The sequence below is a fragment of the Vombatus ursinus genome, unplaced genomic scaffold, assembly GCF_900497805.2.
Source record: "Vombatus ursinus unplaced genomic scaffold, bare-nosed wombat genome assembly UNPS02014813.1, whole genome shotgun sequence".
In the NCBI taxonomy this organism is placed as follows: domain Eukaryota; kingdom Metazoa; phylum Chordata; class Mammalia; order Diprotodontia; family Vombatidae; genus Vombatus; species Vombatus ursinus.
This window is the reverse complement of record NW_020954591.1, coordinates 7,362,565-7,496,050: the sequence shown is the minus strand read 5'-3', so window position 1 is coordinate 7,496,050 and position 133,486 is coordinate 7,362,565. Positions and strand designations below refer to the sequence as shown.

The following is a 133,486-nucleotide window of genomic DNA, read 5'->3' as shown; positions in this document are numbered from 1 at the left end:
TCAATTCAAGAAGCACCTTGATAATAGTGTAAAGAACATTAACACTTGTTGGGAGACTAGAGCTAGATTCCACCACTTCTACTTCCTAGCTGTGTGACCCCTGCTCAAGTCACTTAACATCTCTGTGCTTCTGTTTTCTCATCTGTTAAGCATCAATAATAATACCTTCTACAATAACCTACCTTACATGGAGTTGTTATGAGGATAAAATGAGATAATATACAGGGTGTCCCAAAAGTCCTAGTGCAGTTTTAAGCTCTAATAATTCAAAACTGCACTAAGATGTTTGGGGCACCCTGTACATGAAAAAACAAAAACTTTAAAACTTTGCAAAACTTATAAAAATGGTGACAAACATAAAATAAAAGCAGAGCCATTGAAAAAAGTTATTTCTGTTAGATTTTTAAGGACTCTTTCATGATTCTAACATACATAATGAGGTATACAAAATGCCTTTGACATGGCATTTTACCTGGTTAAACTTTACATGCATGTAAATATTATTATTACGGAATCCATTTTTTAAAAATGAAGTCATCAAGAAATACTGATATCTTGTAGTCTTTATGCCTTTCACTCAATTGTGTGACTATAAAGATAATAATAACAATAATAATATAATAACTGACATTTATGTAGCACTTACTATGTGCCAGGAGCTAAATACTTTACAATAACAACCCTGGGAGGGTAGGTGCTATTATTATACCCATTTGGCAGTTGAGTAAACTGAGGCAAAAAGAGGTTAAGTGATTGTAGGGTTGATATAGCTTGTAAGTGCCCAAAACTGGATTTGAACCCAGACTCTAGGTTGGGTGCTGTATCCACCATGCAACATAGCAAACTATGGTCTGCTATAGAATATTGTTTGTGAAAGCCTGCCATTGCCTTCTCAAACCTTCACTGAGGATGCCAATGAATGAACATGCAACATTGCCCTGCCCTCCAGCCCTCCTTTCAACTCACACTGGCCCTGGCAGGCTAGGTCCCCAGAGTAGTAGTTCAGGATTCTAGGGGTAACCCTGTGGGTGGCTATCTTCCTAACACTAGCTTATTTCTTGTGTATTTCGCTTAACAATAAGCAAGTAGACTGTTAGCAAAGACATTTACTCAATGGTCTAGCAAGGACAATGATTACCAGGTAAAACCAGGGGTACCTTCTCCCACAAAAACCCATCAAGTAGGCAGGGGTAAGAGAGTAAAAAGAGTGATCATGAACTTGAAGTAGTGAGATATGCATCGTGAACACACATAGCCAGGCAACTCACTACTCCAGAACTTCAGAGCCTGTGTCCTTTCTTTCTCCAGAAGGTCCTCATACAATTGGCTGCAGAGTATGGCATCAGTTATGGGTGAGTGGCTCTCCTGGACTGGCTCTTCTGAAGGCATAGCATCTCTAATGGATACAAAGTTCTTCCAGACTTTATCAAGCAGGTTGTTTGGCTGCTGCCTAGACCAGGCAGGTGGATTGGCTACTGAGCTCAGCTATTTCTTAGATGAACCAGAAAGGTCACTTGGTCACTAGCCTGACGCTGGACTGGCCTGGATTTTGTCATGGGGGATAGTGGGTACTAGAGGGGGCCAAGTAGGTCACTTGACTGGTCGGCTTTTCTCAGGGCCCTGGACTGATGAAAAATGAGACACGCATTTTTTGGAAATAGCCAATGTGGGAATCTGTTTTGCTTGACCATGCGTATTTATTACAAGGTTTTTCTTTTTTTACAAGGGTTTTTTTTTCTTTTTTTTTTAATAGGGGCAGGTGGGAAGAGAAAATGAATGCTTATCAATTGAAAAAAAATTCAAATTGTGAGAAAAAAGATAAGAGGGCAATGCATGGTCACTGGATATATTATTAATTAGAGGTGCAACATGGTGTAGTCAAAAGGGCATTAAATTTGGATTCAGAGAATCTGGATCAAAATCTTGGCTTTCATCCTTTCATTATCCTTTCCTACTAAGAAAAAAAATCCTAATCCTTTTATTTAGAATCCTTTTTGAGAGTCAGCAACCAGAACATCAAGCAGCATTTCAGATTTCGTTATATCCTCGTTATGTACAAAGGTAAAAATATGTGGGTTTTTGTCTTTCTTTATATGCCCAATCCTTAGTACAGTGCCTGCCACATAGGGGCTCAATAAATGCTTGCTGTTATTGTTTTGTTTGCAAACCTCATTTGTACCCTTTTTACTTAAGTATTATTTGAATAATAGGACTGCACATATTTATCTGTTAAGACTGAAGATAGGTACTTCCCCACATAACTAACAATAAGAGAAATGTAAATCAAACTCTTGAGTTCTCACTCCACAACTGTCAAATTTACAAAGATGATGAAAGATAGAAATAGTGTTGGAAGAGATGTGTGAAGCTGTAAGTGAAGCTGGGCACACTAATGCATCATTGGTGGAAATGTTAACTGGTCCAACTACTTTAGAAAACGATTCAGAATTTTTCAAGAGAATTGGATTAGTCATTCACAACTTTTGGCTTACCACATTTGCTGTCCTACATGAGGAGGCAAGTAAAGGAAGGTCCCATATTGACCAGAATATTCATAGGCAGCGTTTTGTTTTTTTTTTTTAGTAGCAGAAAAGCCGGAAACAAAGTGAGTATCCATCATTTGGGGAATGGGTGAACAAACTGTGTGGTATGAATGTAATGGAATATAAATAATTCCATAAGTCAAGTCAAGTGAAGCCAACCAACATTTATTAAGCCCCTACTGTATTTTAAGAATTGTCCTAAGCACTGGGGATACAAAGAAATGAATAATTCTAGGAAACATGAGGAGACTTGTATTAACTGATTACACTAATGTAAATGAAAAGGATGAAAAGGATAAAAAAGAAAAAAAAACCAACAACAGTTAAACTCAGGTAAAAAGCAATGACTGCAATTGGTTCCAGAGAACAGAAGTTGAAACACACTTCCTGTCTCTTGCAGGACAAGTGGGAAATTATAGGTGTTCAGTGTTGCTAGGCTGTTAAACTCCATGACTGGGTTGCTTGGTTTTGCTTAATTGTTTATTTTTAAGAAAACAAAGGGTTCTGTGGAGGTGGGAAGAAATCAGGAAATTAGAAAATGTAGTGTAAGAAAAAAAAAGACACCAATGTAGTTTAAATGAAAAAAAATGTATTAGACATTTTTCGACTTCTGGTTACTGGGTAAATTTAATTTGTTTTGAGTATATTTTCATTAAGCAATACCACTAGTAAAAATGAAATAGGCAACTTGATTAGATATACTCTTAAGGTAGGTAAAGAGATATGAATAATTTAAAACAGTGGATAAAGCAGAATTTGTTTATAATTAAAAATAGCAACTCCCATTAACAAATTTATTTAAGGATTGCAGAGTATTTTACATACATTATCTTGTTTAATATTTAAAACTTCCCTGTAAGGTAGGTATTATAGGTATTAGTATGTCCATTTTACAAATAAGTAAATGAGACTCAGAGAGTGATTTTCTCAAAGTCACACAGCTAGTAAGGCTCAGAGGTCTCTACTGACTCCAAAACCAGTCCTCTTTTGACTACGTCAGTGTGGTTGGGATTGTAGTCCTATACCTATTATTTAATATAACTATCTGAAGTCATGAGCATTTAAAACACTTCACAGGTTTGGAGGGTGGGTGTGGAAGGAAAGGAGGTGGATTTTTGCAGAATATACATGTGTGTGTATACATTTTTTAAAAAGCCATTGTAGAGAAACAGATGACAAGTGGAAATAAGCATAGTATGTTCTTACATATGTGTGTATGAGTGCATATGTGTATGTTTATAGATATCTATTAATATGTATGTATATATGTATATATATATGTCTGCTCTTAATTGTAGCCTTCTTTAGGGGAGCATTGGGGGGGTGGAGGGAGGGGAAAAAATAAAGTAAAAAGTGTACAACAGAGAGAAAAGCTGGGTAGCTTTGAAAACAATGTAGTATTTATTATTTAGGCTTTCTTGAAATGGAAATTTGTTTTATATTGAATTCTCTCTTATGTTCTGCTGTATACATGGCATTTTTTTCTTTTCTCATTTTGTATTTAAGTTTAAAATAAATTTTTAAAAATTGCAAAAAAGGGGGGGTTTGCAAAAAAAAAAAGCCATTGTGAAAACTCAAATCAAGAAGTGCTAGAAGTTTATCCTGCTTCTTCATCCCACTCTTGGCTGAACTGTACCCTTTTCCACATTCCAGGATAATAAATCTCTCTTTTTACCCCACTTTCCTTTTTTTTTTGTCCTTTCTCTGTATCCTAAATTCGCATCCTGGAGATGGGGAAAGTAATCAAGCATTTTGTTTTTAAATTCACTGGCAACTGAGCCTGAGGGTAGAATTAGGGATAGGTTTTATTCACATACAATTTAACAGAAATAGCCACATCGACAATGGGGTTAAGTAAGCAGAGTAAAAAATCATGCCAACAGAGTCATAATCAAGATTTGCTATGGTTAAAGCACATCTGGATAATCTGACTATAGAAATGGAGAAATACCTATACTGTAATAAGATGTGACCTACCTCACACTGAGTCAGCATCTTATTAGTGCTTATTAGTTCATTGGTTTAATAAACAACCTATTTTTAAGCGCTGACTTTCTGTTCAGTTTTTATACAGTGTGATGGAACAATTTTACTTTTCTGTGGTGAAAATTGTAGCTGTGATAGGAATCAAAGAGGATCTTAAAAATGATACTTTGATAGACCTATAAATATAGGAATTCCTCTCCAACACCTTCTCATCCTATGTGACTCATGTCCGTATCTTTCTGCTGTTAAGAGTGGGTTGTTGAGAGTTGATATAAAGCGCTCCATTTTGTTCTAACTCACTATTTGCTAAGTATGACCCCAGCACTTACTGCAGCATAGGTTTACAACAGTTGGTTTTCTACAGTGTCTTCTTTTTTATTTTAATTGTTCCAAGGACTTTCTGTTCCTCTTCTTTGTCTCATGTCTCAAGAGATGTATATCCCCTTTTATCTCATGTGAATAGCTATGTTTTAACAAGTATACATTCCATCTTTATCTCTTGTAATGAGTGATATACATTTTCTTTTAATAAGCACAATTTTTTTAATGTAGCTAGCTGTTTTGTAACAAGCAGCCATCTCCTCTTTGTCTCATGTAACAAATGGCACATGTATACACATCATATAATATGTATGCGTATACATTTATACATATATACAGATATATAAATCTATTTAACTAATCTGAAAGCGACACATATTCCCATCCATTTGATGGTGGAGTTTTTTTAAATTATTAATTACTTATATTTAACATTTTTTTTTAAATTTTGAGTTCCAAATTCTTTCTGTCCCTCCCACTCTGTCCCCCAGCCACTGAGAAGGCAAGCAATATCATATCAATTGTACATGTGAAATAATGCAAAACTATGTCCATATTAGCCATATTTTTTTTAAAGCAAGAAAAAGAAAGAGAAAATTACACTTTACTTTTTCAGTTCTTTCTCTGGAGTTGAATAGCATTTTTTGATCATGAGTTCTCTGGAATCGTCTTGGATTATTGTATTGATCAAAGTAGCCAAGACTTTTACAATTAATTATTACAACATTGCTATTACTGTGCACAATGATCTCTTGGTTCTTCTTACTTCACTTTGCATGAGTTCATACAGGTCTTGCCATGTCTTTCTGAAACCACTCCCCTCATCATTTCCCATAGCACAATAGTACTCCATCACAATCATATGCCACAACTTGTTCAGCCATTCCCCAATTGATGAGTATCCCCTCAATTTCCAATTCTTAGCTACCACAAAAAAAAAGCTGCTATAAATATTTTTGGATAATTAGGTCCTTTTCTCTTTTCTTTGATCTCCTTGGGATATGGACCTAGCAGAGGTATTGCTGGGTCAAAGAATATGCACAGCTTTATAGCCCTTTGAATCTTGTTCCAAATTGTTCTCCAGAATGATTGTCACTCCACCAACAGTTCATTAGCATACCTATTTTTTCCTCATTGTCTCTAGCATTTGTCATTTCTGATACGTGTGAGGTGATACTTCAGAATTGTTTTAATTTGCCTTTCTCTAATCAATAGTGATTGAGACCATTTTTTCATATGAATATAGATAGCTTTGATTTCTTCTTCTGAAAACCTCCTGTTTAATATTCTTTGGCCATTTATCAATTGGGGAATGACTCTTATTTTTATAAATTTGACTCAGTTCTATATTCAATATATATTTGAGAAATTAGGCCTTTATCAGAGAAACTTACTGGAAAAGTTTTTTGATATTACTTCATTGTCTATGGTACCTTTTAGTAAAATTTAGTTTTCCTGATTATCATTTTTAATTAAGTTTATTTTTTTATTTTGCTTTTTCTGAGATCATGATTGCTATCCCTGCTTTTTTGTAGTTCTGCTAAAGCATATCAGATTCTTCTCTAGACCTTTATTTTAACTCTGTGTGTCTTTCTGTTTCAAGTTTGTCTCTTGTAAAAAAACAAACAAACAAACATATTGTTGGATTCTAGTTTCTAATCCATTCTGCTATACACTTCCATTTTATGAGTGAGCTCACCTCATTTACATTCACAGTTATGATTACTAACTTTATATTTCCCTCCATCCCATTTTCTTTTGCTGCTTCTTCTTTCTCTGTTTTTATCTTCTCCCTCCTTAAAAGTCTATTTTGCTTCTCACCCCTGCCTTCTTTATTCTGTCCTCTCTTTTGTCATCCCCCCTCCTTTTCTGTTATCCCCTACCCCTCCTATTTCCCTATTGGGTAAGTTACATTTCTACACACAATGGTGTGTACATATATTCTTCACTCTTTGAATCAATTCCAATGCGAATGAGGTTCAAGTATTACCAACCACTACCACCCTCATTTTCCCCTTCACTGTAAGAAGCTCTTCCCTGAACACCTCTTTTATGTGAAAATTTTTCCCATTATACCACTCCCTTTCCCTTTCTCCCAGTGTATCCCCCTTTCTCACTCCTTCATTTATTCTGGGGAACATTCCAAATAAATCGACTCACATCCATGCCCTCTGCCTATGCAAACTCTTTTTAATGGCCCCAATAATGATCAAGTTCTTAGGAGTTACATGTATCATCTTCCCATATCAACTTCCCATAAATAGTTTAACTTTCATGTTTATCTTTTTTATGCTTCTCTTGAGTCATGTTTGAATGTCAAATTTTCTATTTAGCTCTTGTCTTTTCATCAGGAATACTTGAAAGTACTCTATTTCATATCCATTTTTTCCCTGAAGAAGTATGGTAAGTATCTGAATTGTTTCTTTCTGGCTGCTTGAAGTACTTTTTCTCTGATCTGGCAACTCTGGAATTTGGCTATAATACTCCTTAGAGTTTTCATTTGGGAATTGCTTTCAGAAGGTGTTCAGTGGAATCTTTTAATTTCTATTTTACTCTCTAGAACTAAGATATCAGGGCAGTTTTCCTTAATAATTTCTTGAAATACAATGTCTAACTTCTTTCTTTGATCATAGCTTTTAGGTAGTCCAATAATTCTTAAATGATCTCTTCAGGAGCTCTTTTCTTCTTCAGTTGTCTTTCTGATGTGATATTTCACATTTTCTTCTATTTTTTTCATTCTTTTGACTTTATTTGATTGTTTCTTGATGTCTCGTGGAATCATTAGTTTCCACTTGCCCATTTCTAATTTTTAAGGAATTATTTTCTTCAGTGAGATTTTTGTACCTCTTTTTCCATTAGGCCAGTTCTGTTTTTTAAGGATTTCTTTTCTTCAGTATTTTTTGTGCCTCTTTTAATTCTGTTAATTCTCTTTTCATAATTTTCTTGCATCACTCATTTCTTTTCCCAGTTTTTCCTCCACCACTCATCTCTTTTGCTATATCTTCCAGGAATTCTTGTTGGGCTTGGGTTCAATTAGCATTTTTCTTTGAGTCTTTGGTTGTAGCTGTTGTCACAGTGCTGTCTTTTTCTGAGCTTGTTTTTTGGTCTTCCCTAACACCACAGTAGGTTTTATGGTCAATTGTGTTTTTCTGTTTTTTCATTTTCCCAAATCTATTTCTTGACTTTGAATTTTATGTTAAAGTTGGACTCTGCTTACCTTGGGGTGAGCAGGTGCTATCTTAATCTTCAGGCTTTTTCATGTTGCTGTTTTCAGAGCTAGTTCTGGAGGTCTGCAAGTTTTTGATGTTTCCAAGGTGGTGTGATCCTGGAAGAGGTATGGTCACTGTTCTCCTAGTCTGCACCCTGGTCTTTACCAAGGAAGGACCCCTGACACCCTGTAGCCATAAGCGCTAGTGCTCTCTTTGCCTTGGACTTGCAACCAGGGCCCCTGCTCCCTTGTAACTGACCCCCCAGTGCCTCTCTCTTCCCTGTAACTGTGACCCAGAACTGAATTAATGGGCAAGAGTTACCAATTAGTGCCATCTGTACCCAGTGCCAGTAAAGGGTCCCCTGTAATCTCTTTCTGACCAATTGTCCAACCCCCTTACCATCTCTGAGCTAAGGGCTCCTAAAGCTGCTGCTGTCACTATTTCTGTTTGTGGGCTCCAGACGGGCTTGCACCCCAATGTTACAAACTTTTCTTGCTGATATCCTAAGTTGTCTTGGACTGGAAAAAATGTCTCACTCTAATCTTTTGTTGTCTCTACTGCTCCAAAATTTTATTTGAGGCATTATTTTAAAGTTGTTTGAAGGGGAATGTTGAGGGAATTCAGCTAGGTTACCTCTACTCTGCCGTCTTCAGAGTTTGTCTCACTCTGAGTGAAAAAAGCTACAGGTCCCCTTGTCTCTGTCTCATTGCCAGTTTATTGGCTTTGGCTAGTCAACAAAAATAAGGAGTCATGTGACAATTTTGGCACCCTGAATGGGACTACAGTAGCTCAGACTCTCCCAAATCTGCAACTCAGCAACTTTCTAGCATGTACCCGGTGAATTCACCTATTTGGAGCCTGCTAGAGAAGAGGAAAGAGAAGCATTGATAAAGTTGCAGTCTAGCACTTTTGTGATCTAAGTTTTGATTCATAGAGACAGGTTAGTATTTTATGTACTTTCTACTTTTGTCTTTTGATATTATCTGTCTAATAGTCTGTCTCTTAGTCCTTTCTTAAACTTCTGGTGCGGATGTAAATTTGGCATAAATCTCAGATATCTATTTAAATATCTATCTCTCTCCATCTCTGAGTGGTCAATGATCAACCTTTACTGGGGATATAAACTTGACATAAATCTCAAGTGGTCAGTGCTCAATCTTTATCCCTTAGTCATAACTCTGACATAAATCTCAATATCCATTTGAGCAGTCAGTGGTCGTTACGGGATCTAATTGGGAAAATATTACAGGAATGACTGGTCTGTCTAAGTCTATACTCATTTAACTCTGTCCATCTAAATGACTAGTCTTTATCTTTTCTATTAAATGGCTGTGGCCACTATGTGGTACTTTCAATCATGAAATTTAAAAAATTATGAAGGGTAAAATAGTCAATTCCTGAAACAAATGAGTTATTGTTTTATTTGGGTGAACCCTGAAGTGCAAAAATTTTGTCAAATTGTAAAAAAAAAAAAAAAAGATTCTTTCTTCTTGAGAAAAGAAAAAAAATCTCTTTATGAAGCTTCACCATATGATGAGTGCTAATCCCCTTTGCCACTATCACCTCCTTTAGCATCTAATGTTGTTTTTCTTCAACCCTCAACCTGTCTCTCATCTTCCCTGATTTTAACTCCCTCTTCAGTCTTGACTCTTTCTCTTGACTCCCTGCTTCCTAACTCCACCTTTACCCTGATCTTTCTGCCACCTCAATAGAGGGTATTAAGAATAGACTCTGGAGTGACTCCTCTCCATTTGCCCCTCCCTAGAGATATAGGCATTCCCTTAAAGAATGATAAAATAGTTCTCTGCTACCATGCCTCTGGGTAGCAAGGAAAATTCTTCTCTGAAATCTTCTTGATGGTGATTTTGTCTTCAAAGGGCAGGTGAGATGGGAAGAGAAAAAGGGATAGAGACTCAGAGACAGGAAGAATGGCAGGTACAAATGTCAGATGTTGTAGTGGCCCCACCCTTCAGTAAGGCTCTAATCAAAACTGACCCTCTGCCAAATATAAAGGAAACAAAGAATATAGGCAAATCTTTAGAAGTAGAAATGTTTAACTTAATAGACATGTGCCTATAATTAGTGTAAACAACTCGAGCAGATCAATTACTATTCATAACATAATTGATCTTTGTATTAAATGGTAACTACTGGTGCCACTTTTGTAATTATAAGAGCAAAAGAGATACCTACTCTATACTGGTCACTGAAGGCAACTAGTATAGAATTCCAAAATTAGTAGGCAAATGAAATAATTTTTTCATGTAAGATAATTCAGAGATTCATTTAATTGAATGAGGATATTATGTCTATCTTTTAAATCCATGTTATTGTTTTATGTTAGTATTATGCTTATAATTTCTTGTATTGAGATTTTGGAAAACTATTATGCAGAAGTGATGTTAATTTATAGCATAATACCTATAGTGTAATACATTTGTGCCACTGAGAGCTTATCTCCTCTTTTGATATGAATGCTGTGAAATTATGAATATGACCTATCACTTTATTAGAGACTTGCCTATAGGATGGTGTCTTTATGGTTTAAAACTGTATTAAGCATTCCAATGAATATATTTTGCTTTAAAAATAATAGTGATAATTACTTAGTATTTGGGAAAATCTCATTATTTGGGAAATTCTTTGAGGACTTTCCAGGTCCTCTGGGTTTAGCCTTGGAAAAGTCATATAAAATCTTATCACCTCTAAGAAAGAAGCTATAAGACTATATGTGAATAATGAGACATTGTAAATTCTAAAATAGTAAATTGGTTTACAGAGGAACAAAGATTCTCTCCTCCAACACAAATACTTATAGCCAAAGGGAGGATTACTTAAAAGTTTACTTATAGTATAGAAGTGATTTATATGATGAATTGTTTAAGTACTGATCATGAAATCTATGAAAACTAACTGGACAGATTGTACCCAGAGTAATATATATTGAATTTACATCTTTGAACCAACTTAGTATCAACAGACCCCAGTTTAAAATATTTTGTTTTCTGCCCTAGGGTTTGTTATGGAAATCCTTAATACATCCAGGATAACAGTAGCCAATGTATTTCTGGGTTTTGAGTAAACTATCATGCATTCACTGTATGCGTAAAACCCCAGAAAGTGATAATTTTCTTAATTTCTAATGATCAATTTTTTCATCAGGATGTATCAAACTAGGAGAAAAAATAAAAGCTTTTCAAAAGGTCTTTTCTGTATTTAATAAGCGTTCAGTCATTTCAGTTATGTCCAATTCTTTGTAACCCCATTTGGGGTTTTCTTGGCAAAGATACTGGAGTGGTTTGCCATTTCCTTTGCCAGCTATTTTATAGATGAGGAAACTGAGGCAAACAGGGTGAAGTAACTTTCCCACAGTCACAAAGGTAATAAGTATCTGAGGCTGGATTTAAACTCAGGTCTTACTGTTTGTGGTATGTCTGATAATATCAAGAAACAGAAGGATGCATTTTACAGGTCAGGTCACCAAGGAATTTTTTCAAGATTCTTCTTCTAGCATTGTTCATATCATTCATAGGTCTAGGGCAAGGTAGAAAAAAACAAGTGGTATGTGAAAATTAGAACTCTCTAAAAATTTCAGATAAGTTAAAGGTAGCCTAATCTGATATTCTTCCTATAGTATTGATATTTATAAGGTTAACGCCATAAGGTTTGCACTGGATTTCAGCACATGAACTAATTACTAGAAGGCCAATGTGATTAGGGTTTGTGAGGCCCTACTAAATTATATTAATTCTTATCACTAGTGGATTTGAATATCCACAAGTGGCATTACATGCCTTGGAACCTGGAAAGTGGATATACTGGAAGAAATACCTATGCTAATCTGCCCTAGAAACAAGGTAGAAAGGCCCATCCCAGTTTAAGCAGATCAAGCTGGACATTTTGTGGAAGGCAGTCTGGGACAGACTTCTTTGACAGAATTTACAAGAAGCAGACAACTTCATGAAGTAGATAGCTAAACCCAAGAAAATGGAATGTGAAACCTATTATCTAAATGTATATTAAGAAGAATTCTTTTTTATTTTTCATTTTCCTTTTTATAAAGTTATGTTTATTGTACATCATCTCTTAGAGTGTCCTGTTTTTGGAAAGGTAGCTAGGTGTCAGATTTAAGACAAAACTTAGAAGTTTAAATCCAGTTCCTTGCAAAATTACTATTAATAATGTCTCAGTCTGTGGCTGGGAGCAGCTTGGGTCCCATAAAAAGACTATACTTGTAATTTAGGTTCCCACCTCTAAGTGTGGATAATTTTGCCAAATAGTCACTACTGTTCAAAACAATAGCTTCAAGAGCTGAGTAGGGGAAGATTGAGTTTTGTAAATTATTATGACTCTTCAGTCTTGCTAAGAAGTTTTGTTCAAGCTGTTATGTGTGTGTATATGTATTCCTTCTTATATTTATTGCAATACAATTGATTGATATCTACTACTTAATTTTTAAGAGAATGTCCTGGGTTTTATAATATGTCAGCCATGTGCTTTTGTTTCATACTCACTATAACTCTCTTTGGCCTAAATTGATAATTTTGCTATACAAACAACTGACTTGCTATGTTGAGAATCTTATGTTTAGGTTAGATGGCCCAAGAATTAGTTTAATCTAGGTGAAAAGGGTAGATGTTAAGAGTGGATTGTTAAGCATTGACATAACTAATTTCTAATTGCGATGTATGACCCCAACAGATAGATAGATAGATGGATAGATAAATCTATAGAGGTCTATCAATATTTATATCTATATCTATATCTATGTCCAGGTCTATATCTACATCAACATATGACTAGGTAATGAGTCTCATCCACTTGCTGGTTGAGTGTATCTCATTCTGAGTGAATAAAGCTACATTCTCATTGTCTCTTCACATTGCTGGTACTATTGGCAGTCGCTAGTCAATAACCTCAATAAGAACTTGTGTGAGTAACACCACAAATGCGCCAAAGGATCCAGGCAACATGCTAGAGGCATTTTAATGCTTCGGGGGTACCAATGTACCTACTAAATTATATTAATACACACTAAATTATATTAATACTAAATATCATATTAATACTAATATTTTGTACGTGCATCTGTTACCTCTTATTTTCAGTGCATGACTGGTCTGCCTCCTTTTCCAGGCATTCATTTCCTCAACAATATCTTTTACACTATTTCTTGAATACATGTCATGATTGTTAAAATGTCACAAAAGTCTTATGCTCACTATCATGACATGATTAGTCCTGATCCCCCTTAATGTGAGGGTTTTCCTTCTGTTGATTATCTCCAGTTTAGCCTTTTTGTAGCTTGTTTGTACATAGTTATTTGCATACTGTCTTACCAACTAGACCGAGAGCTCCTTGAGAACAGAGACTGTCTTTTGCCTTTCTTTGTATCCCCAAAGCTTAGCACAATACCTGGGACATATATTAGGCACATGATAACCACTTAGTGACTGATACAACATCACCACAACAATATTGGCATTTGTAACATGTACCTCTGGGACAGCAAACAGTTTAGGTTCATTGAGAGAACTGAAATGTCCCAAATGCAATCCTGCCTGATATGTTCTCCTATTTGATTCTGGGCCTAATTCACTGTCCAGCTATGGCTTCTGTACAAGATATATATGTTGATGACTATGAGTGGCTCATCTAGCTACAATGTTCATTTTTTTATCCATTTTGTTTTTTTTTTCAGGTTTAATCTCCCTCATTGCTATAGATTTCACAGAGCAGGCTTTGTAGTTTGCAATTTGTACAATGTCATGTTGGGCAGCTAGGTGGCACAGTGGATAGAGCACAGGGCTTAGAATCAGGAAGACCTGAATTCAAATATGGCCTCAGACACTTACTAGCTGTGTGACCCTGGGCAAGTCACTTCACCCTGTTTGTCTCAGTTTCCTCATCTGTAAAATGAGCTGGAAAAGGAAATGGCAAACCACTGCAGTATCTTTGCCAAGAAAACTCCAAATGGGGTCATGAAGAGTCAGACATGACTGAATAACAACAACAATAATGTTATATGTAATAGGAGAATTTAGAGGAACCTCAATAAAGAATCTTTCTTTGTTTGAATTGTGTGTAGGATTATAAGTCAAAGATCATAGGATTTAAAGTTAGAAGGGATCTCAGAAAATATCAAGTCCAATCTCTTCTTTCTTCAGATAAGAAAACGGAGGATAGAAATGGAAAAGGATTTGTCCAATGTCAGACAAGCAGGCACAGAGCTGGGATTCAAAACACAGGTCTTCTAACTTCAAATTCAGTTTTTGTTTTTGTTTTTTCCCTTTTCTATCGCACTACTTCATATCTTCCATGATACTGGTAAACACCTCAGGTAAGTACATATTTCCTGAAAACCTTACTTGATATCAATACTTGGGGATTACTGAACAAAGGTATCTCTATAGTCACATTTGTCTGGGGTCTTCTTAAAATTTAACTTGTGTAACTGAGACACCGAAAATAACCTTCAAGACTAGATTTTGTTCTACTAAATCAAATACTTTAAAAAAAGTACACAACAGAAATAGTGAATTCATATTTTCTAGACTTGTCACTCAGGTGCATAAGTATGTAGAAGAGGTAGTCTCTTAAAGAAATTCATCCGTGAAAACTTGCTTGATCCTTTCTCATTTTTTCATTAAGAATATAAAAATGGTTCTCATAAATATTTAATGGCTATACAAAAACAGGTATACAGTTCAGTGATTGCGATCAGCTATTAAAATAGTACAACTAGGTACAACAATGGTACAACAATCTGCTAAGTATAATTTACCTAGATTTTAGAAAAGTTTTGATTTGACAAAGTTTTTCATAATATGAAAAAGACAGAAAGGTGGCATCTGTTACTTTTAGGTGTAAAGGATATTGGTCACTTTTGAGGAGGGAGTAAAAGAATCATCTATTACCTTTACCATTCTCTTATAATCTTTCCTTTATGGCATTTTGATAATTGATCCCCCAGAGTCCTTCTAAAGTTGTCACTTCCTGCTGCTTATTACCTGTTTAAAGTTGTCACCTCCAGGATAGATCTGTTTTGTATGTATTTGATCAGTTTCCATCCCTCTTCCCAGCTTTAGGTTTTAAAGAGCCATTTAAAGTTCCTCAAATAGTTTATTCAGTACTGAGGTAGTAGAATTCAAACGTGGTAGTTCCATAATATTGCTAATGAAAATAGTTCACTATAAAAACACTGGCAGATCTGTTCTGTTTCAAAATGGTTTGTTATCTTCCTTCCAGTTTTATAAACAAAAGATTTTAAGATGATCAGTTATAACTGGATCTCACCAAAAGCATCCTGTAGGCTCATTTTCTTCTCAACTGTTTTTCATTGTTTTTTGATGCAATTCTGCTTAGTCTTCCATCCTCCTCTTCTGGAATGTTTTACATGTTCTTAATATGAAAGTGGTGCTGCTGTGACCTTTTAGTACCTAAGCTTGGTGAGTTCTCAAGTGATTTCTGGGCTCTTTGGGTTATATGTCTCTGGACAAGTTACTTAACCAACCATTCAGTGCCCCAACACCACTCTCTAAGACTGTAAGTCATACATTAGTTGAGAGGGTTGCCAGGCTGAGAATTCCCTACACCAGTGAAATTGCAGGTGACAATAAAAAATTCTTTAAGAAATGGTGACAGAGTCAATATCTTTACTTTTGCCCACTTCCTATATTAATGAGCGAGCTAATGGTACAAATTTGAAAAAAGGAAGCTAGGTTGGAACTACTATAATTGCTCCTTATTTTTATCCTTTCTTCTAGTGTGCTACTTAGTTGGACCTTTGCTCTAACCAGTTGCACGTGAACAGCTAAGTCTAAAGTGATTACCATGTTTTCATCTAGAGCTAGAATTTATTTTTTAACATCATTCAGTGCTTGCTATTTTTTTAAATTCTTCTTGAAGAAAGTATTCATTATTCACAGGCCTTAACTTCTGAAGAGTCTATGAACTTTTGTCTTCCTTTATTCTTGACCATATTCTTCAACATATTTTGGAAGCAGCTAAGTGGCACAGTGGATAAGAGCACCAGGCCTGGCGTCAGGAAGTTGTTGTTGTTCAGGAGTTTTTCAGTTGTGTCCAGCTCTTCTTGACCCCATTTGCAGTTTTCTTGGCAAAGATGTTGGAGCAGTTTGCCATTTCCTTCTCCAGCTCATTTTACAGATGAGGAAACTGAGGCAAATAGGGTTAAGTGACTTACCTAGGGTCACACAGCTAGTAAGTATCTGAGGTTGGATTTGAACTCAGGTCTTTCTGATACTAATTGTGTGACCTTGGACAAGTCACTTAATTTCTGTATGCCTCAGTTTCTTCATATGTAAAATGGGGATAATAATACTACCTACCTCACAGGATTGTTGGGAGGATGAAATGAGATAATAATTAGAATGCACTTAGCACAGTGCCTGGTACATGGCAAGTGCTATATAAATGTTAGTTATTATTATTATTATTTTCCCATCTTCCTGTGGCTACTTTCATATGTAAGTCATCAAGTATTAATATAGATTTTTACCTAGAGAGCCTGTCAATTTCTTCATAGAGCTCTAATTCTTCATCCTTTACATTGGATGTTAGTACATAAATTATAGTCATGTTCATGGTGGTCTGGTTTTTTATGTTCATTGTGAGCCCTACAAATCATGATAACCAGATGTCCCAAGAAATGCCAAGATTGGCTGTGTTTACATAAGGTCTACAAAAAGTATTTTCATTACAATAACCCTATGTAGGTCAAATCTCCATTATCTCCATTTTACAGGTTAGAAAAATGAATCTCATGGGTGTTAAATGATTTGCTTACAGTCACTCAGACAGAAGTTTTGGAAGTCGAACTCAAACTGAGATCCTCTTTTCCTCTCCAGTATTCATTTTACTATGAGATTCTTTTTCCCTTTGGGCTTTAAGCAAAAAGAACTCTCCCAATTCCTTTATTCATCCCTTTGAGAAGCCATTATTTCAATTAGCTGAAACTTTTTTTTGTCTTCTGATTTCATTTTAAGTGAAAATATTGGTAGGAATATGGTTTAGTTCCTCTGGTAGGATATAAAATCATTGCTTCTCAGACAAGGATTAAAAATAATAGTTTCAACATTTAATGGATGATTCTTTAAGTTTTGCCTCATTTTTTACTTCTCTGTCATCTTCACTGCAAAAATAGTAGGGAGCTACATAGGAGTAAAGACCATTTATTTTGTCCATTTCATGATCCATTGCAGTCAAAATAATTGATCGCTTGGTGGCCCACATTCTGGTAATAAGTTTCTCCATCTTTTGCTTGGCTAGTGCTCAGACAAAAGATACATGTTGTATACTTAAATCCATTTCGGCTATTGCTGCATCAAAAGAAATGATGATTATGAAGAATACAGGATGGTATGAGAAGATCTAGATGAACTCATGAAGAGTGAAGTAGGCAGAATTAGGAAAAAAAATCTCAACAACCTCAGCAATGTAAATGGAAAGAACAGCAAATCAAAATTAAGTACTATGTAATTATAATCATCAAGTTTGGCTTCAAAGAAGAGACATAACATATTTCCTTCCATTCTTTGCATGCAAAGGGAACTATGGATATAGAATATGGAATACACTTTTAAACTTGATTGATATGTTGATTAGTTTTCCTGAACTGCCTTTTTTTTTTTTTTTTTGGTGAGGCAATCAGGGTTTAAGTGACTTGCCCAGGGTCACACAGTTAGTAAGTGTCAAGTGTCTGAGGTCAGATTTTTTTCTTTAAAAAAAAAAAATTCTTCATTATAAAGGATGGCTTTCGGGGGGGGCGGGGAAGTGAGGGAAGGGATATATTGAGAAATGAAGGTGATATAAAAACAAAAGATAGCAATAAAGATCCTTTTTCAACATTGGTAGAAATTATACTCCAATAACATAGCTTTGAGATCTTGGTGCCGCTTACATGCTGTGATGAGGGAGTGGAGTAGGATTTCTGTAAAAGATGTTGCAAGTCGTTTTTTGAAATTTAAAAAAAAAAAAAAGTAAGTTCCTTGAGGTCCAGGACTGTCATGCTTGCGTTTATATTTTTCCTCGTGCTTTGGTAGTACCTGCCACATAGTAAACCCTTAATAAAAACTATATCATTTATTCATTCAAAAAAAACCCTTAATAAAAACTATATCATTCATTCATTCAAATAATAAGTGTAAATATTTGTTTTGTTTTATTTTGTGTTATTGTTTAATGGAGGAGGGGAGGAAGAGACAAGGAGATGCATGTAGCTCAGTTAGAACGAAAAGAACTAATGGAGGCTAGGAATTTTCCAACCAATCCTATAGCTTCATTCCCCCAAATATTTCTAATATTTGGATATAACCAACTGACCCCTTTTCAGGTCCTTCACAGAATCACAGAATTTAGGAGCTGACAGGAATTTCAGCAGTCACCTACTCCATCCCACACCCCACAAAGCACATCTTCTGCCATATACCTGCTAAGCCTTTGCTTGAAGGCCTGGGGAAGGAGGAGAGAAGGAAGAAAACCTACGACTTCCTGAGCCAGTCCATTCTTCTTTTAAATAGCTCTAATTGTTGGGAAGTTTTTTCTTTATGTCAAGCTCAGATTTGCAACTTCACAACCTCTACCCATCACTCTTCCTACTGGCAAAACACCCTAATCCCTCTTCCACATAACAACTGTTCAAATATTTAAGCAGAAGCATCCTAATCCCTCTTAAATCTCTTCTCCAGGCTAAACATCCCAGTTCCTTTAGCAAATCCTTATATGGCATGAGCTCAAAACCTTTATGCCCTGATCTGTACCCTCTCTAGCTTAGCAATGGCTTTCTCAAATTGGGACACCTAGAAATAAATACAATCATGTCCTTATTGCTGGATGCTACAATTCTCTAAATTCAGTCTAAGATCACATTAGTTTTTTGGACTGCCATAGCACACCATTGACTCATATTGACCTTGTGCGGCACTAAACCCCCCAGATATCTTTCAGACAAACTGATGTCTAACAATGACTTATGAAAGTGATTCTTTGAACCCAAGTGTCTCTCCTAAATTTTAACTTATTAAATTTAACCCACAATTTTAGTCTGTCAAAATGCTTTTGAATCCTATCATCTACTATGTTAGTTTTCCCTCCAAGCTTTGTCATCTGAAGGTTTGATAAGTATGCCATCTATGTCTTTATTAAAATCGTTTATAAAAATGCTAAGCAACAACACAGGAACAAGCACAGACACCTGAGGCACTCCACTAAAAAGCTCCTTCCATGTCCATGTCAAACCATTCATGAGTACTCTTTTAGTCTGGCCATTTGATCATTTCTTAATCCACCTGATTTTATTACTGTCTAGCACTCCACCTTCTCTACAAGAATAATATGAGAGCAGTGCAAGGATCTAAGACAACTCCAAAAGACTCAGGATGGAAAATGCTATCCACATCCAAAGAAAGAACTTTGAAGTCTGAATGCAGATTGAAGCATACTATTTGCTCTCTCCTTTTTTCTTCTTTGTTTCTTCTCTCTCATGGTTTCTCCCATTGGTTCTAATTCTTCTTTACAACATGGCTAATGTGAAAATATGTTTAACAGGAATATATATGTTGAGTCTATATTAATTTACATGCCATTTTGGGGTGGAGGGAGAGGAGAGACGGGGAGGAAAATTTGGAACTCAAAATCTTATAGAAGTGAATGTTGAAAACTAAAAATAAATAAATTTAGTATTAAAAAAAACCCAAATGGGCTCACAAAGAGACAGACATGACTGAAACAACACACATTATACAAGGAGAGAAATGATTATTAATAACCAATAATTTGGGGAGACTCAGTGTTCTCCCCTTCTTCCAAAGTCCTGATTTTTAAAATTCAGTCTCTTGAAGGACATTGCTGATAATGAGAATGGACTATCTATCTTGTTCAAGACCCCCCCTTGGTGGAAGCTGCTGTGATCTGCCCAGGTTTGGGTGGGGTATACATTCTTGGAATAGATAGCCCAAAGCTGGGGACAGTCTGAGCACTGAGATAGTTTCTCTATCCAAATGAGACTTGATGTCCCTCTCAGCCCCACCTCCCACTGTGTTAACCGGTCAGAGTTGACTGCCACTCCTCTTCCAAAAGAATACATAAGCCCTGAGCCCTGTGCCACAGCCATGATGGACATTGATCTAAGAGAGACAGCCAAATGACCGTCCTTTTGTTAATAATGTGCTGGCCTTATTAACAAAATGATTAAATTACCCAGAAAAAAGAATAACATGAGAGCAATGCAAGGATCTAAAGACAACTCCAAAAGATTAAAGATGGAAAATGCTGTCCACATCCAGAAAAAGAATATGGAATCTGAATGCAGATTGAAGAGTACTATTTGCTCTCCCTCTGTCTCTCTCTTTCTTTTTTTTTTTGTTTCTTCTCTCTCATGGTTTCTCCCATTGGTTTTAATTCTTTACAACATGACTACTGAGAAAACACATTTAATATGAATGTATATGTAGAGTATCAGATTTCATGCTGTTTTGTGGAGAGGAAGAGGGGAGGGAGGGGAAGAAATTTTAGAACTCAAAATCTGGAAAATCTCAAAATATGGAAGTGAGTGCTGAAAACTAAAAATAAATAAATTTAGAAAAATTTTTAAAAAAGAATATGAGAAATTCTGCCAAATACCTAGATAAAATCTAGGTTATTGTTGTTCTGTTGTGTCCCACTCGTCATGACTCCATTTGGGATTTTCTTGGCAAAGATAATGAAGTGGTTTGCTCTTTTCTTCTCCAACTCATTCTACAGATGAGGAAACTGAGGCAAGCAGGAATAAGTGACTTGCACAGGGTCACATAGTAAGTGTCTGAGGTCAGACTTGAACTCAGGTCCTCCTGACTCCAGGCCTAGCACTGTATCTACTGTGCCATTATATTTATATCATTCTCCTCACCTGACAATTTAGTAACCCTGTCAGGAGGAGAGAATGAAATTAGTCATGACCACTTCTTCATGAAGTCATGCTGGCTTGTTGTGATTATCATTTCCATTTTTAGATGTTCACTAACCTCTTTATTTAGTCCAGAATCTTTTTAGGAATCTAAGTCAAGTTCACCAACCTGTATTGTATAGAAATAATTTTCTTCCCTTCTTTGAAAAATAGAACATTTGCTTTCTCTAATTCTCATTCTCTAGAGTCTCTCAGAGATCAGAGTAACGATGGCTCCACAATCATAGGTGCCAGTCCTTTCAGTACCTGAAGATGACCTGTGGACCAGGTGACTCGAACTGATGAAAGGGCCCCTAGGTGTTCTTGTAAAGAAAATAGAAGCAAAATAGGAGCAGCGTTGCTCTGGCTTTAGGCATCAGCGTCCTTTCCCCTCTACCAGTGGTCTTATCCTTTCTTTGATCCTCTCCTTTTCCCTGAAGTAACTAAAAATACTATTTGTTATCTTCAGCTTTCCCCACTAACCTCAATTCATACTAAGCTCTAAGCCTTGTGAAGTTACTCTCATAGCACTGTGCCATACTTTTTGTATCCTTTCTTACTCGTCATTGCTTCCATATTCTATATTTGTCTATTTTAAATCTCAATTATTTGATGAGTTCTCTGAACATTCACATCAGGTTCTTTAGACAACTTCCTTTTTTCCTCCTTATTGGACTTATTTCTTTTTGTGACTTCAGAATTTTACCTTGGAGAGCTTAGCATTTCTCCTGAGCTGATTTCTCCATTGGAATTTTAAATCATGTGATTTCATCTGTCCTTCCTATGGACACTTCGAAATCTATTCTTCCCAAATCTAAGACATATGTCAGAACAATCTCAGCCTACCTCTCCTTCTATTATAAACCCAAGATTGGCCACTTGCTCCCAAGTTTCCCATAATTTCTGCTTTAGAAATTAATTTTCCAGTTGATAAGAATAAGACCCATAACAGAATTTCCCTTTGTTGATTTCTCCATATTTTGAAGCATGAAATTATCATTACAGCAAGTCAAGAAGTTATTAGTTCTTCCACTTTTTACAGAAAGTATTACTGCAGACATCTAATTAACTAAAGTCCCCATCAATAGATCCTTTCATGATGATGCCAAGATTGAGAAAAGTATGCAACATAAAATAATCTTCAGAAGCAATACAAGAACAGAAAGTTAGCAGAAAATATCAAATCATTTAAAATACTATAATACAATTCCTAATTTACATAGTTCCTATTCCACAGGTTCTTAACCTGGGGTCTGTAAAATTGTTTTTTTAATTTGCATGTTTTGATAAACATATTTCAATAGAACTGGTTTACTTTGCAATTCTATGTATTTTATTTTATGCATTTACAAACATTATTCTGGAACATAGGCTTGCCAGGCTGCCAAAGTGGTCCATAACATAAAAGTTTTAGAACCACTTTTCCCCACCTGTTGAAGACTTTTTAACTATTCCTAATAAATAAAAAATAACCTTTTTCATGTTGATTGGATACTTGGGTCAATTACAAAGAGTTAACCAAAATCCTATATAATAAAGGAATTTGAGCAACATAAAAGTGATATAAGTATATCATAGCATAACAATGCCTCTCTCCATTTTTATGGATATACCAAATTATTGGTTTAGCATCTCAGGCCCATACAATTTGCCAAAGACCTTTGTTAATATATGCCTCCTCCCATGATTCCAAACCTTCCATTACAATCCTGTCTCTGCACAGCACCTAATATTGTCTGCTTTAAAGTAGGTGTTCAACAAATGAGGACTAACTGGAAATTTGAGGATGTTAATTTAATTAGTTGGGAGGTGATCCTAGAGGAAGGTAGTTATTTTCTATTTTCCTAATGTTTGATTCTATAAATTAGAACAGGGGAAGAGGGAGCTCAACTCCTAAAGGTCACATAAGATACAGAAATTCAATAATATCTCTGGAGGTATGAAAACGAATCATCACACTACAAAAACAACTAGGTACAGCAGAACTGGAAGGGTTGTTAGAGCTCCCTGGGAAATGACAACTTGTCCAGGGTCAGGCCCAACGCTGTCTATGGTCATATTTTTAAAACAAGGAAGTAAGCATGACCTTAAAGGAATCCAAAAGGCCTTGAAGGTGATACATTTTGGAGAGCAATTTGGAACTATGCCCAAAGGGCTATATAAATGTGCATACCCTTTGACCCAGCAATAGCACTTCTAGGGCTGTATCCCAAAGATATCATAAAAATGAGAAAAGGACCCACATGTACAAAAATATGTATAGCAGCTCTTTCTGTGGTGGCCAAGAATTGGAAATTGAGGGAATGCCCATCAATTGAGGAATGGCCGAACAAGATGTGGTATATGAATGGAATGGAATACTATTGTGCTATAAGAAATGATGAATAGGCTGACTTCAGAAAAACCTAGAAAGACTTGTATGAACTGATGCTGAGTGAAGTGAGCAGAACCAGGAGAATGTTGTACACAGTAACAGCCACGTTATGCGATGACTAACTTTGATAGACTTAGCTCTTCTCAGCAATGCAAGGATCTAAGACATCTCCAAAAGTCTCATGATAGAAAATGCTGTCCACATCCAAAGAAAGAACTACGGAGTTTGAATGCAGATTGAAGCATGCTATTTGCTCCTTTTTTTTTTTCTGTTTTGCTTTGTTTCTTCTTTCTTGTGGTTCCTCCTATTGGTTCTAATTCTTTTTTATATGACTAATGTGAACATTTAAAAAAAGGCCTTGAAGGATTGGATACATGAGTGGAACACAGCAACAGAAAACTGTCCCTTATTCAAAAGCATTAGAATAGGTAGAAAGGGAATAGCATAACTCTACATGTTATGATGTAGTATACTTGTGTGGAAAATGTCACCACTCTGCTAGGGAAAGCCTAGCAGAGAATATGCGAGTGAGGGTATAGTAGGGAGATACAGGTGTGATCCTACTGTGGGAATATACTACAGATAGACCACCTGGTCAAGTTGAAGAAGTTGAAAATGAGTTCTAGATACAGATCACAAAAAATAGCACAGAACCAAGATGTAATGTGGAGGATTGCAGCTATCTGGGCATCTGCTTGGAACTCTTTTTTTCATTAAGAGCAGAACATCTGAAGCTTTCTTGACCTAGTTTGTTGGTAATGTCATCTTCAGAAACACATTTTTAAAAAAGTGTGTCAGGATGTCAGGATGACAAGGAGGAACTTGTTATCAAAATGGAAACAAGAATCTTTGTATCAAGTGCTAATACCGTCCTAGAGGTCCTAATCGCCAAGGAAAATACTGACTCTACTCTGGCATATATCCTAGACTTTAAGAATTTCAGAGAAACGATAGGTATAGCTCTCATAGTCTAGGATGAAGAATGGAAGATGGAAGACTCATGTCAGAGAGACTCCTCTCACAGATGTGCTTCCTGTATAACTATTCCACAAGTTTCATGAATTTAGTATCTTTTGGCTTTGTGAATTTTACTATATTGTGCCCCAAAACTCACAATATCACAAATCTCTCTTTGAAAACAGGTACACAAATTTCCTATGCTCATAGAATTAAAAGATATATTGATCATATTGGAAGTTCAGCCCATTGACAAGTATGGAAATCATTGTTTATTAAGAAAATAAATTAGTTCAACAAAATAACTACTTGGCATCATAAACTTAGCCTTACCTGTTTCTAATAGTAAACACATACATACCGCAGTTGTTCAGAGATGACACATTCACAGAAGGGAGTGAACAGAGGTAAAGGTTCAAAAGAAGGGGAAGACACACAAAGCTAGAATACTGGGGACAGAAGTAGAGACTGTGACTTGTCATCTAAGTCCAAAGATAGGACTTTGGACAGATAGGACAGGACAATAAAGAGAGAAAGTGACAGTAGCAAATGTACTTTGAGCTCTTCTCCAAGCCAAAAAGAGAAAAAGATTTAAAACCCCCACACATGGTAAATATTATCCAACACAAACAAGAAGTAACAGCAAAAGAGAAAGAAGAAGAGAAAAGGAAGAAAATACATAACAAGAAAATTTTCAAAACAATGTTTTCAAAACAGTATCAAGATAGTAAGAGAGAAAAGCCCACTCTCCAACACCCTCCCACCCACCCCCCAAAAAACTGTCTCTACTCTTCAATACATATACAAACATTTTTTTTTTCCAAACTGCAAATACAGTTCTGACATCCCTGCTTTCCCATGGTATGAATTTATGTACAAAAACTCTATTCTGGCCTATCTCTTTCACTTTTAGCCTTGAAAACATTTGTTTCTTCTTTATATAAACAAGTTAGATAGCTACACAAAAGATCATTATAGAACTCTTAGGTATCTCCTTCAAGGACAAGCCTAATTTACTCTGGAGCTAGGGTAGGGAAACCTTTGGTGACTTACTGGAGACTGAGTTCTGCCAAATTTTGGTCTGGGAATTGTATAGTTTGGGGAAGGGGGCAGGGAGATCTTGTTTTCTTTTAATACTGTTTTTATCTTGAGTAATATTTTGTTTCAGAATTGTTCATTCATGTCCTTTATCTTCATACTGACCAAGAGGTATAATAATTAAGTTTGTGGTCAGCAAGGTTGGGCACTGCCCCTTTCAAAAAAATATCATCAGAAAAAGTCCAACCACTGGCTTTGTGAGCCTGTTACTCCAATCCTATCCTAATGCTCCTGTACATATATTTATCTACCTATAGACCAATCAATATTCAGGTGTGACACTCAGAACCATTGTTAGTATTTCAGTATGTCTTTTATGGGGGCAGCTAGGTGGCACAGTGGATAGAGCAAGGGCCCTAGAGTCAGGACGACTCATCTTCCTGAGTTCACATGTGGCCTCGGACACTTACTAGCTGTGTAACCCTGGGCAAGTCACTTAACTCTGTTTGCTTCAGTTTCCTCATCTGAAAAATGAGCAGAAGAAAATGGCAACTCACTCTAGTATCTTTGCCAAGAAAACCTCAAATGGAGTCACAAAGAGTTAGACACAAGTAAATGAATGAATATGTCTTTCATTAGCACCCTGCTGAAGAGTCTATTAACACTCAAGAACAAAATTTTATCAACAGTGTAGAGTGATTCCAATGAAGAAGAAAAGAATAAGCATCTAATTAAATCCATCTGACTATGGAGAGCTCTCTGATAAGCTCATATTTTAGAATGACACATGTAACTAAAAGTAGGGGCACACAACCAAAGGGTGTGGCATGAACCAGTAAAAATAATGTCAAGAAGAACAAAGTTCATAATAAGCTGAGGCTTATGAAAAAATACTATGGACAAGAAAAGAAGATGTGTTGGGGTTTGCCTTTTTAAAAAATTATACCCAGGAAAAAGATGTTTTGGGTACATGGACAATGGTAATGGATGACCAAGAGACAGCAGAAATAATTCCCATTTTATTTCCATATTCCCTTATCAAAAATGAATTAACTTCTATTTTTTTTTTCTTTTTGGTGAGGCAATTGGGGTTAAGTGACTTGCCCAGGGTCACATACCTAGTAAGTATCAAGTATCTAAGGTTGGATTTGAACTCAGGTCCTCCTGACTCCAAGGTCAGAGCTCTATCCACTGTGCCCTCTACCTGCCCCAGTAAATTAACTTCTGCATGAAAAGGATGAAACAAAAACTAAGAGGAAATCAGAACCTAAACTATATAAGGGGCAGACACAGGTATTCAGAGTGAGTCCAAATCACTTATCCTGGATGACTCCTATGGTAATTAGGGTAACCCTAATTAGTTTTATCCAGTACTTTAACACTTAAAAAGCATTTTCCACACAACAAAATGTCCAATCAATCGACAAACATTTATTAGGCACTTACTGTATGTTAGGCACTTGGGATACAAACACAAGGAATAAAATAACCTCTGCTTTGAAGGACTTTACATTCTCTTAGAGGGAGACTATACATAGATACATACACACACACACACACACACACACACACACAGAATATGAGGCAGTTAGAAAGGAAGGGCACTAGATGCTGGGGGAATCAGAAGCAAATATATTCCAGGCATGTAGGATGGTCACAGCAAAGTCACTAAGACAGAAGGTGGAGTGCCATGTATGAGGAACTGGGAGAAATCCAGTTTGTGAGTGTGGGAAGAGGAGTAATGTATAATAAGACTAGAAAGATAAGTTTACCAGCTTGTGTAGGGCTTAAAAAGCTAAAGGAGTTTTTATTTTATCCTAGAGGCAATAGGGAGCCACTTTAGTTTCTTGAGTGGAAAAACAGTGTGGAGAGATGCTTGAGGAAATCATTTTGGGAACCAAGTACAAGATAGATTGGAGTAGGGAGAAATCAGAGATTGGGAGAATAATAAAAGGCCAAGGTTAACAGTTTATGCAAGAAGTGATAAGGGTCTCAATTAAGATGGTGTTTGTGTGAAAAGAGGGGTCAGATCTAGAGATGTTATAGTGGTAGAAATGGCAACTGATGAGATACATAGAGCAAGAGAGAGTAAGGGATAAGCCTTGGCACCCTACAGAGGATATATTTGCATTTTAACAGAAGACTTCAAGGACTAAACCAGTAGGAATGGTTTTGTTTTTTGTTTTGTTTGGAGTGGTTTGTTTGTTTTTTTGAAACTAGGTCTCCCTATCTCAGGCGGGTTGGAACTGCAGTGGCTGTCCTTGGGCCAAATCCCACTGCTGGTCAACACAGCAAGTTTAACTCTTCTCTTTTTTCAACTCTGGCAAGTTAGCCTCCTTTTAGGCAGCTCCCAGGGCTCACCATATTTGTGCCAGACTTATTGTGAACACCTTTTTTGGCCCCTCTTGACAATACCTTACATTTGTACAACACTGCTGTATACAAAGCATATGAATTCATCATCAGGAAATCTCATTATCCTGCAAAATTGTAATCTGCCTTGTGCTCACATCTCATCAAGATCCTATGCCTCTCTTGTTGGACCCTCAGACTCAAGGACAGAACCCTGGACTCCAGGGTGTCTATTTAAGGAAGGGGCTGAGCACATTCTTCTCCCCATTTCCCACTGTTTTTGAACTTCATCATACCCCAACTCTGCGCACCTTCCTTTTCCCCCTTCCTTCCTCTATCTCCCTTTTTCACCTCCTTTTTGTGCCTTTCCCAATTAGATTGTAAACTTCTTAAGAGCAGCGATTTGTCTACCCTGATTAGATTGTAAGCTCCTTGGGGGCAGGGACCATCTTTGCTTTTATTTGTATTTATATCCTCAGGTCTTAGCACAGTGCCTGGCACATAGTAGGAGCTTAATAAATGTTTATTGACTGAATTACATTTGTATAACACTTTGAGGTGTTAATAGTAATAACATTAAAAGTACTTTTACATTCACGATCTCATTTGACCTTCACAGTCTCATGAGACAGGCAGGGCACATATATATATATATGTGTATATATATATATATATATGCATATATATATATATATAAATAGTTATCCCTCTGTTATAGAGAAATATATATATGAGAAAACTGAGACCCAGAGAGGTGGCCTATCTAAAGTCAAATGACTAGAAAATGGCAGAGTGAGGTCTAGAACCCAAGCCTGAAGCACAGAATTTAGGCTGAAGGACCTTAGGGAATCATTTAATCCTACCCAGTCATTTTAAAGATAAAGAAACTGAGGCCCTAAAAAACTCATAGATACCACTGCTGAACTGTTGTCAGTGAACTTTGAGAAACTATGGAGACAAGCGAGGTACTCTAGGACTAGAAATGGGCAAATATGGTCCTGGTTTTCAAGAACATTTGGGAACAGATTCCTCAAATTATACATCTATGAATCCCAACAAAATTTCTGAACAGATTATTAAGTAGATGGTTTGTGAACATTTGTAAAGAGACATGGTAATCACTAAGCACGATGAATAGGTTTACTAAGAAAAACAAAATGCCAGATTCATTCCACGTCACAGAATCTCAGAGTTAGAAGGGATATTAGAGCCATTTAGTTCAGACTGTATCTGAATATGAATTCTCTCTATAATATTTCCAAAAAGGAGTTTGTTTAATGCCCTGTGGTGAGGGCATACATTATTCTACTTCCGCCGACTGGGGCCAAGTAGAACAAATTATTTGAAGACAGCTTTCATGTTCATAGACCCACTCCAAATTTTCTCTTTCCTATTTATATTCTGGTCACCACCACCCCTTCCCCAATGGACATGGTTTAACTTGTCAATAAGAGAGGGTATGGGGACTAGGCCTATAACTTCATTGGTATAGGGAATTCTCAGTATAGGGAGTACTGGTATGGTACTGGTATAGAGGAAACTCATTCTACCAGTGCAGGTCAGTACCATCTCTACAATTTGTAATCTTAGAGAGTTGTCCGGATTACTGAGAGATTAAGAAATTTGTCCAGCATCACAAAACCAGTATGTGTCAGAAGCGGGACTGAACCCAGGTCTTCCTGGTTTTGAGATCAGGTATTTATATACTATGCCACACTATCTCCAACTTGTGAACATTCTTCCTAAAATATAGCACCCTGAACTGAATGCTCTAGACACAGTCTGAACAGGCCACCTATCACCTAATTTCCTTCCAAGACTGAGTTACCAGGCTGAAAGATCGAAGAAATAGCATATACATAGATTAACTCAATTGTAGTGAGGCATTAGATAAAGGCCCACATGTCTTTGTTGATTAGATGGAGAAATGTGCTCAGGATTATAATGTAATTAGATAGATTCATAACTGCTTTAATGAGAGGACCAAAAGAATGATTACTCTCAGCCCTATTCTACTGAACATTTTTATGGGTGACTAATATGAAGACAAAGACTGCATGCTTATAAAATCTGCCGCTAACATGAATTGGAGAAAGATGGCTAATATGTCAGATGAGTCATGCTGCCTCCCAAAATAACTCTGCCAGCTGGAACAAGGGTCAGAATCCAGAGAGATGAAATACAAAGGTGGTGTAATCTTGAGGCCTCTGACCATCCCAGTCACCAGCCTCTTTTCAATGTCCTTCATAAAATGTGTTACCCAGAACTGAATACTGCATTCCAGATACGTTTGGCCAAGGAGCCCACCAATGTTAATGCAATCTAAAATCAATTTGCTTTTTTGGGTTGTCATATTGCACTGCTGATTATTATTAAGCTTGCAGTCTAGCAGAAATCCCAGGTACCTTTTCAAATGACCTGTTTCCTATTTAAGCCAGAAACAGCCATGTGTTTTTTTTTTCTTTTTTCTTTCTTAAATGGAAGGAAATAAGCAAAGCCATCTATAAAGCATTACTAATGAAGAAATACAGTCTTCAGTTAGATTAGCTTTAGCCAAAATGAAAATGAGGAACAGAAAATCCAGACATGGTCTCAGCTCTGAAGAAGTGTCTAACGAAGCTGGAAAGAAAAAATACACATATGAGAATTACAAGAACTGATACCAGGAAAACACATAAACAAGTGTGCATACACCTGTGAAGAGCTATTTTACTCTTCCAGGCTCTGATCAGTCCAGCACCTGAGTAGTTAAATCATATACACATCAGTGATGAGTAATTGGCTCCTTGCGTTTTTAAGCAACTTGCTTTATGGGAAAGATGCATTCCTTAAGTATTAGATATAAAAAGGGAACACTATGCATAAAGAAATCCTAGACTAAATTCTTTTGTAAATTGGCCAATTACTTTTAATTTCTATTTTTGGGAATAAAATATAAATTCTTTCATATTTTTATTTGAGGTAGCCAGGTGGTGCAAAAGGGTCTGGAGTCAGAAAGACCTCAGTTCAAATCCAGCCTCAGACACTGACTAGATGTGTTACCTTGGGCAAATCACTTAATCTCTGTTTGCCTTGGTTTCTTCATCTTTAAAATGGGGATATCATAAATAACATCTGTCTCCCAGGATTGTTGTGAGGATGAAATGAGATAATATTTGTAAAGTGCCTAGCACAGTTCCTCACATATAGTAGGTGCTATAGAAATGCTGGTTATTATTTTTACACTAAAATAGAAGGAGGGATAGAATACAATATCATACTGTAGGACTAGGACACAGCAAACTAACTCTGTCCCTGCCCCTGTGCTATTTGACATTTTCATCAGTGATTTGGACAAAAGAGGAGATAGCACACTTTTCAAATGTGCAGATGACACACAGCTGGGGTGGGAGGGACAGTGGGTTGGCCTATACACTGGATAATGGAGGTGGGGATTCAAAAAGATCTTGGTGGGCTAAGCATTGGGCTGAGTCTAATAAGATGAAACTCAATAGGGGTAAATGTATAGTCTTACAAAGGGTTTTTTTAAAAAATCAATTTTTTCACAAGTATAGAAGGGAGGAAGCATGGCTGGACTGTAGTTTGTCTGAAAAAGATCTGGGGTTTTCAGTGGGCTATAAACTGAAGATTAATTGGCAGTGTGATGTGGCATCCAAGAAAAGCTAAGGTGACCTTGTGTTAAGAGAAGCATGACTCCAGGTATAATGGGGAAACTGACCAATGAAAGACCAGTCTTTGGAGCATGCTCAGTGTTCTCTGCTTGTTGTCTATTTGTATGGTAGCTTGGTGAGCCTAACTATGTGAGGGAGAGGTCTTTTCCCTCCATTTCAGAGTAGGCATAGGCATGCTCTGACTGCTGCCTATTGGCTTACTGGATGATGAAGAAAAGCCTTTAAGTTGGCCATTGAGCCATTGAACCGGTATGCACACAAAAGGCTTGAAAGACAAAACCTCTCCCTCTTCTGTGGTGGTGAACTAGGCAAGAACTATTATAAGCCTCCAAATGTGGGGAGAGGCGGCAGCAGCAGAAGTAGCAATGGCCACTTCCCTATCTCCCCACCCGCCACAATGCGGCTGTGAATGCATGTCTGATACTTCTTTTGTCTGTGTATTTCTTTACTAATCTTAGTTGAATGAGTGTTAGACAGAGAATAGACCTGGTTATGATCTTGTGAGTTTCAAAAGATAAGAAGAGTCAGCATAGATCCAGCAGCTGGAGTCCGTAGCAAAATCTACCAATAATTACATTAGCAAGTGCAGTGAGAAGTCAGCCCTGAGGAGCGGTTTGCTTGATCCAGCTCAGCAATGAATCAATCCAGCCAAAAAACATCATATCCTGTCTCTACACAGGAATAATGTCCTCTTATCAGCTATACTCAGGGGTGTGCTGGTAAATGTTTAACAAACAGTTCTCCAAAAAACTGTATGCACATTGTACTTTTAGATTTAATACATATTATTATCATTTTATGCACTGCTTTTTTTTTTTTTTTACGCAATTGAGGTTAAGTGACTTGCCCAGGGTCACACGGCTAGTAAGTGTCAAATGTCTGGTCTGAGGTCACATTTGAACTCAGGTCCTCCTGACTTCAGGGCCCGTGCTCTATCCACTGCGTCACCTAGCTGCCCCTATCCACTGCTTTCTTAAGTCCAGGCAATTAATAAAATAGCAAGTCAAGCCCTGATTTGCAGCATTTGTTGATTTCTGAGGAATAAATGCTCATGCTGAAAATTTAGTAATTGGCTCTCCTAATTCAGTTCAAGTCAGTCTAGTATAGCCCTATTTATACTACACCTAGAAGTAAACTTGATGGAGGAATGTTTTGTAGCAATCATTTTAAGTTTGAGCCTAATCTCCACAGAGACTGAAGTAGCTTAGTTTGCATACTTTTATAATCTGGTTCTTACTATATTTTCTTAATAAATACCCCTTTGTAAAAGCTAATAGCTAAAGTTAACTGGTCAATAAATAGTGGAGAGAACGCATAAGATGGGGATTTGTGAACAATAACACTAGAGATAACCACTCGAAATCCAGAGCGGTACCTTTTCTCTGGGGACCTGCCCTGCTGGTCCAGGTGTGGGATGGGAGGGAACTCCAGAATTTGTGCTATACAGGGTTAAGTAGGTATCATCTGTACACTGTATGTCCTGGCCACACTACATCTGAAGTACTGTGTATTAAGTTCTGTGCATCAGAGTTTGAGAAGGACATTGATAAGTGGGAAAATGCTCAGGGGGCAACCAGGGATGGGGATCAGATGGAAGAATTGGGGATATTTAGCCTAGAGTAGAGAAGTCTCTGGGAGGACATGGTAGCCTTGTTCAAGGTTATGAAGGTCTATCAAGAGGAAGAAGAATTGGACTTATTCTATGTTTGACTCCAGGAGGGCAGGATTAGGAGCCGGGGTGGGAAGAGCCAAGAGACAAATTGAGGCTTGACACCAGGAAAAATATTCTAACAATTAGAGTTATGTATAAGTGGATGGGGCTATTTCAGGTAGCAATAGGTCCTCTATCACTGGAGCTCTTTTAGGCAGAGGATGGACAATCACTTTTTTGAGTATGGGATGGTAGGGATTCCTTTCAGGTATGGTTAGAACTGGGCAGCAGCTGAGATACCTTCCAACTCTAAAATTTTGTGATTTTTTAATTATTCCCTTCATCTAATTTTCAAACCCCTTAATATGCTATATAGCCCATAAGTCCTATTTGCTTCTTTAAAAGAGAAATTGTTAGTTTTGATAAATATTTGGGGATTTAGAGGCTAGTAAACAAAACATTTTCAAAATGTTACCTTTCTCTTTGAGGTGGTGTTTTATTCAAATAATTCTTCAAGAATGACTGGATGTAGTATCCAAAATAGGACTTGTATTGGCCTGGAAATTATCCTTTATGTCGACTTTGGAAAAGTTTGTTTCTGAAAGTGTTTTAAAATATCCTTGACTCTCTTGATGATCAGGTTTCTCTGTATCATGAAGGCTAGTCACATCAACTACAAAGAAAGAACTATAATTTAGGGCTAACCCTAGGCAAAATAGCAAAGCAAGCAAAATTCATCTTCGGTACCCCACTTTTGGTACCCAACTTCCTCACAATGCCTCCCAACCTCCCTTGACCTGCAGATGCAGTTACCTTCAACCACCTTCCCCAAACCAAGAACTACCTTTGCCATAATGCTCCTTTCCCCAGATCCTTAGACACCTCTTCCATCCAAATAGAGTTTACCACTTCAGGGTCCCATTCCTTCAGGACCCAGCAAGTTAATATGATAAATGTTTTTGCAGATGTACTAAATTTGAACATAATAATTAGCAAATAATGTATAATAATATAATAACATAAATTTATAGCAATATAAATTTATATTATTAATTATAGGTTTATATATATTAATAAGCATATAGTGGATATGCTTTTTTTTTTTAAACCAGAGGCCAAATGGAGATAATGTCTTAACATGCAAAAGTAGGAAAACCTTGTGGCAGCCTAGGCCTTTGGGTATTCACCAAGGATGGCTGACTTCTCTAACTAATCCATTTTTCCTGAATTTATATTTGTTCTCTGTTGTCAACCTTGACCTTCCTCTTTCTGCCCTTAGTACCTTCAAAATTGTCTTTTTTCAACATTCTGTAACTCACCTCTTACTCAGTCTTGTTTTTCTGAACTGACTGTCTGTTATATCCTTCTAGCATTCTTCATTTCACCTTAAAATTATTTCTTCTTAAGTCCCAACTAAAATTTCACCTTCTACAGGAAGCCTTCCCCAACCCCTTTTAATTTCACTACTTTGCCTCTAATTATTTCTTATTTATCCTTTATATAGCTTGCATTGTATATATTTGTCTGCATGTTGTTTCCCCCATTAAATTGTAAGCTCTTTGAGGGCAGGGGCTGTCTTTTGCTTCTGTATGTATCCCCAGAACTTAGCACAGTGCCTGACACATAGCAGGCACCTAATAAATGTTGTTCGATTGATTGATCTTTCTCACTTCCCCAACTTCCATAATTTCTTTGCTCATCTTCCTAACAATTTCCCCACAATCTTTTATCTTTTGCCATATAAAGTATAACCCATATTTCCAAATGGCCCAAAATTTCTAAGCTTTTCTCTCAAATGCCTTAATTCTTTTTTCCCCCTCCAAGTACTGCTTTCCTCTTCTAAGAACTGTAACTTTTTTTTAACCAGATAAATATATAATTATAAATGCAGAATGAATATACAGCATGATTTGATAAATAAGTTAGCTTAAATAAATTAGTTTAAAATGACTGAAGATAACATATGGTGTATGTACAGTACATAATTTTCTTATCAGTTAGAAGCAGTACTCTAGTTCTGTGCATATGGAATAAAGACAGCTGTGTTTATTTCAACAATTGGCATTCAAACAAATGTGTAATGAGTTTATTTAACATCTGCTTGATAGCATATTTAAAATATATTCTCATGTGAACATGAGCTTTTCTACATTTTTAACCTATTTTCCTAGGGCCTTTCAAAAAAATTTACTTAATCATTATCCACATTCCTAATTCCCTTCCTTCCAAAAAAAACCAAAACAACAAAAAACTCTCTTTAAACTCTTGAGAGAATGTCATAAAATATGTCCAACCCAATAAAGCCAGGAAAAATAAATTCAGCACCAACAATACCAGCACTGCTATGGTCCAAAAAAAGGAACTAAATTTATAGAAAGTCTTACATTTGCAACAGCAGACATAGGTTGCTATAGTAACAAATTAAATTTCTTATATTTTAGTTTTCAAGAATAGTGTGGCAATAACATTTTTTTTAATACCAAATAACATCAACATTTATTTCCTTCTGGGCTTAGAGTCCTGTGGGATAAATTGTACTTACCAATCAAGGAATTTTCATTTTCCTTTCTAATCTTCTTCTGCCGTTCCTAGAAATCATCATGATAAAATGCATATGTTGAAAAGGAATTTGGTGTTCATTTTGCATTACCATTAAGCTTCAAATCAGAGACCGCCCAAAGGGAGCAGAGCCAAAAGGAACTAAAACCTTCCCAATGGAGTACAATGAAAAATGATAGTTCTACTTGCTAAAATGTTGCTGTTTTTCAGACTGTCATCAGCAGATCAGAAACTGTAAGAGGTCTTTAGAGAAAAAAAATATTTTGTCTGAATAAATGGAAGTATAAACTACTGCTTTCATGACAGTGTTTACATACACACAAGAAAAAATAGAAACATCTATTATTCTGAGCTTTTAGATTTCCAATGCTCCATTACAATTCAATTATTATAATTTTGATTTCAAGATGCACTAACAATGCCTCTGGACACACTTAATTCAACAGACAACAACAATAACAAATCCAACGAAATAAGCATTTATTAAACACCTACTGTGTGCAGAGCACTGTGCTGCATACGGGGGAAGATACAAAGTTTAGATAAGACACGGTTCCTGTCCTCATGGAGCTCAAAGCACTGTAGGGGGGAATATGACATACACAAACAACTATAATACCAACTAATACACGAAAGGTTACACAAAACAGGTTCAAATAAAGAGCTGTGTGAGCTTTGAGAAAAGGCATAGGTTGAAGGCATCAGAGGCAATAACTCATACTTTTAGAATAATCTCACCTGTACTCTCATCATCCTCACTTAACATTAACTGAGCCCTCACTGGGGGCCAAAATTATATTGGATATCTAAAATTTTGACTTATAAGGATTTTACTTTCCCAGTCTTCCCACATCTATCAATGAAATTTCCTCAAGAAATAAATGGATCAATGACACCTTGTAACACAATAGAGGACCAATGAAGTCTCATGAATGATTTTTGAATCTGTAAAATAAGTGTCTAATTTTTGGTTTCAACATATACACAGATAGCCCCATTAATAGACAGAGAGCTAGATGGAAAGATCTGGGTTCAAGTACTTCTGACACACTATGTGATCCTGAGGAATCTCTTAACTTCTCACTGCCTTAGGCAACTAATTCTCCAAAACTACAAATTGCAAAGATCTGTAATTTCACAGGTTTGGGAACTACTGGTGGAGAAAACTCTTTCCACCCATGCAATATCATCAACTTCTCTACGTTTATAGCCATAAAGAGCTGCCTGTCCTACCAGGAGGTTAAAGGACTGGCCCAGGGTCACAGAGTTAGTAGGTTTCATAGTAGAATTTGAATTTAGGTCATCCAAAGCTGGCCTTCCATCCAATATACCACACTGCCTTTCCAGTTTATATGACATCCAAAATAGAATCAGATCAGGAAAAGAAAAGAAAGGAAATAGGATTTTTCTAAAATATATACATATATATATATATATTATATATATATATATATAAACACATGTATATGGATATTTATATGGATATAGATTTAGAGACAGATATATAGCTATAGATAGATACAGATAGAGTTATAGTGATAAAGATAAATAGATAGATATAGGTATAGAAATACAGATAGATACAAACACAGTAAAGATTTAGATGTAAATAATAATTTCATAGAACAAATCTCTTTAATAAAAGGATTTGTTCTGTAAAACTTGGACTCATTCAAAAGGCTGTACCCAAGGACCTAGAAGGCCACATGTGGGGTCTCAAGGCCGCAGGGTCCCCACCCCTGATATAGACAGATACAGAGATAGAGCTATATAGATAGAGGTAGATACAGATACAGATAAACACAGAGATATAGACAGATACAGATAGATACAGTGATAGAGATATATAGATACAAATAGATACATATAGACAAAGGTGTAGACAGATGCAGACAAAGACATAAATGTAGATACAGATATAGAGATACAGATATGGAGATATAGATAGAGATGTAAATAGATACAGATAGATATAGGTATAGACATAGACATAGATATATACAGGGTGTTCTAAAAGTCATAATGCAGTTTTAAGCTTAAGTAGCTTAACAGCTTAAAACTACACTATGAGTTTTGGGATACCCTGTATCTATCCAAATTAACAGAGAGACCCTTCTTAAGACATAGTCCCTGAATCCCATGCTATGGACAGCCACAATACAGAAATCCTCTTAAAAGATCTCAGCTTACAGAAAATCTAAGCAAACAAATGCTACTTTATTTTGTCAACTAGTTGTACAACATACGCAGTCACATCATCCATCCATCCATATATTTCCCTACTATAACCAGTGTTATAGGCTTTAATATCCAAACTTAATAGATGTTTTTTTCCCCAGCTGTTTTTGGTTAAGGTGGTGTGTGTATGTGTGTGTGTGTGTGTGTGTAGTTAAGGTCTCAGTTAGTGAAGTGTTTCTTTAAAAGTGTAACAGTATACCTCTACTGATGCCTTCCACTGCAAATAGATCATCTTTAATGTTTTCCAGTCGAGGGTAACTACATAGTCATCAAGCAACAAAGACTCTGTAAGAAATTGAAATAGGATATACTTCGTCACTAATGTCACAGAGGCAGGAATACAGATATAGATAGATATATTTAGATATACAGATGTAGATAGATACAGATATAGATAGATATGTAGATTTAGGTATAGATCTAGCTAGAGATATAGAGATAACCTATATATTATCTATATTAATCTATGTTAGATGTAACTATTAACTAGATTATAGAGAACAAATATAAGATAGCCTTTGCCCTTAAAAATCTTTTAGAAATGTGGATTAAAACTTGGAACTGCTTCTAGATATCAGAATAACAGGAAGTTGTTGATTAATGAAAATCATTTGGACTTAAGGAAAATGCTTATTACACACATGTAACCCTATGCATATGTAAATTTTAAATATCTGTGGTTATACATATCAAGTAGAAGCAGCATCTAGCATAAAAACAAAACAAAACAAAACAAAACAAAACAGGCATCTTTTCCTATGCTATATAGAGGCAAGTAGGTGGCGCAGTGGATAGAATGGTAGGCCTGGAGTCAGGAAGACCTGAGTTCAAATTTGACCTTAAAGACTTCTAGCTGTGTGACCCTGGGTAAATTAGTTAACCTGTGTTTGCCTCAGTTTCCTCAACTGGACACAGTAGGTGCTATGTAAATGCATATTCCCTTTCCCCTTCCCATTACCAGTACATTTAAAACATCACAGTATAGTTTTTAAAAAGTATTCTTTTGAATTGATCTTTTTATAACATTTGGGTGTCTGATAAGAAAAGTAGTAGCTAATAAAAGAATTGCTTATAATGTGTCACAAATTCATACATACTAGCTATGGCCTAGATAACCAAAAAATATTGCTTAGTACTAAATCTTGCCAAGGCCAAATTCAGGCAGAGACACAGCCAGATCTTCTCCATGACTTTTATCACCCACTATTAATCTATGCGTAACAAATGTGCATGACACCACATGTTTACTATGGGATATAATTTTTGTCACATGGCTCCTCTCCTACAAAATTCTAGCCACTTTCAGGTACACCAGTTATTTGTTCATTCATTTTTCAGTTTGACTTAGTCAAACAAATATATTCACACTGCTTCACTAACATTCTTCCCCTCCGATAAAATCTCAGCCTGGATATTCTTTCCTACCTTGTCTCTCCCTAAGCAAGTTCTTTCCCTTCTTTAAAAAAAAAAAAAACAGATCAAAACTTGATTTCTCCATGTAGCCATCCCAGAAATCTAAGTCAGAATCACCCAGTCCTTCAATAATCCTCTTAACATTTCTCTTACAATATTTATAGAATGCTTAGGTTCTCATCATTTATTTTTGTCTTTTTTATATAGCAAGTATTCCTAAAGGTACTAGTCTAGATTCTGTAAGTAGTCAGGACTCCCAGGGCATATGATCAGGTACTCTGACCTAGCCACTATTAGTATAGCCACTGTTATATCGCAAATTCGTACCTAGAGAATCACTGGAGTTTACTGAGTAGAGAAGGGATGTGATCAGAAATGTGTTCAAGGTAAGTCACTTTGGTAGCTATGTGGAAGATGGATTTGAATGGGGAGATACTGGAGGCAGGAACACCAATTAGAAAGCTATTGTAATGCTACAGGTGAGAATTATGAGGGTCTGAACTAATATGGCAGCCATCTGGGTAATGAGAAGATGCTGGATATGAGAGAAGCTATGGAGGCAGAAGCAAGATTTGGCAGCTAATGTGAACTGAGGGAAAGTGAAGAGTCATGACTAACACCAAGACTGTGAACCCAGGTATTGGAAAGATGATGGTGCCCTCGATAGAAACAGTGATATTCAAGAGGGGGTGGGTAGGTGGGTTTGGAGGCAAAGATAATGAGTTCAGTTTGGGACCACTGAGTTCTTCAACAAGCTTTAAGGTTTCAAGAAGCCTTCAGGACATGTACTTCAAAATGTCAAACAGGTAACTGGTGATTCACAACTAGAGGTCAGGAGAGAAATTGGAATGGATATTGATCTGTGAGTCATCTGAACAGACATGATAATTAAACCCATGGGGGCTTGTGTGAGGAGCGATATTTGCTATGTAGGTGTTTTGAGCTGGTTCTACTCAGGTCAGTCCTCTAGTAGTTTAGGCTTAGTAATGGAACAATATGAAGCACTGGCAGAGCATTCATTAGTTAACAAAAAGAGATATACTGAGCCACCATGGCAAGAGAAAGAAACTCAGCAAGGATAGGCACTCAGGACAGCTCAAGCTCATTTAGCTGAGTCACTCCTTGCTTCAGCTGCCCCATTTTCCACCAGCCAAGTATCAGTGCACACCAGTGCACAACAAAGCACACCACAGTTGCTTTGTACTCAGGTGACCATAAAGTAATGACAATAGCCAGAGCCTTTAATCCCTGAGCCAACTAAGTTTCAAGGATGGTCTCAATACCAGTTAAGGAAAAACTACCCTAACTTTCATGGAGGTAGGGGTTAGGATATTGTACCACATTGGCTGTATCGTCCCCCTGAAGATGATTCTACCCTGAGGTTGAGTTGATGACTAATGAGTCTTTGCCCAGAACCACCACATCATCAGAAGTCCTAGCCCCACTGCTCAATTCCTTTCTAGATCACTCTCCACACCAGCTACCTTGCCTCTATGTTTCCTTCCCCCACTAGAATATAAGTTTGAGAGTAGGCCATTTTGTTTTTGCATCCCCAGTGTTAACACAGTGCTAAACACATAATGCTTAAGTAATGCTTTTTCTGTAGGCTAGATTAATTTTTCCTTAAATGGTATTGGAAACATCCTCAAAATTTAATTGGCTCAGGAGACTAACACTTAAGCCATTGAAATAGCTTTCTGATATCCTAAGTACAAAAGTCAGCTCACGCGGGTTGGGGGTGGGAGGCACGGGCAGCTAGGTGGTTCAGTGGATAGAGTCAGCCCTGAAGTCGGGAGGACCTGAATTCAAGTCTGACCTCAGACCAAACACTTGACACTTACTAGCTGTGTGACCCTGGGCAAATCACTTAATCCTAATTGCCTAAAAAAAGGGGGGGGGGGAGCTAGGTGGCGCAGTGTATAGAGCACTGGCCTTGGATTCAGGATGACCTGAGTTCAAATCCAACCTCAGACACATAATACTTACTAGTTGTGTGACCCTGGGCAAGTCACTTAACCCCGTTGCCTAACCACACACCCCCCCCCCAAAAAAAAGAAGAAAAAAAATCAGCTCACAAGGAGGCAAAAGTTGCTTTGTCACACTTGCCTGGTATACCAGGATGGTCAGTGCAGAGGCAGGGAAGCTGGCTCAAGTTAGTTAATTCTACGTCCTTGCTGAGTATTATTTCTATGCTATGGCTAAGTACGTCTCTTTTTGTTAATTGTTAGATGGGGGTGTATGGGGTGTTCAGGAGGACCAGCACCTCTGGTGTGGGGGTCTGCTGAGCCCTTTTCAGGGCTGCCCATCCACCTTTGGTATCCACCTGATTCACCCAACTCTCACCTGTGGCTCCAAGAAGCTGCAGCAGGCACAGCAGCCACACCCCGGTAAAACATCTAGGCAGATGGGCTAAACCAAGTTAAGAGTAACCAACAGGCTTCCAACCTGTCAGTGAGTTAGGGGGATGTCTACCCCAAGCACATGAAGACTTCCCTGGCACAATGGGTGGATGAGAACAATTTGTTCCAAAGGCCATGAAAGGTGGCTGAAGCACATGTGGAGCTGTGGAGCATGTAGAGCTTGGTCAGACATTGAAGATGCTTAGGTCATCCACTGGATCCTGGGCTGTCTTCAGTCATCCTGACTTTTGTCTTTCCACTGGACTTCAATGACTCTGGAAGAGAGAGTGAGGCTGATGATTTTGCGCAACTCTGCCTCACTTACATCCAATTGGAGAGTAAATCAAAACATCACCCCATGATGTCATTGGAAGTCTTCAAAAATGAAGGATGAACAACAATTATTAGATGATCCACAAGTGTCTCATCTCATTGCACTTCCAAATGTGACATACCAAACTGGCCTGAATCAGGTCCAACTTATGACAAAAATGATGAGGTTGCCAAGTGAAAGTTTAAAGAGAAAGAGGGTCTTGTACTCCCACAGGTACCCTCACAGTTAGGAGGCATGACCTATTTAATGAGCCAGCAACAGAGGCTGAAAGTCAGTCTGACAAGCAGGGGGAGAGCTAGGGGAAGAAGTGTCACAAAAACCCAGAGAAAAGAGAGCATCCAGGAAGGGCAGTCAAAAATGTCAAATGGAGCAAAGGATAAGGACTGAGAAAAAACCATTATATTTGGCAATTTAGAGAACATTGGTAACTTTGCAGAGAACAATTTCAGTTGAGTGATGAGTTCAGAAGCCAGAGTGCCGAGTTGAGAAACAAGAAGGGAGGAAATAGAGGCAATAAGTGTAGACAGCTTTTTCTCGGTGTTCGGCTGAGAAAAGGAGGAATACTATAGGAATATAACTTGAGAGGACGACAAGGTCTAATAAAGGTTTTCTGGTTTGTTTTTTTTTCTTTCCTAAGGACAGGGGTACTTGAGCACTTTTGAAGACATGATGAAGGAATGGGTAAATGAGAGAATGGAGATTACAGAGTGAGGGGGAATGATTGAGAGGGCAATCTGCTAGAGAAGAGAAGAGAGGAACGGATGGGACAAAAATCACATGTGGAAGAGTTGGCCTTAGAAGGAAAAGGGCTACCTCATTATTGGAGATGGGAAAAAAAGAGGAGAGAACCAACTTCCCTGACTACGTATTACACATCTTGGTATACTGGTTAAGTGTGTGAGAGAGAGCAACTCTCATTCCCTCATGGGCTAACTTTTGTACAGAGGACATAAGAAAGCTATGTCAATGGCCCAAGCCTTGGTCTCCTTTGCAATGAAAAGAAGTGGAGAAGAGAGAGCTCATAGGAAATGCCCCCTACTTTCTCAGTAGTACAAGCAAGTCCTCAATTGAGGGAGTTGGGGGAAGGGAGGAAAAGATATGGAAGGTGTGAGGAGAAAAGGTTTTAAATAACTTTTTGAGCAAGTGGGATAGGGAATCAGTTAGGGAGGAGTAAAAGGATTCCTTGCTAGGGTGAGGGCTCAAATGAGGTTAGATAACAAATATGTCAGCGGATGCATCAGGTTGGCTGGCTGGACTTTCTCCAACTTCAGTCAGCAGCCAGTTAAGTACAGCAAGGCAGAGTGGGGGCAGTAATTGGAGTTTCAGTTTGGTAAGGCATAGGTGGAAATGGAAATAGGATAGGGTGGAGCACAAGGACGAATTTGAGAACAGAAGACAGCATGGGGCTGAGCTGGTTCATGAGAGAATTGAGATTGGAAAGGAAGGAGAGTGAAGTTAGAACAGGGGTGACAGTCTGAGAAAGTCCAGAGGGATTAAAGGGCACAATGAAGACAAAGAATAGGGTTAGGAGGGGCAAGTCAAAGGAGAGGTGAAATGATAGTAGGTTATGATCAGACAGAGGTTTGTCAAATTTTTTGATCACGGAAATTGAAGACTTATAGGTGATTGTGAGATCTAGAAGAGATTAACTCTTCTAAAGAAGAGTCAAGGAATAGTTTATGGAATTTGAAGAGACTAAGAAAACGGGATGTTAGAGTATTTAAAGGAATGTCAACTTGTATACTGAAGTCTCTATTGAGCTGTGGAGAAGACAGTGAGCCAGGTACTGGACTCCTTGAGACAGGGAAGAGAATGACCTTGGAGACCAGTAATAAAAAAATAATAATCACAACAATACTGATAGCTAACATATAGGTAGCACTTTGGTATTTGCAAGGTGCTTTACATACATTATCTCATTTGATTCTCATGACAACCCTGGAAGGTAAATGCTATTTTTATCCCCATTTTACAGATAAGGAGACTGATGCTGTTAGAGGTTAAATGACTTGCTAGGGTCACATAGCTAGTAAGTGTCAAATGTTTGGTTTGAGGTTGGATTTGAACTGAGGTCCTCCTGACTCCAGGGCCGGTGCTGTATCCACTGCACCACCTAGCTGTCCCCTAGTAAGTGTTTAAGGAAGGATTATCATCACTTAACATCTCTCAGCCTTAGTTTCCTCATCTATAAAATGGGGATAATAATAGCACTTAGCAGTGTTGTTATAAAGATCAAATGAGATAATAGATATAGAGCACTTTGCAAACATTTAAAAATTTAAAAAACTAAAAAAATAACAAATATAAATGAATGAATGAATGAATATGCCACATAGTATTTTTAAGAGGATAGAAAACGAAAAGACATAGCAATTCCTTAAAGGTTGGGAATCACTGCCTTAAAGCATTAACAGGATTCAAAAACACCAAGAATAAGCTACCGACTCTGCTTTTCTGGCCATAAAATTTATTGCTGATTTTTAGTAAGGTGTTTTTGGGGCTAAGATGGCTGAGATTGTCAAGGAGCAAAAGAAGGATTAAGAACAGAGTGGAAAAGTGAGCAAGCAAAGTAAGAGATAGCAGATGAGTCCTGGTACCTTGGAGGGTACCAGAAAACAATAACCTGGTAGAAGAGAAATTGACAGCCAGGATCCCTAAAAAGGATGGAACACATGGCCCTCAAGCATTTGCATCTTAGCTTAATCAGTTTGCATCCCTTATGCTCAGAAAGAAGAATGGCTAGGCTGCTGTTCTGTCACAGGGATTTTGAATCTGGAGCCCATGAATTTGTTTTTGTTTTCAATATTTTGATAATTGTATTTTAATATAATTTTTTTCCTTGTAATCCTATGTATTTTATTTTGTGCATTTAAAAACATTCTGAGAAGTAGTGCCAGACTTGGCCAGACTAATAAACAGATCCATGATAAAAAAAAAAAGATTAAGAAACACTGACTTATGAGTTGGGTCACTATACATTGGGCAAAAGTTGGATATGCCTACCTTTTAAACTTCATGTCAGCTGGTATCGTAAATAATAGCATATGATTTTTTTTCTTCAGAATAAAAAAAGGTTTCATATTAAATTATTTAGACATGTATACTAGTCCATCTCATAATCAACTGCATTTTATTTACAAATGAATTAAAAAAAAAAAACTTAATCAAGTCATGGAATTGGGAAGGGAACTTAGAGGCCATCTAGTCCAAATTTCCTTTCCTTTACAACATCCTTCAAAGATGATTATCAAATCTCAGCTTGAACAGACTTGAGGGTTTTTTCTATTTTTAGTTTTTTTCAATGATTAATTTATTCTTATAGTTCAACCTGAGCTGCACAATTTTATAATTATGAATGAGGACAAAGTAGGGTTCATGTGCCAACTGAGAATTTTGACAAGAGGTGGCAGGTTCTGAGGGAAATAAAGTTTAGTTTCCTCAGTAGTTCCTAAGCCACTCATTTGTCTAATTTGACTTCATCTTCTCTCTTCATTCTCCCAGAATTTATTTAGATTAAGAATGCCCATATAATATCACTCACTCAAAAATAACTAATAATAGTATCGAAGAGAAAGCACTGTTTGTGATGAATCTTCTGATCACAAAACTGAAAGGCTCAACCTAAGTGATAAAACTACATGAAAACAGTCAGTGAAATGCCATGAAATAACTGATTATAAGGCAACTTGCAGTATGCAACTGGAAAATTCATTTTAAGAAACTGAAAAAAAAAAGTTACCTATTGGAACTCCAGGAGATCCAAACAGATTTACAAGTTGGAAAGCAAATCTCTGGGATAAGGGCAGATCAAGAGAACTAGGCACAACACTTGGTGAGTCTCCACCGTCTTCAGCTTGTATACGTCGTGGCAACTTGGACTTGTTTCTTGTGTGAACAATGACACCAAAACTTCCAGAAAAAATATCAAAGTCGACACCAGGATGCTCAGAAGAAACTTTAGCAGATAATACAATATCAGGCTTTTGATTTAAGATTTCCAAAGAAATCAGTTCCACCTCATTCAGCCTATTTCCCACTGTCGGTGATTCAAACGTCAGAATTCTTCTCTCATTTGTAAATAAAAGCTTCAAAACAGCCGTTTGGGGAAGACACAAAGTCTGTCTCAGCTGATCGAATGATACATCATGAGACTGAAATTCTCCTCTAGGGTTGGATGCAAGATCTATGGGATAATCCTGGTTAAATCGTGATGGATTATTTTGGAGAGCCTTCCCTTCTGGCTTATTCTTCTCTTCATGATTCACTTCTGCAATTCTGTCATGTTCTACAACCAAAACATTTTTAAATGTCTGACTATCTGTTAACAGAGCATCTCTCTTCTCCACTACACTAAACACAACTTGTCTCGGCAGGTGAAAGTTTGGAGCCAAATTAAAAATCCTTTTGGGTCTTCCCTTCTTAGTAATTACTGCTGATGTTTTCCTTTGGACATATATTTCAGGCAAGTTGCTTCTAAAGACATTAGTTTCTGTCTCTATGAATGGAATTAGGTCCATAGGTTTATTTGGAGAAGATGTCAGCTCCTCATTTCTTAATGCATCAGCATTCTCCTCCATCAGTCCTTGCACATGGTTTTCTGGTTCTGTGTCTTCATATCTGTGGACAAGTCTCATCAGTTCCCCAGGGCCAGCAGGACAAGTCCGTCTGGAACACCTAGCTTTCTTTTGTCTCTGAGGATTTATAAAGTTACGAGGCCCCTCAAGCCAACCAGCAAAAGACGGCTGTGTGTCCAAATCCCACTCCAGGTTTTCATCAGATAATGTGGCTGAGAAAAAAGCCCAACAATTTGTTTGATTTCTATTTGCTCTGTGCCCATATTTTAAATTTTCACATGAAGAGTCCAATTTGCCTTGATTAAGCAGCATTTCTTTATCACTGGGGCTTTCAGCTGACATGTTCTCCTCCTCTGTGAGAATGCCTGTGGCCTTAGCAGATATAACTCTATCCTTAATGCCAAACACCACAGAGTGACTCAGTTCAGCGTGACTGTCAGCCTTCATTTCAGAGCATTCAACACTTGGTACACAGGAATTATTCTGTCTTCCTACAAAGTTGTGAACCATTGTCTGATGATTAAACATGTATCCAACTGCATTTTCATGGGGAATGGATGTCAAGCTTAACTGATACAAGTTGTCACTTTCTGCAGTTGAGTCACACCGTGGTATACTTTCCAGAGTTACAGATCGAGCATTAGAAATACTTTCTTTTCCAAGTTCAGGTTTTAGGCTTTTATTACTTTCCTCACTGTGTCCATTTATAAAATCTGTTGATGTACATCTCAGATCTCCAATGGACATGGACACTAAATTTCCATCATTCTCTTCTTCTGAGTAATGTCCTTCACTTTCAGATGTGCCCTCATCCTCTGGCACAGGATGACTTAGGGTTCCATATGAATCTTTCTCCATAGAGTTACCATTACTATTCTTCAGTTTCCTATTTCTTCTCCTGTTTCTCCTCTGACTTGCTCTGCTAGGTTTCTGTCCAGTTTTTTTCAAATTTTCTTCTCTAAATAAGGAAAATAGAAATTAGAAAATTTACAACCATGCTATTTAATTTACTGGGAATGACAAAATGATGGTGCTTTTTGTATCATGTGACAATATTAGCAGGATTCCACACTATACTCATGCATAGACCTGAACAATTAATATGTTCTCAAGAAAGTAGAAATGCACATTATACACTATCAAAAATTTAAAACTTAAATACAAATACAAAATAAATTTACTTTTAAAATTCTATTCTCACATATACTTTGAAGTATTCTCATATAATTTTTTAAATCAACCAATTTTATAAAATAGTTTCAATGGCAGTTTCTTGAAACAAAGAAATTCTGTCTTAGGACTGTCTCTTAATCTACCAATAAGCAATTGAGATTTCCTAATGTCGTAAAGAAAATTCATTTTGAAATACATTTTGTTCATTCTCAGAACATCAGTGGCTTCCTAATGGACCAATCCAACTAAGTTCAACAACATTTATTAAGTTTATAATATGTGCCAAGCACTGTGCCAAGTGCTAAGCGTATAAAGACGAAAAAAGTACCTACCTTTAAGTAGCTCACTTTTTGACTCACAAAATCGATCTTCGATATTGACTTTTCATATTAATGGGTAGCCCATCCCTGCGTCTGTTTCCAAAATCTGGGGTGAGCAAACACCCTGAGTGACAATGATTCCTTCTCTGTCTAGCATATAAAAATGAATTTTCCTTACTTGACTTTATGATGGAAGTGATTTTGTCCTAAGGGATTTCTCTTTGGTGTCACTTTCCCTTCATCCTTTATATAAAAATGTGGTTGTCCCCACAGTGAGAAAGTAAAGAGGGATAGGATGGGGTGAGTACAGGGAATAAGCAAACAAAAAAAAAAAAAACCAAACAGGCAGAAAGACAAAAAAAGAGGAGTAGAGAAAAAAACTAGGCACAATGAAAGAGGGAAAAGAAAGGATAAAGAATGAAGCAAATAGACCACTGACCTTAAGAGTTGAAAAGAGTAAGCAGAACTTTACTGACCTTCAACCTAACTGTTTTCATTTCCAGATTGTGGAGTAATTTATGAGAGGTAAAAGGTGAACAACTCAATCTTTATCTTCTAACTTATAGGAGATAAAAGTCTTATTTCCTACATGTAACTGGATATTGGTTTAGAAATGTGAACACTGAAAGATAATGAATGATCTCAATACAATACTGATGGGGCTTCTGTGAGAATAGGCAGACTGGAGGCACAATTCCAAACAGCAGTATCATCAATTATTTCAAGGGTCATTGAAGTAAATGTTTTCAACAACTAACCTCTCAGAGCCTCAGTTTTCTCATCTGTAAAATGGAGTACCTTTCTCATAGGGTAGTTGTGAAGAAAGTGCTTTACAACTTTTAAAGCACTATACCAATGGGGCAATGATATGGTTCCCTATGGTTGGGCAGGGCTGTCAGCCATTCTCACTTTCCATTGTACTTTATTGTGGATGGGGGTCATTCATCCCTTTGAGCACTCCCTCAGCTGCTTTCCTCTGGGAGCGTCTGTCTGCCCCAAAAATGGCAGAGGCTTCATCTCATTACTAGCCCTTGACACTGCTGACTCATTCATTGACTAGAGCCGGGCTTCTTAACCTAAGGTCCTTGGACTTTAAAATAAAAAAAAAATTTTTGATATTGTATTTTAATATAGTTTCCTATTGTATTTATTTTATGTATTTATGTATGCTATTTGTATATCATATGTATTTATTTTGTTTTAAAGAACATTATTCTAAGAAAGGGGTCCATAGGTTTCACCAGACTACCAAACGCTGGCACAAAAGAAAAAAAAAGATTAAGAACCTGGTATTCATTATCTGTTCTATGAAGCTATAAAAATGAATTTCTAATTTTTTTAAGCTCTGAGCCCCCAGCCCACAGAGTGCTATCAAAAATGCTATCACTATCTCCCAGGAAAAAATCCTTCAAAAACCTTTCCAGATATATTTTCAAATAAGTATAACCAGAACAGCAACGTCTAGAGTTAACAGTTTATCACAACTGCCAGCTTACGAAACAAAATAAATGTTTAAACAAAGGGTAAACAAACTTTTAAAGAAAAGATATTCCTCATCCCAGTTGGAAAAGGCACTGATCTCCAGTGAGGTAAGAGAGATAAACTTAATGAGAAAAGAAAAATGAATCGCTACCTTGGTATCTTCACTGGGATTGGGGAAGGGAGGTCAGTAATACATCTTTCTCAACCACCTCATGCAAGATCCACCCGTATAACCTGTGTGCTGGAGTCTGGCACTGACAATCTCATAGTGTCACTTCCCCTCCCCTGGCTTCTACTATCCAGTTCCTGTGCTTTTCCATCTTCTCATCTTCCATCCTTCCAGCTCCTCTACTTTCATAGCTTCTTTGTATCTGTAGTCTTTCACAGCTTACTCTCCTAATTGGAGAGGGACAGACTAGATACAAGATGAGCTAGGGTTTTATTATACTAGACTAGGTGTGTGGTAACAAGGAATAGTAGTGAAAGTGAAAAGCGACAGATGCCTGAGATAGTTACTGGATTGGGTCAAAAGGAGTTGGCAACTAATTTGAGATATGGAGGAGGCAGGGTGAGGGGAAGGGAAGTGTTAATAATGACTCTGAAGTAATAAACTTGGGCAACTAGGAAGCTGGTGGTGCCAACAGAAATGGGGAAGATAGGGAGAGGGCCAGGTCTAGAAAACAAAAAGTTCAGTATTCTTCATATTGAACTACAGGTTTTAGCTGGACTTCCAGGTAGAGATATGCAGTAGTCAAATGGAGATTTGGGACTGGTGCTCAATGGAGGTCAAGGCTGACCTAATGCATAGAGCTATTGTTCAGTCATGTCTGACTCTTCGTGACCCCATTTGGGGTTTTCTTGGCAAAGATACTAGAGTGGTTTGCCATTTCCTTCTCCAACTCATTTTACTGATGAGGAAACTGAGGCAGACAGGGTTAAGTGATTTGCCTAGAGTCATACAGTTAGTAAGTGTCTGAGGCCATATTTGAACTCAGGAAGAGGAATCTTCCTGATTCTAGGACCAGCCCTCTATCCACTGATTACACCAACTGGTGATCCCACATATAGTTTAGAGCTATATGAGAGGATATAAGTATTATGGGAGTGTATAGACAAGAGGAGGACCAAGTCTGGAGGGATGCCTAGATTTAAATGGAAAAGGAAAAAGTGAATAAAACTGATAGGGTTTGCTTAAATGGCTGAAAAAAAAAAAGCAATGAGGAAAGCCATGGGAAGAGAAAATATCACATATAGAGGGGGTGATGAGAACTGTTTACTAGGCTGGTCAATGTTGTCAAATGCTGCAGAAAGGTCAAGAACGAGAACTAAAAAAGATGTCCTTGCAAGTTTTCAAAAATGACAAAAAATAGGAATACTTTACATTGGAAGGGCTGTAGAAAGACAAGCACACTAATAAACTATTTGTGGAGCTGAGAATTGGTCTAACCACTTTGGAAAATAATTTGAATTATGTAAAGAAAGTGATTTAAATATTCATACCCTTTTGGGGGCATTTTGTGTGAATTTTTTTATTTTTTAAAAATAAAATGTTTAGCAAAAGTATATTCCTTTTCCTCGCTCTTTTGCTTGGTTGGACAAAAAATATAAAAAAAAAAAAACAATAAACCCATTTAAGTGATACAAGAAGGCTAGTACCAATCCTTCTCCTGTCTGGAGAATTTCGTTTAACGTGAACCACCTTCTAATATGAATGGACAGGAATTTGATATCGGATACAAATGGCATGTGTATAACACATTTCATTTTCTCCCTCACAAATTTCAACCCCAGATATTTATTCATAGAAACTACCAAATATCTTCCTTGGCTGGGTGAAAGACACTACTGGAACGTAAGGTTTCTCTTTATCCCACTTTTTGATAGGGAGATACTTCTGTCCCCAGTCCCTATCTCCAACCCCCAACCATAGAACTGTCTGCCTGGTCCTCATTTCTGCCATTCTGGCTCACTGTTTGTTTATCAGGGTTGCTACACAGCAGCAAAATATCCATATTCTTTTACCCAAAAATTCTATTGCTGAGCAATACAAAATGAAAGCCCATACACACTAAAGTATTTATAGCAGCACTTTTTGTAATAGAAAAGAAATAGAAAGAACATGCCCATCAGCTGGCGAATGGCTAAACAAATTATATTATATGAATGTAATGGAATATTACTGTGCTGTAAGAGATAAATATGATGATTACAGAGAAGCATGGGAAGACTTTTTTGAACTGATGCAAAGTGAAGTAGAACTAAGAAGACAATATACACAATGACTCTACCAATGGAAATGGGGATAACAATAAGAACAAAATAAATGAAGTGAATACTGCAAAATTGTAGTGACCAAACTTAGCCCCAAAGAAGAGATGAGAGATTGTATCTTTCTGAGCTTCTTTGAAGAAGACTTTTGGAACGCTTCATATAATGTCAGACTTTTTTGATATACTGTTTAATGATCCTTCTTTTTTATTCTTTGCTATAAGATATCCTTTTCAGAGGTGTGGGGAGAAGACACACATTAGGAAACGTAGGAGATGTAAAAACAAAAGATAGCAATATTTACTGTTTTAAAAAATAAGCCATCAAGGGGCAGTTAGGTGGTACAGTAGATAGAGCACCGGCCCTGGAGTCAGGAAGTTCAAATCTGGCCTCGGACACTTGACACTTACTAGCTGTGTGACCCTTGGTAAGTCACTTAACCCCATTGCCTAGCAAAACAAAACAAAAAAACAAAAATAAACCATCAATATCCTTGAAGACCTTTGGCATAACCTTTGGAGAACAGCTGTGTGAAATGCTTATGTGATTCTCTGATTAGTCCATTATTTCATAGGCATAGGTACTTTCTCTCCCTATACAAATATCAATCCATTGGTACCTTTACAACTTATACAATTCTTCTTGATGTATTTCTATGAATCATCCACAGAGAATTTATTCCACATGCTAAAGGCCTCCCCATGGTTCTCCTATTTTTGTACACCAGTGAAGCACTTAGACCATCTATTATTCTTCACTTTTGCTACATGACCAGCCCACTTCTTTTTCTAGGTATACAAGTCAGGGATGAGGTCTTTTATACTCCTGTTTGCAAACATAATCCTTACTGATAGCAAAATACAGCATACTTACACCAACCATGCATTTTTTTATGTCCCTTTGGCTTACTTGCCATTGTGATTTATGGTATTCTTTGAATTACAGCTTCATTGTAGCACCAAAGGAATATTCTTAATAAAAATATGGACTTTTATGACAGCAAACAGCATGGGATCACTAAAAGGGCTGCAAAAAGTCCCAAATACAATACAATCTATTTTTTTCTTCCTGTTTCATTTTGCGTGCAGCTCACTATTCATGTGCAATATCTGTAAAAGATATGTATATTGATGGAATCATTCAATGGACTTTTTAGGCAAATAATATATTCATTCAAAAATATCTTTATTGGTGACCTTCCCACTCCCAGCATTGATAATTTACAATATATACCTTCTCCTCCACTAAACACTCCCTCTAACAAAGTTAAGTAAAATTGAAAAAATCACACCTGACAAAGTATGCAACATTCTGGAACTAGTCACCGACCTCTCTAGTTAGTCAACAGGAATTTATTAAATACCTACTATGTGTCAGGTTTGATGCTGGATACTAGAGATACAAACACAAAGAATGAAACAATCTCTACTCGTAAGGGATTTGCATTTTACTGAGAAGAGTGAAGTGTTTTCCATCATCTATTCTCTAGAAAAGAATGTTCAACTAATGCATTGTTGGTGGAGTTGTGAAATGATCCAACCATTCTGGAGAGCGATTTGGAACTATGTACAAAGGGCTATAAAACTATGCAAACCTTTTGACCCAGCAATACCACTTCTAGGTCTGTATTCCAAAGAAATCATATAAAAATGGGAAAAGGACGCACATGTACAAAAATATTTATAGCAGCTCTTTTTGTGGTGGCCAAGAATTGGAAATTGAGGGGATGCCCATCAGTTGGGGAATGGCTAAACAAGTTGTTGTATGTGAATGTAGTGGAATACTATTGTGCTATAAGAAATGATAAGCAGGTGGGCTTCAGAAAAACCTGGAAAGACTTATATGAACTGATGCTGAGTCAAGTAAGCAGAACCAGGAGAATATTGTCCACAGTATCATCCACATTATGCGACGACTGACTTTGTAGACTTAGCTCTGCTTAGCAATGCAAGGATCTGAGACAACTCCAAAAAAAATCACGATGGAAAATGCTATCCACATCCAGAAAAAGAACTATGGAATCTGAATGCAGAACGAAGCATATTATTTGCTCTCTCTCTCTTTTTTTGTTTCTTCTTTCTTGTGTTTTCTCCCATTGGCTCTAATTCTTCTTTACAACATGACTAATGTGAAAATAGGTTTAATATGAATGTATATGTTGAGCCTATATCAATATACACACCGTCTTGGGGATAAGGAGAAAATTTGGAACTCAAAAATCTCATGGAAGCGAATGTTGAAAGCTAAAAATAAATAAACTTATATAAAAAAAGATTGTTCGTTGCAATGAATCTGAATTTAGATGCCATTATTTTTAGTTTGATTATCGTAGTCATAGAGTAGATTGTTCTCTTGGTTCTGCTTTCTTCATTATGTATCCCTTCCTATAATTTTTGCCATGTTTACCTGGATTTCTCATATTCGACATTTCTTATGATGTAAAATTGCATTTGTATACCACAATTTGCTATCATTCTCCAGTAGATGGACATCCATTTTGTTTCCATGTTTTTGGTGCTACAAAGAATGTTGCTATGAATATTTTGTTATATTTAGGAGCAATATACATTTGTAGACAGGACACTGGGCTCAAATCCTGCCTCAGATGCTTACTAGCTCTGTGACCCTGGGCAAATTACTTAAACTCTTTCAACCTCAGTTATAAATAATGTCTTACATTGATTCTCCAGGGTTCATAGTAAGCAACAAATTTCTCACCTTTCTTCCTTCCTACATTCTAATTGAGAAACTGTAGTATTCACTTATTCACTCAACAGGTATTTCTATATCTGAGTAAAATGCTATAGTAAACAATGTCCTTTATTGTTGTTCAGTTGTTTCAGTTGCGTCTGACTCTTCATGCCCCATTTGGGGTTTTCTTGGCAAAGATACTGGAATGGTTTGCCATTTCCTTCCCCAGCTCATTTTACAGATGAAGAAACTGAGGCAAACAGGATTAAGTGGCTTGCCCAGGGCCACACAACTAGTGAGGTCAGATTTGAACTCAGAAAGATGAATCCTCCTAACTCCAGGGGCAGTACTCTATGCACTATGTCACCACTTAGCTGCCCCAAACAATGTCCTAGACAAGTATTAAATATAGAGACCGACTCCAGGAACTAAAATGTAAAATGATTGTGTTGTACTCAATATTCTCTAAGGTATCTTCTAGCTCTAAATCTATGAGCTCAAGATCCTCCATTTGGTTTTTCTACATGGACAACTAGGCCAGTCTATTTTGAATAACTGTGGATCTGAGGAGAGTGTAGAAGCTTCTGGGGCTCCATGCAATCAGCACCATGTCATCCATGAACTCAATGCCTGAAGAACCTCACCATCAACAGGGAAGTAACCTTCTTTTGAACTCTGCATAGAAGATCCTCCACATCACTGGCAAACCCATTTGGTGAGCATCTGTATCCCTGTCATATTTTCCTTGGCATTGCTCAGTGGACTGTTGAGCTAAACTATCTCCATGGTTCTCTGTGACATGACATTGAACTTTAAAGGACTTTAACACAATGGTGGAGATAATTTTCACATGAGAGACTTTGCCCAGGGTCACACAGGTAGTAACATAACACTGTGCCACCTAGCTGCCTCTATGTTTGTAGGAAATTGTCTGCAAAAGCACATCCATTGCTTGCTCATCTTTTTTTTTTTTAAATCAAGGATGTCTTCAATAGATTCCTCTAGATGATTTTCATAAAGATTTTAGAGACAGGAAAAGGCAGGTAAATGACTTCTATCTTTCCAGAAACCTTTTTTCTTTCTTTCTTTCTTCTTTTTTGGTGGTGGTGGCGGCAAAAAGCATCTCCTATGAACATTTCCATTCATTTGCATTCTTCTTATCTTGCAGCCTGAAAAATCAATCCCTGGAAACCTTTAAAATTGTATCACATTCAGTATGCATTTCTTCTCTATATATTTGATCAAGTCCAGGTAGTCTTTTCAATTTCATGTTCTCAAATGTCCTTGCTATGTCCTCACCTAATGTGTTGGGTACTTTTAAAAAATGGTGTTTGGGAGAGAGAACTAATGTTTGCTTTCTAGGAATTCCATGAGACTATCTCTGCATATACTCATAGCATGGAGACATGATCTAATCCATGGTATCAATGAATATGAATAATGAATTGTGTCAAACTGCAGTCCTATTACACACGGCATGACAAGTAATAAGACTGACTTGAGCCTTTAGTTCCCAGAATCAGTCACATTACTTTTCTGGTACATTGTTTACTCTAGCCCTGAATAGTACCCTGTACATGCTGGGTACTTAATGGGTATCTGTTGAATGAATAAAAGAACTCCATGGTTTCTCAGCTAGGATACAGGAAATAAGGAGAGAGATTTATTGCCTTGACTCTAAATCCCAGGGAACCAACATAGGGCAGCTTATTTATAAAACCACTAATATAAGTTATATTCCTTCAGCTTTCCTTGAGATATTTGTGCCTTTTTGGCTTAAAAACTTTAAATTTCTGTTATAGATTTTTCAATTTCTAGGAATGAAGATTTTGTTTAATTAAGGTCACTGAAGAACACTATGGGAGTATTTTTTATTAAAAATATGGTAACTAAATTGACACTAATTTTAAGAGCACTGGAAGTACAAGATTCCCTCTACCACAATAAATATAAAATGAAAGACACAATGAAATTGTTTTCTTGTCAGTCACTACTTTGTCTTATAAAATGCAGCTCACCATCAAACTACTGAGAGAGCTAGCCTCGACAGACATATCCACAGTTATACTATTTTTACCTTTGTTTCTAAAAAGACACTGTATCCTGAATCTCAAACACTAAAATAACAACAATTACATTCCCTGGCCTTCCATGATCTAATATAAGGGCAACTTATATTAGTTACTATAAGCAAAAAACACATATCAAGGATGACGTATTTACTGACCTAGTCTTTCATTCTAGTTTCTGGATTGTTCATTATTTGCCCAATGAACTGTTGGTCAACTGTATCATAAATAACATTAAGTAACATTTACTTATTGGGAAATATCTTTTGCTTAAAGAAACATTAATTATTGCAAATATGAACTGGTATGGTCCCCTGCTAGATAATAGCTTTGAAATTAAAAAAAATTATCATAGTTCCAAGTATACAGCTCACAAAAACCTACTGAGAATATTTCTACTCTGTGCAGTAATTATGGAGGGATAAGGATAAGATGAAAAAGAATGGATGGGTTGTAATCTGTAACAGTAACACACTGATGAGATTATCAATCTGCAGAAATATCAGGGTATAGCTAATGCCTGAAATAAAGCAGACTTAATTAGGGAAGGATAAGAAAGTAAAAGGAGACTTGGAGAGAATCTGAATGGGCTTCTAAACATTTGCAAGGGTTTTAGCGTCTGATGGAACTAATTCTATACATGTAATTTCACAAACTGTTTTCCTTTTCCTTTATACAGGAGTATCATTAGGATTATATTCATGCCTGTCAGTTGTAATTAGAATTATTTCAGAGATCACAAATTGAGTGGAGTGAGGACAGGTGAGCAAGACTGTTCTTGAGAAAACTCAGCAAGAGCTGGAGACAATGACCAAGTAGAAAAGAAGTGAAAGCATGAAAATAAGGATGAAAAAGAGATTGAATGAATTGGAATGATTGGGCAGTAATCAGAGAAAGAGGAAAAGTTTCAAGGAGTACTGTGTTTACACAATCTTTTGGAGGGAGAGGGTGCTAGGGAAGATACTGAGTCAAACAATTACACATAGGGGCTGCAGGTAGCATTGTCAAGTTGGGCCAGCTTAGCTGCTGTCTGGAGGGACCTCCAGGAGGCAGGTAGTAGGATTTAAAGATACTGTGAAACTAGTCAATTGTGCACAGGGATAGTACATTAGAAAGGTGACCATTGGTAACTCAGGGAATACCCATATTATATAAACTGCTGGCAAGCATTTTTATTTAATAATGAAGATTTATATGTAAGCAGACATGGAAATCATAAATTGTGCTTATCATAACTACCTCTTGAAGGATTCATGACCTCACCAAGATAGAATAGACATCTGTGTAATGATAACTCATTTATGCCTTCTTATCTTATAACTCTTGTTCATGGCTCCCATGAACCACAGTTCATAAAAACAGGAAATCAAAACACAAAGTTTTTAAAAACACAATTTACTATGATATAAAAAGGGAAACACAAGTAAATTGTCAAGAAGCACCCTTAAGGCAACTTTTGGTATTTTTTTAAGCGAAGCAAAATGAAGGAAAACAAATAAAATCTGTGCTAAAAGTTTTAGCTAAGGGGCAGCTAGGTGGCGCAGTGGATAGAGCACCAGCCCTGAAATCAGGAGGACCTGAGTTCAAATTCGGCCTCAGACCAAACACTTGACACATACTAGCTGTGTGACCTTGGGCAAGTCACTTAACCACAACTGCCTCACCAAAAAAAAAAAGTTTTAGCTTCTATCAAAACTCTTAACTTAGGTTAATCATAGTCAATTTATTTGGGAACATACATATGGTTTTTATGTGACTTACAAAGACATTCCAGCAAGTAAATCCACTTCAGTCACTGTATATTATTTCCTCCATCTGAAAAGTCCTCTACAACAACTGATGACTTCATAGCCCTCTTGCCAGTCAAATGCAGAACTAATTTCATTTCTAGAAATGATGCATTGAGGTATTTTTCTGCTTCTGTAACATAAATTCTCAATAATCAGACCATGACAGATACAATTCTTAAATGAATTATTATCATCAATACTAACAATGATGATGAAAATAATATAAATTCAACATGCCAAAGTAATTAGCATAGTGGTTGGTTGACACATAATAGGCCTTTCCTTCCTTTCTCCCTCCTTCCAACATCTGCTTCTAGTCTTAAATGTAATTATCAGACTCATTATGCCTATCCCTATAAAAGACATATAGAAAGTAGACCTTGTCAAAAAATATTTTTAATCAAAACTAGCATTCTCTTGACATTTTGATTCCTTGGAGTGAATAATTAAGCTACCAATCTTCGCAAAGGTCTATCAGCAAACCCAGCTAAGTCCCAATTACTTCAACTGGTTAGGTCAAATACAAAAAGTTTTTTCCTTTACCTTAAAAATAGTGTTGCCACTTGTATAGATTAAAGCTGATGAGGCACGAATTCAATGTTCTAATGTGTTAACTTAATCTATGACAATTACACATTTCCTATGCTATTGATACACTAGCTTAGCTGTCAAGATTCAATTCACTTTCTGTTCCCTTATTAAAATGTGACACTTAGAAGTCATTTTCATTGCTAAGAAATAGATGAATAAATATATTTTGCTACACACCACCAATGATATCATGAAAAACAGGCAGCTAAACATAAATAATTCTGTCATGGATTCCTAAGGATACATAGATGCGATGTTTTAAAAAAAAAGTTATTCACACCTATTAAGACCATGATTAAAGGCATAAAAAGAGCCTAGAGAATTAATTTGCCTCTATGTAAATTGTAGTTCTAGCACGGGTTGGCATCAAAAACTTTTATTAGTGACAAAGACAGATAAGGAATGTACTTTTGAAATATGCAGAAACAGTTAAGTCTTTTTTGTTCATCACAGAATGACTTACAGCTTCTTTAATTTGCTGTCCTGCTAAGGAAAGAAAGGCCCCTTTTTCTCTTGGTTCCACTGACATGCTTTCTTACCACCACTGTATCTTACTCTGAACAGATACCCAGACCTCTTTTGGGTGGTACTCTAGAGAGGACAGAGGGGAGAGTTTTCAAAAGTTGAAAGTAGACAAATTTATGGATGATGGGATCTACATGGGAGTACTGCTCTTATATCCGCTGGTTTTCTAGCAGAGCATTGAGAGAATCTTCTTGCTCAATGGCTCATCATTTATAATGACCCTCTACAATGAATGAGGACTTCTTATATTCAAATACCTCTACCAACCCTATTCCTGTTATATTAAACAGAACCAGGGCATAAATAATCTGCAGCAGGTCTAGCAGATATAAAACTGAAAGTAATTCCATGACATATTAACTGCATTCATGGTGTACTGTAAGGCAGTACAGTGCAGTGGTTAGCAGGTCAGACTTGGAATCAGGAAGATCTGAGTTTGAATCTTGCCTCAGAAATTTACAGCTATATGACCCTGGGCAAGTCACTCAAACTCTCCCTGTCTCAGAGTCCTAATTGGTAAAATAGAGATATTTGTAGTACTTTACTCAAAAGAGTTGTTGTGAGGGTCAAGTTAAGATGTATATTAACTATTTTGCAAATCTTAAGACACTATATAAATGTTCAATATTATTATTATATATAATAATAATGCCTGTAATATTTAGGTTCTATAGCTAGTCTTAAATTCCAGAGTACTTCTACACTGGGGGTGGGGCAGTGGGAGAATCATCTACTGTACAGGAAAAACTATGGTAAGTATGTTATTTACCATAAAAAGAATCTCTTCCCAAATCTCTTTAATATGCTATGGATTTCACTGATGAGTGAAATAGTAATACTACTTTTCTCAAGGGGAAAAATGTCTCAAACAGGTCAGAATTATGTTTATACCTTGGCCAAGTAGGGAATTGACTACTAAACTTCAGTAAATCTGTTTTCTTATAATATGGAAAAACTTATTAATGAGGGTATTTTAACAACAATCAGAAAAAGTCTTTTAAAATTGATAGTAAACATGCAAAAAGCTTTTAACCCACTTTTATCCAAAGGGACTATGAGCTAGAGAGTGCCCCCAGCTGGCCAGAGATCAATATTGGTACTACCAAAATTTGTTGTCAAGGGATGGAATTCTGTGAAATGTAATCTGGAAGGACTGGCTAGAATCATACTGGAAATACCTGGAAATTCTTTGAGTGGATGCTAGGAGATCAAGTCTAAAAGCAGACACTGGAATTACCCTAAGGTGAGGGTATGGTTCTTAGGCAGTCTAGGTCTGATTTGCCAGAGAAAGCAGTATGTTTGAGATGATTTCCAGCTGAGCAATGTATTCAATTGGAGAAAACCAAAGAAAGAGAAATGATAGACTGAAAGTATTCCCAAAAAGTCATGAGAAAGTCACACAGTGGAGGCAAGGTGTTAATGGCATTTTAGATGCACAGAAAACAGAGCAAAGTGAGTTAAGCTGACTGGTTCAATTCAATAAGCATTTCACTCTTTGCTGTGGCATTTGCAGGGTACCACTTACGATGACTAAACCTCACCTCACTTGGTAGAGCATAAACAGTGAACTGGTCAAGCTTTTATACCACCCTTTTTCCTGGAAGGCCGTCCCAAACTTTGGAGCTGGATCATGTGGAAGTATTTATTGCTGGTGAAACACCTTGACTAGTGTCAGAATGTGGAGGTGGCTGGGAGGTACCCAGACCTGGTCTTCTAACTTGTCAAGCAACCAGGTCCTGAAGGCAACATTTGCTGCAGCTGAAAACTTAGGATTTCCCATATCACAGACATCTTTTGGCCTTCAAAAAACTGGGGAAATATAACGGGAGGAGGGAAAAGGAGAGTGGATGAAACTTGGAGCTCGGTAGGTCTTGGATAACAGCAATAAATGAAATGCAGGATGGATTCAGAGTGAGTAGAGAATCTTGGATCACAAGGTGACAAGACTAACTACCTGCAAGATGGCTAAAGGACTGGTCTCCCAATTTTCTGGAAAGCAGGCAGAGCAGAGGTTCTTGGTAGACAGCCAATCTGTCCTTCTACCTGGAAGGGTTCCCTCAGGGCACAGTAGTGGCAGCCAACTATTTATAGGCCACCTTAAGAGTCTCCAGAGTGGTTTGCAGTTCAGTCTGGATGTAAGATCAGGATACACGTGATGGGAACTGGGGAAAAAGGCAACAGCAGCAACAATCAGGGTTTGCCAAGAAAGGCTTATTACTGGTGAAGAGATGAATGGGAATAACAAAACTTCATAGTGGGAATTATAATGTTCCAATCACCATGTGATGAGGTACAACTTAGGTACTGATCTAAGGAGCAGTTGGTATTCTCCATTCGCCCGAAGGATTATGGGTTGTAGGAAGCAAGCAGACAGGTTGGTCTTGCCTTGGAGCAACTAGTCTTCAGTTAGAGATGAGATGGGAGGGCAGTTTGTGAAGAAGAAATATGTACATTGGAAATATATCCAGAGAGCTTCAGGAACTGTGAGAGGAAATACAAGAGAGGAAGTGGGCCACTTTTGTTTATATATTGTCCCCTACCAAGATAGAAACCTGATCCTATAAGGTAGCCAGGTCAGTGATAAAATCCAGAAACACAGAGGACAGGCAGGGTGGGAATAGACCTGCTTGTTTATCCAGTGGGTCTCTGGCTAACCCACTATTTTACAGATATATACATGACAGCCAAATTCAGAGTGGACCTATATTATCAAAATTCCTAGGTGACCAGGTGCAGGGTATTGAACATTCTTGTGTCCAATATGATACCACTTTGACTAAGAATATATCCTTAGAAAGCATAGAAATGTGGTCACTCATGCACCAAAGATCATCTAAGATGGATTCTCTGGTGTGAAAGCTGAATCATTTTGGGCCCTCCAGAAAAAGTTAGAGACTGGCCAGTTCTGGTTAACCTGGGACGTATTTGATCTTTATTGGATTAGTCAAATAGGTTGAAAAGTGGAGTCCACTAGAACTGGGGCTCTTTCTGCTCCTGGGCCAACTATAAGTCTGACTATATGATAACTGAATGTTAATCCCCTATTAAGATGGTATTCAGCACTCCTAGAAGTCTAACAGCCACTCCTTTTCCCGGATGGTACGGAGTTACATTTGGTGTAATATTTTCCAGGAGTATTGTGTGTAGGACTGCAGCAGGGCAGCTTGCAGGTTAACCTGAATCCCTGATAGTGGGTAGTTATGTCAAGGTAGTTATGTCATTCACACAGGATTTAGCCACAATTACTGAAGATCCAAGAACAAGAGAAGGAGTGCAGTGATGAACTTGCTTCAAAGTTCTTGAAAATTTGTTCTAATACATCCAGTCACTAAAATGACTTGGGAATTTTCAACAGGTCAGTGATGAGAACCTAATGATGAACCCATGATAACATTTCATAGGAAATGTTCAAGATCCTTCATCTTGGGGCAGTGGATAGAGCACCGGCTCTGGAGTCAGGAGGACCTGAGTTCAAATCCAGCCTCAGACACATAACACTTACTTTGGGCAAATCACTTAACCCCAAATGCATCACCAAAAAAAAAAAAAAAAAGATTCTTCAGCTTATTGGTAGTATTTCTATGTTAGTACATCTATCTTTCAGAGAGCCTTACACCATACCCACCTATGAGGTGCCCAGGAAATTCTAGCTCCTTATTGAATTAGTACATTTGGACTTCATGGAGATGGTGATTGTGAAGGTACGCTAGAACCACATGAACTACTTGGGAATGGCAATTAGGGACCAGTAAGTAGCAGAAGGTGTCACATACCTATGCTATCACTTTACAACTCAATTATATTTTAGAAGATGGAGTTCACAAAATACTGAAGCATAGCTAAAACATATGTAAGCTGAAGGGAATGGCTATGTTCCTAATATGTGTATGGGGATTGGAAGAGATTTTACATTCAACCCTCTTGCCAACATAGACTTCCAATTTGATAGAAAAGAGATTCACTTCAACTGGTTCAGAAAGTCCAAGACGAGAAGTAGCAATAACTAACCCTTTTTTGTAATGGCAGTTTGAGTTTAATCATTGTGATACAACCAGACCTTGTTTTTTCATAGAGCACTAGGGTTCTAGTGCAGCAAGTGTGAAGGGGTGTAGAGGTTGTTCTCCAAAAACTCAGAAAACTTAGATCTTGAGATGCCACAGAAGGTGCCCACAAGAACCAAGTCTAACACATAGCAGTGTCAGCAGAAAGTGATTCTACAATATTAAAACATTTCCCCATTTAAACAATATTTCCTGGGAAGTAAAGGGCTGATAGCTAAAGAGGTTGTGTGGATGATAGTAGCTTAGAATGGGTATTAAAGCACTACTAGAAGGCAGTAAGAGTTGAATAAGACTTACCTAGAACTCCAAGAAATATGGATATCATACAAGAAAAACCTCAGGATCTCAAGTACTTCTAGGAAGAGTAGAGATTTGGTGACTCCACAGGTAATGACTTCTTGATTTATAGGGGAAGGTTTTGTATATTTTTGCGCTTATCTAGAGAGAGCATCTGCTTGTGACTTCCATGATCATAGGAGAAGCATGCCCATGATTTCTGGTGGCCCTTCATCTCACAAGGGCCTACATCCAGAGTTTCTGGTAGCCACGAAGCCCCAGGTAAGAAGGACTGATCCACCAGCTAGGCCCCTACTGATAGAGGCTGGGACCTAAGAAAGCTCCACAGAAGGTTTAGTCACTGAAGAGCCTAGCCATTTCCTATTTTCAGTCTTTGGGTCCTTAGTGGGTCAGACTGTGGAACAGTATCCTGGTAAGCTGAAGTACAAACAGAAATTTTTGTCAAGCCAGTATGCATTCAACAAGATAGGTCATGACTGAGTTTCACCTGTAGGTATTTTTTAGGGTCCAACATGGGGATTATTGTCTTGTACTGGTGCCTGGGGCAACAAGCAGGGTCCACCCACATAGATGGGTTTAATCTTCATACACTATTTTAGGACAGATTACAGAAGGCCTTTGATCTTCATGCAACACTACAGAAGGGCAGGGAGGGTGATTTGATTTTGACTAGGGCCAGGAACTGTTTGAAAAGTACAGCTTCGTTCTTTCTTAGGTTGATTGAAGATTCAGGACTCAGCATAAATAATATCTGACCATAGCTCTACTAAGACTGCCATTGCCTTAAGTGGACATCTTGTCAAATCCTCGCTGAACCTCCTGGACGGCAGCATTCAAAATTTCCTAGCAATAAGTCATCAGGCAAGGAGGGCATGGTATGTACCTAGTGTGATCTAAGTGACATGACAAAATGAACCCCACCGTGGCCCAGGAGTGGAGAATAGAGATCTAGAACACCGCATGCCTTTGCTGTACTCTAGCTGATGGGTCAGGTTTTGGAAGGGAGACCTTTCTTGAAGTGCTCTGACAGTCATATTTTTCCTTCTTGTGGCGTGCTAATAGTGCTGTAGATTTGCATTCTCTGCTTGTAACTGGTTCAAATTAACCTACATGGTATGATCCCTCTGCTGGAATCAAAATACTTCATTCAGCATCTAATGCTATGATGTTAGCTGTCGAATTCTCTATGCCTATTTGGGAAAAGAAGCAAAATAAAATGTTCTGTGGTCAGAGAAGTATCTCCAAGTGTCCAGAACATAAATCAGCATGAGTTTTATGAGAAGATTCCTCCTAGGAGAAGAGAATCCTGGAAATGTAGCCTATGGGAGCTGGATGGAACACAATAATGCAGGTCAACTGGAAATCCATCAAGTGAGATCCTAGAAGACATAGTCTGGAGGTAGAAGTTGGAGTCTTAGTGAGATGAGAACAAGGGCCTAAAGCAGTCTAGGTCAAATTTGCCAGAGAAAGCAGTATATTGGGGCAAGTCAGAGGTCAGCAATAACATTTGCAGGAAAAAAATTGGGAAAGACAAAAAAATAGGTCATAAAACAAAAATGGAATCCAGCCAAGCATAGGGGAAATCAAGCTGAAGGGCTAGGGCAGGGACAGCAGAGAAAAAAGAGTGAAAGTGCCTAGTCTTCAAAAGAAATTTGTTTTGACTTTTGCTAAGACATCTGGTTACAACTTTTATGCTAATGATGACCCTGCCTTTTTGAAGGGAAGCAAAACAAGTTAGGTCAAGCTTTTCTTGCATTATGAACCAAATTTCTTTTCCGAAAGTGTGGAGAATTCAATAATATCAACAGATTTTGAGCTCCTACGATGGGCAAGGTACTGTTACTAAGATTAAAATATCACCTGAGAGTAAACTGCAGTGCTCTTCAAAACATGTCCTGTATTTTAGATGTTAAAAAAAAACTTTCCCTAACTGTATCCACATATCTTAATCTTGCTACCAAAGTGACAAGTGTGTAATCTACATACAGTATCATATCCAGCATTCTAACATTGTATTTAATAGCTCAGAGTATGCTCTTTTAAAAGCCAAGAAAAAGAAAGGAAAATCTTTACAAAATTACAAGCTCTTTTATGTCCTATACCTTGCAAAGTCCTTATAATTTCCCCCCAAAGAACTATTCAGAAAAATCAAATTAGTTTTCTGTGCTTGAAATTTTAATTTTTATGTTTAGATTACTATATTTATAGCACCTAGGTTAATTCCAACAGTGAATTTCCACAAGCCTATCCTTTCACATGCACAGTATAACATTCACCCTAAGAACTGCTCTCTGAAATTCCTCAACTATTCATGCCATTAACATCTGCAGATGTTCAAACTGCCTTCTGTCACTTTTTAATTTAGGGTTTTGTCTGGGGCATTAAGATTTCAAATCTCTTGTCCATGATCACAGTCAATGTGTGTCAGAGTTAGGATTTGAATCCAGGTCTTCCAGACTTCAAAGCCTAATTCTTTTTTTTTTTTTTTTAATCTGTTATGGGCAGGAAATCCAAACTTGTTTGAATTTTGCATCAAATAAGACCAACTAGGACCTAGACTTGAAGAAATCTACTTTGGCTGCTTTTCTTTATTTTCAGGTTCTCAGCTATGTTAAAGAAAGCATATGTTATGGTCCAGCTGTGAATCTCATCCCAAGTGCAATCTTCCCTTACCTATCTGCAAATGGTCCTAGTTGATCATTGAAAATACACAGAAAAATTTAAATCCTGGTATGGACAGGTCAGATATTGAATAGGTATGTTAAGAAAGAATACTGGCTTTCAGCATTTGAACTGCACACTAAGTTTTTTAATTATTTATACCTGTCCTTCAAAGTTGATGGTGCTACCAAATGTATGTGGCTAAAATGATCAAGTATGCAATTTAAAATGATCATTGTACTTTCCACTCTATGTATGTGTGGATACTGTCTTTCAACATGTGGCTACAGTCACCGTTGGCACCGTTTCCTATTCGGCCACATGGGATGCACAATACCTACCTCCGATCAGAAAGAACTCCATCACTTATGAGTTATATTAGTATGGTCCTATCTGTTGTTTCCCAGCATTACATGGCTAAGTTGCGTTGCTTTAAGTTCATAAAAACAGATTTAGAGCTAAAAGTGACCTTAGAGGCCATCTAGTACAAACTCCTTTTATAAACGAAGAAATTGTAGCCTAGAGAGGTTGTGACTTGCCCAGTATCACAAAGAGCCAGGATTCAAAGCCAGTTGTGCTTAAAATATGTTCCTGTCACTTTCTGGTTCTGCTTACAACTGTCTAATTTACATCATCTGTTTCAGAATTCTAATACCATTAACTGTAGAACAAACACATCTGGCCGAGTACAGTGGTATATGCTCATGCTGACAGACAGGCTGGCCATTGCCCTCAAGAAACTAAGAAATAGAAGGTGACATCTGAGGCAGGTCAAGGTCTCCTAAAACTATAACACTGAAATAATGCTATTACTCAGTAGACATTCAGCCATGTTTAGTTTGAGGTATTTACACCACACTGCTGACCTTCAAGTGATGAGCTCATTGATTTCTAACATTTTTACTTGGGATTTTTTTGTTTGTTTGTTTTTGGTTTTTTGCCTTTTTGGTGAGGCAACCAGGGTTAAGTGACCTTCCCAAGGTCACACAGCTAGTAAATGTCATGTGTCTGAGGCCAGATTTGAACTCAGGTCCTTCTGACTCCAAGGCTTGGAGCTCTATCCACTGTGCCGCCTAGCTGCCCCTACTTGGGATTTTTAAAAATGGGATTTAAAATTTTTACAATGAGACTTTGAACATTTTTGCATCTTTGAATATAAATAGTTCTACTAAACAGCATGGAAGCCAAGTAGACAAATTTAGTGACAGTTTTCAACTCTCTAATGTTGGTGAAAATCCTGGGCTATAGGTAGGATTTTCATGATCTCAATGTCATTCCTATAACACAATATTCATCCCATGCACACATGTTTTCTAGTATGCTCCAATATGCAGTTTTTACCAAAGTGATCAGCATTGACTTGCATGGCTGTCCTTTTAAAAAACCTGGATGCTGATTTCTATTAGGTTGGGTAAGTTTTAGAGAAGATTGAAAATGAAGTCTCATACCAACCTCCAGATTCCTTAAGATATTGACTATAGCTATAAAACAAAAAAAAGACTAAATAAAACTTGCTTTTATCCATGTATAATTTACTCTATGAGAAAGGACTAAATGGGATTTCCAGCGAATTTGAATGCCTAAATGGAGGGAGGCAGCCCAGCTCCTACATATCTACTCCAATAAAAACCTGAAAAATAGGACCAGAACAAATGATGAACAAAAAATCCAGTGAGAAACTACTGGAAGAACCTTCACCTACCCAAGAACTGTAAAAAAAAAAAAAGTCAGTCAGAAGCCCATGGGCAATAGGAAAAGGATCCCTGTCAGGATAGCAGCTATCAGTGTGGGCCAACAAACCAGAGTACTCTCAGCACAACAGAGAGGGATCAGAGACAACTACAGACCACAAGCCTCTGTATCTGGAGGCAGCAACAATGAAGGACTCTATCAGAAATCCCTAGTGTGAATTTTGGAAGCAAAGAGAAGTAGTAAAGACTAACATGAGTGAAACAGTTCAGATTGGAGCTCCCCAGGCCCAGGGGCTCCAAAGTTCCTAGCACTCCGTTCTGAGATGCCCAGAGAGGGCCCTGATGATCCAGTGTCTTGAACTTCAAAAGCACAGGGTGGGTATAGAACCTACCAACACTCTTAGCACGGATACATCCCAGGAGGTGGAGGTCAGCGCAGGAATTCAGGTGACACAGGTAAAGATGAAGCATGGCTGACCAGCTCACCCAAAAACCCAGTAGGAGAGAGAGACTGGCACCAGAAAAAAGCTCCAATTCAGCAGCTCAGGGTGGAGATGCGAATAAAAAGAAGACACTGACCACTATATGGAATGATTCAGAATCACCAGAAAATCCACACTAAAAAGACAGCAATTCTATGATTACACTGAGAATCAAAAGAATAAGTGGATTTTCCACAAAGCCATCTTCTCTAGCAAGTTGGTCCCTCTATCATCCTCACTCTGACTAAACCAGCTGCTTCCCTTTTGCTTACATCCTTGAAAAATCCTCTTTTGCTGCTTCTATCTCTGCTAGATATCATTCCTCTCTCCCTTCTGTAGATAACCTCCATCAGAGAAAGTCATCTATAATCAATGCCTCCACGGTCTCTCCTCTCACTCTCTTCTAAACTCTCTCTAGTTTGGTTTCTGACCTCATCATTTAACTGAAAATGCTGTTTCCAAAGTAATCAATGATCTCTTAATTGCCAAATTTAAGTCTTTTCTCAGTTCTCATCATTCTTGACCTCTCTAGCCTTTGACATTGTCAATCACCTTCTTGATTCTCTTTTTTTGGGAGTTTCTAGGTTTAGGTTTCTGGGTTTTCTCTCCAGATTCTCCTCCTTGTCTGAGTATGCCTCAGTCTCCTCTGCTGGATATTCATCCAGGTCACACCCACTAACTGGGGGTAACCCCAAGACTTTGTCCTCAATGTTCTTTTCTTCTCCCTTTACTAACTCCCATCAGCACTAGCTGATGAAGATGTCATCAGCTCCCATGTATTCATCTCTATGCAGATGATTCTCAGATCTGTTGATTTACTCTTAACCTCCAGACCTGCATATCTAAATGCCACTGGACATCTTGAACTGTATAACTTGTAGCTATCTTAAATTCAACATGTCCAAAATAATAACAGCAGCTAACATTTATATAGCACTTACTACGTGCCAGGTACTCTGCTAAGCATGTTACAATTATCATTTCCTTTGATCCTCGTAACAACTCCAAAAGGTAGGTGCTATTATTATATCCAGTTTACAGAAGGGGGAAGCTGAGGCAGAGATTAAGTGACTTGCCCAAGGTCACACAGCTAGTAAGTGTCTGAGGCTGGATTTGAACTCAGGTCTTCTACAGCATCACCTATACCTCATATCAGCATCGTTAAGAACCTTCTTACTTCCAAATTTCCCTATTTCTGTCAAAGACACCACCATCTTTCTAGTCACTTTGGTTTTCAATGTTGGTGTTTTGCTCAGTTATGACTCTCTCTCTTATCCCACATATCTAAATCAGTTGTCAAATCCCATCATTTCTATTGCCACAGTATCTCCTGTATCTATCTCTCTAATTCTATTCACATGGACACCACCACATTAGGCACTTATGACCTCTTTCCGATATTTAAAAAGCTCCTTAAATTTTAGATTTCCCTACTTGTTTCTGCACTCCCCAAGCCAGGTGATATTCCTCCAATCCAGGTCTGACCACATTCTCTCTACTCAGTAAGCTCCAAGGTCCTCTGTTTAGTCGTTACAAACTGACCCTAACTTATTTTTCTACACTTGTTACACAGTGCTCCCCTCCAAACGCTCATTGATCTAAATGAACTGCCGCCTTACTGTTCCCAGGCACAGAATTCCAGCTCCTGTATCTGCACAAGCTGTTGTGTTCCACACCTAGACCACTCTTGCTCATCCTCCTCTCCACCTCTTAAAATTCTTTGCTTCCTTTTTTTTCCTCAAGCACCACCTTCAACATGAAACCATTTCTGACATCTCCAGCTGGTAATGCCCTGCCCTCCAACTGTTATTTTTTAACCTTGTTTTCATTTGGCATATACTCTTAAGTATGTCATCTCTTCCCTCCAACCTCACGTCCTTCAATGTAGACAGTTTCTCACTATTTTTCTTATCTAAGTGTCTTTATTCTGCCCCAAGACAACTTCCAACTATATGACCTTGGGCAAATCACTTTCCTAGGGGTGGGGAACATTCAGCCCTGAGGCCACATATGGCCCCCTCGGTCTTCAAGTGCCTCCCTTTGACAGAATCCAAACTTCAGATTTGTTCTGTGAAGTTTGGATTCAATCAAAGAGTAGCACTTGAAGACTGAGAGGGCCACATGTGGCCTCAAGTTCGCCATCTGCAAAATGGGACCCCCTACCTTATAGGGTTGTTATGAGGATCACGTGAGATACAAGATGTAAAGGTCTCTGCAAATCTTAAAGCACTATATAATTGCTATTATTATCAACCTCATTGTACTCCTAACACTACTAGCACAGTGGTTGATACATAGCATGTGCTTAATAAATGTTTGGTGACTGTGAGGGGAGACCAATTAGGCAGCGATTGCAATAGTCTGGGTGAGAAAGTCCACATGAGTTGAGAGAAGGGTTCAAAGGTATAAGGGTTGTAGCAGAGGTAGACAGGGCAAGATCGGCCAAATAGAATTGGATATCTCAGATGAGGGGGTGAGTAGTCAAGAATAACGATGAGGTTGTGAACCTGGGAGAATGAAAGGATGGTGGTGCCCTCCATGGAAATGTGGAAGTTGAATAGAGAGGGTTTAGGGATGTTTATGGAGAGGAAGATAATGATCTGTTTTGAATATGTAGAGTCTGAGATGTGTTATTGACATCTAGTTTGTAATGTCCAATGAGCAGGTGGTGATGTAAAACTGGAGTTTGGGAGAACAAAGCTGGAGCTATAGATGTGTAAATCATCTGCAAAAAGATAATAACCAAACAGAGGGGAGGTGAAGAGGCCACCAAGTGAAAGAACATAGAGACAAGAGGACCAGGTCTTGTGGTGCACATACTTAATAAGAACAATATGGATAACGAGGCAGCAAGGAAGATTGAGGAACAGTCAGACATCTAACAAAAGACCAAGGGGGTAGTTTCATGAAAACCCAAAGAAGAAATGGTATTCAAGAGGGAAAAGGATATCAATAACATCAAATGCTAGAGTTCAAGATGGGTAAGAACTGAAGAAAGAACATCAGATTTAGTAATTAAGAAATCACTCATGACTGAAAAAGGGTACTTACTCCCTGATAAGAAATGACAGACTTAGAGTACAGATTGAAATAATTTATTTGGACATGGCCAATATAGTAGTTTGTATGGCTTAACTATACATGTTTGCAACAAGTATTTTGTTTTTCTTGCTCTCTCAGATGGGGGTGGCCGGGAGGGGAGGAGAGGTGGATCTTTGTTTGAAACAAGTAAAATTTAATTTAAAAAAGATCACAGAAGAGTATCTCTGAAAGTACTTGTCATAATGAGAGGTATGTGAACTGTCAAAAGAAGCCTAAATATTAAACTCACTGTAATTCAGGATCTGTTCTTAGAAACCTAAACAGCAGATCTGAAGGCTGTGTTGAATGCATACAACAAGAAATGCTTTTAGAGATAAGCTGGCAAGTAAACAACATCATATTGTCTATTAACCTGGGCATCTTTTCTTCTATCCAGGACTAATAAAATTATTATCCCACTAATTCTCTAGCACTCAATATGCCCTCAGTTCCTTTCATTACACAAGCAGAATTTTTAAGAGAGAACTTTTAGTAGGAGAGCTCTCAACCAATTGTGGCTTCTGTTTCTAATTAGAGAGGGTATTATAGTCTAACAATCTCTTCCAATCCTAAAACACCATGAAGATTTCCCCCAATCTTTCAATTCCCAGAATAAAAGAAATTCACATCATTCAAATCTGAGCTTGAACCAACCAATGCAAAATGCCTGGACCAAACCTCATATTTGACTAAAATTCATTTTTTTCCTGTATCAACTGCATTTCTACCAATATCACATACTATGTTGCCCCTAATCGACATTTAGGCATTCAGTTTATAATAGTCAGTAAATGTTTATTAAGCACCTATGATGAGCAAAGCATTGTACTAAGCACTGGGGATACAAAATCTTTTAAATGTCCCTTTTGTCTCTGTCTCCACTATCATATACAATCTTGTGCAAATTAGTTTTCCTCAACTGTAAAAACAGTGAGGTAGGATAGGCTAGATGATCTACCTTTCCAGTCCAAAAATTCTATAATTCTACATTTTTCATGTTTCTCAGTTTCCTAGACTGGGAACAATCTTAAATCTATTCCTAAAATTAATGCTTTTCCTTCTTTGAATAGTGCTTCAAGATAAAACTCTCCTACGCTCACAATTACAGACATCTACTCTGATCTGGTAGTGGGAAATAGACAACAAATATTTATTAAGAAACTACTACATGCCAAGCACTCAAGTAGGTTAAATCACTTGCTTTTTCTCAGCATTTTTATCATATTAAAATTAAAGGAATCACTTGACTGTAGGCTAATAAGTCTTCAGGCAGTATTTAAATACATTTCTTATAAAAATAAGAATACTGAATTCTTGCACATTACTCATTTATGAAGCAATACTAAGTGACTATTACTTTATCTATTGCTCTTTAAATTTTGTAATTAGTGATGGTATGAAACTAAAAAAGCATAAAAAATTCTTTTTTCTTTAACAAGAAATGATTGCAATAATAGTATGTTGTAAATGACAACAGAAAGCTCCCAATCCTTTAAAAAATATATACATACAAAACTTTATTTTTATACATACTCAGCAGATTGAAATGATTTTCATGACTTCTATCAGCACATTTAGATGAATCATGAAAACTAAAAAAAAAGATGGTACAAACAACTGGTGCCGAGAATTAAAGAGTTCAGGAAAGACTAATTAAATATTAATTAATGAAACTAAAAGAAAATAGATAGCTCACATATTTGGACAATCTCTTTTCTTAACACTAAACACCTTAGGTGAAATTTATTAAAATTAGAGATAGTATCAAAACAAGTATACTTAAAATAGTAAATATTTTACCTCTATTCCAGTGTATCAACCAAGTGTATGTAATTCCCAACAAGGAACAACACACTAAAAGATCTTTTAAACCTTTTACAAAGTACTTTCATGCCAGGAGTTTGCCTGAAGGTCAGGAAGCTCCATACATTTAGATGCTTTACTATAATTCATTACTCCAACCCTAGATTTATAAAAGAAGGTACAATTAGCAGAGTTGAGCACAAAGGGGCAAAGAGATTACCTAATGGTTCTTCAGACATCCATATACCATCCCATCTTCTTCATTTAGAGATCAAAAGAAAGTAGCTGATCAATCAGGTGCAACCAAAACATTGTCCTACTTTATTATTCTGAAATATACTTCATCAGAAATACCCTTATTACACTGTAAGAACTGTGAGGGGGAGTCATACCTCCACATGTCCAAAGAAATCTTTTTGATGTGAACAGAATTTAAATAGTGGCTTAAAACCTCCTGTCTTTCTCCTCAGCTGCTTTTCTGTACAACATTTTGATTTATAGTATCTAAAGGTCCTAAGGTTTATTTGCCCATTCCAAATAGACATCACATAAAACCACAAGCATTGCTCTAAGGATCATAAGAAATTTGTCTAGAAATAGAGATTAACACAAACATTTCCTAGAATAAGCTAGAATTTTAAATTGAAGGAAAAAATGGGAGGGAAGTATGGGGAGGGGATAACAGGTTTAAAAAAATGCAAGTAATGAGTAAACCAGAAAAATGATTAATGAAAAAGGCAGATCAGGAGAGAATAAAGGAAGAGAATGGATATACAATCTCCTCCAAAATGTTTCATTAATTTGTTACACTGAGGAGTAGAGGAGAAAATCTAAGATATCAAAGCACAGTAAGAAAGGAGACAAAATGTAAGCAAAAATTATCACCTTTGGAAAAAGTTAACTAATTTTCACCTGTCCCCACATCTAAAAAGACAACTACAACTCTAAGCACAAACATTCCAAACTATATATTTCAATGACCATTATAAAACCAGAATACATTTTAAAATACAAATGTATAGGCTATTTTTATTTCTTTAATTGTAATGGAATTTTTTTAAAAAAAGTAATAGTTTCTTTTAAAAATTCAAAGATTTTCATAGATTTTTCTAATTTACCACTTTAGAAAGAATATGAGACTATTCACAACTAGAAAGGCAATCTTTGATTAAGGCTTGGTTACTCAATAGATACCTAGTCAATGTGACTCAAAGTTGTTCTAAGATTAAAACAAAGCCTAAGCATTTGTGTTAAATTAATGAGAACTGGCCAATTCAAATTCTATTTGATCTTATGGCTTTTTCTGAAATAGCTATTGTGTATCTGGTTGCCTCCTTTTTAGTATGTACACATAATTACACTCAAGTGGAAGGTAAAATTTTATTTCCAAGGGAGATGCATTTTAACTTATCATTCTCAGCCTCTCAAGGATTAGATCGTATTTTCTCACTTTTAAACACTTAAATTACACAATTCAGTCTGGTCTAAGTATAAATGGTAGATATAAAAAGGCAAGCATCCCACTACTAGTTTTCTGACCTGTGAAATTAAGATAATAGATTTTTCAGGCATCCACTATGAAAACATTATCAGCTACCACCAAAGGAAATATTTCAGTCCTAAAACATCTCACAATTTGAACCAAAACGTTTAAGAACTTCTTTTCCAAAGGTAAAATAAGGCCACAAGGCAGAGCTGTTTCACATAAACGGTTATTGCTCCCCACCTTCTCTTTGAGGACCTATCTATTGTAACAAACTTACTACTAGCTAATTCCTATTTGTCTTCAAGGTTCTATTTTTATTAGAAACATGGAAGAAAATCTCATGCAAATTTCTGAGCATCAAATTTTCTCACTTTGGACCCTACTTTGAAAATTAATCCAATCTACTTGCTCTCAATGTCTTACGTGAATGGCTTTTTAATAGCAAAGCCACCTAATGCTTCCTTGTACAGTACTGGTGAAAACTGGCTTTACTTGAGTTATTTGAGTATTTAATTCAGGTTTAGAAAACTGAATGTATACTTACTTCAACCACACTTTTATACTAGATAAAAATGCAAGAGAAGTTGGCAACCAATCACTCAAGGTGCTAACTTGGATACTTTGGCAATAACAATAAAAAAAACTGCTTTTCCTCAACATTTTCCACTAACAGTATTACCACTATTGACTCTACAAATATTTTCAAATCTAGTATCAGAAAAAAAGTCAGCCATTTCTCTAATAACAACAGTTCCCCAACTAGTCATGATTTCTCAGAAGCTTAACCCTATGTAGAAAATGGAAAATCCCAAACAGGTTACATTAACTGGAAAACATACTAAACAGCATCTGCTTCCAAATATTTGACCTCCATCAGCCCACAAAAAATACAACCCAGTCTTTTTCAAACAATATTTTAAGAGAGATTTATATAAACAGAACTAATATTCCAGTTAAGCAGGCATAGCACAGGAAATAAAGAATACTGATTCAAAACGAAGATAAAAGACAAATATAACCAAGTTCAACTTGAATGACCATGCAAGTAGTTTTTTTCTTTTGCTTTTTTTTTTAAAATACCAACAGGATTTGTGGCACACATATAACTTGCAAATTAGCTTAACCCAGGGGCACAAATATTTATATAAAATCTATGAAAAATGTAGCTAAGAACTGTGAGTAAACTTTACAGCTGCAGTTCACTAATATAAATGATCCAAGTAGGATATCTGTGATAAATTTTAGACTCAGTCCAGGCAGGGAGTGCTGGGAGACAATATACAATATTATTTAATTGAAAATAAGTATAATTAACTTCTCCTGGGGGTGGGGGAAGAGAAGAAGGACCACAAAGATCCTGTCAATACAACCTATATTCATAAGTTTTATCTTTAAATTTTGGATAATCAAATCACCTCAATTTTCAAACTAAAAAATTTCATTTTTATAATTTAACTATTTCACTGCTACATGATCACCTAAAATATTAATTTGGAAATCTAAGGGAAAGGGATCACTTATTTATCCTTTTCTAATGTTACTATTCACAAAGTGAGAAGGAAAGCCATGATTAACTAGAATAATTTTTTTTGTTTTTACCAAAAACTGTTACTCCAACCTTCTTTACTAAAAATTTTCCTAAAAAATATTCCCTTTTGGGTTTTGCTATATATGGTCTAATTAAGGTAATTAATTCTTTATTTGATGCTTCAGAATTTTTGAATGATCATTTTGGAGTATCACAGATATAAAGACTGGAAGATTAGGGCTATGGATTATAGGAAAGTGGCTGAATCAATAGTGATCACAAGATATACCCTATGACCTGGTTTTCCTGTTACTTGCCTCTTGCTCCTAAAAGCTATTGTGGATTACTATATTCCATTTCCTAACAGAAACTTTGAAGGGGATAGAAGCAAAACAAAACAAAAAAAAAAAAAAAAAAAATGATGAGTTACATTTTCTTCCCTGCAGAAATTCAAACTTACTTTTATTGATTCCTGTTTGTGACAGCATACTTTAGAAATATGGTACTTTGGGAATAAGATTATAACAAGTACTTTTCTGAGAAAAAAGAAAATATGGAGCCTGAGTTAGCACATGCCTGTATTTACATATGCAGATACACAGATACATGCTGAACAAGAACAAGAATGAGGTAACACTCATTCAAAACTAAACATGGCAATGAGCTGTACAAATATGTAAACCCTGAGGTAACTTCCCTAAAGCCTGCTTGAATATTGCACCTGGTTTTGAATTCTACAACGCAAGAGTGATGAAGAGAAAGATGAAAGAATTGCGAAGTAGAGAATGACAAAATATTAAGAAGCAGTAGGAAAAAAAAAGATGCAAAAATTGGGAATGTTGGGTTTAGAAAAAAGGCTTTAAGGATATAGACAGTTATTAATTGGTAATGGATGTTATATGATATGACATACTTATAACATGTGAAGGGGAATTATAAACATACAATGTCATCAAGTCCTCTATAAAGCCCTATTGCTTCATCAGATGATCCTGGGCACCTGACGGCTATGCAAGAGGAACACAAGCTCTGATGGGTCCTTTTTAGCACCCAGCAACAGGTCATTTGTCCTACTAATCAAGGATGAAGCTAGCTACGTTGGAAAGAGCTTCTTACCATGAAGTTAACCACTAGGTAATAAACTGTTTTGGCCATAGCAATTCATAAACCGTTTGTTATGGCATAGGTTTGTACTTGCATTGATGCACACCTTGTATACCAGTAAAATCACAGGTTTCTTTTTAAATGTTTTCCTGCTAGTTAAACTGTTAAACATTTGAAGGGGATAATGAAGAAGTTTGCTGGAGACCTTTAAGAATAGAACAAATTCAGGGCAATTGTATAGAGACAGCAGAAAGGCCAATCGGAATCAAGCGACCAAGCTGGGTTTGAATCTTCTCTCTCTTGCCTGAAGGTTTGTGCTATGTGGCCAAAACACTTCACTTCCCTGGGGCTCAGTTTTCTCAAGTATGAAATTAAAAGGTTGTACTAACTGATCCTTACAGTGTGCACAAAGGGGCAGTAATTAGGGATGGAAAAATACAGTGGCGACAGATTGTAAAGGGCCTTGGTGCTTATTCACATCCTGACCGTAGCACACTACCTGGTACACAGTAAACACTTTTTAATTCATTCTAGCTCCACATATGATTTTTTAACTTTGCCGGAAATTAAGGGGGATGAATTATATTAACTTAGTGTTATTTTACAATTTTAATTGATGGAATTCTAATTCAATATGAAAACTGTTACTCAGAAAATATAAGGTGCCCTGTATTAAAAAAAAAAGTGGCAAAAGCAAAATATCCTAGGGCAAAATTTTATTATAATCAATTCTAAGGGACTATTCAGTTTATTTTTAAAATTAAAATCTATTCAAAATATTTCAGCCATTGGTTGGAGTTTAGAAAGTTTAAGTGGACATGTTTGTAAAAACAATATTTTACCCATATAAAGAAATGAGTGCCATATAAAATATTAGAATACACTGTAACACGTTAGCTATGTTTTGCATATTCCAAGTTGTCTGAGGGGGAGAATAGTCAAGATTTTACCTAAAACCAATTTTTACAATAAAAAAACTACTCAATGGTTCCTACTTCGGACATCAAAATTATTTTATGATTCAACTGAAGTAAAGAATTCTGTTTCACATCACACTATTCAGATGTTTTGCTAAAACCAAAATTAGTACAATAAAAATTATTTAAAAATAATGTACAATTTATATACTATTTTTTATTTACATTTTAAAATTTAAACAGTTTTCTGGGAACAAACTCTGTGAGGTAATGATAGTTCTTTTTTATTAGATGTGAACCTATTTAAAAACCTCCAGAAAGTCTCAATGCTCGTTTTTTAAGGGTAAGCCACAAGCTCATTTTAGTTGAAAGCAGACTGAATATTAGTTATTTTGCAACATCAAAGTGATTCCATGAGTCTACACAGCCTCCCCACCTCTGTCTTCGAAGTCTCTCAGACCTTCTATGTGGAGGTTCCACTGAATTCATTACAATAGAGATGGACATTTTATATTCATAATGATCCAACATCTGTGCAATCTTTTCACGAGACACCCCATGTTTATTCCTCCTATAAAAAAGAAGAATGATTACAATTTTTAAAAAATAGAGTTTTTTCATGTTTACATAGTAAAGACTGGGAGAATACCAGGTATTAGGTTTTTGTATTTTAAAAACTGACATTAAATAAGACAGTTCATCCTTATACATTTTAGATGCAATTATTTATATTTGCTTTCTCAAAGTTTATTTATAACAGTTAAAATTGTACAGCAATTCACAGGAAAAAGTTAATTAGTAATAGTGCTCTCAGTGATCATTTGAAATCTTCTTCTCCTTGACATATTCAAAGAATTGATCCTTGGGTGCCTGTAAAATCGTGTCCACTCTAGCATGGACGTCTTTCTGTATTTGCTCATTCTAGCCCTTCTTGATTTTATTTTCTTAAATACAGTTAAGAGTTGGCTTTTTCTCAGAGCTGGTAAAGTCAAAATCTAACTATGGTAGCACAACTCTCTTTGAAAATAGGTTTTTGTATTTTAAAAACTGACATTAAATAAGACAGCTCATCTTTATACATTTTAGATGCAATTATTTACATTTGCTTTCTCAAAGTTCATTTATAATAGTTAAAATTGTACAGCAATTCATAGGAAAAAGTTAATTATCATTGAAATCTAATCTTCTGTAGTTTATGAAATGCCAATTTAAAAACAAAACACTATCAGCAATCTCATGATGCTATTCCAAGTATTTGAAATGCATTACTTAAAATCTTTCATCCATTGGATAGGAACAAAAATCTTAATATTTTAACTCTAACCTAAAATAATCCTTTGTAAATAAATTATATATTAAACTGTTTTGCTGACAACAATTTAGTCATCTGAAAATTTTTATTCTTTTAAGCAAGAGAATAATCAAGTTCTGCCTTCTTTTGTTTAAATTAAACAAACTAAAAACTCCTCTATAAGACTGAATTGTTTGAAAAGATTCATTCAAAAATTACCAGAAATTCCAGCTTTATATAATCATTTAATCACTATATGATTAGGCCCATCATTTTATTTTCTTAGCGTAACAGGAAGGCAAACTGTCCTAATAATATCAGAAAATAGGTCTACATAAATACATCAACAGATCTGTTCTATCTTATCTATTTGTTGTCATCCTTTGAGATTCAAAAAATACTTTGGGGATAATCTGTTCTAGGTGAATCTCCTACCATACTATCTCCAGACTAATTTTTAACTGTTTATTTTTTAAAATATTGAATTATTAAAGTGATCATTAACATTTCAATACATTTACTTTCCTAATGCTGATAATTCAACATTTTAAAAGTACTAGAGCTATATTATCATTGAACTCTAATCCTTTAAGAAAATCATTCTGGGGGCAGCTAGGCGGTGCAATGGATAGAGCACCGGCCCTGGAGTCGGGAGGACCTGAGTTCAAATCTGCCCTCAAACATATAACACTCATTAGCTGTGTGACTCTGGGCAAGTCACTTAACCCCAATTGCCTTACTAAAATAAATAAATAAATAAATAAATGATTGATTAATTAATTAACAAACAAAAGGATGTCTCAAGTGTGTCTTTTATACGTAACTCTATTTGTACACATTGTCTCCCCAGCAAGACTATAAACTCAACAGGTGACACCATTTTATTCACCACCACCACCATCTTCATCCATAAGAATTTATTAAGTGTCAGGCACTGTGCTAGGCATTAGGACACAAAGAAAGGCAAAAAACAGTATTTTTCCTCAAGGAGCTCACATGGTGATGAAGAAGACAACACGCTACAGTAGATTTGGAAGACATATACAATGCAAATGAGAAGGAATCTCAGAGAGATGGAACTTAATGGGAGTTGAGGATAAAAACTGTGAAAAGTGAGTTTTGAACTGAGTCTTGAAAGAAGCCAGGGAAGCCAGGAGGCAGAGAAGAGGAGAGAGCATTCCAGGTATGGGGCAGAGCCAGTGTGTTAATGAAAAGGCACTGAATTGAAAGCAAAGAGTGTCAGAGTGTTTTTTGAGGGGAAGGCAGTTGCGAGGGATCAGGAAACTTCATTCAGGAGGTGACAGTTGAGTTGAAATTTGATGGAAATAAGGAATACTAAGGATAAGGATTACTGAGAAAAGGCCAACAAATTTAGTAATTAAAAGATCATTAGTCATTTTGGAGAGAGCAGTTTCAATTCAATAAGGTCAGAAGCCAGACTTCAAAGTACTAAAAAATGAGTAAGAGGAGAAAAGCTATATGATAATTTGATAGCTTGAGGGAATGATAGTAGTAGTGAAGGTTTTTTTAAGGATGGGGAAGACAGAAATCTGATATTTCTCATCTTCCCCATCTTGATGTTACTGCATTCACTGTTCTTACATTATCCTCCCAATTTTTTGAAATGCCTCATTCTTAGAAATATTAATTATGGGAGCAGTGTCACATGACTGGAAGCACTCTGTGTCCTTAGTCACAAAATGCAGTCATACTCCCTATCTCTACTAGGGTCACTTAGCACTATTAAGGCCAAGTTATCCTATCTCTAGATGCTAACTTCCCTTGAGGTGAATGGGATCTCTCTATCCCGGGATGAGATGCAGTCCTTGGGATGTACAGCCTTCTCTAAAAAGGTGGTCTCCTAATATGCAAGTATCTGTAGATAAAACCCATTACAAAACCCTGTCTCTTACCAGAGACATACAATTCTCTGCTCCCAATATGCATGTTCTTTAGTGCTACCTAATCCTTTCCCTTCTGAGGTGAGATTCTTCCTTTACTCTACCTCCCATCCCAATTCCTTCCCTTGATTGTCTTTATCTCTTTCCCACACAGCCCTCACTCTTATTGTTAAAAGTCTGAAGAAATTATTATCCTTTATCTATTCACTTATGGATTTGGTAAGGGTGCATCTTCAGTTCCCCCTTTTTTCTCATCTCCCCTCTACCCCTTTACATAACTTCCCACTGTTACCACTACCACAAAAAAGAATCTGACTCACTTAAGGAGCATCTTTGAGATTTAGTCCTTAGAATATCACTGTAACTCGGCTCTTCTTTCTTCACTTCTCCTGATTCTTTAAGTTCCCCTTAAATATCTAGTTTCTTGGGTTCTTTTAACCCATGATAATCCCTCAGTTGAATCTCTTTTAAAAAACCCCAACAACCTACAAAAATGACAATACTGATTCATTACTTGTTTTGCTTAACTATCTGTGGGACCTTGAACAAGTAACTTAATGTCCTCTGGCCTGTTTCCCCATGTGTAACATGAAGGGGTCTGAGGGGCCTTTGAAGGTCCCTTCTACATCGGTGATACTATGATCTCTTGACAATTATACGTATATACCCTTCATATATTTCTGCTGGTTAGAGAGTTTGCAAGTCAAATATTCAGCTCACATATGAGTCTTGTGGTTTTCTGCATCAATATCTCAAATGCCTCTCTTTTGTTAAGGTTCCATTTTTTCCCCCCACAGACACAACGAGGCTAAGCTTTTCAGGCCTTCTAGGAGTAAACAGCCCCTTATCCTCACCTCTCTTAAGGACGTCATCAACTCCGATGGGTTTTTAATTGTCTTTTTATATCATCTTTATGTCCACCTTCTACCTCTTCCTTAAATCACTAACAACCTATTGGACATTTCCCAGAGACATCAGAAACTCAATATGTCCAAAACAATCAGTATCAAAGGATCATAGATTTAGAGTTGGAAGGAACCTTGTAGGACATTTAGTCTAACCCTTCAATTCACAGATGAGGAACTGAAGTCAGAAGAGCTTAAGTAACTTTCTCAAGATCATAAAGGCAATAAGGAACTCTAAGTTTAGCACACTTTCCACTGTGCCATTCTGCGTTCATTATCTTCCTTCTTCTATTATTCCTCTACAAAACTTCCATATTTCTTTCAAAAGCAACACCTCTTTTCCAGTCTCCCAGGTTTGTAATATCATTATTCTCCTCTTTCTGCAGGCCCCTCACTCTGTACATCCAATCAGTTGCCAAATCTTGCCATTTCTACCAGGACAATACCGCTTGAATCTGATATTTTCTCTTTCCTCATTTAGATATCACCTGGACTATTGCAGCAGCTTCCTAATTGGTCTTCCTGCCTTAAATTTCTCTCCTCTCCAGTCTACCCTCCACACAACTAACAAAATAATATTCCCTAAATACAGCCCTGACCATTTCCTTCTTCCACTCAAATAACTCCACTGGCTTCCTATGGCCTCTAAGATAAAATATAAACTCCTATGTTTAGCTTTTAAAGTTCTTCACAACTGGGCCCCAATCTAGCTCTCTGGCCTAAGTTTACATTATTTTCCTTCCTCCTCTGTGGCCTAGTCAACCTGTCTATCACATCTGCCCTGGCTCTCCCACATGCCTACAATTCTCTCTCCTGAACTCTGTCTGGTGGATGGATCTCAAGCACCACCTTCACATGAAGTTTTTCGTGATCTTTCCAACTGCTATTGCACTTCCTAACTTTATAGTTATTTAGTATGCATTTTATTTCTTTTGTACTTATTCTATACATATTAACTTTGTATATACTTCTATATGTAAATTCCCCTCTTCTTCCCCCCCTCAATAAAACATAAGCTCTTTGAGAAAAAGGACCATTTCATCTTTGGTCTTTGTATTTCCATCAATGAGCACATAGTAGATGCACAATCAAGGACTGCTGATTGGTTAGTTACATTATATCTGGCACATAATTCCTCTTTCTGAGGTTTTTGGGTTGCAGAAAACTATTCCTCCATCTTGCCAATCACATGATCCTGCAAACTCCTTTTAATGACCCCGAACTACAGTACATACCTATGTTGCTATAAAAGTTCACTTCTTTAATACCAATATTTTTCTAATGGTGTTCTATGACTGTGAATCACGTAACATAAAGATCTGAGAAAAATCCAAATCACAAGTAACTCAAAAAGCAAAAGACATATTTGGGGAACAAAATATATCAAGAACATGTCTGATGGAAAAAAAAAAAGATAAAACCAGTCACATAACAAAAAATGAAATATAAATGATGGGACAAGCCAAATGATGCAGTAGTACCTTCAAGAACCAAAGGACAGCTTCCGGTGCATTAGGGCCTCTAGGGAAGATTTATAAAAAAACATGGACAAGAATTACAAAGGATGAGAAAGTCTTGTGGGACTGAAAGCCAAGTTGGATTTACCAAAGAATGAAAATAAAATTATTCTTCAGCCATTGGTAGAAGTTTGTATCATTTCCTTCACTCTCCCTTCAATATTTTATATGATGAACTGTATGACATGTCAAAAAGTACCTGGAAATATATTCTATGCTTAACTCTAATATCCATACTTTCGTAACTTTTATTTCATTTTTCCCTGTCACAACGATATTTTAGGAAAAATATAAAGAATTCCTTTCATCACTGCTGATGCTTTGTACAAGAGGCAATGAGAAGATCAAAAAGAAAAAGGAAGTAACTGAAAATGCATGAAGTTGAAAGAAACAGGTCTAAAGAAGGAAGTATAAAGGGAAGCCAAGAAGTATATTGGAACAGAGGTGACAGGAGACTAGAAGCAAAATGCAGAGCTGACCTAGTATGGTTAACTGTGACGAGAGAGGACAATAAAGGTAGTAATTACCTCCAACATCTTAGAATTCACATAAGATAAGCAAGAAATTAAAGTCAATAAAAGATAGTTAATGACAGGATCCTTTAAAAACTATGCTTTAACATTTAAAAATAAATGTTCCTTGAATATACAATCAAACTGGGGTGGGGGTGGGGGATGGGCAGCCAAGGTTGTTGGTTTGCTTTGCTGAATTGTTTTTCCTCTTTTTTAATCTTTGTTGTGAGATGTCTTGCTGGGTAGAGTAAGGGAAGGAATATATTAAAATGAAAGTGGCATAAAAACAGAAGGTATAAATAAAATCAAAATGTAACAAGAAGTCAAAGTTCCATTTAAATTAAAAGGACAAATTTAATATAATTGTCACTTAACAGAACTCTATCATTAATATTCTGCATAAAGCAATTTAAGAGAGGCAGCAAGATATAGTAGAAAAGCACTGGACTAAATCTGAAGATCCTAATTCTAATCCCACTTATTAGTTTGTGACTCTGGGTAGATCATTAGACCTTTGTGAAATGTAATACTTCCTATTCTGTCTACCTCTGAAATTAGTTGTTAGAATTAAGAGATAATATACGCAATAGTGCTTTCTAAATTGTATAGATCAATATAAAGTATTACTGTCAAGCGACTTAGCAGTGTAAAAAATACTCATTTGAGAAATCAATATGTTTTCTTACTTTTCTAATTCATCAGGATCAAATTTCCACCATGTTTCAGGTTCGTGGAACTCCACTCGGTATCCTTTACCTATAGCCTACAAAAATCACGTTAAAAAAAGCAAACAGTTAGAAGATTTCCTAAAGTAAGAAAAAGCTGTACTACTTCATACATATTAGGCAACACTTTGAATTTCACATTCATTACACTGAATATATTAGAATTTTTTCTTTGTTTTAGTTTAACAACATTTATTTTATTTCAATTGCTAAATTAATTCTGACATTATAAACTTTGGTCAAGCATACTTTCACCTACATGAGGGTTATTATACAGAATTTTTAAAAAATCTTTTCTGAAATAGGAAAGAATATAAAGAGCAAAGCTTCCAAATTTGTAATATTTGTGAACAAAAATACAGAAAGAAAACAATGACCAGATCAAAATTTTCTATTACTCATATTTACCATTTCCACATAAGGTTTCATTTCCCAAGCTTGGGTATTAGTGTTATCTATTATAACTGGAGATCTTCCCTGATCAATAGCTTTCTTTGCTGAAAGAAAATGCAAATTTCAATAAAAACACTTTAGAAACACCAAGTAAATATGCACAACAGAATTAAATGGTCACAAGTGATCATTCTACTAAAAGTTTCTAGAAAAAATAACATTTATTTGTTCTAAATCAGGCAAGACTGTGAATTTACTCTGACTAGCCTACTTGCTTGTTTCAGCTGTTTTAGCCATGCAACTAGGGCCAAAAGCGCTCTAACTATGTATATATCACACTTAGCTACTTGAGTCATGTAGTAACATGTGCCTTCCTCTTAGGAGAATGTGGCAGAAACCACTAGTACTTGGAAGAACTTGTGAATCTGGCTACTTCCTTACTAGCTTAAAACTTCAAAACAATTTAAGGGTAAATAAGCCCAATCTAGAAGCTCAATCAAAACAACATAAATAGCTGTAAGCACCTACCAACATGTACTGGAGCCCACGGTTTACAATAGAAAAATAGCACCATATCACAGAAGCAGATTGGCTAAACTACTACTGTTCTACTGTAATGTAGGGGGATGGCAGGATCCATCAATTCAAGTAGCAACACTGAAAATGCCACCTCAGGTCAAAAATATGTACCCCATTCCTGAAATTCTACCCATTAGAGATTTTCTTGGGTTAATGACCCCACTATCCTTCTAGTCATCTAAGTTTACAATTAAGGTGTTACTCTTCATTCTCTCTTACTTTCCACATCCAATCTCTATGCAAATGATTCTTAGATCAACTAATCTAGCCCTAATCTCTATGATGACCTCCAGTTTTCCATCTCCAACTGCCTTTTGGACATCTCAAACAGGATGATCTGTAGACATCTTAAACTCAACATTTTCAAAACTGAATTCATTATCTTTCCTCTCAAACATTACCCTTTTCAAACTTCCCATTACTACAGAAGGCACCACCAACCTCCCAGTCTCCCAAGCTAGGACTGAGCTTTTGACACCCAAAGACCAACATGAAAGCACTGGGAAGTAGGGGAGGCAGAGGTGCTTAGGACAGGAAACAAAGCAGCCAGTAGAAAACACAGAAAGGAGGGTAGGAAGGTGCCAGACTCACTTTGTCTATCATCTCATTTGGACTTCATGACAGCCTAGGCAGGAGTGGGGAACCTGTAGCCGGCCACATGTGGCCCTCTAGATCCTCAAGTGTGCCCCTTTGACTGAATCCAAACTTCACAGAACGAATCCCTTTAGGATTAAGTTTGGATTTAGTGAAAGGGCTGCACTTGGCTCCAGGATGAAGTTCAGAAAGGCTGATTTTTAGCTAGACATAAGGAAAAACTTTCTAACAAACAAAGGTATCTTTTCTATTCCATTCTACCGATCTATTCTAACAAATAAAGGAAGAAAGGGATCCTCAGAAGGCAGGGATCCTTCACTATACGATTTCAAGCAAAAGCTGGATGACCATTTCTGGGGGATGCTACAGAAAGGATTCCTATTCAGAAATGAATTAAGGGGATCTGATGACCTAGAGGCCACATGTGGCCTGGAGGCTGCAGGTTCCCCACCCCTGGGTTAGACTAAATGACCGCTGAGATTCCTTCCAACTCTGAAAGTCTACATGCTGGAATCTCAATGCTGATTTGAGCAGGTACACAGAGGGCTGTTTTACTTATTTATTCAAAAACCTGAGAAACGTCATCTAATGTTATCACACCTCTGCTCTGGTTCCAGTCATGGGCATCACCAAGTTGTCTAACGTTGTACGTATACCCATTTCGATGTCGAAAATAATCATCAGTGCTGAAGACAATGCCACCACGATTTTGACCAAGCAGAACACTGTCAACAGAAGCAAAGAAATTATGTTATATACAGAAATATCTACACAGCTATAAATAAATTTTAAAGAACTTTCAAAAGTATTTCAGCTAGACTTAATAATCAAAGTCATATTGAAATGAGGTAATCCAGTTCTGGGCATATTAACCCTTCAAAGATAACATCTGACCAATGTCAAAATCCAAGATGATTTTAAAAATACACAATATTTCTACCACTTTTCAAGCTCTTCACAAATCAGAAAAACTCTTTTTTTCTCTTGGCTTTATTTTTTCAGGAGAGGAGGAGAGAAAGAAGAATGAATATTTATCAATGTATATTTTTATGGAAAGAGCTTACAATGTAATTACATACATCTTTGCCTTAGAAAATAACTATAATGTAATCTTTTTAGTTAACTAAAAATGATCAACTATTCTATAATTCAGTGATACCCTCAGGAATTCTTGAATTCCTCAGAATTCAATCTCAGAAACTCTTGAATTGAGTTAGAGTTGTCTTTCTCTACATTGAGTGTTCACAAATCACATGACTCTCTATTTTTTTTTCTTTCTTCTTTTGTTGTCAGCTGTCACGTTCTGCTGTTGCCACAAAGGCTACTTCAAAGAGCTTTTATGCTGCTCTTAACATGTTGGCTTTAACAAAACAATGTGCCAGGGAAAACCAGATTTTCAAGCCCATTAAGCCAGTAACCTTACACATACAAACACTAACAGTTTGACACCTTGTTATCTTTAATGTCTTCAGAAGTTATATATTTAATGCACCTTCAATGAACTAGTAACCTGAAAATGAGCACTGTGGAGGAATTTATTCTGAAAAATCCCATATTTAGCCCAAGGCTATTCTGAATGACAAATAAAACAATATCATGGAGGATAGTTTAAGGTTTAGAGTTTGTAGCATAAAATATCTGAACCTCTAAAATGGTACAGAATTTTTTTAATGGAATTCAGCTGGGAGTGAAGAGGGGGAATTAAATAAACTTGGCTCAGTAGTAAGGAAGAAAGGACCTTTATTTAACAATATACCCAGAATTCCAAAGTTCCAAATAGAGAACATACCAGTCTTTTACATAACTAATGGCAGAAAAAGGAAGTGAAGGAATACTGAGAATGATTGGACAAGAACTACATTCCTTCTCTTTTCTAACCACCATCATCCCAGCATCAATCTGAAAATACAAGGAGGAAGAAAAGAGGAAGAAAAGAAAATGTACCTTCCCAGGATGCTTTAGGGTCACTGAAAAGTGACAGGATACAGTAAGTTCCCTAAAAAATAGTAGGCTAGCAAAGTACTCTACCTTATCACTACCAACACAAGCACTATCAACAATAAATAAAAGGATGCTACATTTGCTAACACAATATCTAGTTTAAATAACTCTCAAAACAGATAGTACAATATGAAACTGACCCTGCCTTGGGTTTTTTCCTCCCCCAAGTTCAAGAATTTGTCATTGTTCCAAAACCTCATTCAAAAAGATGATACTAATCTATCCACACTGTGCATCTGAAAAATCGGCAATTTTCTTTCACAGGGCTTTTGAAAACTTCAAAAAGAAAATGTAATGAAAAGCAGAAGCTTTTAAAATCAAATTTTAGATGTCTGAGAAACCTAGACTACATTTTATTACCTTACTGCATACTCCTTTTCACGATGCTGTTTAGTACTTTCACATGTTTATGACAAACTATCCTGTAATTTATTTGAAGAAAGGTCTGTTGCTTTTATGTCATTTAACTTGCCCCCATAGCATTTACTATTGTTCTCACAAAGGGCCACTTAAGAAATGCTACTGACAAACAATAAAAGCTAGAAATAAGCTATTTTATTTTTATTTTACCATCTCTATTATACCCTCCCTATAAAGTGTCTTTTTATAGAAATAATGCATAGTCAAAACTTAATTTTGTTTTGGCTTAGCAAGGATGATAAGTTTATCAAAGATGATAAACTCTCTGAAGGCTGAATTTGTTTTTCAATCTTTGCTTCCCTTTGTTCTAGCATGATGCCCAGTAGGATAGTTTGTTAAATCAACTTCATTCCTGCCCTTGTAACTATTAAACATTATTATCTTTTAATTTCTACTAAATAATTTTAGGAATCCCCTCACTCTCTGACTTTCTCTTCTTTAAAATCCACTTTAAAATCCAACTTCCTATAGTGGTTTTTTTTTCTTTCTTTCTTTCTTTTCTTTTTTTTGGGCAGTTGGGGTTAAGTGACTTGCCCAGGGTCACACAGCTAGTAAGTGTCAAGTGTTTGGTCTGAGGCGGGATTTGAACTCAGGTCCTCTTGATTTCAGGGCCAGTGCTCTATCCACTGTGCCACCTAGCTGCCCCGTTTTTTTTTTTCTTTCAAAGATGGTCATCAAACTCCAAATTACCATATTCACACTTATTAGAATTATACATTTATGCAAACTGTAATAAACATTAATTTGTACTAACCATTATAGCTTATCTAATCTATACTGTCAATACTTAAGAATAAAATCTGGGGGCAGGTAGGTGGCACAGTGGATAGAACACTGGCCCTGGATTCAGCAAGACCTGAGTTCAAATCCAGCCTCAGACATATAATACTTACTAGCTGTGTGACCCTGTGCAAGTCACTTAACCCCATTGCCTAACCAAAAATAATAATAATAATAATAATACAATCTGCACATTTCTACAAATTTGCTAATGTCCTGATTCTTTTTTTCATTCAATTCATTCATCCACTTCATTCAATTTTAATGTTCAGTTCTGAACTTTGACCCTCCCTCCTTTCCCTTCCCCATCAATTGTGGAGGCATGGAAAAAAAAACCCCATGACAAAGACATTTTGTTGTTGTTCAGTTGCATCAACTCTTCATGATCCCATTTGGGGTTTTCTTGGCAAAGATACTGGAGTGGCTTGCCATTTCCTTCTCCAGCTCCCTTTACAAATGAGGAAACTGAAGCAAACAAGGTTAAGTGACTTGCCCGGCGTCACACAACTGATAAATGTCTGAGGCCGCATTTGAACTCAGGAAGATGAGTCTTCATGATTCCAGGCCTACCATTCTATCTACCGTGCCACCCAGCTGCGCCACGAGAAATATGTATAGTCATGCAAAATAAATTCCTGCATTAGCCATGTCCAAAAAAAGCAAAGAAAAAATAAAAGAAAATGTGTTTTAATATGTTTAAAACAAGTTCTTGAGTCCATCAGCTCTCTATCTGGTGGTGGATAGCATGTTTTATTACTAGTCCTTTGAAAATATGGTTGGTCATAGTGGTGATCAGAATTTCTAAGTCTTTCAAAACTGATTATGTTTACATCACTGCTACTGTATATATTGTTCTCCTGGTTCTTCTCACTTTGCTTTTCATCAGTTCATACAAATCTTCCCAGGTTTTAAAACCTTCCCCTTCCTCATTTCTTATAGTACAATAGTATTCCATCACATTCATATATACCATAATTTATTCAGCCACTCCCTAAATTATGGGTATCCCTTCAGTTTACAATTCTTTGCCACCACAGAAAGAGCTGCTGTAAGTATTTTTTGTATATATGGGTCCTTATCCCCCTGCCACCCTCCTCTGGGGTACAGTCCCAGTAGCAGTATCACTAAGTCAAAGGGTATGTAGTTTAATAGCTTTTTGGACATAGTTCCAAATCGCTTTCCAAAATGAGGGGACCAGTTCACAGCTCCATCAATAGTGTATTACTGTACTGGTTTTCCCACCAACCTTCCAGAATCTATTATTTTCCTTTTTTGTCAACTTAGCCAATCTGATGGGTATGAGGTAGCTATCTAAGAGTTATTTTTATGTGCATTGCTCTAATTATTAGTGATTTAGAGTATGTGGCTATTGATAGTTTGGATTCCTGCCTCTTAAAAAATGACTTTCAGGGGCAGCTAGGTGGCACAGTGGATAGAGCACCGGCCCTGAAGTCAGGAGGACCTGAGTTCAAAGCCGGCCTCAGACCAACACTTGACACTTACTAGCTGTGTGACCCTGGGCAGGTCACTTAACCCCAATTGCCTAAAAACTAACAAAAAAAAAAAAAGAAAAGAAAAGAATGACTTTCATAACCTTTAATCATTTATCAACTGGGAGAATGGCTCTTAATCTCAAAAATTTGATTCATTTCCCTATGATGGCCTTTATCTTCTTAAAATTCTTCCAATTGCCTCCCCCTGTCCTCTTAAAAAATATTAAGAAATCCTATTTTCTCCATGTCCTAGTCATTTTAGCCTTTGGACTCATCTGAAAGAAATAAGCCTTGTCAATACTTAATCAAATGCCAGGGCAGCTAGGTGGCACGGTGGGTACAGCACTGGGCTTGAAACCAGGTAGATTCATCTTCATGAGTTCAAACCTGGCCTCAGACACTTAGTAGCTATGTGATCCCAGGTTAAGTCACTTCACCCTGTTCGCCTCAGTTCCTCCTCTGTAAATGAGCTGGAGAAGGAAATGGCAAAGTACTCTAGTACCCTTGAAGCCAAGAAAACCCCAAAAGGGGTCACGAAGAGTCAGACAGGACTGAAACGACTCAACAACAATCAAATGCCAAGGAGAAAGTATCCTTGACTGAAATTTTTCAGTCAAGGCCAAATGAATTTCTAAAGGGAAAACTAAGTCAAAGTTCAGGAAAGAATTAAGATATACCAGAGAACCCAAAATTAGTGTGTTCAGATCCCCTCTGACTAATCTAACTGGGATCAATACCGCCTTTTCCACTTTTCTGGGACTGAATGGTTTTTAGTAAAATGCTTCTCCATGATTCAGGGAAAGTTGTTAACACTGTTCTATTTGATAAATCTAAGACTGTTACTTAAATTACATAGCCTGGCTTAATCTTGAAATAGTGAGGTGTAAGTTTGTCTTTTATGAATACTATAAGATATAAAAGACTTTGCCTGGGTAAGGAGAATTTCAATTAGCAAGGAATCTACTTCTAAGCAGCAATGTGCTCACGTGTGTGTGTGTGTGTGTGTGTGTGTGAATGCCTAAGACACTTGAAACAAAGAAGAGTACTAAGTTTTTTCTTCCCACTTGTGTTCAGTTTTAATACACTCCATTAAAGTCAACCCAGTCTACCTAAACTCTTATCTTTCCCAACTAAAATTACTCACAACACTCTACTCAGGTAAACCCAGTCAATAATCTGCTTCATCCAAATTTCCTAGTCCCAATTATTAAAATTTTTTTTCAAAGACCCTAGAGCTCTGGAACATAATTTGCATTTGCTGGATAATTTTGTTCTTCCTATAAAGACTGCTGAAATCAGTACCTCCACAAAACCTTCAGTAATTAATATGTACTCAAATTTAATTTCAGCAATCAACATTTACAACATACTACTTAGGATATGGAGCAGCTAAGTGGTACAGTAGATAGCGCACTGGGCCTGCAGGCAGGAAGACTTGAGTGCAAATCTGATACTTACTAGCTGTGTGATCCTGGGGTAAGTCAATTAACCAGATTTGCCTCAGTTTCCTCATCTGTAAAATGAGAAAGAAATGGCAAACCACTCCAGTATCTTTGCCAAGAAGATCCCAAATGGGGTCATGAAAGGTCAGTTGGACAAGACTTAAACTACTGAACAATAACACTTAGAATATACAAAATTAGTGAAACACAAATTCACCCCAAAAGTACCAAAGTTACTGAGAAGTTCCTCAGATATCTTCATTTGTAACAGAAGTAATATAAGTTGAAATACTTCCCACTTACTAGCTGTGTGACCCTCAGCAGGTCACTGTCTCAGGTTTCTCATCTGTAAAACAGGGATGATAGCACCCACCTCACAGGGTTGCAGTGAGAATCAAACGATGTAATATTTGTAAAGAGCTTTGCAAACCTTAAAACACTATGTAAATATTATCTATTTTTTTTTTGTTAACTTGAGGTAGCTAGGTTGCCCAGTGTTCAATGAGGAACTTGGGAATCCTCAGGCAAGTCCCTTAAACCTCTCTGTGCCTCAGCAATCTGTAAAGTGGGAATAACACTTACTTCATAGTGCTGTAGTGAGGATCAAATGAGATTATATGTAAAGTGATTTGCAATTCACTAACACCTTCCTTTTCTCCTCTACTGCTCAACTTACATCTCCCAGCTGCCTTTTGCCACAATCTTTGCCTTCAGCCCTATCTCAAATATTGAAGTGGCACTTTTCTTGCCAAGGCAAACCCCTCTAATTGCACAAGTGATCTCATTCCACCCTGTCTTCTCCAGCAGCATGCTCCCTGTCATCCATACTCTCACTTACCTTCAATCTCTCCCTCCTGCTTTCTTCTGCCTACAATCATGCCCACATCTTCCTCATCCTCAAAAAACCTTCATTTGATCCCTCCATCCCCAATAACTATCATTCTACACCTCTCCTCTCTTCTGTGGATAAACTCCTTGACAGAGCGATCTAAAATAGGTGTCTCTAACTCCTTTCACTCTCTTTTTAATTCTATAGTCTGATTTCCAAATATATCATTGAGACAAAAGTGGTCATTCCAAAGTTACTTACGATCTCTTCGTTGCCAAACCTAACGAACTTTTCTCAGCCTTTATCCTTCTTGACCGCTCTTCAGCCTTTAACACCCCTGACGACCCTCTTTTCCTTGACAGTCTCTTTTCTCTACAGGAGTTCTGAACATTTTTCTCCTGGTTCTCTTCCTACCTAGCTGACCTCTCCTACCCAGTCTCCTTTGTTGGATCTTTACCCAGGTCATGCCCAGGAAAGGTAGGCATCCCACAAATGATCTGGGCTCTTTTCTTTTCTCTCTCATTTGGTGGGATCATATGGTGTTCTCATTGGTTCTCAGCGATTCAATTATCATCTCTATGCTGATGATTCTCAGATCTACTTATTCAGCCTTCACACTTCTCTGCTAATCTTCGGTTTCCCATCTCCAACTGCCTATTAGATATCTCCAACTGGATGACATGTAGTCATCTTAAACTCAACATTTTAAAAACTGAATTTATTTTCCTCCTCAAACCTTCCCCTCTTCCTGATTTCCTTATTACTGTCCAGGGTACCACCATTCTCTCATTCCCTCCAGCTGGCAAGCTGGGTGTCACTCACAACCCCTCCCTCTTTTTCACTCTATCCAATCTGTTGCTAAGGTCTATTGATTCTACCTTCCTAACATCTCTCCAATAGACCCCCCTCCCTTTTCCTCTCACACTGCCACCACCACAGTGCAGGCTCTCATTTCCTCAGACTTACACAATAGTTTTCTGGTTGGTCTCTGTCATGAGTCTCACTACATTCCAGTTCATCCTTTCCTGATCCCTTAATTCCTGATCTCGCCAACAGAGAGAATAAGCCTTCCCTCTGTTATTTCTAGTTTATTCCGTACATAGCTTGTACATACATAGTAGTTTGCACATTGTCTCTCCTATTAGACTGTGAGCTCCTTAAGACCAGTGACTGTCTTTTGTCTTTCCCAGAACTTAGCACAGTACCTGGCACAAAGAGGAGCTTAATAAATGTCTACTAGCTGACTGATGAGAACACTGGGCAGATAGTCAGTCACTTTATAAATAAAGAGGTTTAGTGAGTTGCCCAAGATTACACAGCTAATAATTGTCAAAGCTATGATTAAAATATAGTTTTTCTGACTCCTTGCCAAGTGTTCTCAAGTATCTTACCTGAAAAGTAAAGGCTAACATGCTTATTAAACATTTGCATACATAAAATTTGCTATAATTAGCATATTTTATATATATTTTAAGCACTTAGATTTTCCTCAAATAAAGCCTAACTCCCTTTCCCATACCAGTAGTGTTTCTCTGTGTACTCCAAAGTAATTAATTTATATTTCCTTAAAATAGTCTGTAACTCACCTTCTCCCCAATTAGGACATGTTTTATTACACTTGGAATGTGAGAGTACTTGCTATTGATTACAGTAGTATTTTCATTATCGATTAAGACCATTAAGATTACCAATTAGTCCCAATACCACTAATGATTTACCTACCGAGACAAAGTCGTTTTCCCTGAACCGGGCAGACCTCTTAAAAGGATAAGTAGCCTCTTTAGCTTTTCCTCTTGGAACTGCTGGTTTATAAATCTGTCTGTTTTCTCCATCTGGAATAGAGAAGGGTCTTCCCAAGATTCTTCTCTTGTTTCATAGAAACCATTACTTTCTCGTCCACCTTGTTCACTGTGGCCATTTCTAGAGGCCTGTGTGATACTGTTCCTCCCATCACAATCAGAATATCTGTTAGTCTGATCAAATGTCGGACAATTCCAATTTGTATTGCCACTGTTTACATTATATCCATTGTACATGTCATATAATTTAACATCTTGAGCATGGAAAACACTTGGTGGTAGAGATGGAGAGGGATTAAATCTTTGAAAATTTAAATGATAGCTGAAGCCAGAAGGAAAATGACCATGAGGAACTAAAGAGGATTCCACTGGTTGCCATTCAGGCCTAAAGGAAGGAACTGGGTTGTTAAAAAACGTAGGTTCCATTTGTCCATTAACTGGATATTCAGTGTTCCAATCAACTGGCTCATTACTAAAATACTGCTCATCACCAGGGGGTGAATGTATAGTACTAAACCAAGTATCTTTCTTTTCTTCATCATATTTTAAACTGTCATCGTAATAGCCTTGATAATATAAGCTAAATTGTTCCTGAGGGAGTTTAAATTCCTGACAATTGCCTTCCAAATCTTCTTTTTCACTCTCAAGCTCCTGAATTTCTTTGTAAAACTGAGATAACTCATTATCTATATCCACTTTGGTAGAAGAAGGGTTCTGTTTGTTTTCCACTCCACCAATGACTTTTTGTATGTGATATTTTCTTTTATCTCGTTTATTTTCCTCAGGACTTTTGTAAATAGGTCCTATGAATGCTTTGCTTGTGCTATATTCCACTTCCTCTCCACTAACTGGGATAGCTACCTTGTGATTTCTTTCCATTCTAATTTCTTTAAGATTTCCAGAGACATAAGTACAGTTATTTCTAGATACTTCACTGACGTTCATGGATACTACTGTAGGATTTGCATGCTGTAGGCCTTCTGAATGAAATGATTCAATAATATCTGGCCTATTATAAGAGATTATATCCCCCAAAGGTTTCAACAAAATTGTAGTTTCAGTCTTGCTCTCCTGAGTTTTTCCATTTTCCTTGTCATCAAAGATGGATAAAGGTATCCAGTCGTTCTCTGTTTTCTCTTAGGATGTGTGAAAATGGTCACCACCATCATGGAATATAGTATAAGCCTCTTCTGTTGATTTCAGTTTTTTATTGCATGTTTCACTTGTTATGCTTTTTTTTTTACCATGTCCCAAAGATTAGCTTAATTTTCACAATAAGGCATCTGGGGGAAAAAAATTCATACAATTAACAGCTATGTTATTAAGTGAAGAACTGATTTTTTTTTTTTAGAAAAATCTAAACTGTAAAATTTTAATAAGAAACAAAAATCTAAAAAATTAAAGATATTTAGTAAATGCCTATATTTAAACATTACTTTCACTTTAGTTTTTTAAAATAGAATTCATTAACGACAGATGAATAACTTTTAGGCAGAAAATTATTTACATGATAAGATCCCCTTTTTTCCAGTATCTCTCACCCATAAAATGGAGAGTCAATTTCAGAATTGAAGCATAGTTCACTATTTTTTCAAAGGAGAGCGTAAGCAAAATTTAAATTGTATACCAACAATGATGGTCTTTATGATGTAGACACTTGTGTACAAGAACTGGAATGATATCACTGATTTAATTTGTCTTTATTGCCAAAGATGTGTGAGGTAACTTTCATAACTCACCTCTCTTCCACTTAAAAACTGCATGATCTTATAGGTGAAATGATATAGATTCATAAATTCTAATCAACCCACCACTGACTCTTCCAAGTCCCTACGCACCAAAGATTCAAAGAATTTATCCAATAAGTACTAAAAATGCCAGTTCACAAATTCACATTATTTTAATACAAAATACAAAGGCTGGGGTTTTTCTGGGTAGCACAGGAAATAACACAAAAATAGTGTATTATATATTGTTAGGGAAAACATGGCACTTTCCATATTCAAAATCCTAAAAGGTCCTACGGATATTTTGCTTAGTTTACTTAAATGTTAAATAATTTTAATTAAGAAAATGGCATGGACTCATAACTTGATTTATTTTTAGTCACATTCACATTTGATGGTTGTGTATACTTGACCAAAAAAAAAAATCATTCCAGGACCCTCTCTCTCCCTTTATGATTCACATTGTCCCTTCTCCTACCTAACTTTCATAGAATCTCAGGGTCTCTCAATAGGCCTCAGAGGCTCTTCTAGTCCAAACTATATCTAAATAAAGAATTACTTCAACAACACACTCAACAAGCAGATCAGGCAGTCTTTGCCTGAATATCTCCAGTGAAAGGAAAATCCACTATCTGTTGAGTCAGCCTTCTCCACTTTTGGATAGCTCTAATTGTTAACTTCAAATTTAACTTTGCTTCTTTGCAATTGCCACCCATTCTCCTAGTTCCGCTCTTTGGTGTTACAAAGAACAAGTCTAATTCCTCTTCCGTGTGAATGTCTTTCGAATACTGGGTTCTCCACTAAATCTTCTCTTTTCCAGACCAAACAGAGTCAGTTCCTTCAACCGATCTTCCTACATCGTGTACTTCACATCTACATGCCAAGGTGCTCTGAGAACCACAAGCCAGATACACCATCTCTCACTTCACTTCAATAAGAATTCCTCCCAGTCAATCTCCTTTGATGGCACAGTCTGGCCCACATTTCAAAAGTCCACCATGCCCCCAAATCATATGGAAGAATCATAAAATACAGATCCTGGAGCAGTAAGAGACCTCAACAGATCACTGGGTGAGTCCTATTGCCTTGAGTAAGCTAAGGTATCTCTACTATATAGCAAAGTCTTTGAATATGGTTTCTTTCAGATAAAGTTCATGGGAAGATAAGCTTTCTGGAAGCACCTTGCCTTTTCTTCCCCATCGTTGCCTGTCATACTAGAAGAGTTCATTAGAATGAACCGTTCAAGAAGTTTTGTCCAATTTCTCCAATCATATGTGATTTCTCTCTACTCCAAGATCTCTTTAAGCTTCTCTCCCTTCACAACCTCTCTCAAGTCTCCTATTATTTTGCCTTGTGGTGTAGACATCCATTTACTTGTTTCAACTCTACTAACCACCCTGTAAACTCCTGGAAGGAAATTAAAGTTTTAATCAATTTATATCCTACATAGTGTCCGATGTCTTGCTAAACAAATGTGTGTTGAATGAAACCAACTTAGGACAGGATAAAGGAAGCTCCTCAAATAACTGTCTCCCCATCAAACATACCTGATAGACTCACAGACACACAACAGACGGAGGAGCCACAAATACGAATACAGAGCCCCGACACACGATAGATCAGACGAGGAAAAAGGACGAGAACAGGCAGACCCTGCTATCTAGATTGCCACCTTCCTGGAAACTCTTGAGGCAAGAGCTGCATTAGCTGAATTTTTACCAGCCCGGCCACTCGTCACCTCCTTACCGCGAAATCCATAGTAAACGCGGGCAAGAAGAGCGGGAAGGGGGCAGGGGGAAGGAGGCCAGGGCCTGGGAAACGCCAGACTCTCACAGACAGGAAGCGGGAATACGTCATTGGCTTCTCCTCCCCCAGAGGGCACTTCCGGGTCCTCTCTAGGAGTCCTGGAGGTCTCCACAGGTCAGTGGTTCCTAGGCCCTCGGAGGGCGCCTTCCCCAAAGTCCTTGGATGTCTAGTCCAGAATATACCTAGGAGGCCCATGGCGGAAGGCAGAGGGAGGAAAAGGCCTAAACGCTAGCCGCATCTGGCTGACCACAGGGCGCCTGGTTACCATGCTTTAAAGGTTTTGCGTTGGCTTTTCCCTCCCAACAGAACCCTCTCATAGTTTAAAAAAAAAAAAACCGACCTGAGAGAAAAGAGAAAAGCAAGCCCGGGAAGTCTCGGTTCTCGAGGCTGGCGGCCACGGGTGAGCCCCTGGGGCTCAGTCCACAGCCGCAGCGTCGCGGACCTCTCGCAAGATGGCGACTGCCCTTCCACATCCGGGCAGCGGCCCCTGGAGCTAGGCATATAGGAATTGGAGTCTGGCGCACCGGACCTCCCTTTCGAATCCCGTCGTCTCGGGACTACATCTCCCGAAATCCTTTGCGAAAGTGTTGTTTGTCATTTCTTTTTTTTCCTTCCTTTCTTTTTTTTAAAGGGTCGGGAGGAACTTCCTTCAACTGGACCTCGGAAATGCTCTAAAGGTAGCGCATTTTGGCCTTTCTCCAGAGGTTTGTTTGTTGTTTAAGGGAGAGAGCACGTGGAGTGTCTCCAGAGCCCCGCAAAAGGGCGCAGGAATTGATTTTTCTGATGCGTTCTCATAGCGATGACCGTCTTCCAAACCCCAGATGAACCTGGAAGTTGCCGCATACTAAGATCTTTGGAACTTTATTGGTGGTGGTGTTTTTTTTTTTTTTTAAAGCGAACATTCATTTTATTAATGCTTTTTTTTTTTAACACTACGGTCATTTCAATTCATTTCATTTCCGAAAACATTTAATAAGCGCCTCCTTTATGCCAGACCCTGTGCTTGGAGCTGGAGATACAAAATCAAAATAAAATAGTCCCAGCCTTCAAAGAGCTAATAGAAGTAGATAGTATTTATATCATGCTTTAAGGCTTGCAAAGAACTTTGCATATGTTATCTCATTTTATTCTCACACCAACTCTATTATACCCAGTTTACAGAAAAGGAAACTGAAATTGAGAGCAGTTAAGCCAATAACTGATGGGGTGCTTGTGCTTGTACTTGGACCCCAATTTCTCCCTAGTCTCAGAAACACTGCCTCTGACAATCACTCCCCAGCCCAAGGACACTATGCCTAGCAATTACTCATGAGTGGACCCCAGCAAGACCCTTATCTCTCTCCCTGGTGCAGCTACACAAAGCTGGGTGAGAGTGCTGGGCTGCTCAGGCCCCGGCCCTCAGATCATGTCTCTGGAAGCCTCTCAATTCCTTAGTAAGCTCCTATCTTGTGAGAAAGCTTTCCCTTGCTGCAGAGCATTCTGTAATCAGGACAGAGAGAGAGTGGGGTGCCTTGCCCAGCCCAAGGAGTTTTGTCCTGCCAGACTCCCAAGATCCATACCTCTGTCATCTCCCTGCCTGTCTGGTATACTCCCTGTACTTTCCCATCCATAGCTCCCCAAGACACCTGGACCTTTGGATTGCCAAATCGGTTTCCCTGGCATTCCTTTACCATGCCCTTTTCCATATAAACCCTAGTTCCATCCTCAGTCTCTTGCAGGTTCCTTAAGAATCCTTGCCCGCTGACAAGCGTAACAATACATCTTTGCCACCTTAACTTAAAGAATGCTTGACTCTGTGAATTCGTTCCAGATGATCCCATCCTGTACTCCAGTCTTTGAGGGGTCTCAACCTTTCAGACCGAAACATAACCACCTGCTTGCCCAGCTAGCTAGCAAGTGGCTGAATTAGGATTTGAACTCGTGTCTTCCTGATAACAAGTCCAATACTATCTACTCCAGAGATGTCAAACATGAAGCCATTGTAGCCAGAGTCCAGCCAAACAAGATTATAATATAATTGGGAAATATTTAAAACAAAATACAATAGAATATTATTGTTCAGTCGTGTTTGACACTTCATAATCCCCTCGGGGTTTTCTTAGCAGAGATACTGGAGTGGTTCACTATTTCCTTCTCCACCTTATTTTACAGATGAGGAACTGAGGCAAACAGAGTCTAGTAACTTGCCCAGGGTCACATCTGAAGCCAGATTTGAACTCACTAAGATAAGTCTTCCTAATTCCAAGTCTACCGGACCACCTAGCTGCCACAGTATAATATAGATAATGTTAATATATGGTTTTATGTAGCAATACACGCAGCCTTCAGGGATTTTATGTTGGGTCTAGAAGTTTCTATTTCAGTTCAGCACCATTGTACTACACCACCTAGCTTACTTTTTTGGGGGGGAAGAAATGATGGATACATGTATAAGTAGATACAAAATATATAATATAGATATGTATATATATAAAGTTATTTGGGGGCACAGAATAGGACAGAAGCCTAACAGGAAGGGCAGTTTGTTAATAATAGGGGGAATGCCCATCAATTGGAAAATGACTTAACAGGTTATCATATAGAACAGACAAGCAGGGATGATTTCAGAAATACCTGGGAAGACATATAAGAACTAATACAAAATGAAGTAAGCAGAACCAGAAAAACATACACAGTAACAGCACCATTGTTAAGGATGAGCAACAGTGAATGACTGAGTTACTCTGATCAAGACAATTTGAAAGGGCCTATGAAGAAAAATGCTATTCACCTCCTGAGAGAATACTGATGAATTCTGAATGCAGATTGAAGCATACTTTAAAAAAAAATTATTTCTCTGATTTTATTTTTTTGTCTGCATTTTCTTTTGCAACATAGCTAATATGGAAATGTGTTTTGCATGACTTCACATGTATAATCAATAGCAAATTGCTTGCCTTCTAAAGGAGGGGGGCGAGGTGGAAGGGAGAAAGAATTTGGAACTCAAAATTTTTTAAAATGACTGTTAAGAATTTTTTACATGTAATTGGGAAATACTTGACAAAATAAAAAATATTAAAAATAATAGAACAGAGGGTATCCAGAGGACACAATGAAACAAAGAGATGGGACAGCTGAGAGACGGGATGATATTGCATATAAAGGATGTTGGCATGATGATCAGAGAAGGGAGCATCTGTGTAGGCAGCCTACGATTCAGAATTACAAGGATTCTGAATAGAACTAGAGGTAGTAAATTGTCATGGCCAATACAGATAAACAAGACAGCTTTGAAAGTTTCATATTGAATTTATTATGAAAGGAGAAAAGCAAGCTGTATGTAAAAAATTCATAATTTTATTTAAAATCCTTTAAAAAAGTTCTACTTTGTATATGAAAATGTTCATTTTATTTGATGTTCTTTAAGCTCAGAAATTTTATATATATGTCTATATATGTCTACATGCACATATATATGTATATGGAGAGAGAGAGAAGGAGTGTGTGTGTCATAGCCTTTCACACAGTAGCAAAGCTAATGGTGATTTGATTAATAATCTCTAATATCCATCCCCACCCATGATTTAGTGTGCCTTCCATTATAACTAAGAAACATAGTTAAGCAAATGCAAGAGACACAGGACCATGTGGGACAAGGTATACTGATGGTCTGCCTCCATGTGTCTACTATTTCCAAGGAAAGAGAGACTCATCTCACATGCCAAGATTTCTGATTAAAATCACATAGTATTCAGCTTCCTTTTAGTGTGACAGAGTTCTTTTTGATTCACAAAGATAATTCACTAAGCATTCCACAGACATTTCATAAAATCCTACAAGGTGGAATCTGTAGGTATTAAGAGGAAATGCACTTAAAAGCCTTTGAGGAATTTTTAATTTGTAACTGTATGTACTACCATTCTGCTCATTTGAGTCTCTCACAAAGTTTGCTTTAAAGTTATTTTCCCCTCTATTACCTGTGGTTTTATGAAGAAATCCCTCTTATAATCTTCTAACATCCTCCTCTGTAAAATTTTATAAAATAATTTTGATCTTGGATATATGCTAACTAAATAGTAAAGTGTTTTCAGATTCTTTTGGTCACCTCCTTAGGGTAATTTAGTTATATAAGTTAAACTATACAATTGTCATAATCTGCATCCATGTCCTTTTTTCCAATCCAATTCCCATTTTGGGGTGTCAACATTTTTAGGTCAGGTTGGAGTAGTTTTTTTTTAATTTAGTTTTTTTTTTTCAATCATCAAGCATTTTTTCCTTCCCACTTCCCTCCTTTGCTCCCCTCCCCCAAAGAAAAATGAAAACAAATCTTTTAACAAATAAAACATAGTCAAGCAAAACAAATTCTCACATTGATAGTCCAAACTTAACATGTTTCAGTCAGTATATTTAGTCAATCACCTCTCTGTCAGGAAATGTAAATAACATTCTTCATCATCAGCCCTGTGGAATCAAGATTGATCATGGTTCAGCTCACAGTTCTTAAGTTTTTGAAAATTGTTCATTTTTATCATCAATTCACACAAATCTTGCCAAGTTTTATTTCTTATACAAAAGTACTCTATTACATTCATATACCATAATTTGTTCAGATATTCTCCAATTAATGACCACCCCTTTTCTTTCCAGTTCTTTGCCTCCACAAAAAAAGCAGTTATGAATATTTTTTGTACATATAGGACCTTTTCCTTTTTCCCTGATCTCCTTGGTGGTATTTACCTAGAAGTGGATCGAAGGATATGCACAGTTGAATAACTTTTAGAGCATCGTTCCAAATTGCTTTCCAGAATAGCTAGATGGATTTACAACTCTACCAACAAGCACACCAATATGCCTTTTTTTCCCACAGCCTTTCCAACATTTGTTGTTTTTCTTTTTTGGTCAACTTTGCCAATCTGATGTGTGTGAGGTGGAACCTCATAGTAGCTTCAATTTCCATTTCTCTATTAAATCATTTGAAATATTTTTTAAGGCTATAGATAGCTTGGATTTCTTCCCTTGAAAATTAACTACTTATATCCTTAAACCATTATTAATTGGGGAATGGTTCTAACACATATAAATTTGAATCCATTCAATATATATGTGTATATATATAGTTATGTGTCTATATAAAACATATAATATACGTATTGACATATATATTAGGCACTAGACCCTTACCAGAAAAGCTTGTTGGAAAGAGTTTTTCTTCCCCCTAGTTAACAATTTCCCTTATAATTTTAGTTGCATTGGATTTGTTGTATACAACCTTTTAAATTTTATGTAATTAAAATTGTCTATGATTCTGTGATCATTTCCATACCTTGTTTGGTTAATTAAACTCCTTGCCTATAGATTTGAAAGGTAATTACTTTCTTGTTCCTCTAATTTAGCAATTCTCAAGGTATAGTTAGAAGACTCCTGGGGGTATCTGAAGCCCTTTCAGAGGGTCTGCTAGTTCAAAACTATTTTCATAATAATGTTAAGATGTTATTTGCCTATTTAAATACTCTTCCCTTTTCCAACAACATATCTGTGTGATGCTAGATTTTCTTCATATATTTTAACCAAAGCAACATACTATAACATATTGCAAGCAGATATGAGAATCCCACTGTCTTCAGTCAAGCCAGACATAAAAGAGATTTGCAAAAGTATGGAAAACAGTACCATTCTTCTCACTGATTTTTGTGTGTAGCAAATATTGTTATTTTTATTTTAAAATATAGTATTTATGTTCACATGTAATGGGTTTATTATCATTTTAAATAATAAATATTTTTAAAATATATCTGTTTTAATTCTGAATATGGAAAATTATCAATAGTGATATGCCATTAAAAACAAATACTCTTTCAGGTCTTCTCTAATTTTTAAGAGAGTAAAGGGTTCTGAGGTCAAAAAATTTGAGAACTGCTGCTCTAATTTGTTTATATATGACTTTTCATGGCTGGGTCATATATCTATTTAGAAATTCTCTTGCCGTAAGTTATAAGATGTTGGTCCTATGTGAGATGTGACCTAAAAAAAAACACTTAGAGGTATCTCAGGGTAGGAACAGAAAGTTTATTTCAATTCTCGAGAATCAGGTGTCCTTCCACCAGTATGCTCTGATGAAGGGACACAACGTACAGAAGCAGAAAGCCAGGTTAAATAATCCTAATGGGAAAATTCCCCCTCCCACCAACTGACCAACATTTGGCTTACAATCTAAACACGAAAATCTACCCCAGAGACAGAGAACAAAGAAACAACATACATATCCATCACCTTAGTTTGCTGCCAAAATGAACAATTAGAATGTGCGGTCAAGCTAGAGGCTAATGTGGCAAGGTCACCGTGACCGGAATGTAGCAACAGAATATGGGGGGTTTCGGGGTTGGCAAGCTTTGACTACTGACATGGCTCTGAGAGAAAAGGGGAACTATAGCAATCTATACTTATCCTATTCTGCCTCCTGAACTTATCTTCAAATTCAGGATAGTCTTATCTCAAACCTTAATTACACTGAGAAGTCTTCATAGGGACATCCCACTCAGTCCCAACCTAATTTCTGCCAGTCTTCTGTCCAGTATTCCCAGCAGTTTTTGTTAAGATAGTGAGTCTTTACCCTAGTAACTGAGGTCTTTGGGTTTATTGAACTAAAGGACTATGTTTATTTACTTTTATATGATGTGTGCCTAATATGCTATTATGATCAAATTCTCTGTTTATTTAACCAATACCAAATTATTTTGATGATTACTGCTTTATAACATAGACTGAGATCTGGTATGGCTAGGTACCTTTCTCTCTTTTTATCATTATTTTCCTTGAGATTCTTGACCTTTTGTTCCAGATAAATTTTGCTATCTTTTTCTACCTCTATAAAGTTATCCTTTGGCAACTTGATTTGTATGCACTGAATAAGTAAATTAATTTATGTAATATTGTCCTTTTTATTGGTTCAGCCTACCCATGAGAAATTAGTATTTCTCCAATTATTTAGATCTGTCTTTATTTCCTTAAATAGTGTTTTATAGTTGCGTTGTTTCTGTATGTATCTTGGTAGTTAGAATACCAAGACTTTTATATATTCTGTGGTTTTTTTATATGAGATTTTTCTTTCTATCCCTTTCTGCTAGGTTTTGTTAGCAATACACAGAATGATAACTGTTTGTTTGGATTTATCTTATATCTTACCATTTTGGTTATTATTTCAACTAGTTTTTTAGTTGACTGTCTGGGTCTCCTTACATAAACTATTATATCATCAGATTATTTTTTTTTCCTTTTGGCTTATGTATTTATTCAGTTTCTTTTCCTTGACTTATTGCTATAGCTAGCAATTCTAGCTATGAAACAACACTGGTAACAATGAGCATCTTTGCTTTACCCCAACCTTATGAGAAAAGATTCTAGTTTATCCTTGTTATATATAATGCTGCCTGTAAGTTTTAGATAGATACTATTTACGACCTTAAGGAAAGGTACATTTATTCCTGTTTTCTGGACGTTTTTTTTTTTTAATCAGAAATGTGCATTGTATTTTTGTCAAAAGCTTCTATACCTGTTGATATAATCATGTTTTTGTTGTTCTTGTTGCTATTATGGTTAGTTATAATTTTCTTAATAGTGAATCAAATCCAATTTTCTAGTATAAATCTAACTTAGTCATATTATATAATATTTGTGATGTATTGATGTAGGCTCTTTGCTAATCTTCGCTTTGGTCCATCCTAATTTTCAAAGATTCTGTTTAATGGGTAAAGTTTTGTATTTCTTGTGCTAAACTATTAATTATCTTTCAAGTCTATCCTCCAAATCTCTTATTTCTTTTCTAATTCTTTCCTCTAGCGCTCTCATTCATTTATATTATCATTTTTTAACTAAAGAAAAAAAAACCCTCTTCCTTCATTTTTTTCTAGGAATTTTAATTGACCTTGTGACCAGGCTGGATTATTATTATTAGTATTTTACCTTTGAGGCTTTGCTTATAGGGATTTTGGAGTTATTCTCCTCTCTGAGTTTGTGTTTTAGTTATCCCTAGCATCACAACAATTCTTTATTGTTTGTTTGTTTGTTTATTCATTCTTCCAGCCTTATTTTGGTGGGTGGAGGACTAGTCTGCAATCATTTTCTAGGCTCAGAGTGACAGCACTGTGTCCCTGTTCTGAGCCTGGAGGGCTGAGTCCAGGATGCAGGCTCACCCTACTTTGCAATTTTGGCCTTAATTACTTGCCTCTGGTTTGAATTTTTGATTTGGGGCTAGAAAGATGTGGATTCTCCTTCAATTTACCTATTACTACTTAGTCTCTCACTTTCTTAGATCATTTTCTGGAGTAGTTGCGAGGGGAGCTAAGCTCTATGGCTTCTTCCTATTTCACCATCTTTGCTAGTCTCCCTCTGCTGTAGTATTTTTTTAAAATATCTTTCTGTGCTATGGCTAAATAAATTACCTTTTGTTAACTGTTGAATAACCTTCAAGTGTCTCATTTCATTCTAGTATTGAACCTAAATTAACAGGTGACCACTCTGGGTCCCACCTATTACACTCTTAAATCCATCCCTCCTCTAAATTTCCTAGTTCAATTGAGGATACCATAATCCTTTCACTCACATGAACAATTTCATAATAATCCTCTTTTCTTTAGTCTTTCTCGTGCCACATATTAAATGGGTCACTAATGAGTCTTATGAGCTCTTCTAGCACAACATCTCTTGCATTCTTTGCCGCTCCACTCACATTGCCACTACCCTAGGCCTTCATCACCTCTTGCCTGAAGCAAGCAGGAGCTGTCTAATTCATTTCCCTGCTCCTGACTTTCCCATCTTGAATCTGTCCTTCATACAGCTGTTGAAAAAAAAAAATCTTCCTAAAGCACAAGTGTAACCTTGACAGTACTATAAGCAAGCATGTTTGGGGCAGCCCAGTGGTGTAACAGATAGAGTACCGGCCCCAGAGTCAGGAGGACCTGAGTTCAAATATGACCTTAGACACTTACTAGCTGTGTGACCCTGGGCAAGCCACTTAACCCCAGTTGCCTAAAAAAAAAAAAAAAATCATTGGATCTTCCTTGCCTTTAGGGTAGAATATGAATTCCTCAACTTGTTATGTAAAGCCCTTTATAGTCTCTTACCTACCTTTCAAGATTAATTTAACATTATTTCCCTTCACATGTTCCAGACAACCAGCCTACTTGTTCCCTGAGCTCAGAATTCTGTTTCCTACCTCTCTGCTATCCCATGGAAGCATCCTCTGTCCTTAAAATGAACTCCTTCCTTATCTCATCTTCTTTGTATACTTTATTTCCTTGAAGGCTTAGCTCAGGTGTGACCTCCTTTAAGAAGCCTTTCTTTTTTTTTTCTTTTTTTTTTCCTGTTTATTTTTTTATTTTTTTAAATTGATTTATTTTGAATTATCAACAATCACTTCCATGAGCTTCTGAGTTTTAAATTTTTCTCCCCCTCCCTTCCTTCCCACCTCCCTCCCCAAGACAGCGTACAATCTGATATAGGCTATACATAAACATTCCTATTAAACATATTTTCACATTATTGATGTTGTAAGTAAGAATTAGAACCAATAAGGAGAAACCATGAGAAAGAGGAAACAAAACACAACAGAAGAAAAAAAGATAGCAAACAGTATGCTTTGATCTGCATTTAAACTCCGTAGTTCTTTCTTTGGATGTGGATAGCATTTTCCATCATGAGGCCTTTGGAGATGTCTTAGATCCTTATATTGCTGAGAAGGTTTAAGTCTGTCAATATTAGTCATCACAGAACTTGGCTGTTACTGTGTACAATGTTCTCCCGGTTCTGCTAATTTCACTCAGCACCAGACCATACAAGTCTTTCCAAGTTTTTCTAAAGTCAGCCTGTTCATCATTTCTTATAGCACGATAGTATTCCATTACATTCATATACCACAACTTGTTCAGCCATTCCCCAATTGATGGGCATGCTCTCAATTTCCAATTCTTTGCCACCACAAAAAGAGCTACTATAAATATTTTTGTATATGTAGGTCCTTTTCCCATATGTATGATCTCTTTGGGATACAGCCCTAGAAGTGCTATTGCTGGGTCAAAGGGTATGCACATTTTTATAGCCCTTTGGGCATAGTTTCAAAATGCTCCCCAAAATGGTTGGATCATTCTCTTGTAGGAACAGAACTATCTTGTACTAGCAGAACTATCAAGTACTGAAGCCTTCAGTTACCATATACAATCCAGAGGCCAAGCTATAGACGTCAGCTGCTGAAGCTGTCTTGTTTTAGACATAACAGACCAAAAACATACCCCTTAAGAAAACCCTCCTCCCTGAAGTTTCCAGTAGTGAATGACGTAGCTGTATGTTATCACCTAATTAGCATACTTGGCACATAATCCACTGCTTTTCCTATATAAGCTTTAGCATCATTCCTGTTAGGTTGCAAGTTCCCTAAGGAGCTCTGCCCACCATGGCAGGTTCCTTGCGAATCCTTGCCCACTATATAGCGTAACAATAAATCTTTGCCACCTTGAGTTAAAGAATGCTTGAGTCTGTGAATTCATTCCAGACGACCCTGTCCTATACTCGGATCCTTGAGAGGTCTCTCAATCTCTCAGACCACAACACTGCCAGTGCTTCAGACTGTGGCCAAGAACATAATGTCATCTGGGAGAAGCCAAGTCTCCATGAGTATACGTAAATAGAAGGAGTATGAGAGGAGGAGGTTCACAGCTCTTGATTATGGATTGGGGACTCCACAGAGTGGAGTTGGAGTGAGACCATGTGTGGGTTAAGGTTCAGGAGGATGGGAATGAGAGAATGGGATACAGGGATTAAAGACAGTTTAATCCTAGAAAGCCTTTGATTAAGTAATAAAGAGATACAATAACAAGTGTTTGGAATTTGCTAACTATATTCAGTCCATCAACAAGCTTTTATAAAGAATTTCTGTTGTATTAGGAATTGTGCTAAATGTTGAGGATACAAAGAAAGGAAAAAAAACAGTCCTTGGTGCATACATTTTAATGGGGAGACATAGTATAAATAACTAAGGATAGTAGCAGGTGGCAGATGAATCAGAATGTTCACAATCATCAAGTGGTGCTATTGAGGAGTTAATGAGAGGACAGGAAGTAGAGGATTGTATACATAACTATTTCAAGGTGTTTTATCTGAGAAGGGAGAAGGGGGAAGGGAATAAGATGAAAACTCAAGAAGTGGTAAGGTCTATTATAGTTTTTTTGTTTTGTTTTGTTTTGGCTTTTTTTTTTTTAAGGATGGGAAGACTTAGCAAAAGCCAACATCAGGGGACAGTGGACAGTGTCAACTGTTTCTCTCTGCCAGGAGTTGGAGGGAGTGGTGAATGGTGTTCCAGAGATGAAACTTTTACCCTCTAAATGTAGCTTAAGATCTCTTTATTTCTTTTGGCTGCTAAATTTACATTTATTCCTATTAAATTTCACCTCATTAGATCCAGCACATCAATTTAGTCTATCAAGATCCTTTTGGAACTTGACTATGTTGACTACTGTGTTAACTAGCTGGCTAGCTTTGTGCAATTTGCAGATATAATAAGCACGGCATCTATGCCTTTTTGGGAAAAAAATGTTATATTGTTGCCTTTTCTCTGATTTCTCTGTGTTTTTTTTATTTGTTTGTTTGTTTGGTGAGGCAGTGGAGGTTAAGTGACTTGCCTAGAGTGATACAGCTAGCAAGTATCCTGTGTCTGAGGTAGGATTTGAACTCAGGTCCTCTTGACTGCCAGGCCAGTACTCTACTCACTGTGCCATCAAGCTGCCCCCCATTTCTGTGTTATTTTTAATGACTCTTCCCTCCTTTCCTTTTCCTCTTTCCAATAAAAATCTCCTCTGTAGCCAAAGGCTACAGTTAAGCCAAATAAATCAGCATATCGACCAGGTCTGATAATCAAAAAACAAGCAATTTTATTAAGTGTTTACTCTGTGCTAGGTTGGCACTTTGCTAAATGTTGGGACAATGTATGCTTCATTTAGAGCCTAAAATCTGCCACCTCTTTGCTGAGGAGAGGGAAATATTCTCCTCTCTTAGTCATCTAAAGTCATGGTTGGTTACTGCATTGATTAGAGTTCTGTATTTCAATTTTCCTTTATATTATTATGGTTATTGTATAAATTGTTCCTCTGATTCTGCTTACTTTACTTTGCATCAACTCATACAAGTATTCCTAAATCTCTCTAAATTAATTTTCATGATTTCTTACTGCATAATAATATTCCATTACATTCATTTACCACAGTTTTTCCCTCCAGCTATTCCCTAATATGACCAATGGGTATTCATTTTGTTTTCAGTCCTTTGCTACTATAAAAAAGTGCTGCTATAAATATTTTTTGCATATATGGCAACTTCTCCTGTGTCTTTGACTTTCTTACTGAATCCTACTTCCAGATTCCATGGGAGAAGATTGTGGAAGAAGGAATAGGAGAAGAGAGAGAAGGACTTGAGCCAAATAAGAAAGACAATGGTGTAGGCGAATTGGACAGGTCTGGTAATGAAATAGGTCAGAGGTTGAATTTGGGGAGGAGAAATTTAGCCAAATTTGGAAGAAAATGAGGAAAATTTGAAGCACAATCTCCAAGCCAAAACTGGTCCAGATTCTACCTCTGGGTTATGAGAGAAGTAGAATTAAGGACAATTTGGGAAGTTATGAGGATCAAACTGGGAGTTAATGAGGATCAAAGAGGTAGATTTAAGTATAAGGAGAGGTAGATGACAAGAGAAAGGTAAATAAGAAAAAGTATTGGGATAATCAGAGCAGGAGTTCTTACCCCTCCCCCTGTTCTGTCATAGACTCCTTTGGCAGTCTGGTGAAGCCTATGGACGCTGTTTTTCATCATCTTGACAAGGGTCAAGTTCTCTCTTCCACCTTATATCCCTTTTTACCTCTCCTTCCTCACCTCCCCCTTTGTTGAAGCCTTGCTTCTGTTTCCTTAAGGAAAATTCCAGTGTCTCTAACAACCTGGAGTGTAGAGAAGCATTCTTTGAGTCCTTTCAACTTTTTCTCCAGGAGAAATGTAGGCCTACACTAGGAACATAAATAAAAATCACTTGGCTTGGGCAGAAATACAAACATCTCATAAGTCAATGCACAATTTCCTCTACCCTACATAATGGTTGAGATTTTCAACTTTGTTTCTTGAAACTACTTCTGGGTGTTCATATCTGAGCCTGAAAGACCCAGTTAAAACTTTTTATGGGCAATTATTACTTCTTAATAATCTGACTACTCCATTCAAATTCCTTTCCCTAGGTCTCAAGACTTTACAGTCACAGTCAAACCTAGCATTCACCAATTTGTCCCACCAACTGATCCATCCTGTCTATTTGCTTAGCTCTCTAATTAAGAAGTTCTTTACCTGGAATCTGTGTACTTCTTGTTTTTTTAAAAAACTTTTTATAATTATATTTCAGTAGTATTGGTTTCCTTTGTAATCCTGTGTATTTTATTTTATACATTTAAAAACATTATTCTGAAAAGGTATCATAGGCTTCACAGGCTACCAAAGAATCCACCAAAAACGTTAAGAACTCCTGATCTCAATTATTTTCCAAGTCACTTAAGTGACTTCAGTTGAACAACAGTGGGCCAAAAAATAAATTCTTGGTTGTTTCTTTAGTGACCTCCTTCCATGTAGACATTCTACCCATTAATGACTCGTTTTTTGAGTCTGATATTTTGATCAGTTCCCTATCTTTCAAAGTGTTCTATCATCTAGCCAGCAACTCTCCAACTTTTTCACAAGGATAGCATGAAATATTTTGTCAAATATCAGCTGTCAGATTTGCCAAATATTAGACGACTTGGGTTCATATCCGGGCCCTACTACTTAATGACTTTGGGAGCCTCTCAGGACTTTTTTTATAAAATGTTTTTTCATCTATAAAATGAGGTTGAATTAGATAATTTCTAAGGTCCATTCTAACTCTAAATCCTATGATTTAGATGGGCTCCTTCTGCTTTGACAAATACTCTACTGAATTATTGAAGAGAAGACCGATGTGGAACCCAGAATTTCATCCACTAAACATGGGATATCAGCAAAATTAAACAGATAAAGTTTTGACTTTAGTACTCAATGCTAACATGTAAATTACTGTTTTTTATTTTGGTACTGTAATAGGCCTGTGATCTCATCAATGTGGGTACTCCTTCCAGCAGTGCAGAGCAAATCCATTTATACCTTTTCATCCATATACACTCATAATCCTCTATAAGGGGTCCATAAAATGTACTGGGAACCTTCCCCTAGATCTTATAACATTGAGAAAGTATTGCTGGAGTCCATGAGCTGTCCATTGGTTTTCCTCTTCTAATACACCTCTTCTTCGAAAATCCTTTACATCCTTTTAGGTGGATGTTTATTTATAATTAAAGCAAGTCTGTTCTCTTATCCTTTGGATACCCTGCAACTTAAATTCTTTGAAAAGTAGAATCCTGTGATTCTCGGCCATATAGCATCACTGAAGAGTATTTGTGTTAAAAACATTGGCCTTTATTTTAGGGAGAAGCCTGGAGTCACAAAAAGCATTACACAATTTCCCAAATGCAATCCAGTCTGTTCTTTTCCTTATATCTGACTCTGGGCCAAATTCGTTGTCTAACTGCAGTCTAAGATATATTAAAAATTAACAATTTTCAATGCCTACTGTATGTCAGGAACTGAGCCAAATGCTGCGGATACAAAAAGAGGCAAAAAGATAGTTCTCGCCCTCAAAGACGTTACAATTTAATGGAGAGACAACAAGCAGACAAATATGTACAAACTGTATTTGGAATAAATAGGAAATAATTAAGAGAGGGAAGCCTTTAATAGGGGGTTGGGAAAGGCTTCCTGGAGGAGGTGGGGTTTTAATTTTAGTATTAATATTTTAAAACCAATATTTCTAAAATTCCTAGCACCACAATGCCACAATACACTACATTATTTTAATTGATTGTTATAATAGTTTGATGATATGTATGACATCATCAGTCATTTGTATAGCTATATTTTATATATTGAGAATATGCAAATTGAGAAACTGAAAGATTTCTCAAGAGATAATTAAGCGTGAGGATAAAAATTATCCAACCTATGATAAGAGAGACTGAGGCAGAGCTCTGAGCCAATGGCACTTCATTAAAGGGTCCATGGTCCCTTCTAATGAAGTGGACCTCAGAACTTCCTCGTGATCTGAGATGCCCCTTCCTTCCAGGGCCCTATTTTTATAGGGTTAGATATTTAAACATTCAAGAACAGCTATACCAAATACAGAATAATCCCATTGGTTGACATATGATGCAAAAGCTACAATAAGCAAGCAATATATAAGCAGGGTCACAAGTTGGGCAAGCAAGGAGTATTGCCACTGACTAGGTAGTCATAAGATGGGTGAAGCATAGGGAGTCTCCACTGAGTAGGGGGTCATAAAATTGTCATAAGATGGACACCTGCTTATGTTGGGCAAGATAGAATGGTCTGGAGGTACAAAAATAGTTGGGGGACTCTCCATGTAGTTGAATCACCTCCATCACACTGGACTTGGTCACCATGACAAGGAAAAACAAGGGTGGAGGGCCTCTAGCTAGCTTTCTATGATTACGCAAGTAAATTTAACATCTGCAGCTCACAGCTCTGGGGCCCTATATATACAGAACTTACAATCACCACCCCTATCATATCAAGTTGATTAATACTGATTAGAGTTCCAGTTGGGGTCCTCAAGGAATCAACTTTCTCACAAGTTAGTGTTTACATCACTCAGCCAACATGTATTATGCAGTTTCTAGGCACCGTGTGTCTTCTGCCTTAAGATTTCCATTTAATAAGAGGAGAAGAGAACAAACTGGGATAAAGGATGGTAAGTTTCTTGAGGACAGAACTGTGCCCATACCTAATATATGCAGTGTAAATAGGAGATGGAGGAGAAAACCATTAAAACATATAGGTATGACCTAAATAATATCCCTTATGAATATGAAGTGGAGGTGATGGGTTTTTTACTTTATTTTTCTTGAGGTTTTTTTTTTTTTGGTGCTTTCTTTCACAACATGACTATTAGGGTTATGTTTTGGATGACAACACATGTATAACCTATATCAAATTGCTTGCCCTCTCAAAGAGGGGGGTGGGGAGGGAGGAAGGGAGACAATTTGGAACTCAAAGTTTTAAAAATGAATGTTAAGAATTGTTTTTACGTGTAACTGGGGGAAAATAAAATACTAAATAAAAAATAACAACAAAAAGAAGCAACGGTTAGAACCAAACATGGAATAACTAATTGATTTAAGATTGAAAAGGAGTACAAGGCTGTATATTGTCACTTTATTTATTTAACTTATATGCAGAGTACATTATGCAAAATGCTAGACTAGATGAATCAAAAGCCAGAATTAAGGTTGCCAGGAGAAATATTAACAATCACAGATATGCAGATGATACCACTGTGATAGCAGAAAGAGGAATTAAGAAGCCTTTTGATGAGGGTGAAAGAGGAGAGTGTAAAAGCTGGCTCAAAGCTCAAAAAAAAAACCAAACTAAGATCTTGGCAACTGGTCCCATCACTTCCTGGCAAATAGAAGGAGAAGAAGTGGAATCAGGGTCTGTTTTTATGTTCTTGGGCTCAAAGACCAATGCAGACAGTGACTGTAGCCATGAAATTAAAAGATGCTTGCTCCTTGGAAGGAAAGCTATGGCAAATCTGGCCAGCATACTAAAAGCAGAGACATCATCTTGCTGACAAAAGTCCATATAGTCAGAGCTAAAGTTTTTCCAGTTGCAATGTACGGTTGTGAGAGTTGGACTGTAAGAAAAGCTGAGTGCTACAGAATCAATACTTTGAAATTTTGATGCTGGAGAAGACTTTTGAGAGTCCCTTGGACAACGAGGAGATGAAATTAATCAATACTTAAAAGAAATAAATTCATGATATTCACTGGAAGGTCAAATACTGAAGCTGAAGCTTAAATATTTTTGCCACATAATGAGAAGATGGGACGCCTTGGAAAAAACCATAATGTTAGGAAAGACTGAGAGCAAAAGGAAAAGGAGAGGGCTGAGGATGAGATGGATAGAAAGTATCATGGAAACAACAAATATAAATCTGGACAGACTTTGAAAGAAAGAAGGTCCTGGTGTGTTATAGTCCATGGGGTGACAAAGAGTCAGACACGATTGAACAACAATAGACATCTTTACTTAGAAAACTCCAAAGAGGATCACAAAAAGTTAGACACAATAAGTCAGACATGACTGAACAACTAAGTATAAGCAAGGTACGAAGGGGACAGGTTATGAAGGGCTTTAAAAGGTAAATAGATGATTTTATATTTGATCCTAGAATTAATAGGGAGCTACTGGAGTTAATTGAGTGGGGAGAGGGGTGGCCTATGGTTCAGGAAGATTACTTTGGCAGCTGAAGAACTAACTAGAGTAGGGAGAGACTTGAGGTAAAATGAAATGATGAGAGATTGCACTAGGACAGTGGCAGTGTGAGTAGAGAAAAGGGAACATATACTAGAGATCTTTCGAGGGAAGAAATGACAAAACTTGGCAACAGATTGTGTTACGTAGAGTGAGTGTGAGAGAGGAATCAAAGATGCCACCAAAGCTGTAAGCCCAGGTTACACCAAGGTTGTAAGCCCGGGTGAGTAGAATTGTGGTGCCCTCACTAGTAATAGGGAAGTTTGGAAGAGGGGAGTGTTTAGAGGGGAAAATGAGATTTATTTTGTACATGTTGGATTTGAGATGTCTAGAGGACATTCAGTTCAAGATGTGCAAGAGGACATTGGAAATGTAAGCCTAGAGCTCAGGAGACAGGTTAGGGATGGATATATAGATCTGGGAATCATCCACATAGAGATGAAAATTTAATCCATGAGAACTGATGAGATTGCCAAGAGGATGGTTGAGAGAGAAAAGAGAAGAGGGCCAAGGACAGAGCCTTAGGGGTCCCTATCTGGATTGTTATTGTTGTTGTTGAGTCATTTTTCAGTCGTGACCCTTTTTGGGATTTTCTTGGCAAAGATACTGGAGTGGTTTGCCATTTCTTTCTCATTTTACTGATGAGGAAACTGAGGCTAACAGAGTTAAATGACTTGCCCAGGGTCACACAGCTAGTCAGTGTTTGAGAATGGATTTGAATTCAAGTCTTCCTGATTACAATGTCCGGTGCTTTATCCTCTATGCCACCTAGTTGTCCAGATGGTACTCTGGATAAGAACCAGCAAAGGAGACTGAGAAGCAGTGGCCAGACAAGTAGGAGGAAAACCAGGAAAAAGGAGTGTTATGAAAACCTAGAGAAGAGAATATATTCAGGACAAAAGTATAATCAACAGAATCTGAGGCTTAAGAGAAGTCAAGAAGAAAGGATTGAAAAAAGATTTGGCAATTAAGAGTTAAAGGCAAAGCAACAAGAATTTATTAAGCATTTATGTGCCAGGCACTGTGCAAAGCCCTGGGGATACAAATACAAGAAAAAAGACAGTTCTTGCCCTCAAGGAGTTTCTTTTTTTTTTAATAATATTTTTCTCTAATTACATGTAAAGACAAATTTTAACATTCATTTAAAAAAATTTTGAGTTCCAAATTTTCTCTCCCTTCTTCACCTCACTGCTCCCTAAGACAGTAAGCAATTTGATGTAGATTATACGTGTTCAATCATGAAAAACATAGTACCATATTAATCATGTTTCAAAAGAAGACACAGACTCAAAGGAAAAAAAAAAAACAAAAAAATCCAGAAAGTGATAAATAGTATGCTTTGATCTGCATTCAGATTCCATCAGCTCTTCCTGTGGAGGTGGATAGCATTTTTCCTGAGACACTGATATGAGGCCACTCTTTTTTTTTTGGGAGGAGGGGCGAGGAAGCAATCAAGATTAAGTCACTTGCCCAGGGTCACAAAGCTATTAAGTGCCTGAGGTCAAATTTGAACTCAGGTCCTCCTGACTTCAAGTGCTCTATTCACTTCTCCACCTAGCTGCCCCATGGATAGCATTTTTCATCATGAGTTCTTTGGAATTGTCTTGGATCATTGCATTGCTGAGAATAGCTAAATCATTCACAGTTGATCATTGCATAGTATTGCTGTTACTGTGTATGGTGTTCAAGGTGCTTCTTTTTTAATAGAAGAAGGCAATATACAGAAGGGAGCTGAAAAGGGTGTGAGAAGGTATGAATATGGAGGCATGATGACAAAGTTAGAAAAGTTGAAAGCAAAGTTGGGGGGTTGGAAATGAAAGATGGCCAGCCCAGAACCCTCCTTAAAATGGTGGCCCCTGGAAGAAACTCACCAATAGGAGAAGGAAACTGGCATGGCAGTGAGATGTTCTGGGAGAGGAGGCTCCAGGTACAAAGGTAGCTGAGGCATGATGGCAACCAGATAATCAGAAGCAAAGCCAGGAAGGGAATGAGATCACTGGTTAGGAGGTCACCAGTAATTTTGAAGAGAGCAGCTTCAGTTGAGTAATGAATTTGAAAGCCAGATTTCAGAGTTTAGAATCAAGTGAGAGAAGAAAAGGAGACACCAACTGTAGGTAGCTTTTTCAAAGAGTTTAGCCAACAAAAGGAGAAAAGAAATTAGACCATGGCTAGTGGGGATGATAAGATTGAGTATTTTTTAAATTAAAGTTTTTTTTTCATTAACAAACCTATTTTCTCCCCCTCCCACTTTTGCTGCCATTAAAAAAGAAAAAAGAAAAAAAATATTGTAACAAGTATGCATAGCCACGTAAAACAAATTCTCTCGTTGACTATGTTCTTAAAAAAAAGTCTCATGCTGTACCCCAAATCCATCACCTCCGTGTCAGCAGCTGGTTAGCATGCTTCTTCATCAGTTCCCTCAAATCAGTGATGGCCATTGTGTTAATCATAGTTCACAGTTCTTTACAGCTTCAAAGTTGCTCATTTTTATAATGTTTTTGTTATTATATGAATTGTTCTGTTTCTGCTCGTTTTATTCCTCATCAGTTTATAAAAGTCTTTAAAATTATTCTTTTTCATGTAGCAGAGGTTTGGTGCATGCTCAGACCACCTAAAATAGAAACACTAATATGGGACATGACAAGAATACTGGCCCACGTATGAAAATTCTACATTGGCCTAGCTTGTGGTTGAGAGCAGCCTCTTTCCATTGGCTACATTTTTGTTGTTGTTAAGTCATTTCAATTGTGTTCAATCTTTTATGGCCCCATTTGGGGTTTTCCTTGGCAAGGTTATTGTAATGGCTTGCCATTTCCTTCTCATTTTACAGATGAGGACCTCAGGCAGACAGGATTAAGTATCGGAATCTGGGTTTGAACTCAGGAAGAGGAGTTTTCCTGACTCCAGGCCCAATGCTCTTTCCATTGTGCCATCTAACTGTCCCTATTGGCTACACAGCCAGTACCATTTAAAATAAAATCCTTAAATTTATCTGACTAAAGCATCATGAAGTAAATAGGAAGGGCCTAAGGGCAACTTTACCCTCTTCTTAGGCCACATGGCCCTGAGAAAGGAGCTTGGAATTTTGTTCTTGTTTTGTTTATTCTTTTCAGTTCTAGGTGAAGGGAATGGAGTCACCAGTCCAAGAGCTCAAGCCTCAGGGACCTTGGAACCCAGGATTCCAGGTTGGATGTTGCAACTAACTTAGCAAGGGAGCCCCCACAAACCAAGGGACATAATTGCAAGGGGACTTTGGACTTGGAAACTGGTGGGACTAGAGTTATGTAGGAATTGAGCTAAACTATGAACCTAAGCCTTCTCCCCTACACAGATACTGAGCACGCATAGGTGAAATTTTTCCTTCAAGGCATTGGAGAGGGAAATGTTTGTATGCTTCCTTTTGTTATACTTTAGAAGTAAATACTCCGTTGTAAGAGCTAATCTGACTGTTAAGTGGCAAAATGGAAAGTGGGGTGTATGGACCCCTAAATTTAGGGGAACACAGAGGGTGTTCTAGACAATGGCAGTGAAGAAATCTCCGTGCTTCCACAGGTAGCTCAGTGGCACAGTGGATAGAGTGCTAGACCTGGAGTCGGGAAGACCTAAATTCAAACCCAGCCTAAGGTATTTTTTAGTCTCTTTCTAGCCCTGTCTGCCTCAGTTTCTTCAACTATAAAATGGGGATAATAATAGCTCCTACCTTCTAGGGTTGTTGTGAGGGTCAAATAAGATAATATTTTAAAGCACTTAGCTCAGCTCCTGGCACATAGTAAGTGCTTAATAAATACTTATTCTTTTCCATTCTTCTCAGGATACTTGGGGAGAAGTAAAAGTTGCTGCAAAGACTTTTTTCTCAATTAATGTGTCCTTCTTAATCTTAGCTTTAGTAGATGTATTGGTACTAAAACTTTTTAATCTTTCTATTCAAAATTATCCACTTTATCTTCTGTGATCCTCTCTATTGCTTGTTTGGCCCTGAACTTTCTATCTATAGATTTGATAGATATTTTTTCCCCATGTTTTTCTAATTTGTTTATAATGTGACCTTTTATGTATAGTTCACTTATCCGTTTGGAGTTTATCTTGGTATAAGGTGCAAGGTGTTAGTCTAAATCTAATTTCTTTCTCATTGCTATCCAATTTTCCCAGCTTTTAAAAAATCAAATAGTGAATCCTTATCTCAGTAGATGGGATCTTTGTGTTTATCGAACACTAGGCTACCAGATCAATTTGCTTCTGTATGTTGTGCATCTAATCTATTCCCACTGGGTGGGAGAGACATGGGTATGTTTGTAAGAAGCCAGTAATTGGAGAGAGATTGGAGATGAGAGAGAATGGAGATGATTGAGGGGGCAATCTGCTAGAGAAAGGAAAAAATGAGATTAAAGGCACATGTACAAAGGTTTGCCTTCAAAAGGAGAAAGGTCACTTCTTCCTATGAGACAGTGGTGAAGGAAAAGATAGTCAGGGGAGATGTCCAAGTGATGTAAGATTAAGAAAAGGGGAAAGTAGAATATTGTCTGTAAATGTTTTCATTTTTCAATGAAGTGTGAAGTGAGGTCCTCAGTTGGGGTGAGGGAAGGAAGTGCCATAGGAAGTTTAAGAAGGGTATAAAAGGGTTTGGAATATCCATTGTGCCGAGTGGAAGAGTGAAAATCTATTAGGTTTAAAGGGGTTGCCTTGCTACAGTGAGGGCCTAGTTAAAATTATGTAACATAACTTTGTAGTATATTCAGTCACCATGGTTTTGTGAATTTCTCCAATTCTATTCAGTAGCACTTGAACAGAGAAAAAGGCAGTGGGAATAATCCAAGGTTGGGGTTTGGCAAGGCATTATCTGAGACAGGACAGGGGGGCAAAGGATTCAAGTGCAGAGGATCGTGTATAGTTGAACTATACTTGATTGATTGGATGGTAAGAATGAAGAACAGGGTAGTGAAAGATGTAATGATAGAAGGTTATGATCAGATGAAGGAATTTCAGAGTTTATGAACATGGAAATGGAACAGTTGTGGGTAATGGAAAGATCAAGGTTATGACCATCTCTGTGGGTAGCTGAAGTGGTCATGAGAATTGGAAGGACTGAGGGACTGGGAAGTGAGGATACTAGAGAGAGTATCAGTATATATGGTTGCTTTTTTTTTTTTCGTTTTGTTTGTTTGTTTGTTTTTAGGTAATTGGGGTTAAGTGACTTGCCCAGGGTCACGCAGCTAGTAAGTGTCAAGTGTTTGGTCTGAGGCCGAATTTGAACTCAGGTCCTCCTGACTCCAGGGCCGGCGCTCTATCCACTGCGCCACCTAGCTGCCCTGTTGTTTTTGTTTTTTGCTAGGCAATGAGGTTAAGTGACTTGCCCAGGGTCACGCAGCTAGTAAGTGTCAAGTGTCTGAGGCCACAGTGTATATGTTAAAGTTCCCTGGTATGAGGGAAGTAATTTAAAGGAAGAGAAAAGACTTTGAGCAAGGCACTAAAGTCATTGAGGAAGGAAGGAATGTTTTCTGGATGTCAATGAACAGCCCTCGGATCCAGATTGGGTTATCAATTTGAATAATGTGAGCCTTAAAGGAGGAGATATTTCTGAGTGATAGTGTTAGATGGGGGAGTCAGGAAGTAAGCAATGGAGAGGAAGGAAGGCCCCTTGTCACCACCAGTGAGTTGAGGGTATGTGTGAAAGTGTAGCAAGTACTGCAGTGTAATCAGGAAAGAGCCAAGATTCCATGACAGCCAGAAGATGGAAGGAGGGAGAAAGGAAAAGATTTATAATGAAAGCAAGTTTGTTAATTCTTGAGTAGGTATACTAGAGAGCACAGTAGAAGGGGCTGTTAGATCTGGAATGGGACATTTGGAAGGTAGGATTGAGGGAGTGAGCAGCTGGGGATGGGGAATGGGGCATAGATTTTGGAAAACTGGATTTCTCATTACATTTACCAGCTATGTGGGCAAATCATTTAAGCTCTATGTGCTTATGAAACTCCCTAGGACATGAATCCCCTGTAACCAAGTGCTAGACGGGTTGCAGTTTACAGATTCACACTATGAGTTCCCTAATTTGAACTGATGAAATCACAGCTCCCTCCCACATTGGTATGCTATGTTCATGGCGCTATTGTGCCAACTTATCATTTGTGCATTTATTACATTAGACATTGTGATTCTCACAATAGCAATAAATTTCTCACCTTCATGTGACTAAAACTGAACTGAATCAAACAGAGGAAAAGTAGAAAAGAATCCTTCCAAATCACTCCCCAGGGAAGTCTGCTTAAAGCATCCAAGCTGCCAATTAGCCATATGTCCCTTCATATCACTACCATGAAACTCCATTTTTACTTAGGCAATATTGATATTAATATACTTTGAGCTGATAATTGCAAAAAACATTACAAAACCCTTATCTTAAAATTACTTCCAAGTCTTTGGGGTGAAATACCATTTAATAATTTTATTTTGTAGCATGCTGAAATTTTTCTTCTTCCAAAAATGAATTTCCATTGATTTTATATGTGTCATTTTTGCCTGTGATCATCTTTCCTGTATTATTTGCTTCCAAGGTCACTTCCAGTTATAGCTTGTGAGCAGTTTTTAAGTAAAAGGAGTCAATGTCTTTGCTTTCCATTGAATATGTAGGTATAATAAAGACATGCATGAATTTTTATGTCTTCACTAATTTACCATCAGTGATGCATTCTATTGATTCTGCCACCAGAAATATTTGTGCTTTATTATAAATCGAGCTATTATGTTAAAATAGAATGACATTTTATTCCATAAACATGACATTTATATGTTTCATAATTTCATAGCTTGGATGCCAAATTCCAAACTCAATCATTGTGAGGGAATCTTTCTTTTGGGTTGATGTTAAAGAAGGGCTTCTTAAGACCAGCTTTTTTCTAGCGCTGTTCCCCATAATGGATCCATGAGCATTTAGTTCAACCTCTGATTATTTTGTTTTTGATGTAGAAAAACTAACTTAAAAAAAGGAAAATGTTATTTTGTAATAGATAACAAGGTGAAAGCTCATATGCTCATAGCTTGACTGGTACCCCAGACTTTAGAAGAACAGATTTCAAAGCATTCAGAATTGAGAAAAAAGATTGGTAAGGAGCCATTTCTTGACACTCAAAAAATGCAATTGATTTAAGAGTCATGGAATGTTCTCAAAAATTAGGTTTTTGTTATTTTTTTAGGCAAGGCATGGTCATTGGTGGGATAAGGAAGACCCATAAGCACATTAAACTCAACATGTCCAAACTAGAATTTATCTTTTCTCACAAAACCTTCGCTTTTCCAAACTTCCTTATTACCATTATTCTTGACTTCTTTCCAGCCTTTGACATTGCCAATCACCCTCTTCTCCTTGATACTCTTGCCTTTTGTTACCTTACTCTCTCCTGGTTTTCCTTCTACCTGACCACTCTTGCTTACTTTCTTTTGCTGGCTTTTCATCTAAGTTATACTCCCTAACATTGAGTGTCCCACAGGACTCTGTTCTGGGCTTTCTTCTCTTCTCTCTATATACTATTTCACTTGATGATTTCATCAGTTCCCATTAATTCAATTGCTATCTCTATGCTGATTATTCTTACATCTCCTTACCTCATTCTAACCTCTCTGCTGATCTTCAGTCTTGTATTTCCAACTGACTAGTAGACATTTCAAACTGGATGTCTTATAAACATCTATAATTCAACACAATTCAACACAATCCCTCCTTCCAAACTTCCCTATTACTATTGAGGGCACTACCATTCTCTCAGTTGACCAGGTTCTCAAGCTAGGTATTATTACATAGTTTCTACTCTTCAGTCCACTTCCATATCTATATACTGCCAAGCCTTCTTGATTTTACTTCCTAAAATCTCCAACATAATCCCCCTTCTCTTCTCTGACACTGTCATCAACCTGGTGTAGACCCTCATCTCCTTATACCTGGGTCATTGCAATAGCCTGCTGATTGCTCTGCCTGCCATAACTCTCTTCATTCCAGTCCATCCTCCATTCAAAATGATCTTCCTAAAATGAAGATCTCACCATGTCACTGCCCCTCCCCACCACTATGTAATAAGCTCTAGTGGTGGCCTATCACCTCCAGGATCAAATATAAAATTCTCTGTTCAGCTTCTAAAATCTTTTATAATATGTCTCCCTAACCGTTTCCAATTTTCATACACCTTACACTTTCTCTTCCCCCGTACTCTTAGATTCAGTGACACTGCTCTCCTTGCTATTCCTTGAACAAGATACTCCATCTCTCTACTCCAGGCATTTTCACTGGCTGTCTCCCATACATGGAATGCGCTCCTTTTTGTCATTGCCTCTTGGCTCTTCTTGGCTTCCTTTAAATCCCAGCTAAAATCTCACCTTCTGTAGAAAACCTTTTCCAACCCCTATTAATTTAGTGCCGACACTCTATTGATTATTTATAGTTTATTCTGCATATAGCTAGTTTGTAGTTATTTGCATGTTGTTTCCCACATTAGATTGTGAGCTCCTTGAGGTCAAGCACTGTGTTTTACCTTTATTTTTATCCCCTGCATTTAGCACAGTACCTGGCAAATAGTGTTTAATATGTTTATTGACTGACCATTAAGGAAGGTACCACCATCTTTTTATTCACCCAGATTCAAAACTGTGGTGTCTTCCTTAACAATTTCATTTTCACTCACCCCATGCATCTGATTTGTTGCCAAATCTTGCCATTTCTGCCTCCACAACATTTCTCACATAGTCCCCTTCGCTTCACCCACATAACCACCACCCTAGTTCAAACTTTCATCACCTTTTGCCTGGACAATCTCAATAGCTTCCTAATTGTTCTCTCTGCCTCAAGCCTTTTTTCCCACTCCAATCCCTTCTGTACAGCCGCCAAAGTAATCTTACTAAAGTGCAGATCTGACTATGTCAGTCTACTATTCAATACATTCCAGTGGTTCCCTATTACCTTTAGGATCAAACACAAACTCCTCTTTTTGTCATTTAAAGCTTCTCCCAGCTTGTCCCCTTCCTACCTTTCTGTCTTATACATTATTCCCTTACAGATACTCTACAATCCAGCCATACTTGCCTACTTGTATTCTTCAAATGTTTTCATGTGTTTGCCTGTACTGTCTCACCTGCCTGGAATTCTCTCCCTCCTGTTATCTTTTGGAATCCCTGGTTTCCTTCAAGATTCCGTCCAAGTACCACCTTTCCCATGAAGCCTTTTCTGTTCCTTCCTTGCTGTTAATGCTCTCCATCTCCATATAGCTTGTATTAATTTTGTATATATAGTTATGTAACCTCTACAGTGCCAGGCACTGCACTAAAACACTGGGACACAAAGGAAAATGAGACAATCTCTGTCCTCAAGGACATTACATTACATTCACTTGGGAGGAGAAAACTTGTGCAGATATGGGTTGTTTTCTCCACCTGTATGGTTTTGAGGTTGAAGATAAAGAAAGGTACTCAGGAAATAAGTACTCAGGAAGGTTCAAGGTACTCAGGAAATAAACTTTCACTCCTCTAGTCCTTACCTTAGGCATGTAGGTGTTGCCAGCCCAGGCGAATTATATCTTTTCCATTCCACTAGGAAATTCTTACTTGCTAGTCAGAGCCTTCATTGAGTGCATTTGTTCCCCAGATGACTGTAGACTCAATGCAGCCTCTGAAGCTGAGATGCAACAAAGTATGGATCAATTCTCTGCTATTTATGCTAAATTTTGGCCTGACAGTTAACACTAAGACAACACAGGGTCTCCACCAACCTGCACCACACCATCCAAACGTGGAACCATCGGTTACAGCAAATGGAAAAATTTTGAATACTGTGAATAAATTCACTCACCTTGGCATCCAGGGATGAACACGCTGATAATGAGAATGACACATGAATTGCCAAAGCTAGTTCAGTATTTGGGAGGCTCTGAAGGAAAGTGTGGGAGAGAAGAGGTATTAGATTGACTACCAAACTGAAGATCTATAGAGCCATTGTACTGACCCCATTGTTGTATGCCTGTGATAGTAAGTATCCCAGTGCCATGCCAGGAAACGGAATCACTTCCATTTGAATTATCTTAGGAAAATTCTGAAGATGGCCTGGCAAGATAAGGGAAGGAACACTGAGGTCCTTTCTCAAGCTACCCTGCCAAGCATTCACGATCTACTACAGAGAGTGCAGCTCTGATGGGCTGGCCACGTTGTTCCAGTGCCAAATGTATGTTTGCCTAAAAGACTAATTTACAGAGAACTCATGCAAGGCAGGTGCTCATTTGGTAGCTAGAAGAACACTCTTAAAGTCTCTCTGAAGAACTTTTAGAATCAATTATGGGACATGGGAGATACTGGCAAAGGACTGCCCAGCATGGTGTGCTCGAATCAAAAAAGGCACTGTGCTATATGAGCAAAGCAGAATTGCAATAGCTCAAAAGAAACATGAGATGCACAGATTTAGACATCTCCACTTCAAATATTCATATAGACTATTTGTGCCCGACCTGTGGTAGAGCATTTTTTGCTTGTATTGTTCTGATCAACCACAGTCGGACACACTGTAGCTTGACTCCAACATAGTGATGTCATTTTGGTCCTCTTCTAGAAGGAAGGACAGCAACCACCAACTCCACTCCCTAAAGAGAACTTTCTGGGAGAGGGGGAAGAAATGAGGCCACATAATCCAGTTAGAATAGCTTTGTCCTAGATAACCCCCCAAAAATGGTCTTTTGATTAATTTTTAACCTAAATCTTTAGTTCTGCCTTTTGGGAAGTTTTTGAAAAATTAATGGTTAAAACTATAAGAGACTTTGGCTTCTTTTGGTGATGCTTTCTTCTCTTCCCTTTCTTATGTTCTTTTTCTTACATCCTGACTCTGGGTGATGTCACTTTGGCTTATCCTGGGACTGATTGAGCATCGTACTAGTGATATCCTGTCCTCTTGCCAACCTTACTGTCTCTGGACACAAGCTCCAGTGATAGTCTCTCTCCCTGAAAAGGAAGAGAACAATACTGTCTGCATGGAATTGCAATTCCCAGAATTGGGAAGTTTCAGAACCTCTCAGTCTCCCAGGCATTTAATAAATGCTTGTTCATTGACTGATTCTGGGAAGGATTGTTTATTGGGAAGTGATTATTATATTAAAATAAAATGTGTCGATTAAAAGTGAAGTATTAATAAGAAACAAATTATTCTGATGAAACAAATTGAAAAGTATTATTCCCTTTGCTCTTCAGGAGACTTTCTGGTTCCTCATTCTATGTTGTTCCTTCCATGGGCCTAAGAGCAAAAAGGGTCCTGAGACCCAGTGATCCCAATGGGCTAGGGGGCCAGCAGTTCCTTGCTGTTTGGGGCTAATGGCTCCTGTCACTGTCACAGTGTAAAATAGCTGGGATAGATCCTGGAGAGCTCCATTGACCTGGGAGCAGGACCAGGAGGAAAGGACCAGGCATTATACCAACAAGATGAGAAGTTGGGAAGGAGACTAGAATGGCAACTGCTATTGAGTAGGCAAGGACCCCAGTCCCAATCCCCCTGGTACTTTCCCTTTTTTCTCTGATTGTTTATAGAGCTAATCCTGGTTGGACCTCATCATGGAACTCCTTCCTCTAATCCTTCTCAGCAAGAGAAAATTATTTCATATAGAAATAACTTATTCCTCAAGTTTCAGCATATTCCTATGTAGGAAAATGAACTTTTAAGATTTCTTCCAAGCATTCTTTTTGAGAAAACCAGAGTTGGACATTCTTTTAGATTCAGACACAATGGACCAAAAAAAAAAAATGCTAACGTACTTAATGAGCTCAAAGGAGTGAATAAGTGTAGTAAAGTGGACAGAGTTTTGGGTTGGGGCTGGAGAAGACCTGGATTGAAATTCCACCTCGGTCACTAACCCATTGTGTGACTACTGGGAAGTAGGCTGAGCCTCTGATTCCTCTTCTGTGTTGCTGATAAGCACAAAAGCAGAACTACGAAAATCAAAGGAAAAAAAGATAATTGAGCTGATAAATAAAACCAAGAACTGTCTTTTGGGGAAAAAAAGCAACAAAATAGGTGTAACTAGCCAATCTAACTTTTTTTTTAAAGAGAGGAAAACTAATGGGGCAGCTAGGTGGCGCAGTGGATCGAGTATCTGCCCTGAAGTCAGGAGGACCTGAGTTCAAACAACCTCAGACCAAACACTTGACACTTACTAGCTGGGCAAGTCACATTCCCATTGCCTAGCTTAAAAAAAAAAAAAAAGTCACATGAAACTCAAGACAGAGACCATCCTTAGTCTAGAAAACCGAAGATTAAACATACTATCCACTTCCTTCCAGAGAGGCAATGAATTTAAAATTCAGAAACAGACATTTATTTCTGGGTATGGCCAGTGTGGGAATTTATTTTGCTGTACTCTGTATGTTTATGGTGAGAGTTTTATTATTTTTTATTATTGTTGTTATTCAGTTGAGATGGCAGTGGGAAGGACAGATTATAAATGCATGTAAAATAAATTTAAGAAGCTAAAAATATCAGAAACCATTATACTCAATTGTATGCCAGCAAAACTAAAAATATAAATGAAATGGCTGAATATTTACAAAAATATAAAATACTCATATTAACTGATGATTGTTTGAGATCATTTGGGATCATTGAGATCAATCACCTGAAAAAGCCCTAAACCTGGACTACCAGTCAGAAAAGACTCTCTGGTCGGCATAACCAACATAACTTGGTTTGCTCTCTGAGTGAACCCAAGCTCTCCTGATGGATTTGGCTGACTGGGAACATTCTGCGGACAATGACCTGGTCTGCCAGACATCTCCCTTATCTTACTGTTTTATGACTCTCCCTTGTTAGGCGCTATCTTGATAATGGCATCCCTCTTTCCTGTGTTTATGAGCACGGTTGTGTTATGTTTTGTTATGTCATGTTTATGATAGAAGAAATACAGACATCCTAGAAATATAATTTTAATTGATTCTTTGGCACCTCTTATCTTTTTGTTTTATAATCCATCCTATTAAGAAATTTCTTTCTCATATTACAGCTAATACATATGGAGACTATGATTTTGACTGACAAAGGCATCCTGAGTCAGGAAGGGAGGGGGGGATTGCTCTAAGGGAGTAAAAGTCTCCTTCAGCCGGCTTTTCCTTGAGCTTAGAATTAGTCTGACCTCCCATGCGTGCATGATTCTTTGGCTTGAAGAGAATAAATAGTATGTGTAGCGCTTGTAAAACCTGATTCTGTTTGTTTCTTTAGACCAAACTCTTGGTTTAGGTTGACATAACAAAACAGGAAATTTAGAATCTAACCAACTCAATTTTAGGAATAGAAATCAAGCAAAGCATAAATGAACTCTCAAAAAAAAATACCCAAGCCCATATGGATTTATAAATGAATTCTATCAAACATTTAAAATACAAATAACTATTTAAAAAATAGAGAAGCAAAACAATCTACTGATTTTGTTAGGACAAATATGGTTCTGATCCCCAAAACAGAGAGAGAGACAAAACAGAAAGAGAAAAAAATAGACCAATATCAGCAATGAATATTGATGGGAAACATCAAATAAACTTAGCAAAGAGTCTAAAGTATTATTTTCAACTAATTATTTACTATAACCAGGTTGGATTTATACCAGCAATGCAAAAAATGGTTCACCATTAGGAAATCAATAAACATGATAAATCATACTAGTACAAATAATGTTCAAAATTTACTTTAAATTGCATTTTAATTTATTTTTTGATTTACATTCTTTCCTTCCCCCACCCCATAGAGAAATCAAGAAAAAGAAAACCCATTAAAGACGTATATAGTCAATTGCATTGGCCATGTCTCTTTCTCTCTGTCTCAATTGGCACTCTGAGTCCATCACTTCTCTATCTGGAGGTGGGTAGCGTGTTGCACCATGAGTCCGCTGGAATTGTGGCTGGTCATTGTATTGATCAGAGTTCCTAAGTCTTTAAAAGTTGTTTGTCTTTACAATATTTTTATCATTGTATAAATTGTTCTCCTGTTTTTTTTCACTTTGCTCATGTGGTGGTCAGAAGAAGTGATACAAGGACATTCTCATGGTCTCTCTTAAGAACTTTGGAATTGATTGCATGATATGGGAGACATTGGCACAGGACCTCCCAGCAAAGCATGCCCTTACCAGAGAAAGTGCTGTGCTCTATGGTCAAAGCAGAATTGTAAGTAGCTCAGAAGAAATATGAGATGGGTGAATTTAGAGAGTCTACCCCAAATGTTCACATGGACTATTTGTCTTGTGGTAGAGCATTCTGAGCTTGTATTGGGCTGATCAGCCACAGGCGGATACACTGTAACTTGACTCTCACATAGGAATGTCATTTTGGTCTCTTTGAGAACAAAGCACAACAACCACTAACAAAAGTATTTTTTTGAAACAATGATTGCATAAATAGATACAAAAAAGACTTTTGATAAGACATCAATTATTTATGTTAAATATTTTCAAAAGCATAGGAATATAATGATGGGAACTAGACTTATGATTTAATTGGTATAGGGAACTTCCAGGTGAGAAACTCCCTGTAGCAATTTCAGGCAACATCTTCTCTGTGGCTTATAGTCTTTTGTATAAAAAAAAATTGTTTTTTTAAACATTCTTTTCCTTTAAAATTTTGAATTCCAAATTTTCTCCCCCTTCGCTCCTTCACTCATTAAGAAGGCAAGCAAGATTATATCAAGATGATATCACATGTGAAATCATGCAAAATATTTCCATATTAACCTTATCGCAAAAAAAAAAAAGGAAAAAAGAGGAAGAAAATGATACCTCAATTTGTACTCAGAGTTCATCAGTTCTCTCTCTGGAGGTGGACATCATTTTTCATCATGGGTCCTTTAGAATTGTCTTGGAACATTGTGTTAATCAAAATAGCTAAGTCTTTCATGGTTGACCATCATTGGCAACATCGCTATTACTGTACACAATGATCTCCCAGTTCTTCTCACTTTGCTTTAGTTCATATATGTTTTGCCATGTCTTTTCACACCCCCATTGTCATTTCTTATAGCATACTACTCTATTGTAATCATCTGCCATATGTTCAGCCATTCCCCAGCTGATGAGCATCTCCTTAGTTTCCAATTCTTTTCTGCCACAAAAAGAGCTGATATAAATATTCTAGTACATACAGGTCCTTTTCCTTTTCCTTTAATCTCTTTGGAGTACAGACCTAGTAGTGGTATACTAGGGTATACCAAAGGGTATACAGAGCTTTATAGCCCTTTGGGAATAGTTCCAAATTGTTCTCCAGAATAATTAGACCAGTTCACAACTCCACCAACAGTTTATTAGTGTATTAATTTTCCCTCATTTCCTCCAGCATTTGTCTTTTCTGATAGGTATGAAGTGGTGCTTCGGGGTTTTTAAAATTTGCATTTCTTTAATCAGTAATGATTTAGAGCATTTTTTATGACTATTGATAACTTTCATTCCTTCTTCTGAAAACTGTCTGTTTATATCCTTTAATCATTTATCAATTGGGGAATGCCTCTTATTCTTATAAATCTGACTCAGTTTTGTATGCAGTATCTATTTGAGAAATGAAGCTTTTATCAGAGAAATGTGCTGTGAAAATTTTTGATAATTCATTGTCTATGGTACCTTTTAGAAAAATATAGTTTCCCTGATTATCCATTTTAATTAGATCTATTTTTGCTTTTGCATTGTCTGAGGCCATGATTACTACCCTTGTATTTTTTTAGTTCAGGTGAAGCATATTAGATTTTGCTCTAGACCTTTATTTTAATTCTGTGTGCCTTTTTGTTTCAAGTGTGTCTCTTGTAAACAACAAATTGTTGGATTCTGGTTTCTAATCCATTTTCCTATCTGCTTCTGTTTTATGGGGAAGCCCATCCCAGTCATTTTCACAGTTATGAATTGCTAACTGTGTATTTCCTTCCATCCTATTTTCTTCTGTTTCTTCTTCTCTCTCTTTTTATCCTGTCCCTTCTCAAAAGTCTGTTTTGCTTCTGACCACTGCTTCCCTTAAATGCCCACCCTTTTATCACCCTCCCTTTCCCCTCCTATTTCCCTATTGGATAAGATAGATTTCTATACCAAACTGAGTGTGTCTACGTAGTCTTCCTTCTTTGAACCAATTCCAATGAGAGTGAGCATTGCATCACTCTCACCCCCCTTCATTTCCCCCTCTACTCCCACATTTTCCCCTCTACTATAAAAGCTCTTCCTTGTACACCTTTTTTATGTGAGAAAATTTTCCCTATTCTACATCTCCTTTCCCCTTTCTCTTGGTGTATCCCTCTTTCTCATCCCCGCCTTTTTTTGAGATCATTCCAACATAATTGACTCATACACATGCTCTCTGTCTATATAGATCCCTTGTAACTGCCCTGATAATGATAAACTTCTTAGGAGTTACATTTATCTTCTTCCCATATGGAAATGTAAACAGTTTATTGAGTCCCTTAGAATTACTCTTTACTCCTTACTTTTTTATGCTTCTTTTGAGTCTTGTGTTTGAATGCCAAATTTTCTATTCAGTTCTAGTCTTTTCATCATGAATGCTTGAAAGTCCTCTATTTTATTAAATATCCATTTTCCTGGGTAGGTGATCTTGGTTGTAATCTTAGCTCCTTTGCCTTCTGGAATATCATATTCCAAGCCCTCCTCATCTTTAAAATGGAAGCAGTTAAATCTCGTGTGATCCTGGCTGTGGCTCCATGATATTTAAATGGTTTCTTTTTTCTGGCTACTTGCAATATTTTCTCCTTCACCTGGGACCTTTGGAATTTGGCTATAAAATATTCCTGGGAGTTTTCATTTGGGGATCTCTTTC

At 37.2% G+C, this 133,486-nt stretch overlaps 1 protein-coding gene and 1 long non-coding RNA gene across 2 annotated transcripts; both read right to left on the bottom strand.

Annotated features, from left to right (window-relative positions):
- Nucleotides 1-28,433: 28,433 nt before the first annotated feature.
- On the bottom strand, nt 28,434-35,620 carry LOC114054464. Its single transcript, XR_003570487.1, has 3 exons — nt 35,585-35,620; nt 33,518-33,715; nt 28,434-30,339 (listed from the first exon to the last, which is right to left on the bottom strand). It is a non-coding gene; the product is annotated as an uncharacterized LOC114054464 (long non-coding RNA).
- Nucleotides 35,621-37,989: 2,369 nt separating this feature from the next.
- N4BP2L2 (NEDD4 binding protein 2 like 2) lies at nt 37,990-94,010 on the bottom strand. The gene is made up of 7 exons (XM_027877596.1): nt 93,971-94,010; nt 87,647-87,721; nt 85,839-85,927; nt 85,392-85,468; nt 79,016-79,150; nt 45,725-47,517; nt 37,990-38,124 (listed from the first exon to the last, which is right to left on the bottom strand). Exons 1-7 carry the CDS (start codon nt 94,008-94,010, stop codon nt 38,003-38,005), a joined length of 2,331 nt encoding a protein of 776 aa, XP_027733397.1. The 3' UTR covers nt 37,990-38,002.
- Between the last annotated feature and the right edge of the window lie 39,476 nt (nt 94,011-133,486).

Coding starts and splice junctions, on each gene's coding strand:
- N4BP2L2 (XM_027877596.1), bottom strand. CDS start 94,010: ATGATTGTAGGCAGAAGAAAGCAGGAGGGAGAGATTGAAG. Junction 85,469..85,838: donor TGAAACCTTATGTGGAAATG/GTAAATATGAGT, acceptor TGATTTTTGTAG/GCTATAGGTAAAGGATACCG. Junction 47,518..79,015: donor GAGAGACTTCGAAGACAGAG/GTGGGGAGGCTG, acceptor TTCCTTATTTAG/AGAAGAAAATTTGAAAAAAA.